Source organism: Tachyglossus aculeatus, chromosome 10 (assembly GCF_015852505.1).
Source record: "Tachyglossus aculeatus isolate mTacAcu1 chromosome 10, mTacAcu1.pri, whole genome shotgun sequence".
NCBI classification, from domain to species: Eukaryota; Metazoa; Chordata; class Mammalia; order Monotremata; family Tachyglossidae; genus Tachyglossus; species Tachyglossus aculeatus.
The window spans coordinates 58,998,005-59,137,369 of NC_052075.1; the positions used below are offsets into that span (position 1 = coordinate 58,998,005).

The following is a 139,365-nucleotide window of genomic DNA, read 5'->3' on the forward strand; positions in this document are numbered from 1 at the left end:
TTTACTTGTACGTATCTATTCTATTTATTTTATTTTGTTAGTATGTTTGGTTTTGTTCTCCGTCTCCCCCTTTTAGACTGTGAGCCCACTGTTGGGTAGGGACTGTCTCTATATGTTGCCAACTTGTACTTCCCAAGCGCTTAGTACAGTGCTCTGCACACAGTAAGCGCTCAATAAATACGATTGATTGATTGATTGAGCACTTACTGTGTGCAGAGTACTGTACTAAGCGCTTGGGAAGTACAAGTGGGCAACATACAGAGACGGTCCCTACCCAACAGTGGACTCACAGACTAGAAGGGTTGTCCCACGGGAGGCTCTCAGTTTTAATCCCCATTTTACAGATGAGGGAACTGAGGCCCAGTGAAGTGACTTGCCCAAAGTCACACAGCTGACAATTGGCAGAGCCCTTCTTCTTCTCCTCCTCCTCCTCTGCCCGCTCCCTTTTTGGGGGCCGGCGCCGGCCGAACTGGTTTTTCCAGGGTCCCGAGCGAGGCAGATGCGGATTCCCACCGCTGGGCAAGGACTGGGCCGGGCTTCCCCCTGCCCGGCCCCGAGAAGCAGCGTGGCTCAATGGAAAGAGCCCGGGCTTTGGAGTCAAAGGTCACAGGTTCAAATCCCAGCTCTGCCAATTGTTAGCTGTGTGACTTTGGGCAAGTCACTTCCCTGGGCCTCAGTTACCTCATCTGGAAAATGGGGATTAAGACCGTGAGCCCCCCTGTGGGACAACTTGATCACCTTGTAACCTACCCAGCGCTTAGAACAGTGCTTTGCACATAGCAAGCACTTAATAAATGCCATTCTTATTATTATTATTCATTCAATCATATTGATTGAGCGCTTACTGTGTGCAGAGCACTGGACTAAGCGCTTGGGAACTACAAATCAACAACAGAAAGAGACGGTCCCTACCCAACAACGGGCTCACGGACTAGAAACGGGCTCTCCCCGTCCCTCCTCAACCCTGTTTGCTCTCAGCTCTGCTGTGTGACCTTGGGCAAGTCACTTCCCCTCCCTGGGCCTCAGGGACCTCAACTGTAAAGTGGGGATTGAAACTGGGAGCCCCGTGTGGGACAGGGGCCGTGTCCAACTCGATTTGCTTGTATCCACCCCGGGGCTTAGTACGGTGCCCTGCACATAGGAAGCGCTTAACAAGTACCATCAACAACACCTTGGAGCCGGCTCATGCCTCGTGACATTTTGGCCAGACCCGCTAGGACAAAGGCCGACTGAGCCCTGGGCGGCCGGGATTTGAAGTACATGCTTGTGGTGGACAGAGCAAGGAGAGGCGGTGGTCCAGAAAGGGGAGCTGAGGGAGCGGATAGGAATTCACTTATGAGACAGGAACGATGTCTGACCTGGTAAACTTGTATCTGCCCCACCGCTTAGGACGCTGCTTGACACATAGTAAGCTTTTAACAAGTACCATAAAAACAAAAATTCCACCGTTCCTGAGCCTGTGCTGTAGGCTGCACCCCCTCTCCTCCCCACTCCCGGCAGAGACCCCCATGTTCTAACCCCCCCAAACTCAGCCGTGGTTTTGTGTCTCGTTTGTGTGCAGCTCGGCTCACATCAACACCAGGTCCCTGGCCTTCCAATGTATTACTATTGTTGTTATTCTTATTTTGGTATTTAAGTGCTTACTATGTTCCAGGCGCTGTACTAAGTGCTGGAGTAGATACAAGATATTCGGGTCGGACACAGTCCCTGTCTCACATAGGGCTTTCAGTCTCCATTTCACAGGTAACTGAGGCCCAGAGAAGTGAAGTGACTTGTCCAGGGTCACACAGCAGACATGTGGCAGAAATGGGATTAGAACCCAGGTCCTTCTGAGCCCCAGGACCGTGCTCTGTCCACTAGCTTTAATTCCCAGCACCCCCTCTGCCCCTGCCCTTCTCTCTCTGGTCCCCCTCGTCCCCAACCTCACCTCTGCCCGTGTCCCTTCAGTGTCCCCAATTGCTGCCCTTCACCCTCCCAAACCCCTGGTCTTTCATTCATTCAGTCATATTTACTGAGTACTTACTGTGTGTGGAGTACTGTACTAAGCACTTGGGAGAGTACAATACAACAATAAACAGACATATTCCCTGCCCAGAACAAGCTTAAAGTCTAGAGGGGGAGAGAGACATTAATAGAAACAAATTACAGATGCAATAATAATAATAAAATATATTGGTATTTGTTAAGCGCTTACTATGTGCCAAGCACTGTTCTAAGCGCTGGAGTAGACACAATCAATCACTCATATTTATTGAACGCTTGGTACAGTGCTCTGCACTGTACTAAGCGCTTGGGAAGTACAAATTGGCAACATATAGAGACAGTCCCTACCCAACGTTGGGCTCACAGTCTAAAAGGGGGAGACAGAGAACAAAACCAAACATACTAACAAAATAAAATAAATAGATATGTACAAGTAAAATAAATAAATACAAGGTGATCAGGTTGTCCCACTTGGGGCTTCACAGTCTTAATCTCCATTTTACAGATGAGGTAACAGGCACAGAGAAGTTAAGTGACTTGCCCACAGTCACAAAGCTGACAAGTGGCAGAGCCGGGATTAGAACCCACGTCCTCTGACTCCCAAATCCGTGCTCTTTCTACTAAACCACGCTGCTTCTCAGATATGGACATGAGTGCTGTGGGACTGCGAGGGTGGATGATAAAGGGGCAGGTCAGGGAGATGCAGAAGGGAGTGAGGGAAGAGGAAAGGAGAGATTAGTCAGGAAAGGCTTTGAATGTCTGTCGGATATAAAGAGAGAGGGCATTCCAGGCCAGAGGCAGGCCGTGGGCGAGAGAGCGGCGATGAGATAGACAAGATCGAGGTACAGTGAGAAGGTAGGAGTTGGAGGCGTGAAATGTGCCAGCTGAGATGTAGTAGAGAGGTGAGGTAGGAGGGAGCAAGGGAATTGAGTGCTTTAAAGCCAATGATGAGGAGCTTTTGTTTGATGCGGAGGTGGGTGGGCAACCACTGGAGTTTCTTGAGGAGTGGGGAAACATGGCCCCAGTGTTTCTGCAGAAAAATGATCCGGGCAGCAGAGTGAATTATGGACTAGAGTGGGGAGAGACAGGAGGCTGGGAGATCACCAAGGGGAGAGATACAGTAATCAAGGTGGGATAGGATAAATGATTGTCTCCTCCCCGCTCCTTATAGGGTGGGCAAGTAACGTGTCAACCAACTGTTGTATTGCAGTTGTGGTGTTTGTTAAACATTCCTATGTGCCAAGCACTGGGGTAGGTACAAGGTAATCAGGTCCCACATAATAATGATAGTAATGGCATTTATTAAGCGCTTACTATGTGCAGAGCACTGTTCTAAGCACTGGGGAGGTTACAAGGTGATCAGGTTGTCCCATGTGGGACTCACGGTCTTGATCCCCATTCTACAGATGAGGTAACTCAGGCACAGAGAAGTTAAGTGACTTACCCAAAGTCACACAGCTGACAGACTGTGAGCCCACTGTTGGGTAGGGACTGTCTCTATATGTTGCCAATTTGTACTTCCCAAGCGCTTAGTACAGTGCTCTGCACATAGTAAGCGCTCAATAAATACGATTGATGATGATGATGATGACAATTGGCAGAGCAGGGATTTGAACCCATGACCTCTGACTCCAAAGCCCGGGCTCTTTCCACTGAGCCACGCTGCTTCTCACGTGGGGCTCATCGTCTAAGTAGGAGGGAGAACTGGTACTCTCCCAAGAATTTATTAGTAATAATAACAACACTTCCTATGTTCGAGGCACTGAACTAAGTGCTGGGGGCTGGGTACAAACAAATTGGGTTGGAAACAGTCCCTGTCCCAAATAATAATAATAATAATCAATGGCATTAAGTGCAAAGCACTGTTCCAAGCGCTGGGGAGGTTACAAGGTGATCAGGTTGTCCCACGGGAGGCTCACAGTTTTAATCCCCATTTTACAGATGAGGGAACTGAGGCGCAAAGAAGTGAAGTGACTGGCCCCAAATCACAGCTGACAAGGGGTGGAGCTGGGATTTGAACCCACGACCGGGTTCTAAACACTACGGCATGCTGCATAGTACGGTTCCCTGCACAGAACAAGCGCTCAATAAATACCACTGATTGAAGATTGATGGAGGCCCTGCCTTTTTTCTCCCTAACTTCCTGGATCCAGCCTCTAGCCCCTAATATCCCTGCCCCCTTCCACGTGTAAGATTCCCTCCCCGTGGTGTTTTGGGACCCCCGTCTCGCCGTGGGGTGGTGGGGTGTGGCGCCCGCCCCCGAGGAAGTTAAAGTGGAGGGAGCCTGGGGAGGGGGGCGGTTGCAAGCGCCGTTGTTTTTTCCTCTCTTCTTTGTTCACCGTGTGGTTTCTCTTTCTCTCTGTTCTCGGATGTGGTTGACAAGCGAGAAGGCACCTGGGCTCGGTTCCTACGTCGAGCTGATGGCGCGGGAGGAGGAGGAGATGAGGCAAACAGAATGAAATTTTAGACCGTGAGCCCACTGTTGGGTAGGGACTGTCTCTATATGTTGCCACCTTGTACTTCCCAAGCGCTTAGTACAGTGCTCTGCGCACAGTAAGCGCTGAATAAATACGATTGATGATGATGAAAATCTGACGTTATACCCTTTAGGCTGCAGGGACACCCCCCCCCCCCCCCCCCGGGGGGCTTGGGGAGGGATAGGATAGGAGCAGAATCAGCCAGTCGTATCTATTGAGTGCTTGGGAGTCTTAATGTAGTACAACCGTCTTGATAGACACATTCCCTGGCCACAGTGACCTGACAGACTGGAGGGGATTACAGAAGTTTTGGCCTAGTGGGAAGAGTATAGTCCCGGGAGTCAGAGGACCTGGATCCTAATCTGCCACTTCCATGCTGTGTGACCTCAGGCAAACCATTTAACTTCCCTGGGTCTCAGGGAAGTTCCTTCATCAGCAAAATGGGGAATCAAAACTGTTCTCCCTCCTACTTAGAGCCTTAAGTGGGACCTGTTTATTTTGTATCTACCCCAGCACTTAGTACAGTGACATCACAGTCTTCAGTACATCATCATCATCATTATCATCAATCGTATTGATTGAGCGCTTACTGTGTGCAGAGCACTGTACTAAGCGCTTGGGAAGTACAAAATGGCAACATATAGAGACAGTCCCTACCCAACAGTGGGCTCAGTCTAAAAGGGGGAGACAGAGAACAAAACCAAACATACTAACAAAATAAAATAAATAGAACAGATATGTACAAGTAAAATTAATAAATAAATAAATAGAGTAATAAATATGTACAAACATATATACAGGTGCTGTGGGGAAGGGAAGGAGGTAAGATGGGAGACCCTTCCCTGCCACAGGGAGATTTCAATCAATCAATCATATTTACTGAGTGTTTACGGTGTGCAGAGCATTGTATTAAATGCTTGGGAAAGTACAACAGAGCAATCACCTTGCCCCCTTCCACTTCACTTTGCTACTCTCCTACAACCCTGCCCACACGCTTTGCTCCTCTAATACTAACCTTCTCACTGTTTCTCTATCTAGTCTGTCTTGTTGCCGACCTCTCAACCACGTCCTGCCTCTGGCCTGGGACGCCTTCCCTCCTCATATCTGACGACTCCCCCCTGCTTCAAGCTTATTGAAGGCACATCTCCTCCAAGAGGCCTTCCGTGACTGAGCCCTCTTTTCCCCTTCTCCCTCTCCCTTCTGTATCACCCTGATTTGGTACCTTTATTCATCCCCCGCTTCCCAGCGCCATAGCACTTATGTCCATATCTGTAATTTATTTGTTTATAGTAATGTCTGTCTCACCCTTTAGACTATAAACTCATGGTGAGCAGGGAACGTGTCTGTTTATTATTGTATTGTACTTTCCCAAGCACTTAGTACAGTGCTCCCCACCCAGTAAGCACTCAATAAATAGGACTGAATGAATGAATGAACAGAGTTGGTAGATATGGTCCCTGTCCACAACAAGCTTACAGTCTAGACGGCTGCACTCTTAATAATAATAATATTGGGGAAGCAGCATGGCGTGGTGTAGTGGCTAAAACACGGGCCTGGGAGTAAGAAGTTCATGGGTTCCAATCCCTGCTCTGCCACTGTCTGCTGTGTGACCTTAGGCAAATCACTTCATTTCTCTGTACCTCAGTCACCTCATCTGTAAATGGGGAATAAGACTGTGAGCCCAATTTGGAACAGGGACTGTGTCCAACCTGATTTGCTTGTATCCACCCCGGTGCTTAGTACAGAGCCTGGCACATAGTAAGTGCCAACAGATAATAACTTACTATATGCCAGGACCTTTTCTAAGCGCCGAGGTAGAGACAAGTTAATCAGTTTGGACACAGTCCCTGTCCCACGTGGGGCTGACGGTCTTAATCCCCATTTTACGGATGAGGTAACCGAAGCCTTGTCTTCCCTCCCAAACCTTGTCCTCTCCCTGACTTTCCCATCTCTGTTGACGGCACTACCATCCTTCCCGTCTCACAAGCCCGCAACCTTGGTGTCATCCTCGACTCCGCTCTCTCATTTACCCCTCACATCCAAGCCGTCACCAAAACCTGCCGGTCTCAGCTCCGCAACATTGCCAAGATCCGCCCTTTCCTCTCCATCCAAACTGCTACCCTGCTCATTCAAGCTCTCATCCTATCCCGTCTGGACTACTGCACTAGCCTTCTCTCTGATCTCCCATCCTCGTGTCTCTCTCCACTTCAATCCATACTTCATGCTGCTGCCCAGATTATCTTTGTCCAGAAACGCTCTGGACATATTACTCCCCTCCTCAAAAACCTCCAATGGCTACCGATCAATCTGCGCATCAGGCAGAAACTCCTCACCCTGGGCTTCAAGGCTCTCCATCACCTCGCCCCCTCCTACCTCACCTCCCTTCTCTCCTTCTACTGCCCAGCCTGCACCCTCCGCTCCTCCACCACTAATCTCCTCACTGTACCTCGCTCTCGCCTGTCCCGTCATCGACCCCCGGCCCACGTCATCCCCCGGGCCTGGAATGCCCTCCCTCTGCCCATCCGCCAAGCTAGCTCTCTTCCTCCCTTCAAGGCCCTGCTGAGAGCTCACCTCCTCCAGGAGGCCTTCCCAGACTGAGCCCCTTCCTTCCTCTCCCCCTCGCCCCCCTCTCCATCCCCCCATCTTACCTCCTTCCCTTCCCCACAGCACCTGTATATATGTATATATGGTTGTACATATTTATTACTCTATTTATTTATTTATTTATTTATTTTACTTGTACATTTCTATCCTACTTAGTTTATTTTGTTGGTATGTTTGGTTCTGTTCTCTGTCTCCCCCTTTTAGACTGTGAGCCCACTGTTGGGTAGGGACTGTCTCTATGTGATGCCAATTTGTACTTCCCAAGCGCTTAGTACAGTGCTCTGCACATAGTAAGCGCTCAATAAATACGATTGATTGATTGATTGATTGAAGCCCAGAGAAGTGAAGTGACTTGCCCGAGGTCACACAGCGGACAAGTGGCAGAGCTCCTGAGTCCCAGGCCCCGTGTTCTATCCACTGAACCACACTGCTTCTTCTGACTGTATTGTGCTTAGTACAGTGCTTGGCCCTTAACTAGTGTGAGCCCACTGTTGGGTAGGGACCGTCTCTCTATGTTGCCAACTTGTACTTCCCAAGCGCTTAGTACAGTGCTCTGCACACAGTAAGTGCTCAATAAATACAACTGATTGATTGATTTAGCAAATACTACAATTATGGGTTGGACTCGACAGCATAAGACAAGACATTATTAGGGGTCCTGGCTGTAGAGAGACCCAACCCCCCCCAGAGAGACTCAGGCTCAGAGACCTCCTCCCTGTCCGGTCCCCCAAAGAGGGGCTGAGCTGCAGATGTGAGAAACCCGGTGGGTTTAGGGAGGAAGGGATGACAGGGGGGTGGGGTGGGGGAATGTCACCCCAGGGCTATGGCCAGTGTGGCAACCTTGTGGGTTACTGACTAGGGTCTGGGGGCAGGTCAAGCACGGGACGCTTCAGGCCCTCTAAAGAGAAGCAGCGTGGCTTAGTGGAAAGAGCACAGGCTTGGGAGTCAGAGGACGTGGGTTCTAATCCCAGCTCTGCCCACTTGTCAGCTGGGTGGCCTTGGGCAACCCACTTCACTTCTCTGTGCCTCAGTTATCTCATCTGTAAAATGGGGGTGAAGACTGTGAGCCCCACCTAGGACAACCTGATTACCTTGTACCTACCCCAGCGCTTAGAACAGTGCTTGGCAGATTAGTAAGCGCTTAACAAATACCATCATTGTTATTATTAAAGGCTAAAAAAATCGGGCCTGACTATGCCTGAGGGGATGGGAGGCAGGAAAAGGAAGTCATCCCCGCCCCCACCCCCCCACCCAGACACACACACGCTTGCCCACACTCCCGGCAAACAATTGCGGAGACACAATGCTCTGAACTCATCCAGATTCCGGTGAAGATAGCCACCCTCGCCAGCCTCTTTTGTTACTAGGTGCTTAAAGGGGGGTGAGGGGGTGGGGCGGGGGGAGAGGGTTGGCAGCCCCCTGCCCCGAAAGCCCGCCCTGGGGCCCAAGCTGGGGAGATCCGGGGGTCCCCTGGACGTCCCCCTGCCATGCTGCCCCAGTTTGGGGGGAGAGGGGTGCCCAAACCGTCCCGCCCCCTGGCACCCTCCTCCCCCGCGGTTCGGGTAGCTGAAAGGAGGGAGATTCCGGGCGGGCCGGGGGGCCCAACGGTTAGAGGCGGGGCGGGGGCGGGGGCGGGGGCGGGGGCCCCCCGGGGCCCTCCCGGCTTGTCAGTCCACAAGCCACTGCCAACTTGCCCAGGGCCCCGTTGCCGGGGGCCTCGCTTGGCCATTTCTCACCCGACCGGTCCTGCCCGCCTCCCCGGGGGGCCTCTCGAGGTCAGCAGGCCTGGGGGCGTCGGGGGGGAGGGGGCTCGGGAGATGGGGAGTGGGGGGGGAGGGGAAGGGGGGCATTGGGTTTAAGGATTGGGGGCCCAGAAGGGGGATGGCCATGCGGGTCACTAGGAGGCTGAAGGCCCCGGGATGGGGTCTCTAGGGGACCAGAAGGGATTGGTGGGTGTCCCCGGGGGAGATTCCGGGGGTCCCGGAGTGGGGGGCAGTCCCTGGATCTGAGGTTCAGAGCATCCGTGTCGCCCCCACCCCCTAACCCTTGAGAAGCAGCGTGGCTTAGGGGCAAGAGCCCGGGTTTGGGAGGCAGAAGTCATGGGTTCTAATCCCGGCTCCGCCACTTGTCGCCTGGAGGATGATTTGTTAAGCGCTTACTATATGCAAGCGCTGGGGATACAAGGGGATCAGCTGGATGACCTTGGGCAACCCACTTCACTTCTCTGAGCCTCAGTTACCTCATCTGTAAAAGGGGGTTTAAGAGCTCACCTCCTCCAGGAGGCCTTCCCAGACTGAGCTCCTTCCTTCCTCTCCCCCTCGTCCCCCTCTCCATCCCCCCATCTTACCTCTTTCCCTTCCCCACAGCACCTGTATATATGTATATATGTTTGTACATATTTATTACTCTATTTATTTTACTTGTACATATCTATTCTATTTATTTTATTTTGTTAGTATGTTTGGTTTTGTTCTCTGTCTCCCCCTTTTAGACTGTGAGCCCACTGTTGGGTAGGGACTGTCTCTATATGTTGCCAACTTGCACTTCCCAAGCGCTTAGTAGAGTGCTCTGCACACAGTAAGCGCTCAATAAATACGATTGATAGAAGGGTTGTCCCACGGGAGGCTCACAGTTTTATATGTTGCCAATTTGTACTTCCCAAGCGCTTAGTACAGTGCTCTGCACATAGCGCTCAATAAATACGATTGATGATGATGATGATGACGTGAGAGCCGTACGGACAACCTGATTACATTGGATCCACCTCAGCGCTTAGAACAGTGCTTGGCACATAGTAAGCGCTAACAAATGCCATCATTATGATTATTCTTCTCATGAATGATCCAGAACAGTGCTTGGCATATAGAGCTGAACAAACACCATAACTATTATTATTATTCTCATGAAGGATCCAGAACAGTGCTTGGCACATAGCGCTGAACAAATGTCATTATTATTATTATTATTATTATTATTATTCTCATAAATGACGCAGGTCGGAGGAGGGGCAGGAGGGAAGGCATGGTAGATGGGACCCGGTTTGGGGGGCTTTAGAGGCTGTTGGGGGCTTGGGGCAGGGCACAATGAAGATAAAGCTTGGTTTAGTGGCAAGATCCCGGGCTTGGGTGTTAGAGGCCATGGGTTCTAATCCCGGCTCTGCCACTTGTCTGCTGTGTGACCTTGGGTAAGCCACTTTTCTGTGCCTCAGTTCCTTCAGCTGTAAAGTGGGGATTGAGACGGTGAACCCCATGTGGGACAACCTGATGACCTTGCATCTACCCCAGCGCTTAGAATAGTGCACATAGTAAGCACTTAACAAACAACATAATAATAATAATAATTATTATTATTCTCATGAAGGATCCAGAACAGTCCTTGGCATGTAGTAAGCACTTAACAAATACCATTATTATTATTACTGATTATTCTAATGAATGATGCAGGTCGAAGGAGGGGTAGGTTGGAGGTCATGGTGGATGGCACCCCGGTTTTGGGGGGCTTTGGGGGGCTGGGGCGGGGCACGATGAGGATAACAACAGTTGCTTGGCACATAGTAAGCGTATAGTAATACCATCATTATTATAACGCCTAGCTTAGTGGCAAGAGCACGGGCTTGGGAGCCAGAGGCCGTGGGTTCTAATCCCAGCTCCGCCACTTGTCTGCTGTGTGACTTTGGGCAAGTCACTTCACTCCTCTGGGCCTCAGTTCCCTCATCTATAAAATGGGAATTGAGACCGTGAGCCCCACGAGGGACAACCTGATTACCTTGTATCTACCCTAGCGCATAGAACAGTGCTAGGCACATAGTAGGTGCTTAACAAATACCATCATCATCATTATTATTACTATAAAATGCTGGCTGGAGAGGGGAGGGAAAGAGCGCTTAGTACAGTGCGCTGCACTCAGGAAGCTCTAAATACATATGAATGAATGAATGCAGAGAAGGAGGGTCTGCAGCCGAGCCATTGATTCAATCGTATGTATTGAGTGCTTGGGGCCACGGCATGGAGAAGCAGCGTGGCCCACTGGAAAGAGCACGGGTTTTGGAGTCAGAGGTCATGGGTTCAAATCCCGGCTCTGCCCATTGTCAGCTGTGTGACTTTGGGCAAGTCACCTAACTTCTCTGGGCCTCCGTTCCCTCATCTGTAAAATGGGGATGAGGACTGTGAGCCCCACGTGGGACAACCTGATCACCTTATATCTTCTCCAGCGCTTAGAACGGTGCTTCGCACGTAGTAAGAGCTTAACAAATGCCATCATTATTATAATTATTATCCCCAGGGACAGGAGCTAAGGGGCAGGGGGCAGCGGGCAGGGCGCCAGACCGAAGCCTGGGCATGGGCAGGGGCGAGGCCGGCCAGGGGATGGAGGGAGGGTCTCTTCTCCCGGCCACCCCCTGACCCTGGTCCTGGGACGGGGGGGCGGGGGTGACATGCCTAGGCTAACAGGGGCTGTCCCCACCCGCCCCCGGGCCTAAGGCCAAAGTCCCCGTTTGCGACGTCCTCATCCACACCCCCCAATCCGCTCTATATTGACCCCCGCCTTTTAACAGCCAGATTCGGAGGGCAAAGCTCATGAGCAAGAACATCTGCCCTGCAAAATAATAGTAGTAATAATGATGATGGTATTTGTTAAGCTCTTACTACGTGCCAAGCACTATTCTAAGCGCCGGGGTAGTTACAAGGTCAAAGGGTGGTTCCACGTGGGGCTCACAGTCTCAATCCCCATTTTCCAGATGAGGTCACTGAGGCCCAGAGAAGGGAAGTGGCTTGCCCAAGGTCACACAGCAGTCAAGTGGCGGAGTTGGGAGTAGAACCCAAGCCGCTGGCTCCCAAGTCTGTGCCGTTTCCATTAAGCCATCCCTTCAGAGGTCATGGGTTCGAATTCCGACTCCACCACGTGTCTGCTGTGTGACCTTGGGCAAGTCACTTAACTTCGCTGAGCCTCAGTGACCTCATCTGTAAAATGGGGATTAAGACTGTGAGCCCCACGTGGGACAACTTGATCACCTTGTATCCCCCCGCAGTGCTTAGGACAGTGCTCTGCACACAGTAAGCGCTTAACAAATGCGATTATTATTATTATTATTATTAAAGGGTCCGGTCCCCTTTCCACCGCCTCCAACACACTCCCCATCTCCTGTGGCTGAGGTGAGTTGTCAGGCCTCAACCCAAATACCTGTCCATGTGGGGTGAGGCTCTTGGCAGGTAGAATGCAGACCCCCCCCCCCCCCCCCCCCGGCCCCCCACGTCAGCTTCTGCTATTGGGGGGGGGGGGGGGGGCGGGAGGGGCCGTGGGCGGGAGCCTCTTCCCCAAACCTGGCCCCGCAGGGATGGGAGGGGGTGGGAGAAGGTGAGTCATCAATCAATCAATTGTATTTATTGAGCGCTTACTATGTGCAGAGCACTGTCATGAGTCATGAAGTTCCGCTGCTGCCAGCCCCACCTTAGTTGTGCCCCAACCCCAGCTCAGACTGCTGGGGCCTGGGGGAGTAAGACTTGTACTTCCCAAGCGCTTAGTACAGTGCTGTGCACACAGTAAGCGCTCAATAAATACGATTGATTGATTGTGAGATTGATTGATGGGGGCTCCTCCTCCACCCTCAGATGGTTCCTGGCTGGGAAAACCAAGGCTCTGGCAGGACAGTGAGCCCACTGTTGGGTAGGGACTGTCTCTATATGTTGTCAACTTGTACTTCCCAAGCGCTTAGTACAGTGCTGTGCACACAGTAAGCGCTCAATAAATACAATTGATTGATTGATTAATTGACAGAGCCTATAGGGAGGCCTCAGGGATCCCAGCCGTCCTGGCCCTCTGGTCCTACCTCTGCTGTTAACCTACGAATCAAGCAAAAACTCCTCACCCTGGGCTTCAAGGCTGTCCATCCATCACCTCGCCCCCTCCTATCTCACCTCCCTTCTCTCCTTCTCCAGCCCAGTCCGCACCCTCCGCTCCTCTGCCGCCGCTAACCTCACTGTACCTCGTTCTCGCCTGTCCCACCGTCGGCCCCCGACCCACATCCTTCCCCTGGCCTGGAATGCCCTCCCTCCACGCATCCACCAAGCTAGCTCTCTTCTTCCCTTCAAAGCCCAACTGAGAGCTCACCTCCTCCAGGAGGCCTTCCCACACTGAGCCCCCTTTTTTCTCTCCTCCCCATCCCCCCCATCCTACCTCCTTCCCCTCCCGACAGCACTTGTGTATATTTGTACAGATCTATTACTCTATTTATTTTACTTGTACATATTTACTATTCTATTTATTTTGTTAATGTTGTGCATATAGCTTTAATTCTATTTGTTCTGACGATTTTGACACCTGTCTACATGTTTTGTTTTGTTGTCTGTCTCCGGCTTCTAGACTGTGAGCCCATTGTTGGGTAGGGACCGTCTCTATATGTTGCTGACTTGTACTTCCCAAGCGCTTAGTACAGTGCTCTGCACACAGAAAGCGCTCAATAAATATGAATGAATGAATAATAATAACAGCATTTATTAAGCGCTTACTATGTGCAAAGCACTGTTCTAAGCACTGGGGAGGTTACAAAGTGATCAGGTTGTCCCACGTGGGGCTCACAATCTTAATCCCCATTTTACAGGTGAGGTACTATTTATTTTATTTTGTTAATATGTTTTGTTTTGTTCTCTGTCTCCCCCTTCTAGACTGTGAGCCCGCTGTTGGGTAGTGACCGTCTCTGTATGTTGCCAACTTGGACTTCCCAAGTGCTTAGTACAGTGCTCTGCACACAGTAAGCGCTCAATAAATACAATTGAATGAAAAGGTAACTGAGGCCCAGAGAAGTTAAGTGACTTGCCCAAGGTCACACAGCTGACAATTGGCAAAGTCAGGATTTGAACCCATGACCTCCGATTCCAAAGCCCGTGCTCTTTCCACCGAGCCACGCTGCTTCCCATAATAATAATAATAACTGGCATTTGTTAAGCGCTTACTATGTGCAAAGCACTGTTCTAAGCGCTGGGGAGGATACAGGCTGATGAGGTTGTCCCACGTGGGGCTCACAGTCTTCATCCCCATTTTACAGGTGAGGTAACTGAGGCCCAGAGAAGTTAAGTGACTTGCCCAAGATCACACAGCAGACATGTGGCGGAGGTGGGATTCGAACCCATGACCTCTGACTCCAGAGCCCATGCTCTTTTCCACCGAGCCACGCTGCTTCCCTTCCCCTCAGCCCTTCCAGGGCCCAGGACCCAGGCACTGGAGCTCTCGGTTCCCACTCCCAAACTCCAGCTTCCTGCTTGTTCCTGCCCCACCCCGCCTCCTCCCTTCCACCCTGGTGCTGAATCCTCATTTTTAAATGCCAGAGTCCCAAGGCCACTCCCTCTCTGGGGCCAGGACAGGGGGACCTGCCCCTGGCTTGGGGGCTGCCGGGAGTGGGGCGGGGGGCACAGCCTGGAGTATCTGGGGAAATGGGGAGCTGGTCCACCCATCCTCTCCCCTTGCCCCATCCCTGCTGGCACCTGTTGGGACGTCAGCACCCTGGCTTCCTCCTCGGCTTGGCTCTGCCGGGCACCACAGTGTGATGACTACGGCGGCGTCCAGTACCCCATTAGCCTCTTTGCCTCGCCCTTCATTAAGACAGGCTGCAGCCAGCTGCCAGACAGGAACAGGAGTGCTGCAGTGCCTCTGGGGAGTGGGGGGGACTCCTCTCTTCTCCCAGAATCACCCCCTCCCATCCCCCTCACGCTGGAAGGGGCTTCTGTACTCACACAGCCATTTCTGAGGAGGGGGAAGACTGAATCCCGGGCTGGGAGATCTGGAGCCGGGGGAACTGGGGGCATGGAAGGACCCGGGGAGCTGAGGGCCTGGAGGGAGCTGGAGGAGTTGTGCATGGCATAGTGGCTAGAGCACAGGCCTGAGAGTCAGAAGGTCATGGGTTCTAATCCAGCTCTACCACCTGTCTGCTGCGGGACCGTGGGCAAGTCACTTTACTGCTCTGGGCCTCGGTTACCTCATCTTTAAAATGGGGGTTGAGCCTATGAGCCCCATGAAGGACAGGGATTGTGTCCAACCCAATTTGCTTCTCCACCCCGGAGCTTAATTCAGTGCCCGGCACGTAGTAAGTGCTTAACAAATACCACAGTTATTTTTATCGTGGGCATGGAGGGGCTGGGGACATCAGGAACTGTAGGTATGGAGGGGCTAGGGGAGCCAGGGCCACCGGGAGATGCGGGCTTGGTGGGGACTGGGGGAACCAGGAAAATTTAGAGCTGGGGGAGAAGTGGGGGCATGCTGGGGTAGCTGGGGACTAGGGGGACCTTTAGCCTGGAGTGGGGGGGGAGCCAGGAACACAGCAGGTTTGGGCTGGGCACTTGGGGATACCTGGAATTGGATGGAGTTGGGAAAATGGGGGGCGGGGGGGCCGGCGGAAATACAAGGCCCAAGAAAGGAGGTGCAGGGAGGCCTGGGGCTGGCACGGAAGGGGCCTAGGACAGGAGAGGAGGCAGCTGTCCGCTGCAAGGAAGAACATTCTTACACCACTCCTAGTCTCAGAGGCCACACAGACCCGAGGAGGAAGTGTGGGGCCGGAGCTGGAGTCCTGCCCCGGCCTGGTCCAGCCTCCTCTTCCTCCTCCTCCTCTCCAAAATAACCCCGGATCGGGTCAGAGGGAGAGGGGCTGCTGCCTGCCCCCCCCCGGCTCTCTGCTCTGGCAGAAACTGAGGCAGGGGGTGGTGCGGGAAGGGCTCCCGAATGTGCCCCTTTTCCAGAGCCGTGGGATTGAAAGGATCTGGCACAAAGTGGCCCCTTTCCCCCTCCGCAGGCTTGCAGAAAACGTGAGGCCGGGTTCTGACGTGCAGGGCAGAACAGGGGTGGGGGTGGGGGCCTGGAGGCGGGGGTGCTCCTCCTCCTTCTCCTCCTCCTTCTCCTTCTCCTCCTCCTCCTCCTCCTTCTCCTCCTCCTCCCTCCTCCTTCTCTTCCTTCTCCTCCTCCTCTACGGCCGCCGCCGCAGAGCACCGCAGCCACCGGGCTGCGCTTGGGCAGGACTGGCAAGACCCCAGGGACCCAGTGAAAGGCAGGCAGAGACCCCCACCCCCAGCAGGTGCACAGAGACTACTGAGGCAGACCCTGAGAGGGCCAGGGCAGAGACCCCCAACCAGGGCAGAGAGATACAAGGCGGGGTGTGTGGGAGGAGAGATAACGCCCCCCTGCCACCACCCAGCTGCTGTCACTCACCCACGCTGTCCCACTCGGCCCCCTCACCTTCCTCCTGTCACCCCCCCCAGCCCAGGATGTCGGAGACCAAGGACTGGGCCACCCTTAGTCCAGAGGAGTTTGCTCACCTCCAGAAATACCTCGACTGTGAGTACCGAAGCCCCCGCTCCCCGCCATCCCCCTCCCGCGCCCCAGACCTCTCTCCGGCTCCCTTAGCCTTGGGTTGCCCCAGCCCCAAACAGGGCCATGAACCAGGGGCCCTAGGGACCTGCAGGTTATGTTACGTGTGTGTGTGTGTGTGTGTATTGGAGGGAGGGGAGGGGGACCATATGAGCTGTCAGCTCCTGTCCAAACCTTTCCTCACATTCCCCGTGTGGGCGTGGGCATGGGTGTTTAGACATTTGTACAGGGCTGTGGGTATCAGTTGATGTGAGTGTGTGTGTTCGCGTGCCTGTACATGTGTGCAAGGCTGTGGGTGCAGGTTGAGATACGTGTGAGTGTGTGGGTGTGCTTAGCTCTGAATGGGTGAGTGCTTACTGCATGCAGAGCACTGTACTCAGCTCTTGGAAAGAAACGGTATGATGGAGTTTTAGACGCAGTCCCTGCCCTGGAGGAGCTTACAGCCTAGTGGGGAAGACAGACATCCTGAGGGGTTTGTGGGTGGGTGTGTGCATGGCTTTATGTGCATGTGCATGGTGAGGGGCATCTGTGACTCTGTGTGTGTTTGTGTGTGTAGGTGCATGTGCATATGGTTGTGCATGTGTGTATATGGCTCTGTGTGTGTGTGTGTGTGTGTGTGTGTGTGTGTGTGTGTGTGTGTGCTGCTCAATCCTTCCCTGCTGGACCCCTGGGGAGTGGGAGGTGGGTCTGGTGAGGCCCCTCCCTCAGCTCCCCGCACCGGTTTTCCCCTTTAGACTCCTCCAAGAAAGTCCAGGATGTGTTGGCGCTGTTCTCCGGAGACGGGGCCCTGGTCCAGCATCTACAGGGAGATGTGAGCTACCCGGACCCCCGCACCCTGACCCTGTCAGCCTGGGACCCCCCCAACCTCCCCCCCACCGCCAGCCCTATGACCAATCACCCTAGGACTCCCCCCAGCCCTGTGACCTCTCACCCTCGGAGTCCCACTCCCCTCCCCACCCAGGTCCCAGCAATGGGAAGGAGGAAGGAAAGAGAAGGCTTTATTTTCTACCGTATTTTTTCTTTATTTTGTTTTTAAGTCTCTCTTGATGGCCACTCTTTCTTGCTCCTAGGCTATAGTTTACGAGGGCTCCCCCATTCTACAGGAATTGAGGGCCCCCCAGTCTATAGGTCCTGGGGTTTCTATGGGGTACAAGTTTTTCCCCTTTGCTCCTAATCAATCAGTGATATTTATTGAGCACTTAGTGTGTGCAGAGCACTGTGCTGAGCACTTGGGAGAAGATAGTAGAGTTAGTAGACATAATCCCTGCCTTTGAAGAGTTTACAGTCTAGTGGGGGAGATAGACATTAAAATAAAATAGAGATGCAGGGGACAGCAGAGTATTAAGATATATACTTTAGGGATGTGGGGAGAATGTCAAAGTACGTAAGGGCTACAGACACAAAATACAGAGGTAATGCAGAAGGGAGCGAGAATGCCAGGGGAGATGAGAAATAAGGTAGTCAGGGAAGGCTTCCTGAAGGAGATGTGGTTTTAATAAGGCTTTGAAGATGGCAGAGGGGTGGTCTGTTGGATCTGAAGAGGGAGGGACTTTAAGGCTGGAGTAGGGGGTGAGCAAGAGGTCAGTGGGGGAGAAACAGATTCTCTCTCTTGCCCCCCGGTCTCTCCCCTTGCTCCCCTCGGTCTGTAGGGCCCGAAGTACTCTCTCCCTTGCTCCCCCAGTCTGTAGGGTATGAGGGTTTCTTCTTGCTCCCACAGTCTGTAGGATATGAGGGTCCCTCCCCTGCTCCCACCAGTCTGTAAGGGTACGAGGGTCTCTCCCTCTTGCTCCCTCAGTCTATAGGGTACGAGGGCTTCCGGCTCTTCCTGGAGGCCTACCTGGAGGCAACGGATGTGCCTGAGGAGTTGTGCCAGCGTTTGTTCAAGTCCTTCCAGACCCTGGAGCCTGGAAAGGCAGGCCAAGAACCAGGTACCAGCCTGGCCGGGGGCGGTGGGCGGTGGGCAGGGGGCTGGGGAGAAAGGGGAGGCTGGAACCAGAGCAGGTGGGACTGGAACAAGAAGGGGTGGAACAGGATGGCAAGGGTGTAGGGTCAGAGGGCAAGGCCTAGTGTGGCAGGTTCAGGACAGAGAAGGTAGGACTCAATAACCTCCCTCTTACCCCCCTGCCAGTCAGGGGCCCCTCCACACCGTTTCATTGTCCCCCTTGTTTCAATCAATGAATTAATCGATCATGTTTATTGAGTCCTTACTGTGTGCTCTGCTTATTAAGTGCTTAATAATGATGGTATTTGTTAAGTGCTTACTATGTGCCAAGCACTGTTCTAAGCGCTGGAGTAGATACAAGGTCATCAGGCTGTGCCACGTGGGGCTCACAGTCTTAATCCCCATTTTACAGATGAGGTAACTGAGGCACAGAGAAGTCAAGTGACTTGTCCAAAGTCTCACAGCTGATAAGTGGCAGAGCCGGGATTAGAACCCACGATCTCTGACTCCCGAGCCCGGGCTCTTTCCACCAAGCCGCGCTGGGAGTGCAGTATAACAGAGCTGGTAGACACATTCCCTGCCCACGAGTTTACAGTCTAGAGGGGGAAGCAGATATTAGTAGAAATAAATGAATTTTGGGTATGTACCTAAGTGCTGTGGAGCTGAGGAAAGGATGAGTAAAAGGTGCAAATCCAAGAGCAAAGGTGACACCGAAGGGAGTAGGAGACGTTTCAGTGCCCCCCCGATCCGATCCCCCCAATTTAATACCCCCCCATTCCACTGCCCCCCAGAGCCATCTCTAGTTTGCCTCAATGATGTGTCCTGCTACTTCTCTTTGCTGGAGGGGGGGCGGCCAGAGGACAAGCTGGAGTGTGAGTGTGGGGGACCACGAGGGAGGGTCCTTTTGCGGGGGGGGGAGGACAGTGGGACCACTGGGGAGGGTCTCTGTGTGGGGAAGAGGAAGCGGGGCCATGGGGGAGGGTTCCTGATGAGAGGGGGTAGGGGTCCTGGCCTCGGGGGTAGTGGGGCTGAGGGCGAAAGGGGAGCTCAAACCTCACAGCCTGCTCCCCCACCCCGCAGTCACCTTCAAGCTGTATGACACAGACAGAAACGGGCTTCTGGATGGTTCTGTAAGTTGGGGATGGGGAAGCAGAGGTGGGGTTGCAGGGGGCACCCAGGGAGGGGCCGGGCAGGGTTAACCCAGGTTCTGCTTCTCCCCAGGAGGTGGACCGGATCATCACGCAGATGATGCGTGTGGCAGAGTATCTGGAGTGGGACGTGACTGAGCTGAGGCCGGTGAGGTGCCCCCCGGCAGCCCTGCCCAGGGCTGACCTCCCCACCCCCAACACCGCAACGCCTTCCAGCTCCCCGACCCTCTCCCTGAGCCCCTAGAGCTTGCCCCCCCAGAGTTCTGCCCCCCCAGCATCCTCCAGATCCCTGACCTTCTCCCCAGATCCCCCCGAGCTCAGATCCCCCAGATCTCTGACCCCCGCCAGCACCCTCCAGCTCCCTGACTCTCTCCTCAGATCCCCCCAGCTCCTTGACTGAATTCTTGACTAAATCGTATGAATAAATACGATTGAATGAATGACCCTCCTCCCTGAGTTCTGACCCCCCTCAAGATGCTGATCCCCCTGAAGTTCTGACCCCCCAAAATGCTGACCCCTCTGACTGCTGGACCTCCAAGGATAATGACCCCCCCAGAGCTCTGACCCCCTCAGTGCACTGCCTCCACCCTGGCCTTTTTTTTTTTTTTTTTGGTATTTGTTAATTGCTTACTATGTGCCAGGCACTGTGCACTAAATGCAGTTGATTGATTGTACTAAGTGCTGGGGAAGGTAGGAGGTAATCAGATTGGATAAAATCCAAGTAAATAATGATGGCATTTATTAAGCACTTACTATTTGCAAAGCACTGTTGTAAGCGCTGGGGAGGTCACAAGGTGATCAGGTTGTCCCACGGGGAGCTCACAGTCTTAATCCCCGTTTTACAGATGAGGTAATGGAGGCACAGAGAAGTGAAGTGACTTGCCCAAGGTCACACAGCAGAGAAGTGGTGGAGCCCGGGATTAGAATCCAGGTTCTTCTGGGTCCCAGGACTGTGCTGTATTCATTAGGACATGCTGCTTCCTGACTCCCCCTTCCTTCAGGGCACTGCTCCCTGCCCCAAGGGTGTTGACCCTTGTATTGTGTTAACCCCCCTCCCACACAGGGCACCAGCCCTCCCCCAGGGCTCTGAGACTGTAAGCCCACTCTTTTAGACTGTGAGCCCACTGTTGGGTACGGACTATCTCTATATGTTGCCAATTTGTACTTCCCAAGCGCTTAGTACAGTGCTCTGCACATAGTAAGTGCTCAATAAATACGATTGATGATGATGATGATGATCCCTGAGGATGTTGACCCTCACCCACCCCGGCCCCTCAGGGCACTCCCCTCCCCAGAACTCTGATCCACCCAGGATGTTGACTCTTCCAGCCTGCTGTCTCCCCCGCTACACACACCCAAGGCACTAGCCCTCTACTGTAGGCTCATTATGGGCAGGGAATGTCACCGTTTTTGATTGTGCTGTACTTTCCCAAGCACTTAGTATAGTGTTCTGTACACCGTAAGCACTCAATAAATGCCACTGAATACTCCCCCAGGGCTCTGGCCTGCCCCTCGGGCACCGCCCCCGCCCCCAGGCACTGATGCCCTCCTCCTCCGTGTGCCCCAGATCCTGCAGGAGATGATGAAGGAGATTGATTATGATGGCAGTGGCACCGTCTCACTGTCCGAGTGGCTGCGCGGGGGCGTCACCACGGTGCCTCTGCTGGTCCTGCTGGGGCTGGAGGTGGTGAGTAGTGGGGAACAGAGGTGGTGAGTAGCGGGGAACGTTTCAGTCATCCTGGGAGGCCCTGGGTCTGCTCCTTCCCCGCCTGAGTGTTGGTCCTCTTCATCCTCCTGTCCCTGCTCCCCAGCCTCTTCCCCCCAGAGACTCCGGCCTCTGCCCCCTGACCTCTGCCCTCTGACCCCCAGCTGTCTGGCCTCTGTCTTCTGCCCCACTGACTCTCTGCCCCCCCTGCTCCTGGGCCTCTGCCCCTCTGACCCCGTCCGCCATTTCTGGGTCCCCCTAAAAGGGAGGGATGGGGGGCATCCAGCGCCCGGCCCTGAGTGCCCGCTGTGCCCCAGAACATGAAGGACGACGGGGAGCACATGTGGCGGCTGAAACACTTCAACCGTCCAGCGTACTGCAACGTGTGTGAGACCATGCTGCTCGGCCTGCGGAAGCAGGGACTGCGCTGTGTCTGTAAGTGACCGCTCGGTGGCGCTCTAATCAATCAATCAATCAATCAATCAGTCGTATTTATTGAGCACTTACTGTGTGCAGAGCACTGTACTAAGCGCTTGGGAAGTACAAGTTGGCAACTCTACCTGGGCGCCACCACAGGGCAGCGCTGGGGTCAATCAATCAATCAATCAATCAATCATATTTATTGAGCGCTTACTGTGTGCAGAGCACTGTACTAAGCGCTTGGGAAGTACAAGTTGCCAACACATAGAGACGGTCCCTAGTCTAGAAGGGGGAGACAGAGAACAAAACCAAACACACTAAACAAAATAAAATAAATAGAATAGATATGTACAAGTAAAATAAATAGAGTAATAAATATGTACACACGTATATACAGGTGCTGTGGGGAAGGGAAGGTCGTCACCCCAGAGCGGAGTTTTGTCTGCGTCTGACGGCGACCACAGGGCGGCGCTGTGCCCCTGTCAGAATCAATCAATCAATCAATCAATCAATCGTATTTATTGAGCGCTTACTGTGTGCAGAGCGCTGTGACCACAGGGCGGCGCTGTGTCTGTTTCTGGGACTGCCCCGGAGCGATGCTTTGTCTGCGAGGGACACGGGGAGGGGCTGTGTCCGTGTCTGTGAGTGACCACTGGGTGGCGCTGTATCCGTTTCTGGGCGCGACCCCAGGGCGCTGCTGTGTCAGTGAGGGGCACGGGGAGGGGCTGTGTCCGTGCCTGTGGGTGACCACTGGGCGGCGCTGTGTCCGTTTCTGGGCGCGACCCCAGAGTGACCAGAGTGTGAGTGACCTGACTTCTAGACTGTGAGCCCACTGTTGGGTAGGGACCGTCCCTATATGTTGCCAACTTGTACTTCCCAAGCGCTTAGTACAGTGCGCTGCACACAGTAAGCGCTCAATAAATACGATTGAATGAATGACCACTGGGCGGCGCTGTGTCCGTTTCTGGGCGCGACCCCAGAGCGCTGCTGTGTCTGGGAGGGGCACGAGAAGCGGCTGTGTCCGTGTCTGTGCGTGACCACTGGGCGGCGCTGTGTCCGCTTCAGGGCGTGACTCCAGAGCGCTGCTATATCTGTGAGGGACACGGGAAAGAGCTGTGTCCGTGTCTGTGAGAAACCACTGGGCGGCGCTGTGTTCGTTTCTGGGCGCGACCCCGAGCGCTGCTGTCTTTGAGGGGCACGGGGAGGGGCTGTGCCTGTCTGTGAGTGGCCACTGGGCGGCGCTGTGTCCGTTTCTGGGCGCGACCCCAGAGTGACCGGAGTGTAAGTGACCAGACTTCTAGACTGTGAGCCCACTGTTGGGTAGGGACCGTCCCTATATGTTGCCAACTTGTACTTCCCAAGCGCTTAGTACAGTGCTCTGCACACAGTAAGCGCTCAATAAATACGATTGAATTAATTAATTAATTAATTAATGACCTCTGGGAGGCGCTGTGTCCGTTTCTGGGCGCGACCCCGAGCGCTGCTGTCTGTGAGGGGCACGGGGAGCGGCTGTGTCTGTCTGTAAGTGACCACTGGGCGGCGCTGTGTTCGTTTCTGGGCGCGACCCTAGAGCGCTGCTATGTCTGTGAGGGACACGGGGAGGGGTTGTGTCCGTGTCTGTGAGTGACCACTGGGCGGCGCTGTGTCTGTTTCTGGGCGCGACCCAGAGCGCTGCTATGTCAGTGAGGGGCGGGGGAAGCGGCTGTGTCCGTGTCTGTGAGTGACCACTGGGCGGCGCTGTGTCCGCTTCAGGGCGTGACTCCAGAGCGCTGCTATGTCTGGGAGAGGCACGGGGAGGGGCTGTGTCCGTGTCTGTGAGTGACCACTGGGCGGCGCTGTGTTCGTTTCTGGGCGCGACCCCGAGCGCCGCTATGTCTGGGAGGGGCAGGGGAAAGGGCTGTGTCTGTGAGTGACCACTGGGCGGCGCTGTGTCCGATTCTGGGCGCGACCCCAGAGCGCTGCTATGTCAGGGAGGGGCGCGGGAAGCAGCTGTGTCCATGTCTGTGAGTGACCACTGGGCGGCGCAGTGTCCGTTTCTGGGCGTGACTCCAGAGCGCTGCTATGTCTGGGAGGAACACGGGAAAGGGCTGTGTCCATGTCTGTGAGTGACCACTGGGCGGCGCTGTGTCCGTTTCTGGGCGCGACCCCGAGCGCTGCTGTCTGTGAGGGGCACGGGGAGCGGCTGTGTCTGTCTGTAAGTGACCACTGGGCGGCGCTGTGTTCGTTTCTGGGCGCGACCCTAGAGCGCTGCTATGTCTGGGAGGGGCACGGGGAGCGCCTGTGTCCGTGTCTGTGAGTGACCACTGGGCGGCGCTGTGTCTGTTTCTGGGCGCGACCCAGAGCAATGCTATGTCTGGGAGGGACACGGGGAGGGGCTGTGTCTGTCTATGAGTGGCCACTGGGCGGCGCTGTGTCCGTTTCTGGGCGTGACTCCAGAGCGCTGCTATGTCAGTGAGGGACGCGGGAAGCGGCTGTGTCCGTGTCTGTGAGTGACCACTGGGCGGCGCACTGGGCGTGACCCCGGAGCGCTGCTATGTCAGTGAGGGGCGCGGGAAGCTGCTGTGTCCGTGTCTGTGAGTGACCACTAGGCGGCGCTGTGTCCGTTTCTGGGCGCGACCGCGGAGCGCTGCTATGTCTGGGAGGGGCACGGGGAGCGGCTGTGTCCGTGTCCGTGAGTGACCACTGGGCGGCGCTGTGTCCGTTTCTCGGCGCGACCCCAGAGCGCTGCTATGTCAGGGAGGGGCGCGGGAAGCGTCTGTGTCCGTGTCTGTGAGTGACCACTGGGCGGCGCTGTATCCGTTTCTCGGCGCGACCCCAGAGCGCTGCTATGTCAGGGAGGGGCGCGGGAAGCGTCTGTGTCCGTGTCTGTGAGTGACCACTGGGCGGCGCTGTATCCGTTTCTCGGCGCGACCCCAGAGCGCTGCTATGTCTGTGAGGGGCACGAGTAAGCGGCTGTGTCCGTGTCTGTGAGTGACCACTGGGCGGCGCTGTGTCCGCTTCAGGGCGTGACTCCAGAGCGCTGCTATGTCTGGGAGGGACACGGGAGAGGGCTGTGTCCGTGTCTGTGAGTGGCCACTGGGTGGCGCTGTGTTCTTTTCTGGGCGCGACCCCAGAGTGCTGTTCGTGGTCTGTGAGGGGCACTGGAAGCGGCTGTGTCTGTCTGTGAGTGGCCACTGGGCGGCGCTGTGTCAGTTTCTGGGCGTGACTCCAGAGCGCTGCTATGTCTGTGAGGGGCACGAGTGAGCGGCTGTGTCCGTGTCTGTGAGTGGCCACTGGGCGGCGCTGTGTCCGCTTCAGGGCGTGACTCCAGAGCGCTGCTATGTCTGGGAGGGACACGGGAAAGGGCTGTGTCCGTGTCTGTGAGTGGCCACTGGGCGGCGCTGCGTTCGTTTCTGGGCGCGACCCAGAGCGCTGCTGTCTTTGAGGGGCACGGGGAGGGGCTGTGCCTGTCTGTGAGTGGCCACTGGGCGGCGCTGTGTCCGTTTCTGGGCGCGACCCCAGAGCGCTGCTATGTCAGTGAGGGGCAAGGGAAGCGGCTGTGTCCGTGTCTGTGAGTGACCACTGGGCGGCGCAGTGTCCGTTTCTGGGCGTGACTCCAGAGCGCTGCTATGTCTGGGAGGGGCAGGGGAAAGGGCTGTGTCTGAGAGTGACCACTGGGCGGCGCTGTGTCCGATTCTGGGAGTTCATTCATTCATTCATTCAATCGTATTTATTGAATGCTTACTGTGTGCAGAGCACTGTAATAGGCCCTTGGAAAGTACAGTTTGGCAACATCATTCATCGTCATCAATCGTATTTATGGAGCGCTCACTATGTGCAGAGCACTGTACTAAGCGCTTGGCAAGTACAAATTGGCAACATATAGAGACAGTCCCTACCCAACAGTGGGCTCACAGTCTAAAAGGGGGAGACAGAGAACAAAACCAAAAATACTAACAAAATAAAATAAATAGAATAGATATGTACAAGTGCACAGAGGCAGTCCCTACCCAACAACGGGCTCACAGTCTAGAAGGGGGAGACAGGCAACAAAACAAAACTAGACAGGTGTCAATACCATCAAAATAGATAAATAGAATTATAGATATATACACGTCATTAATAAAATAAATAGAGAAATAAATATGTACAAATAAACACAAGTGCCGTGGGGAGGGGAAGGGAGCAGGGCAGAGGGAGGGAGTGGGGGCGGTGGGGAGGGGAGGAGGAGCAGAGGAAAAAGAGGGGGCTCAGTCTGGGAAGGCCTCCTGGAGGAGGTGAGCTCTCAGTAGGGCTTTGAAGGGAGGAAGTGGGCTAGTTTGGCGGGTTCATTCATTCATTCAATCGTATTTATTGAGCACTTACTGTGTGCAGAGCACTGTACTAAGCGCTTGGGAAGTACAAGTCGACACCCAACAACAGGCTCACAGTCTAGAAGGGGGAGACAGACAACAAGACAACACATATAGACAGGTGTCAAAATCGTCAGAACAAATGGAATAAAAGCTATATGCACCTCATTAACAAAATAAATAGAATAGTAAATATGTACAAGTAAATTGACTAGAGTAATAAATCTGTACAAATATATATACAAGTGCTGTTGGGAGGGGAAGGAGGTAGGACGGGGGGATGGGGAGGAGGAGAGGAAAAAGGGGGCTCAGTGTGGGAAGGCCTCCTGGGGGAGGTGAGCTCTCAGTAGGGCTTTGAAAGGAGGAAGATGCGTGGAGGGAGGGCATTCCGGGTCAGGGGAAGAATGTGGGCCGGGGGAACGACGGCGGGACAGGCGAGAACGAGGCACGGTGAGGAGATTAGCGGCAGAGGAGCGGAGGATGCGGGCTGGGCTGGAGAAGGAGAGAAGGGAGGTGAGGTAGGAAGGGGCGAGGGGATGGACAGCCTTGAAGCCCAGGGTGAGGAGGCGGATGTAGCCTTCTCTCTGATCTCCCATCCTCGTGCCTCTCTCCACTTCAATCCATACTTCATGCTGCTGCCCGGATTATCTTTGTCCAGAAACGCTCGGGGCATATTACTCCCCTCCTCAAAACTCTCCAGTGGCTACCAATCAATCTGCGCATCAGGCAGAAACTCCTCACCCTGGGCTTCAAGGCTGTCCATCCCCTCGCCCCCTCCTACCTCACCTCCCTTCTCTCCTTCTCCAGCCCAGCCCGCACCCTCCGCTCCTCTGCCGCCGCTAACCTCCTCACCGTAGCTCGTTCTCGCCTGTCCCGCCATCGACCCCCGGCCCACGTCATCCCCCGGGGCTGGAATGCCCTCCCTCTGCCCATCCGCCAAGCTAGCTCTCTTCCTCCCTTCAAGGCCCTACTGAGAGCTCACCTCCTCCAGGAGGCCTTCCCAGACTGAGCCCCTTCCTTCCTCTCCCCCTCGCCCCCCTCTCCATCCCCCCATCTTACCTCCTTCCCTTCCCCACAGCACCTGTATATATGTATATATGTTTGTACATATTTGTTACTCTATTTATTTATTTTACTTGTACCTATCTATTCTATTTATTTTATTTTGTTAGTATGTTTGGTTTTGTTCTCTGTCTCCCCCTTCTAGACTGTGAGCCCGCTGTTGGGTAGGGACTGTCTCTATGTGTTGCCAACTTGTACTTCCAAAGCGCTTAGTGCAGTGCTCTGCACACAGTAAGCGCTCACTAAATACGATTGATTGATTGATTGATCCTCATTTTACAGGTGAGGTAACTGAAGCACAGAGAAGTTAAGTGACTTGCCCAAAGTCACACAGCTGACAATTGTCAGAGCCGGGATTTGAACCGATGATCTCTGACTCCAAAGCCCAGGCTCTTTCCACTGAGCTCACAGTCTTAATCCCCATTTTACAGATGAGGTAACTGAGGCTCAGAGAAGTTAAGTGACTTGCGCAAGGTCACTCAGCAAACATGTGGCAGAGCCGGGATTCGAACCCATGACCTCTGACTCCAAAGCCAGTGCTACTTCTGTAGCTCACCTCCTCCAGGAGGCCTTCCTAGACTGAGCCCCCCTTTCCTCTGCCCCTCTTCCCTTCCCCCTCCCAATTCCCTCCCTCTGCTCTACCCCCCTCCCTGCCCCACAGCACTTGTGTATATATGTATATATGTTTGTGCATATTTATTACTCTATTTATTTATTTTACTTGTACATATCTATTCTATTTATTTTATTTTGTTAGTATGTTTGGTTTTGTTCTCTGTCTCCCCCTTCTAGACTGTGAGCCCACTGTTGAGTAGGGACTGTCTCTATATGTTGCCAACTTGTACTTTCCAAGCGCTTAGTACAGTGCTCTGCACACAGTAAGCGCTCAATAAATACGATTGATTGATTGATATGTACATATTTATTATTCTATTCATTTCATTAATGACATGTATATATCTATAGTTCTGTTTATCTATTTTGATGCTATTGATGCCTGTCCATTTGTTTTGTTTCGTTGTCTGTCTCCCCCCCTTCTAGACTGTGAGTCCGTTGGGTAGGGATTGTCTCTGTTGCCGAATTGTACTTCCCAAGCGCTTAGTACATGCTCTGCACACATAAGAGAAGCTGCGTGGCTCAGTGGAAAGAGCACGGGCTTTGGAGTCAGAGGTCATGGGTTCGAATCCCAACTCCGCCACATGTCTGCTGTGTGATCTCGGGCAAGTCACTTAACTTCTCTGGGCCTCAGTGACCTCATCTGTAAAGTGGGGATTAAGACTGTGAGCCCCACGTGGGACAACCTGATCACCCTGTATCCTCCCCAGCGCTTAGAACAGTGCTTTGCACGTAGTAAGCGCTTAACAAATGCCAATTATCATTATTATAAGCGCTCAATAAATACGATTGAATGAATGAATAGAAAGTCGGGAGGGGGAGATGTGAGGAGTTTAGGGGGGACACCGACCCTCCTTCCCCCCCTTTTGCTCACTGAGCTACCCTCCTCCTCCTCCACAGTCTGCAAGTTCACTGTCCACGAGCGATGTGCGCGGAAGGCATCTCCCTGCGGCGTCAGTACCTACGCCAAGAGCAAGCGGGACACGGGCGTGAGTGACTTCCGAGCCCTTCCTCACCCAAGTCCCCGCCCCACCCCGAATTCCTCCGACCCCAGTTTCCCGGCCCCAAGCCGGAGCGGGACCCCGAGGGACGCCCCGCTCTCCTCTCCAACCGCGCAGGCCCAGGCCCACGTGTGGGTGAGGGGCAGCTGTGAGCCCGGCCGCTGCGACCGCTGCCAGAAGAAGATCAAGAATTTCCAGAGTCTCACAGGGCTGCACTGTGTGTGGTGCCACCTCAAGGTCAGAGATTGGGGGTGGGGGGGCTGCCCCATCCCCTCTCTCGAGACCCCCTGTAATCACGCCGCCTCCTTCCCTGTTCCCCACCTCCTTGGGTCCTTTCTTGCCACCCCCATCCCGGGAGAGTGGACAAGCCCAAAAGCCACTTTAGAACTGTCTGTGGAATGATCCATATTTCCAGGGTGGGTGGGAAATTGTTTGAGCTCCACCTCCCCGCCTTCGTGACTTTCATTCATGCATTCATTCATTCAATCCCCCTTCCTTCCTCTCCCCCTCGTCCCCCTCTCCATCCCCCCCTCTTACCTCCTTCCCTTCCCCACAGCACCTGCATATATGTATATATGTTTGTACATATTTATTACTCTATTTATTTTACTTGTACATATCTCTTCTATTTATTTTATTTTGTTAGTGTGTTTGGTTTTGTGCTCCGTCTCCCCCTTTTAGACTGTGAGCCCACTGTTGGGGAGGGGCTGTCTCTATATGTTGCCAATTTGTACTTCCCAAGCGCTTAGTACAGTGCTCTGCACACAGTAAGCGCTCAATAAATACAATTGATGATGATTGATGATTCAATCATATTTTGTACGTATCTATTCTATTTATTTTATTTTGTTAGTATGTTTGGTTTTGTGCTCCGTCTCCCCCTTTTAGACTGTGAGCCCACTGTTGGGTAGGGACTGTCTCTATATGTTGCCAATTTGTACTTCCCAAGCGCTTAGTACAGTGCTCTGCACATAGTAAGCGCTCAATAAATACGATTGATGATGATTGATGATTCAATCATATTTTGTACGTATCTATTCTACTTATTTTATTTTGTTAGTATGTTTGGTTTTGTGCTCCGTCTCCCCCTTTTAGACTGTGAGCCCACTGTTGGGTAGGGACTGTCTCTATATGTTGCCAATTTGTACTTCCCAAGCGCTTAGTACAGTGCTCTGCACATAGTAAGCGCTCAATAAATGCGATTGATGATGATTGATGATTCAATCATATTTTGTACGTATCTATTCTATTTATTTTATTTTGTTAGTATGTTTGGTTTTGTGCTCCGTCTCCCCCTTTTAGACCGTGAGCCCACTGTTGGGTAGGGGCTGTCTCTAGATGTTGCCAACTTGGACTTCCCAAGCGCTTAGTCCAGTGCTCTGCGCACGGTAAGCGCTCAATAAATACGATCGATTGATTGATTGAGCGCTTACTGTGTGCAGAGCACTGTGCTAATAACTTGGAAAGGACAATTCGGCAACATCATCAATCGTATTTACTGAGCGCTTACCGTGTGCAGAGCACTGGACTAAGCGCTTGGGAAGTAGAAATTGGCAACGTATAGAGACAGTCCCTACCCAACGGTGGGCTCCCAGTCTAAAAAGTCAATCCCTGCCCTACAACGGGCTCGCAGTCTAGAAGGGGGGGAAATAGACAACAAAACAAACAGGCATCAGTATAAATAAATAGACATCACACTGGCGCTCACCAATCCCTGGACACATACCGCCCTTGCCGCTCCGCCCCCGGGGAGCATGGGCATCAGTTTTTGGGTCGGGGTAACCTCCCCTTCCCTACCCCCTCAGCATGACACCCCCTTCCCCCCCCCCCCCAGATCCACGATACCTGCCTGTCGGCTGTGGACCCCATGTGCGACTGCGGGCTCCTGCGGGACCACGTGCTGCCTCCCTCGGCCATCTACCCCGTCATCCTGGTCAGCGGGGCACAAGGGCAGGGGGCAGGGACAGCACGGCCAGCCACCCCGGGAAAGCTCCCCCTCAGCGACCCCAGGGATCGCCCTGCCAGTGGGTGGGAGGGCACGGGGGGCTGGTGCCTCTTGGCGGGGGCCACCCCTTCCTTCCCTCTGAAGGTCTGGGCTCCCCGTCCCGCAGGAGCGGCAGAACAGCCAGAAGAACGGCGCGCCCAGCGAGGACCCGGCCCAGGCCTCCACCACGCCCGACGGGCAAGTCCTGCGGGTAGGACGGTCCCTGGGGCCCGGACTCCCGACTCACCTCCCCTCTCAGCCTGCCCGCCACTTCCTCCCTGGCTCTCTTTGCCCCATTCCTCCGGCCCCTCACCCCTCCGTCTCTCCCCTCACAGATCGTCCCTGTCCCCAACACCCACCCGCTGCTTGTCTTCGTCAACCCCAAGAGTGGCGGGAAGCAGGGGGAAAGGTGAGAAAGCGCACCCGGATAATCATAATAATAATGATAATAATGATGGTATTTGTTAAGTAAGCGCTTTTTATGTGCCCAGTACTGTACTAAGTGCTGGATAACATGGGGAGGGAGAGTGGACCTCCAGGAGGCCTTCCCAGACTGAGCCCCTTCCTTCCTCTCCCCTTCGTCCCCCTCTCCATCCCCCCCATCTTACCTCCTCCCCTTCCCCACAGCACCTGTATATATGTATGTATGTTTGTACGTATTTATTACTCTATTTATGTATTTATTTTACTTGTACGTATCTATTCTATTTATTTTATTTTGTTAGTGTGTTTGGTTTTGTCTCCCCCTTTCAGACTGTGAGCCCAATGTTGGGTAGGGACTGTCTCTATATGTTGCCAATTTGTACTTCCCAAGCGCTTAGTACAGTGCTCTGCACGTAGTAAGCGCTCAATAAATCCGACTGATGATGATGATGATGATGGACCCCAGAGCTTTGTTTCTGTTAATGTCTGTCTCCCCCTCTAGACTGGAAGCTCACTGTGGGCAGGGAATGTGTCTGTTTATTGTTCTATTGAGCTCTCCCAAGCATGGAATACAGTGCTCTGCACGCAGTAAGTGCTCAGTAAATACGATTGACTGACTGAGCCCTGACCACTGACCGTCATCCTGAGCCCCTGCCCTCCCCGCAGGGTCCTTCGGAAGTTCCAGTACCTTCTGAACCCGCGGCAGGTCTACAATCTCCTGAAAGGAGGGCCCGGACCAGGGTGAGTTTTCGGAGGCGAAGGGCCGAGCCGGGGCAGGAATCCCAGACTCACCGGATCCCTCCCTCTGCCTCCATACCCTCGGCCCATCTACCCAGGATCTCCTGGGAGAGAGACACCCATCCCACTCCCTCCCCCTCCTTGCTCCCGGCTCTCCCCATCCATCCTCCATCCCCCGGTGTCTCAGTCCCCTCCCGGCCCAGCTTCTGCTCTGCCCTCCGTCTGACCTGCATCCTTCTTACTGCAGGGGAGGAGAGGAGCCGAGAAGCCTAGGTCGCGGGGGTGGGGGGCTGGGAGGGGGACTGGCGCCGCGGGCGGGCAGCCTCAGTGTCCTTTCCCCTCACCTGCTCCAGGAGGCCTTCCCAGACTGAGCCCCTTCTTTCCTCTCCCCCTCGTCCCCCTCTCCATCCCCCCGTCTTACCTCCTTCCCTTCCCCACAGCACCTGTATATATGTATATATGGTTGTACATATTTATTACTCTATTTATTTATTTATTTATTTATTTATTTTACTTGTACATTTCTATCCTACTTATTTTATTTTGTTGGTATGTTTGGTTCTGTTCTCTGTCTCCCCCTTTTAGACTGTGAGCCCACTGTTGGGTAGGGACTGTCTCTATGTGATGCCAATTTGTACTTCCCAAGCGCTTAGTACAGTGCTCTGCACATAGTAAGCGCTCAATAAATACGATCGATTGATTGATTGATTGATTTCCCGTCCGTCTCCCCCGTCTCAGGCTGAACTTCTTCCGGGACGTCCCCGACTTCCGCGTGCTGGTGTGCGGGGGCGACGGCACCGTGGGGTGGATCCTGGATGCCATCGGTGGGTGCCAGTGCCAGGAGGACCGGGGTGGGGAGGTGGCTGGGGAGGGGTAACCCCCCTGCCTGACCTTTCCTTCCTCCTTCCACCCCCACTCCCAGACAAGGCCAACCTGCCTGTCCGGCCACCGGTGGCCGTGCTGCCCCTGGGCACCGGCAACGACCTGGCCCGCTGCCTGCGCTGGGGAGGTGGTAAGTGAGAGGGCGAGGCCGGGGGCAGTGAGCTGGGCCCGGACTTGGCCGGGCCTGGACCGGAGGAGGGACCGTTGTTCCCGTTAAGGGTCTCTCCGGACCTCGGGTGGCCATGCGCCCTGCTGTGCCCGGCCCCCGAGATTAGCCCAAGGCGACTCTATCTGGGGGCATGCCCCCTTCCCATCGGCCGCCGGGCTGGGCGGGCCGGCCCTGGCGCCTCGCCCCCCACGTGGACCTCCATCCTCCCCCGTGGGGGGGGCCCGGGCTCCCCCAGGTTACGACGGCGCCAGCCTGTGGAAGGTGCTGCGGGACGTGGAGGGCAGCGCGGCGGTGCGCATGGACCGCTGGCAGGTGGAGGTGACGCCGCTCAGCCCGGACGAGCACGGGGACCCCGTGCCCTACGACATCATCAACAACTACTTCTCCGTCGGCGTAGTACGTGGCGGCCGGGGGGGTGGGGGGCCGGCGCGGGACCGGGACTTCCATCTCTGACCCCCCTCCCGCCCCCAGGATGCCTCCATCGCGCACAGATTCCACAACATGCGGGAGAAATACCCAGAGAAGTTCAACAGCAGGTGTGTGGTGGGCGCGGGGGGAGGGATTCCTGCGGGCACAGGGGCGGGAGCAGCGTCCAGCCCCCACCCCCTTCCTCTTTTCCCTTCCCACTCTTCCTCTATCCCTCCTTTCTTCCCTGTAAACCCGTTGGGGGCAGGGAACGTGTCTACCGACTCTGTTACATTGTACTAATAATAGTAATAATCGGGGAATTTATTAAGCGCCTACTGTGTACCTCTCTGTGCCATATAAAACTCTATGGATCCACTACCGGAATGATTGCAGGTGGAGGTGGGGCGTTCTTGGAAAGGTGTGTCCACGGCGTCGCTATGGGTCGGAGACGATTCGACAGCATAAGACGAGACAAGACTGTGTGCCAGGCACTGTACTAAGCGCTGGGACGCATACAAGCACATTGGGTTGGACACAGTCCCCATCCCATGTCAGGCTCCATCCCCATTTTATGGACGAGGTAACTGAGGCCCAGAGAAGTGAAGTGACTTGCCCAAGTAGCAGACTAGTGGTAGAGGCAGGATTAGAACCCATGACCTTCCGACTCCTTAGGCCTATGCTCTACATATCTATTCTATCTATTTATTTTATTTTGTTAGTATGTTTGGTTTTGTTCTCTGTTTCCCCCTTTTAGACTGTGAGCCCACTGTTGGGTAGGGACTGTCTCTATATGTTGCCAATTTGTACTTCCCAAGCGCTTAGTACAGTGCTCTGCACATAGTAAGCGCTCAATAAATACGATTGATGATGATGATGATAATTGCTGTGCATGCAACAATCAATGAATACTATTGATTGATTCCTGCTCTCCCCCTCCATACATCAATCAGTAGGATATCTTGATATTATTTACTGCTATTTATCATTTATTTATTAATTATACACCAGGACCCGTAGAGAAGCAGCCTGGTGTGGTGGCTAGAGCCTGGGCCTGGGAATCAGAAGGACCTGGGTTCTAATCCCTCCTCCACCCCTTCTCTGCTGTGTGACCTTGGGCTTCACTTCGCTTCACTTTTCTGGGCCTCAGTGATCTCATCTGTAAAATGGGGATGAAGACTGTGAGCCCCGTGTGGGACAGGGACTACGCCCCATCCAATTTGCTTGTATCCACGCCGGTGCTTAGTACAGTGCTCGGCACATGGTAAGCGCTTAAATCCCACAATTATTATTGTGAATACTCCTTTTAACACAGGAAAGTTGGTAGACACGTTCCCCACCTGTTCCAAACTCAGAGTCTGGAGGGCCTCCCACCTCTCTGTCCCCTTTTCCATCCCCAATGTCCCCTTCCGACAGCTTGAGCCGGGGCCGGAGGGGAGCCCTCGACACCATCCCCTGAGGGCCGAGGGCCGGAGGGGAGCCCTCGACACCGTCCCCTGAGGGCCGGGGGGCCGGAGGGGAGCCCTCGACACCGTCCCCTGAGGGCCGGGGGCCGGAGGGGAGCCCTCGTCACCCTCCCATGAGGGCCGGGGGCCGGAGGGGATCCCTTGTCACCGTCCCCTGAGGGCCGGGCTCGGGATAGGCCTGACCCAGCCAGTCTATATAATTCAGGGGCCGGGCTGGGGCGGAGCAGGATGAAGAACAAACTCTGGTATTTGGAGTTCGCCACCTCAGAGACCATCTTTGCCACCTGCAAGAAGCTGAAGGAATACTTGACCATTGAGGTGAAGTCCAGTCTGCCCCCCGTCCCCCAACCTTGCTCGCCCCAGGTCCCTCTGGCCCCTCACCGGCCCCATCTCTCCCTCCGCCCCCAAACTGGTCCTCTGAAAGCTATGGCCACCCCCGGCTGACCCCACCCTCCCCACCGCCCTCCCAGATCTGTGGCTCCCCCCTGGATCTGAGCAGCATGTCCCTGGAAGGCATCGCAGTGCTCAACATTCCCAGCATGCACGGTGGCTCCAATCTGTGGGGCGAGACCAAGAGGCCCCTCGGGGACCCCCGGACCCCGGCCCCGGGCCCCCCGCCCCCCGAAGCCATCACCGACCCCGAGGTGCTGAAGGCCTGCATCCAAGGTGAGGCGGTGAGAGGTCTGGGCAGGGGTTCTTGGTTGCGGGGGAGGGGGGCCGGGAAACCGTGCATGTGCGTGGGTGAGTGTGCCCTGTCCCCCCCCAGACCTGAGTGACAAGCGCCTGGAGGTGGTGGGGCTGGAAGGCGTCATCGAGATGGGGCAGATCTACACCGGGCTCAAGAGTGCCGGCCGGCGGCTCGCCAAGTGCTCCCAGATTACTCTCCGGTGAGGGCAGGGTGGGCCGGGGGGTTGGTGAGGGGGCGCGAGGCCGGCGAGGAGCTACACGAGAAGGGAGCCCAGAGTGGGGCGGGAGCATGAGGGCCAGAGGAAAGCGAGAGGCCGCAGATGGGCAAGGGGGTCCTGAGGGACATGGGGTGGGCATGGGGCACACCAGGCATGAGAGAGGGGAGGATCTCGTGTGACTCAGTTTCTCTGACTCTCTCCGGCTTCCCCTGCCCTCCCTCCCCCTGCCTTCCCTCTCCTCACTCCCCTCGCTCCCCCTCTCACAGGACCACCAAAGCCCTCCCCATGCAGATCGATGGTGAACCTTGGATACAGCCCCCCTGCACTGTGAGTCTGACCTCTGTCCCTCAATCCCACAATCCCTTTCTTTCCCTTTCCCTTTTAGACTGTGAGCCCACTGTTGGGTAGGGACCGTCTCTATATGTTGCCAACTTGTACTTCCCAAGCGCTTAGTACAGTGCTCTGCACACAGTAAGCGCTCAATAAATATGATTGACTGATTGATTTTCCCAAACCCCAGCTGCGGTGGCCCTGCGGCTCCTCCCCCTGTAGTTCCACCCCCTCTTCCCGGCGCGCCCTCCCTGTCTGTCCGTCCGTGAGAAACTGGGCCTCCCCCTGGGACCTGCCTTGTCTTCCAGATCCGCATCACCCACAAGAACCAGGCTTCGATGCTGATGGCCCCGGCTCCCCGTTCCTCCAGCTTCTTTGGCCTCAAGAAGGGGGGGCCCCCCGAGAGCTGAGGGCTCCCCCCCACACCCGGGGGCACAGGTCCACTCAGCCTGGGCCTCCAATCCCTCCCCACGATTGCCCTCCCCAGCCCGGGCCCCCCCAACTCCGCTCGCTTCCCCCGGTCCTTAGCCCAGTATTTATTGCCCTTGAAAGTGCCTCATCTGAATAAACTGATTTGGTTTTTCCGGGGGTCTCTGGGGTGACTCTTGTGGGGTCTGGCACTTCGTCCATAGGCACTGGATCCCATTCTGCCCCTCTCTGCCATCACCCCAGGCCCCTCTGTGCGCAGCCCCCAGCCCCAGCCCACCGGGGCGCAGCCCCCCGGGAGCCAAGAAGACAGAGACACCTGAGTACCGGATTTCTTCTGTACTACCGGGGTGGGAAGAGGTCAGGCCCCGCTCCTCCCCTCCCCCTGCCCTCCTCATGCCACCCATCCCAATCCACCCTGTCCCGTCGTCCCCCGCCACGCCGCGCGGTGCCTGCTCGTCGGCCGGCTCAGACTGGCTGGGCGCTGAGGAGGGGGCTGCTCTCGCCGCTGGTGCCCGCGGGCTGCAGGGCTCGGGGCAGGAAGAGCCACAGGGCGCTGTGCTCGGGCAGCCGGGCTCGCGGGGGTCCCAGGCCTGGCTTCACCCGTCTGCCGGGGGGTGGGATGGGATGTAGTGGGCGCCGGCTGCCCCGGACCTCCGCACGTGGGAGGGGCTCGGACCCACAGACCTCTCCCCTCCCTGAGCCCCAGGGGCCGGCCCTCCCCCTGCCCACGTCTCAGCCTTCTCTTCTCCAGGCAGGATGCCCCACCCGCTGCCCCCCACCTCCTGCCCCCCATTCCAGGGGTCTCCCTTCCTCCCAGGCCGGGGACTAGCGCCAAGAGACGGGCAAGGGGCTCTCACCTGTACACGGCGGCCCCGAGGACGAGAGCCAGCACAGCCACCATGGCGCCCAGCAACACTGGGGCCCAGCCAGGGCCCGGCGCTCCGCCTGTAAGCACAGAGGGGCCGCTGGGGCATCCTCCCTTCTCCCCACCTCACCCGCCGTGCCCTCCTGGGAGAGGCACCCACGCGGGCACCTACCGCGGTCACCTACCCGGCAGCAGGAGCCGGGTGCTGGCCACCGCCAGGCTGTGGGCATCCGCCAGGGACACGTTGAGGCAGTAGAGCCCAGCGCCCGCCAGCGCCTGGTGCAGCACCAGCTGGCAGTCCGGGCTGGGCAGGGCGGGCTGGCAGAGCTGCCGCGACGGGGGCTGGCACCCCGGCGATGAGACCTCCAGGCAGATCTCCTCGGGCAGCCTGGGGAGATGGAGGTGGCAGGAGAGGCCCAGTGTGGGTGGGGTGGGAGAGCAAGGCAAGGCAGAGCCACAAGTGTCAGTAATAATAATAATTATTTTGGTACTTGTTTAATAATAATGGAATTTATTAAGCGCTTACTATGTGCAAAGCACTGTTCTAAGCGCTGGGGAGGTTACGAGATGATGAGGTTGTCCCACGGGGGGGCTCACAGTCTTAATCCCCATTTTACAGATGAACTGAGGCCCAGAGAAGTGAAGTGACTTGCCCGAAGTCAAACAGCTGTCAAGGGGAGGAGCCCGGGATTTGAACCCCTGAACTCTGACTCCAAAGCCCAGGCTCTTTCCACTGAGCCACGCTGCTTGAGCGCTTACTATGTGCCAAGCACTGGGGTAGATACAAGGTAATCAGGTTGGACACAGTCCCCGTCCCACACGGGGCTCACAGTCTTATTTCCCATTTTACAGATGAGGGCATTGAGGCCCAGAGAAATGAGGTGACTTGCCAAAGGTCCCACAGGAGATATGTGGAGGAGTCTAGATTAGAATCCGGGTCCTTCGGACTTTCAGGCCGATGCTCTATGTACTAAGCCATGCTGCCTGCCTGTGCCCTCTTTGCCCCTCACCCTACTCACCCCCCTTGGCAGGACACGGTCAGGTCCACTGTGTCCCCGTCGCCAGCAGGCACGGCCTGGAGGATCTCTGCGCTCTCGATGCCCTCTGAAGGGGAAAGGCCAAGAATAATAATAATAATGATGGCATTTGCTAAGCGCTTACTATGTGCGAAACACTGTTCTAAGCGCTGGGGAGGTTACCAGGTGATCAGGCTGTCCCCCGGGGGGCAGACAGTCTTAATCCCCGTTTTCCAGCTGAGGTAACTGAGGCCCAGAGAAGCGAAGTGACTTGCCCAAAGTCACACAGCTGACCACGGGCGGAGCCGGGATTTGAACCCACGACCTCTTGACTCCAAAGCCCGGGGTCTTCCCACTGGGCCACGCTGCTTCTCCAGAAGGGCCCAGAATTCAGACCCGCCCCTCCAACCGGCTCAGCCGCCTTCCCACCCGCTCTGTCCCTCCGCTCCAGGGTGGGCACAGGCCCTCCCCGGGCCCGGGCCCCCCTCCCACCTCCCGCCAGGACTCACGGATAATGTCCAGCGAGAGGGCGAAGGAGCCGTAGAGGTACAGGACACAGTCTGGGAGGGCCCGGCGTCGCACCCGGGCCAGGGCTGCGGGGAGGGCACTCGGAGTGGCTCCTAGTGGGATGGGAGGCACGAGAGGATGGGGGGCAGGCACTGGCTGGAAAGCCGGGAACGGGGTCTGGACCAGAGCCAGGGGAAGGCCAGGGGACTTTTTGGCCAAACGAACATGCGGCTGAGGTTATATTCATTCATTCATTCATTCAATCGTATTTATCGAGCGCTTACTGTGTGCAGAGCAATGTACTAAGCGCTTGGGAAGTACAAGTTGGCAATATATGAGACGGTCCCTACCCAACAATAATAATGACGATGGCATTTGTTAAGCGTTTACTATGTGCAGAGCACTGTTCCAAGCGCTGGGGGGACCCAAGGTGATCAAGTTGTCCCACGTGGGGCTCACAGTCTTAATTCCCATTTTACAGAAGAGGGAACTGAGGCTCAGAGAAGTTAAGTGACTTGCCCAAGGTCACACAGCAGACAGGTGGCGGAGCCGGGATTCGAACCCATGACCTCTGACTCCAAAGCCCGTGCTCTTTCCGAAGAGCCACGCTGCTTCTCTTACCCGACAAGCGGGCTCACAGTCTATATCATCATCATCATCAATCGTATTTATTGAGCACTTACTGTGTGCAGAGCACTGTACTAAGCGCTTGGGAATTACAAATTGGCAACATATAGAGACGGTCCCTACCCAACAGTGGGCTCACAGTCTCCAACTGTGGAGCTGCCCGTGCCTACCCTAGACCCGCAGCACCCCGGAGCTAGAGGGGCTGGCGGCTGGGGACCGGGACCAACTCCGCATACCTGCTGCTTCGGAGACGTTGGCACCCTCGGGTCCCGGGGTGGCAGGGAGCGGGACCGTGGGCACTGCGGGGGCCTCGAGGACAAGGCTGGGCACTGTGGTCAGTGTAAGATGTGTTAGTATGTTTGGTTTTGTTCTCTGTCTCCCCCTTTTAGACAGTGAACCCACCGTTGGGTAGGGACTGTCACTATATGTTGCCAACTTGGACTTCCCAAGCGCTTAGTACAGTGCTCTGCACGCAGTAAAGCGCTCAATAAATACGATTGATTGATTGATTGGTCCCCATGGAGGTGGCCACCATCTGAGGCAGAGCAGATCCTCTGGGTCCTAGCCCGGGAGGGGCAGCGGGGAGAAGACAGAATAGGGAGGTGGAAATAATAATAATAATAATAATGTTAGTGGTAGTGGCACTTATGATGCTCCAGGTACTGAAATAATAATAATAATAATGGCATTTATTAAGTGCTTACTATATGCAAAGCACTGTTCGAAGCGCTGGGGAGTTTACGAGGTGATCAGGTTGTCCCACCAGGGCTCACGGTCTTAATCCCCGTTTTCCAGATGAGCTAACTGAGGCGCAGAGAAGTGAATCAATCAATCAATTAATCGTATTTATTGAGCACTTACTGTGCGCAGAGCACTGTACTAAGCGCTTGGGAAGTACAAGTTGGCAACATATAGAGACAGTCCCAACCCAACAGTGGGCTCACAGTCTAAAAATGTGACTTGCCCAAAGTCACACAGACTTTGCTCTGTGATTTGCTCTGGGCCTCAGTTCATCTGTAAACGGGGGGCTCACAGTCTTCATCCCCATTTTACAGATGAGATAACTGAGGCACAGAGAAGTTAAGTGACTCGCCCAAAGTCACACAGCTGACAATTGGCGGAGCCGGGATTTGAACCCATGACCTCTGACTCCAAAGCCCGGGCTCTGTCCACTGAGCCACGCTGCTTCTCCAGTGGGGCTTAGTACAGCATGCCGTACTAAGCGCTGGGGTAGATAAAAAGTAATTGGGTTGGATAGATCCTTGTCCCTCTTGGGGCTCACTGTCTTAATCCCTATTTGACGTAGGAGTGAAGTGACTGGCCCAAGGTCACACAGCAGACAAGTGGCGGAGCCGGCATTAGAATGCAGGTCCTTCTGATTCCCAGGCCCGTACTCTATCCACTAAGCCGTGCTGCTTCTGGACGTTAGGGAGGTTCATTCATTCATTCAATCATATTTATTGAGCGCTTACTGTGTGCAGAGCACTGTGCTAAGCGCTTGGGAAGTACAAGTTGGCAACATATAGAGACGGTCCCTACCCAACAGCGGGCTCACAGCCTAGAAGGGGGAGACAGACAACAAAGCAAAACATATTAACAAAATAAAGTAAATAGAATAGGTACAAATAAATAGAGTAATAAATACGTACAAACATATATAGATATATACAGGTGCTGTGGGGAGGGGAAGGAGGTAAGGCGGGGGGGTGAGGGAGGAGGGGGCTCAGTGTGGGAAGGCCTCCTGGAGGAGGTGAGCTCTCAGTAGGGCCTTGAAGGGAGGAAGAGAGCTAGCTTGGTGGATGTGCAGAGGGAGGGCATTCCAGAAGCAGCGTGGCTCAGTGGAAGGAGCACGGGCTTTGGAGTCAGAGGTCATGCGTTCAAATCCCGGCTCCGCCAATTGTCAGCTGTGTGACTTTGGGTGAGTCACTTCACTTCTCTGTGCCTCAGTTATCTCATCTGTAAAATGGGGATGAAGACTGTGAGCCCCCCGTGGGACAACCTGATCACCTTGTAACCTCCCCAGTGCTTAGAACAGTGCTTTGCGTGTAGTAAGCGCTTAATAAATGCCATTATTATTATTATTATTCCAGGCCAGGGGGATGACGTGGGCCGGAGGTCGGCGGCGGTCCCGGCCCCGCTCCAGCCTCTGAACCCTGCTTACCTGGGGTCTCCCCCGTGGGGCTGGCTGGGCTGGTGACCGGGGCCGGCATGGCGGTAGGCTCCCCGGCAGTGGTGGCCACCGGGTCTGCGGTCAGTGCCCCTCCAGTGCTGGTAGCCACGGGCTCTGCAGTTGGTGCCCCTCCAGATGAGCTGGCTGCAGGCTCCGAAGTCAGCGTCCCTCCGGCCGTGGTACCCGCGGGCTCCCCGGTTGGCCCGCCTCTGGCTGTCGTGCCCGCGGGCTCTGCGGTTGTCACGCTCCCCACCTCAGTGCCCGTGGGCTCTGCCGTTGGTACACCCCCAGCCGTGGTGCCCGCGGGCTCCCCGGTTGGCCCGCCTCTGGCTGTCGTGCCCGCGGGCTCCGCGGTTGTCACGCTCCCCACCTCAGTGCCCGTGGGCTCCGCCGTTGGTACCCCCCCAGCCGTGGTGCCCACGGGCACCGCGGTGGCCACGCTCCCGGCCGTGCTGCCCACGGGCTCTGCCGTGGTGCCTGGGCGTTTGGTGCCAGGGTGGGCGGTGGTACCGCAGTCCTGCAGCGGGACGGCGGCCTGCAGCACCACCTGGGCGGTGACGGAGCCCGGTGCCAGGTACGTGTGGGTGACCGCGGGGACGCGGGAGATCAGGGTGCCGCTGCCGTCCCCGAAGTCCCAGGTGTAGGCCAGGTCGGCCCCGGTCAGGTAGCCACTGGGGTCATGGAGCCGGAGGGCAAAGGTCAGAGGTCGGTTGCGCAGGAAGGGCCCGCTGCTCCCGGTCACGTCCCGCAGCTGGGACACGGTCACTGAGAAGGGCACCTGGTCTGGGGAAAAGGGTGGCCAAGAGCATGGGATGGGGGGGTTGATCTTTGCCCCAGGCCCCCCCAAAACTAGCCACAACCCTGGCTGAAGAAGTAGGGGACACCAGGCCAAGATGCAACCCTGGTTTGATTTCTCCAGGGCTTAATTGATTCAATCAATCAATCAATCATCATCAACCGTATTTATTGAGCGTTTACTGTGTGCAGAGCACTGTACTAAGCGCTTGGGAAGTACAAGTTGGCAACATAGAGAGACAGTCCCTACCCAACAGTGGGCTCACAGTCTAAAAGACTGTCAATCAATCAGTCGTGTTTATTGAGTGTGCGGGGCCCTCATCGTCATCATCATCAATCGTATTTATTGAGCGCTTACTATGTGCAGAGCACTGTACTAAGTGCTTGGGAAGTACAAATTGGCAACATATAGAGACAGCCCCTACGCAACAGTGGGCTCACAGTCTAAAAGGGGGAGACAGAGAACAAAACCAAACGTACTAACAAAATAAAATAAATAGAATAGATATGTACAAATAAAATAAATAAAAAAAAGAGTAAAAAAAATGTACAAACATATATACATATATACAAGCCCTGTACTAAGCCCTGTACCAAGCCCTGTACTAAGCGCTTGGGAGAGTCCAATACAAAAGAGTTGATAGGCACATTCCTTGTCCACAAGGAGCTCACACTCTATTTTGACACCTGTCTCCATGTTTTGTTTGGTTGTCCGTCTCCCCCTTCTAGCCTGTGAGCCCGTTGTTGGGTAGGGACCCCCTATCTGTTGCCGACTTGTGCTTTCCAAGCGCTTAGTACAGTGCTCTGCACGCAGTAAGCGCTCAATAAATTGAATGAATGAATGAATGACTGCCGTGAAAAGAAAACAATTAATGATGGCTACGGACATAAGGGCTATGGAGACTGTGAGCCCGTTGTTGGGTAGGGACCGTCTTTCTATGTTGCCAACTTGTACTTCCCAAGCGCTTAGTACAGTGCTCTGCACACAGTAAGTGCTCAGTAAATACGATTGAATGAATGAATGAATGAATGAATGAATGAATGAATGAACTGAGGGGGTGGGGGGGAGAATAAAGGGCACAAACTCAAGTGCAAGGGGGACCCAGAAGGGAGTGGGGGATTTGGTGATTGACTGATTGATTGATTGATTGATTACTGCTTAACAAATACCATTATTATTATTATTACTGCTTGTCATCCAGCATGCCCCCTCCTTTTCTGGACCCCTATCCCCCCCCCCCCCCCCCGCTCCCAAAATGGTACATTCCTGGACCTGCCCTCCATCCCCTGAGGAGAAGCCCCACCCCTGAGGTGAAGCCCCGCCCCATGTAATAATAATAATAATAATAATAATAACTAATGATGACATTTGTTAAGTGCTTACTATGTGCCAAGCACTGGGGAGGTTACAAGGTGATCAGGTTGTCCCACGGGGGGCTCACAGTCTTCATCCCCATTTTACAGATGAGGGAACTGAGGCACAGAGAAGTTAAGTGACTTGAATGAAGTCACACAGCTGACAAGTGGTGGGGCTGGGATTTGAACCCTTGACCTCTGACTCCAAAGCCCATGCTCTTTCCACTGAGCCACGCTGCTTCCCAGCATGACTCAGTGGAAAGAGCCCGGGCTTTGGGGTCAGAGGTCGTGGGTTTGAATCCCGGCTCCGCCACATGTCTGTTGTGTGACCTTGGGCAAGTCACTTAACTTCTCTGAGCCTCAGTTACCTCATCTGTAAAATGGGGATTAAGACTGTGAGCCCTGCGTGGGACAACCTTGTATCCCCTCCCAGCGCTTAGAACAGCGCTTTGCACATAAAGAGAAGCAGCGTAGCTCAGTGGAAAGAGCGCGGGCTTTGGAATCAGAGGTCATGGGTTCGTATCCCAGCTCCGCCACATGTCTGCTGTGTGACCTTGGGCAAGTCACTCAACTTCTCGGAGCCTCAGTTACCTCATCTGTAAAACGGGAATGATGACTGTGAGCCCCACGCAGGACAACCTGATCACCTTGTATCCCCCCAGCGCTTAGAACAGTGCTTTGCACATAGTGAGTGCTTAACAAACGCCATTATTATAATAATTATTATTATTATTTTAATAATAATAATAACAAATGCCATCCTTATTATTAGGGCGAAGCCCCGCCCCATGTGGCTAAGCACCGCCCCCTTTTAGACTGTGAGCCCACTGTTGGGTAGGGACTGTCTCTATATGTTGCCAACTTGGACTTCCCAAGCGCTTAGTACAGTGCTCTGCACACAGTAAGCGCTCAATAAATACAATTGATGATGATATGAAGCCCCCCCTTAATGCCAAGTCCCGCCCCTGAATCGAAGCCCCGCCCCCTAAGGCTAAGCCTTCATTCATTCAATTGTATTTTTTGAGCGCTTACTGTGTGCAGAGCACTGTACTAAGCGCTTGGGAAGTACAAGTTGGCAACATATAGAGACGGTCCCTACCCAACAGCGGCCCTCCTGAGAGCTCACCTCCTCCAGGAGGCCTTCCCAGACTGAGCCCCCTCCTTCCTCTCCCCCTCCACCCCTTCTCCATCCCCCCGCCTTACCTCCTTCCCCTCCCCACAGCACCTGTATATATGCATATATGTTTGCATGTATTTATTACTCTATTGATTTTATTTGTCCATATTTATTCTATTTTAATTTGTTAATATGCTTTCTTTTGTTGTCTGTCTCCCCCTTCTAGACTGTGAGCCCGCTGTTGGGTAGGGAGCGTCTCTAGATGTTGCCAACTTGGACTTCCCAAGCGCTTAGTACAGGGCTCTGCCCACAGTAAGCGCTCAGTAAATACGATTGATTGATTGATTGATTGATTGATTGATTGATTGAGTAATGCTAGGCCTCGTCCCCTGAGGGTAAGCCCCCTGGCCCTCACCGGTCAGGAGGAAGGTCGATCGTTGTCGTCCGAGGGGCACGTAGGCCCGGGCCCCGCGCCGGTGGTAGACGGTGACATCCATGGAGTGGGGGCCCGGGGTCGCCCCCGCCGTGGCGATGCTCAGCCCGGACGTCGAGCCCCCCACCACCTGCCAGTACCGGCCTGCACCCAATGACCGACCGACGGACAGAGAGACAGAGAGAGAGAGAGAGAGAGAGGCCGGTCACCGGGGCAGGGTGCCAGGGATCCCGTGGGTCCCAGGGGTCCCGGCGGAGGGTCTCACCCACCCCAGGTCTTCCAGACGTAGACGAAGGCGCCGCGGGTCTGGGCTCCGGCGGAGAAGGGGCTTCCGTCGGGGAAGACGCAGGCCGAGGGGTCCCGGGCAGGCGGGGGGTACACGGTCTGGCCGGCCCACACCCGGCTCCCTGACGGGGCCACGGACGGATGGACGCTCAGGCCCGAAGCCCGACGCCCATGGCCCACTTTCCACCCCACCCTTCCCATTCCCCTTTTCTCCCCCTCCTCCCCACATCCTCCCAGTCCCCCTCTCTTTTCTCCCTTCATCCCCCGCTCTTCTTCACCCCACTCCTCCCATTCCCCCTCTCTTTCCTTCCCCTTCTTACCATCTCCTCCTCCACCCCACTCCCCCATTCCTTTTCTCCCTGTCCTCCCCACTCAGCCCTTCCCATTCCCCCCTCCTTCCTCACCCTCCTCCCCATCTCCTCCTCCTCACCCCATCCTCCCATTCCTCCCTCTCTTCTCCTTTCATCCCCATCTCCTCCTCACCCCACTCCTCCCATTCCCTCCCTTTCCTTCCCTTCGTTCCCATCTCCTCCTCCCTCCACCTCACTCGTCCCATTCCTTTCTCCCCCTCATCCTACTCCTCTCCCTTTCCTCTTTCCCCCTCCTCCCCACGCCCTCTCTTTCCTCCCCACCCTGCCCCTCCCATTCCCCCTCCCTCATTCCTCCCCCTCACCCCCATTTTCTCTTCCCCACCCTGCCTCTCCCTCTGTCCCTTCCACCACCTCACCCTCCCCACTCCTCCAATCCCCCATCCACACCTGCCCCTCCACCATCACCTCCACACCACCCCTTACCAACTGTCCCAAAACCAGGGCCTAATTCTGGTTAAGAGCCCCTGCCTCGGCCCCCTCTTCCCCCCACCCCTACTTGACCCCAATCAGGAAGGTGAGGGGTGAGGAGGTGGGAGCAGAGTCTGAAGGAATAAAGCCTTCTCCTGAACCAATTAACGTGGGTCCATTAGAGCATAAGGAGTTGGCGTGGTTTAGCGGATAGAGCCCGGGCCTCGAAGTGAGGTTCTGATCCCGGCTCCACCACATATCTGCTGTGGGATCTTGGGCAAGTCACTTCACTTCTCTGTGCCTCAGTTACCTCATCTATTAAACGGGGATAAGAGTGTGAGCCCCATGTGAGACAGGGGCTGTCCAATCTGATTAACCTGTATTTACCCCAGCGCTTAAAACAGCGCTTGGCACATAGTAAGCGCTTAACAAGTACCATAATTATTATTATTAGCGGGCAGGAACTTGCATCCTTTGCTTCCACTGTACTCTCCCAAGTATTCAACCTGGCGTTCTGCACACAGTAGCTACCCAGTACTGTACTTTTCACACAATCCGTGCCCAGTTCAACCGTCCGCAAACAATGGGTTCCCAGTACAGAACTCTGCACACAAAGGAGGGGCCCAGTACAGTGCTCTTCATTCTGTTAAAACCACTGATTGCGGACGCCAAGGATGACCCAGTGGAAGGAGCCTGGATCAGAGAGTGAAAGGATCTTGGTTCTAATCTCAGCTCTACCACCTGCCTGCTGTGGGTCCTTGAACAAGTCATTTCACTTCTCTGGACCTCAGTTTCTTCATCTATAATATGGGACTTTCAGTATCTGTTCTTCTCCCTAAGAAGACCGTGATCCCCCTGGGGAGCAGGAGCTGCATCCGACCTAACTTATAAAATAATAATGGCATTTATTAAGCACTTACTATGTGCAAAGCACTGTTCTAAGCGCTGGGGAGGTTACAAGGTGATCAGGTTGTCCCAAGGGGCTCACAGTCTTAATCCCCATTTTGCAGATGAGGTAACCGAGGCTCGGAGAAGTTAAGTGATTTGCCCACAGTGACACAGCTGACAAGTGGCGGTGCCGGGATTTGAACCCCTGACCTCCGACTCCAAAGCCTGCGCTCTTTCCATTGAGCCACTCTGCTTCTCTGCTTATATCTGCCCCAGTGCTTAGAACAGCGCTTGACACAGAGAAAGTGCTTAACAAATACCGGTTATTGTTAATTTTAATGAAAGAGGGATTCAATTCCTGTCCTCCCTCCTACTTAAACTGTGAGTCTCGTGTGGGACGGCATTGAGTACAGTGCTTTGGCACAGAGTGACCTTTTAACGAATACCACAATTATGGTGGTTATTATTATTATGGTTATTACTGCCCGATACAGGGAGGGTGCATTGCCTAGCTACGGGGTCAGGGGAGAAGGGCCCAGGCTCAGGCAGAGGAGCCTGGCGGGAGTCTCCAAGAAGGTGGGACACATCTGGCCCGGGGTGGGGACTCACCGTTGACGGTGGCATTGTGGGCCCAGATCACCTGCCCGTCGGGCAGGGCCTCCTGGCCCTGGGGGAACCGCAGAGTGATGGAGAAAGAGGTTCGAGCACCCCGTAGGGTAGGGCCATCGTTGCTGACCTCCAGGGTCACCCGGCCACCTGGGGACAGGGCGGGGACCGCTCAGCCGGGGTCCCCGGCCCCTGTCCGGCCCCCCGCTCCCGCCCCGCTACCCACCTTGCCAGCGGTCGGCTCCCCAGTCTCCGTCTTCTGCCCACTTTGGGTACAGTTGCCGATTCCAGACACCGAGGTCCTTCTCGCCCCCTGGCCCAGCCCAGCTTCTGGTGCCTGTAGGAGCCCACCGCCGGAATCTCAAGAACGACCAGCCCGGCCCCCAGCCTCGTTCCGGGGGCTGGGAGCTGACGGGGACAGGCAGAGTCTGAAATGGGGACCAGGGGCAGGGGCTTCTTGGAGATGAGAGAGGATGCAGGATCCAGAGGAGGGGAAGGATTGGGAGGGAAGGGCAGATGCGGAAGGATTGAGGCACTGGGTTGGGAACGGGGGTTGGTCCAGCGATGGTGAATTGAGCTGGGGATCGGTGGGATGGGGGTGGTCGGGGAGGTGGGTGGAGGGAGTGTAGGAAACCGTGGGAGGTTGGGGGACAGGGCACTGAGTGGGACTTGAGGGAGTGAGAGAAGCCCTGGGAGTCTTTTCCTTAAGGCCTCCCTTCTGGAAGGGTGGGGGGCGCTTGGAGGCAGGGGAGGGCCAGGATGACCCTGCCCTATCTCCCTCTTCTCCTTCTCTCCTCCAGCCCTAGGCAGCACTCCCAACCAATCCCAACCCCACCCCCACCCCCACCCCCGGTCACGCGGTCCCAATCCCAGTCCGAGCCTGTTCATGTGATGCTCAGCTGAGACCCCGGAGCAAGGCATGTGCCTCCATGGGGTCGCCTTAGCCTCCCCAGTCCCACCACCCTCCCCCACCGCCTTGGGGACTCTTTCCTCCCCGGGGCCGAGGGTCAGCCCCCGCCACCCTGCCGCCGAGGTCTCAGCGGGGATGGGCCATCCAGCTCCCTGCTGACCCCTGCTTTGAGGCAAACCAGAGCCCAGAATGGACAAGGGCCTCTTACCCTCCGGGTGAGGACTGAGATTGGGGCCACAACTTGGTCCCTTCGGGTGAAATGGCGATGGAGAGTACCCCACAACCTAGCCCTTGGGTGAGCCTGGAGATGGAAGTTTTCAGCCCGGGGCTACGGGACCCCAGGAGAGCTCCCCTCCCCTGCCAGCAGGCACTCACCATCCACGGCCACCACGGTCAACAGAGCGCAAGCCACTGTGGCCCCCCACCCTGTCCAGCCCAACGCCATCCTGACCGTCCACCCGTCCTCCGGCTTGAGACACAGGCAGCCGGGCCCCAGCCCTCGCTCCTATAAGGGGTCCAATTAGGCTAGCCCCTCCCCTCCGACCGCCTGGGCTGATGGTGACTTCAGATCCAGCCACGGGTGGAGGTGGGAGGACAGGGGAGGGGGATGACCCTGCCCTCCGGTCTGCTGGCCTGGTCGGCGGTGGTCACAAGGCGCGTGATCACAAGGCGCTTCCTCTCTCCCATCAGCGATCGGGGGTGGCCACGGCCCCCAAGTCGGACCTTGGGAACACCACGGAGCCCCAGGGGCCTGGCCTACATCCAGGCTTAGACGTCTACACGGACAGTGGGGTGGAGCTTGAGAGCCTGAGAGACGGAGACACAAAGCAGAGACTCAGGATTATCGTCAGTGATGGGGATATTGATTAAACGCTTCTTAATTGCCGAGCGCTGAGTTAAGCCTTGGGGTAGACACAAGACCATCAGGTCAGACCCAGTCCCTGTCCCATACTTGGCTCACAGTCTTAAAAAGGAAGAAAAACAGAAATTACGCCATCTTGGCCATCTCCGTTATACAAACGAGGAAACTGAGGCCCAGAGGAGTTAAGTCAATCCACTTTTCCTCATCTCCCACTCCTTTCCGCGTTGCCCTGACTTGCTTTCGCCTCCTCCCAGCCCCACAATACTTAGGTACATATCTGTAATTGTATCGATGTCTCCCCACTCTAGATTGTAAGCTTGTTGTGGGCAGGGAATGTCACTGTTATTGTTGTGTTTTTCCAAACAGAACAGTGCTCTGCACACGGTAAGTGCTCAGTAAATGCGATTGAATGAATGAAATCAATCAATGGCATTTACTGAATGCTTACTGTGTGCAGAGCACTGTCCTAAGCACTTGGGAGAGTACAATATAACAGCGTTGGTAAACATGTTCCCTGCCCCAAAAGAGGCTACAGTCTAGAGGCCTCCTTTCGCTTCCCGAGCTCTGACTTCCACAGGGGTAAGATGGGCTCAATTTTGGGGGGAGAATCAATCAATCAATCAATTGTATTTATTGAGCGCTTACTGTGTGCACAGCACTGTACTAAGCGCTTGGGAAGTACAAGTTGGCAACATATAGAGACAGTCCCTACCCAACAGTGGGCTTTGGGAGAGGGGGTCAAGGCATAGACTGGCAATTCCCTGCTCTGTCACTCACTATGCAGCTTTTCCAACCCCACCCTCCCACCCTCATACCCAAATACCGATGTACTAATCCCCAAAGCTGCGTGGAATGTAAATAATAATAATAATTATGATATTTGTTAAGTGCTTTCTATGTACCAGGCACTGTACTAAGCGCTGGGGTGGATACAAGCAAATCGGGTTGGACACAGTCCCTGTCCCCTGTTCCAATCCCCATTTTACAGATGAGGTAACTGAGGCACAGAGAAGTGAAATGACTTGTCGAAGGTCACACAGCTGACAAGCGGTGGAGCTGGGATTAGAACCCATGACCTTCTGTACTCCCAGGCCCGTGCTCTATCCACCACACCATGCTGCTTCTCTACCTCGGGTTTGTCGTAGCGCTTTTATTACCAAAGCGCTCCCACATTAATTAGCTCATTCCAAGCCCTCACAACACCCCTGTGAGGTAGGGGAAACAAGGCAGGTGATATTACCCCCATTTTCCCGATGGAGAAACCGAGGTAACTGAGGCACAGAGAAGCTAAGTGACTTGCCCAAAGTCACACAGCTGACAAAGTGGCAGAGCCGGGATTAGAACCCACGGCCTCTGACTCCCAAGCCTGGGCTCTTTCCACTAAGCCACGCTGCTTCTCAATGACTTGCCCAAGGTTGCGCAGCGGGCAAGGGATGGAGGCAGGACTAGAACCCAGGACTCCTGACTTGAAGACTAGCGCTTTTTCCATCAGGCCACAATACCTCCTCACAGGATTTACTGGGCATCTCTTATAATAATAATAATAATAAAAATAAAAAAATAATAATAATGGCATTTATTAAGCGCTTACTATGTGCAAAGTACTGTTCTAAGCACTGGGGAGGTTACAGGGTGATTAGGTTGTCCCACGTGGGGCTCACAGTCTTAATCCCCATTTTACAGGTGAGGTAACTGAGGCACAGAGAAGTTAAGTGACTTGCCCAAAGTCACACAGCTAATTGGCGGAGCTGGGGTTTGAACCCATGACCTCTGACTCCAAAGCCCGGGCTCTGCTGTGCTGAGCATCTTCTGTGTGCAGAATATGATGTCGGATGTTTGCACGCAGAGCACTCTCTTGGGATCTTTGGCACATACACCAGAAGTAAAAGTCACAACCCTGCAAAGCAGTGTGGCCTAGTGGATAGAGCATAGGACCGGGAGACAGAAGGCCTGTGTTCTAGTCCCAGCGCCACTTGTACATATTTACTATTCTATTTATTTTGTTAATGATGTTTTTAGGTTGTGAGCCCACTGTTGGGTAGGGACTGTCTCTATATGTTGCCAATTTGTACTTCCCAAGCGCTTAGTACAGTGCTCTGCACACAGTAAGCGCTCAATAAATACGATTGATGATGATGTGCATCGAGCTTTAATTCTATTTGTTCTGACGACTTGACACCTGTCCACGTGTTTTGTTTTATTGTCTGTCTCCCCCTTCTAGACTGTGAGCCCGCTGTTGGGTAGGGACTGTCTCTATCTGTTGCCGACTTGTACTTCCCAACCGCTCTGCACACAGTAAGCGCTTAATAAATACGACTGAATGAATGAATGAATGCTGAGTGGTCTTGGGCAAGTCACTTATTTCCTCTGTGCCTCAGTTCCCTCATCGGCAAAATGAGGATTAAGACTGTGAACCCCAGGTGGGACGTGATTACCTTGTATCTACCCCGGCATTTAATAAAGTGTTTGCCACATAATAATAATAATAATGGTGTTTAAATACTTCCTCTGCGCCAGGCACTGTAAGTGCTCTAGACTGTATGCTCGTTGTGGGCAGGGAATTCATTCATTCAGTTGTATTTATTGAGCGCTTACTGTGTGCAGAGCACTGTACTAAGCGCTTGGGAAGTCCAAGTTGGCAACATATAGAGACGGTCCCTACCCAACAGTGGGCTCACAGTCTAGAAGAGGGGGGACAGAGAACAAAACCAAACATATTAACAAAATAAAAGAAATAGAATATGTACAAGTAAAATAAATAAATAAATAGAGTAATAAATACGTAAAAAAAATCTATACATATATACAGGTGCTGTGGGGAAGGGAAGGAGGTAAGGGAATGCGTCTGCTTAGTGTTGTCTGTACTCTTCGAATCGCTTAGCACAGTATTCTTAGCACAGCATTCTTCCAAGCACTTAGCACAGTGCTCTGCACACAGTAAGCACTCAATACAGCGCTTAGAACAGTGCCTTGCACATAGTAAGCACTTAATAAATGCCATCATTAATAAATACGATTGATTGAATGAATGAACCAACTAAGCACTGGGGTAGATACAAAGTAATCAGGTCCCTCATGGTGCTCACTGTCAAAGCAAGAGGGAGAACCGAGTTTTAAATCCCTATTTTGCAGGTGAAGGAACTGAAACCCAGAAAAGTTAAGTGACTTGCCTAAGGTCACACAGCAGGTAGTAAGCACTCACTCAGCACGGTAAGAGCTTAATACATACCATTAAAAAAAAAAAAAGGATTTGACGAGGCACGATGAGAAAGGCCGAAAGGGTGTCCTTCCATGGTTCATTCATTCATTCAATCAATCAATCAATCGTATTTATTGAGCGCTTACTGTGTGCAGAGCACTGTACTAAGCGCTTGGGAAGTACAAGTTGGCAACATATAGAGACAGTCCCTACCCAACAGTGGGCTCACAGTCTAAAAGGGGGAGACAGAGAACAAAACCAAACATACTAACAAAATAAAATAAATAGAATAGATGTGTACAGGTAAAATAAATAAATAAATAAATAGAGTAATAAATATGTACAAACATATATACAGGTATACATATATACAGGAAGTACATTCAATTGTACTTATTGAGTGCTTACCATGTGCACAGTACTGTACTAACGTTAGGGAGAGTACAATACAACAACAAACAGACAAGTTCCTGCCCAAAGCGTGCTCACAGCCTGGGGTGGAGACAGACATTAATATACACAAATAAATAGATCAATTACAGACCTATGCAGATATATCTCAGATACGTACATATATTTATATTTGCAGCTATATCTCAGCCTCCTGGGGATCAAGACCCCTGCGTGGAGGCAGGGAGAAGCAGCGTGGCATAGGGGCTTGGGAGTCAGAGGTCTTGGGTTCTAATCCCGACTCTGCCACTTGTCTGCTGGGTGACATTGGGAAAGCCACTTCACTTTTCTGGGCCTCAGTTATCTCATCTGTAGAATGGGGATTAAGACTGTGAGCCCCGCGTGGGACAACCTGATTTTGACCTTGCATCTCCGCCAGCGCTCAGCACAGTGCTTGTCGCGCAGTAAGCGCTGAGAAGCAGTGTGGCTCAGTGGAAAGAGCACAGGCTTTGGAGTCAGAGGTCATGGGTTCAAATCCTGGCTCTGCCAATTTCCAGCTGTGTGACTTTGGGCAAGTCACTTCACTTCTCTGTGCCTCAGTGACCTCATCTGTAAAATGGGGATGAGGACTGTGAGCCCCCCCCATGGGACAACCTGATCACCTTGTAACCACCCCAGTGCTTAGAACAGTGCTTTGCACATAGTAAATGCTTAATAAAGTCCATCATTATTATCATTATTATTATTAAGCAGCGTGGCTCAGTAGAAGGAGCCCGGGCTTTGGAGTCAGAGGTCAGGGGTTCAAATCCCAGTTCCGCCAACTGTCAGCTGTGTGACTTTGGGCAAGTCACTTAACTTCTCTCGGCCTCAGTTCCCTCATCTGTAAAATGGGGATTAAAACTGTGAGCCCCCTGTGGGACAACCTGATCACCTTGTAACCTCCCCAGCGCTTAGAACAGTGCTTTGCACATAGTAAGCGCTTTATGTTTTGTTTTGTTCTCTGTCTCCCCCTTCTAGACTGTGAGCCCACTGTTGGGTAGGGACCGTGTCTATATGTTGCCAACTTGTACTTCCCAAGCGCTTAGTACAGTGCTCTGCACACAGTAAGCGCTCAATAAATACGATTGACTGATTGATTGATTGTTGGGTAGGGACCATCTCTATATGTTGCCAACTTGTACTTCCCAAGCGCTTAGTACAGTGCTCTGCACACAGTAAGTGCTCAATAAATACGATTGAATGAATGAATGAATCATCATCAAGGAGCCCGGGCTTGGGAGTCAGAGGTCGTGGGTTCTAATCCCGGGTCTGCCACATGTCTGCTGGGTGACCTTGGCAAGTCATTTCCTTCCCTTCCCCACAGCACCTGTATATATGTATATATGTTTGTACATATTTATTACTCTATTTATTTATTTTACTTGTACCTATCTATTCTATTTATTTTATTTTGTTAGTATGTTTGGTTTTGTTCTCCGTCTCCCCGCTTTTAGACTGTGAGCCCACTGTTGGGTAGGGATTGTCTCTAGATGTTGCCAACTTGGACTTCCCAAGTGCTTAGTACAGTGCTCTGCATACAGTAAGTGCTCAATAAATACGATTGATTGATTGATTGATTCTCTGGGCCTCAGTTCCCTCATCTGTAAAAGGGGCATGAAGACTGTGAGCCCCACGTGGGCCAACCTGATCACCTTGTATCCCCCCAGCGCTTAGAACAGTGCTTGGCACGTAGGAAGTGCTTAACAAGTGCCATCATTGTTGTTGTTGAAGAAATACCATCATCATCATCACCCGGACCGAGGCCCGGAGAAGGCCAAGGTCAGGGGTCGTCGCCTCGACCCCTTGGCCTCCCCGTTCTCCCTAGTGGGAGGCGAGGAGGGGCCGGGGTCACGGAGGGGTCACGGAAGGGTCACGGAAGGGTCACGGAGGGGTCACGGGCCTCCCGCGCGGAGGCTGTGCCGGCGCGCGGACGGAAGGGGGCGGGAGAGAACGTGGAGGCCCCGCCCCCGGCCGGGCGCGCGGACCAATGGGGGGAGCCGGGGGCGGGGTTTCGGTAGGCGGGGCCCCGCTGGGAGGGAGGGGGGAGTGGAGGCCCCGCCCCCGGGCGCGGGGGCCAATGGGAGGAGCCGGGGGCGGGGCTGTCGGGGAGCGGGAGAGAAGGCGGAGGCTCCGCCCCCGGCCGGGCGCGCGGACCAATGGGAGGCCCCGGAGGCGGGGGGCCCCACTGGGAGGGAGGAGGAAAGTGGAGACCCCGCCCCCACGGGCGAGCGGACCAATGGGCTGTGGGGGGGCGGGGCCCCTCTGGGAGGTGGCGGGAGAGAAGGCGGAGGCCCCGCCCACGGCCGGGCTCGCGGACCAATGGGAGGAGCCGGGGGCGGGGCCCCTCTGGGAGGGAGCGGGAGAGAAGGCGGAGGCCCCGCCCCCGTCCGGGCGCGTGGACCAATGGGAGGCCCCGGGGGCGGGGCTTCCGGGGAGCGGGAGAGGAGGCGGAGGCCCCGCCCCTGGCCGGGCACGCGGACCAATGGGAGGCCCCGGGGCCGAGGGGGGGGCCCACTGGGAGGGAGGAGGAAAGTGGAGGCCCCGCCCCCCAGGGCGAGCGGACCAATGGGCTGTCGGGGGCGGGGCCCCTCTGGGAGGGAGCGGGAGAGAAGGCGGAGGCCCCGCCCCCGTCCGGGCGCGCGGACCAATGGGAGGATCTGGGGGCGGGGCCGTTGGGGGGCGGGGCCCGGCTGGGAGGGAGCGGGAGAGATTGCGAAGGTCCCGCCCCCGTTCGGGCGCTTGGACCAATGGGAGGAGCCGGGGGCGGGGCCGTCGGGGGGGCGGGAGAGAAGGCGGAGGCCCCGCCCCCGTCCGGGCGCGCGGACCAATGGGAGGCCCCGGGGGCGGGTCCGTCGGAAGGCGGGAAGCGGGGGGCGGGGCCTGGCGCTGGGGGGAGGGGCGGGCGAGCGGGCCGGCCGGCGGGAGGCGGGCAGGCGGGCAGGCGGGAGGCGGGAGGCGGCGGCGGGAACATTGTTGCAAGTTGGAGAAACTGACAAGGGGCCCCGGGACCGGCCGCCTCCGGTCCGGGCCGGTCCGGGCCGGGCCAGCCCCTCCCCCCCCTCCCCCCCCCTCCCCCCACCGCCCGCCCGGCCCCATGGAGAACTTCCAGAAGGTGGAGAAGATCGGGGAGGGCACGTACGGGGTGGTCTACAAGGCCAAGAACAAGCTGACGGGGGAGGTGGTGGCGCTGAAGAAGATCCGGCTGGACACGTGAGTCCGGCCGGGACCGACGGTTGGGGCGGGGGCGGTGGGGGGGGGGGGCTTGGGGGGCCTCGGGGGGGTCCTTGTCCTTACCCCTCCAACCCCTCGCAGCGAGACGGAGGGGGTCCCCAGCACGGCCATCCGAGAGATCTCCCTGCTCAAGGAGCTCAGTCACCCCAACATCGTCAAGTAAGCCGGGAGGGAGAGGGAGGGAGGGAGGGAGAGGGAGGGGCGGGCGGGCGGCGAGGCCCTCCCCCCATCAATCAATCAATCAATCAATCGCATTGATTGAGCGCCTACTGTGTGCAGAGCGCCGTGCTAAGCGCTTGGGAAGTTGGCAACACAGAGAGGCGGCCCCTACCCAACAGCGGGATCACAGTCTAGAAGGGGGGGACGGAGAGCAAGCAAAACATATTAACAAAATAGAATAGATATGTACAAATAAATAAATAGAGGAATAAATCCGTACAAACATGTGTACATATATACAGGTGCTGTGGGGAGGGGCGGGCGGGCGGCGAGGGCCCCCCCATCAATCAATCAATCAATCAATCGCATTGATTGAGCGCCTACTGTGTGCAGAGCGCCGTGCTAAGCGCTTGGGAAGTTGGCAACATAGACGGTCCACACCCAACAGCGGGCTTACAGCGTAGAAAGGGGAGACGGAGAACAGAACCAAACATATTAACCAAATAAAATAAATAGAATAGATACGTACAAGTAAAATAAATCAATAAATAGAGTAGTAAATCCGTACAAACATGTATACATATATACAGGTGCTGTGGGGAAGGGAAGGAGGTAAGGCGGGGGGGTATGGAGAGGGGGACGAGGGGGAGAGGAAGGAGGGGGCTCAGTGTGGGAAGGCCTCCTGGAGGAGGTGAGCTCTCTGTAGGGCCTTGAAGGGAGGAAGAGAGCGAGCTTGGCGGATGGGCAGAGGGAGGGCATCCCAGGCCAGGGGGAGGACGTGGGCCGGGGGTCGACGGCGCCCAGCAGCGCTGTACTGAGCGCTTGGGAGCGCCGAGGAGCTTCCTCTTTTCATTCGTTCATTCATCGATTGACCACAACCAGCGTGGCTCAGTGGAAAGAGCCCGGGCTTTGGAGTCAGAGGTCGTGGGGTCAAACCCCGGCTCTGCCAACTGTCAGCTCTGTGACTTTGGACAAGTCACTTCTCTGGGCCTCAGTTACCTCATCTGGAAAACGGAGACTAATAATAATAATGATGGCATTTATTAAGCGCTTACTATGTGCAAAGCGCTGTTCTAAGCGCCGGGGAGTTTACAAGGTGATCAGGTTGTCCCACGGGGGGCTCACAGTCTTAATCCCCATTTTACAGATGAGGGAACTGAGGCCCAGAGAAGTGAAGTGACTGGCCCAAAGTCACACAGCTGACAATTGGCGGAGCCGGGATTTGAACCCATGAACTCTGACTCCAAAGCCCGGGCTCTTTCCACTGAGCCACGCTGCTTCTCCAGCGACTAAGACTGTAAGCCCCCCGTGGGACAACCTAATCACGTTTAGAACAGTGCTTTGCACATAGTAAGCGCTTAATAAATGTCATCATTATTATTATGCAATCGTACCTATTGAGCGCTTACTGTGTGCAGAGCACTGTACTAAGCGCTTGGGAAGTACAAGTTGGCAACATAGAGAGACGGTCCCTACCCAACAGTGGGCTCACAGTCTAGTGGGCTCTTTTCTCTCCGGAGGGCTCTGCCTCCCTCCCCGTCTGCGAATTCTCTTGTTTGTAATCATCCGAGAGATGATTACTCTATTTTACTTGTACATATTTACTATTCTGTTTTATTTTGTTAATATATTTTATTTTGTCGCCTGTCTCCCCCTTCCAGACTGTGAGCCCGTTGTTGAGTAGGGACCGTCTCTATATGTTGCCGACTTGTACTTCCCAAGCGTTTAATAATAATAATAATAATAATAATGATGGCATTTGTTAAGCACTTACTATGTGCAAAGCACTGTTCTAAGCGCTGGGGGGGATACAGTGTGATCAAGTTGTCCCACGTGGGGCTCACAGTCTTAATCCCCATTTTTACAGATGAGGTAACAGGCTCAGAGAAGTTAAGTGACTTGCCCAAGGTCACACAGCAGACTTGTGGTGGAGCCGGGATTCGAACCCATGACCTCTGACTCCAAAGCCCGGGCTCTTTCCACTGAGCCACGCTACAGTGCTCTGCACACAGTAGCGCTCAGTAAATACGATTGAATGAATGAGTGAATGGGGGGGGGCCTTCTAGCCTCCGTCTACTACACTACATCACCTAATGCTAGAGAAGCAGCGTGGCTCAGTGGAAAGAGCCCGGGCTGGGGAGTCAAAGGTTGTGGGTTCTAATCCCGGCTCCCCCGCTTGTCGGCTGTGGGATCTTGGGTAAGTCACTTCACTTCTCTGGGCCTCAGTTCCCTCATCTGGAAAATGGGGATGAAGACTGAGCCCCACGTGGGACTGCCTGATGACCTTGTATCTACCCCAGCACTTAACAGTGCTTGGCACATAGTAAGCGCTTCACAAATACCATTATTATTATTATTATTATTATTATTATTATTATTATTATTATTATTATTACACCCACTCTCTTGGAGGACTCATTCACTCCCACAGCTTCAACTTCCCCCTCTGTGCAGATGATTCCCACATTCCCGTCTCCAGCCCTGATGTCTCTCCCTCTCCCCAGCCTCACATCTCCTCCTGCCTTCGGGATATCTCTCCTTGGCTGTCCTCCCGTCACCTCAAACTCAGCGTGTCTAAAACAGAGCTCCTTCTCTTCCCACCCAAACCCCGTCCTTCCCCGGACTTTCCCGTCACTGTAGACAGCACCACCATCCTCCCGTCTCACAAGCCTGTGATCTTGGCATTATCCGTGACGCCTCTCCGTCATCCACCCCGCGTATTCAGTCCGTCACCAAACCCTGTCGGTCCCAGCTTCACGGCACTGCTAAAATCCGCCCTTCGCGTAGTGGTTAGAACTCAAGCCTGGGAGGCGTGAGGTCCTGAGTTCTAATCGCGGCTTCACCGCTTGTCTGCTGCGTGGCCTTGGGCAGGCCGCTTCACTTCTCTGTGCCTCATTTACCTCCCCTGTAAAATGGGGATGAATCGATCAATCAATGGTATTTATTGAGCGCTTACTGTGTGCAGAGCACTGGACTAAGCGCTTGGGAAGTACAAGTTGGCAACATATAGAGACAGTCCCTACCCGACAGTGGGCTCACAGTCTAAAAGGGGGAGACAGAGAACAAAACCAAACATACTAACAAAATAAAATAAATAGAATAGATATGTACAGGTAAGATAAATAAATAAGTAGAGCAATAAGTATGTGCAAACATATATACAGACTGTGAGCCTTATGCGGGGCAGGGAGCGTGTCCAACCCGATTTGCTTGGATCCACTCCGGCGCTTAGTACAGTGCCTGGCACATAATAAGCGCTTAACCAGGGCTGTTATTACTGTTGTTAGCCAAACTGCTACCACGTTAATACAGTCACTCATCTTGCCCCGCCCGGATGACTGCATCAGCCTCCTTGCTGACCTCCCAGCCTCCTGTCTCACTCCAGTCCATACTTCACTCGGCTGCCCGGATCATTTTTCTACAAAAACGTTCAGGGCACTCCTCAGAAAACTCCAGTGGTTGCCCATCCACCTCTTCATCAGACAAACACTTCCCACCATTGGCTTTAAAGCCCTCCATCACCTTGCCCACTCCTACCTCACCTTGCTCCTCTCCTTCTGCAACCCAGGCCGCACATTTCACTCCTCTAGTGCTAACCTTATTGATGGCCCACCTCCTCCAAGAGGCCTTCCCAGACTAAGCCCCACTTCTCCTTATCTTCCACTCCCTTCTGCATCACTCTGACTTGCTCCCTTTGCTCTCCCCCCGCCCCCACCACAGCACTCATGTCCATATCCGTCATTTTATTTATTTGTACTGATGTCTGTCTCCCCCCCAGGACTGTAAGCTAGTTGTTGGCAGGGAATGACAGTGTTTACCGCTGTATCTTACTTTCCCAAGTGCTTAGTAGTGCTCTGCACACAGGAAGCGCTCAATAAATACGACTGTATGAATAGAGGGGGCGGGCGCAGGTGGTAGTCCACGATGCCCCCACCCCGAATCTGTCCCTCCCACACACCTGTGCTGACCCCCAGGTTGCTGGACGTCATCCACACGGAAAACAAGCTCTACCTGGTTTTCGAGTTCTTACACCAGGACCTGAAGAAGTTCATGGACGCGTCCACGCTGACCGGCATCCCCCTGCCTCTCATCAAGGTAGACCCCCAAATGCCCTCCAGTACAGAACTCTGTACCTAGTAAGCGCCTAATAAATAACAACCTAATAAGAGAAGCAGCGTTGTTCAGTGGAAAGAATATTACCATTTTTCCCCTTTGGGAACTATGCCATTTTCTCAGTGGAAAGAGCCCGGGCTTTGGATTCAGTGGTCATGGGGTCAAATCCTGGCTCCGCCAATTGTCGGCTGCGTGACTTTGGGGAAGTCACTTCTCTGCGCCTCAGTTCCCTCATCTGTAAAATGGGAATGAAGACTGTGAGCCCCTGGTGGGACAATCTGATCACCTTGTAACCTCCCCAGCGCTTCGAACAGTGCTTTGCACATAGTAAGCGCTTAATAAATGCCATTAAAAAAAAAATAGCGATTGATTGATTGGAGCCTCTCCCCTTGAATCAGTCAATCAATAAAAAGGAAAGCAGCATGGTGTAGCAGAAGGGCCTGGGAATCAGAGGACCTGGGTTCTAATCCCGGCTCAGCCGCATGTCCGCTGCGTGACCTCGGGCAAGTCACTTAATTTCTCTGGGCCTCATCATCAATCGTATTTATAGAGCGCTTACTATGCGCAGAGCACTGTACTAAGCGCTTGGGAAGTACAAATTGGCAACATATAGAGACAGTCCCTACCCAACAGTGGGCTCACAGTCTAAAAGGCTCACAGTCTAAAAGACTGGGCCTCAGTTACCTCATCAGTGAAATGGGGATGAAGACTGTGAGCCCCACGTGGGACACGCACCGTGTCCAATCTGATTAGCTTGTATCGGCTCCTGCGCCTAGTACAGTCCCTGGCACATAGTCAATACTTAACAAATATCGTTGAAAAGAAATCGATCGGTTTTTTTGGAGCACTTCGTGTAAGAGTCGCTTACCCCAGGGCCTTCTGTAAACAAACATCTTGGAAGGGGTGGAGGGACGGGGCTGGCAGTTGGGATCGTCGAAGCGCCTTGGGCCCCTCCACCCCCCCCCCCCCACCTCCCGGGGCTGGATGAGGCTGTGCCCCCCTCGCCCCCAACCCCACGGCCTCCCCCTCCTGTCTCCCCGCCCAGAGCTACCTGTTCCAGCTCCTGCAGGGCCTGGCCTTCTGCCATTCCCACCGCGTCCTGCACCGAGACCTGAAGCCCCAGAACCTGCTCATCAACGCCGAGGGAGCCATCAAGTTGGCCGACTTCGGGCTGGCCCGGGCTTTCGGGGTGCCCGTGCGCACCTACACCCACGAGGTAGGAGGCCGCCCCACATCCTGCCTCTGACCTGGAACGCCCTCCCTCTTCATATCTGACGGACAGTGACTCTCCCCCCCCACCCCCCCACTTCAAATCCTTATTGAAGGCCCATTTCCTCCAAGAGGCCTTCCCTGACTGAGCCCTCCTTTCCTCTTCCCCCATTCCCATCCGCGTCGTCCTGACTTGCCCCCTTTATTCAACCCCTTGCTTCCAGCCCCACTGCACTTGTGTCCATATCTGCAAATTATTTACCTGTTACTGTCTCCCCCTCGAGACTGTAAGCTCACCACAGGCAGGGAATGTGTCTGTTATATGGTATCAAACTCTCTCAAATGCTTAGTACAGGGCTCTGCATACAGTAAGTACTCAATAAATACGATTGATCACTAGAATAGCGGGATCCACAGTCGTCCCCCTCCTCCCACCTTGGCTCCTTCAGTCAGTGGTATTTGTTGAGCGCTTCCTGGGTGCAGAGCACTGTACTAAGCGCTTAGACACGTTCCCTGCCGACAAGGAGCTTATCAGACTAGAAAGGGGAGACAGATACTAAAGTAAATTACGGATTTGGGCTGGGGGGTGAGGGCGGGGTGAATATCAAGGGGTTAAAGGGTACAGATCCACGTGCAAAGGCGACGCGGAAGGGAGAGGGAGTAGGGGAGACGAGGGCCTTAGTCGGGGAAGGCCTCTTGGAGGAGACGTGACTTTTAGGAAGGTTGTAAAGGGAGAGTTGGCGATCCGTTGGGTGTGAAGGGGGAGAGAGATCCGGGCCAGAGGGAGGTTGTGGGCAAGGGGTCGGCGGCGAGTTAGACGAGCTCGAGGTACGTACAGTTCACAGGCTGGCGTTAGAGGAGCGAAGTGTGTGGGCTGGGATGGTAGCAGGAGATCGCTTGAGGTAAGGAGAGGGGGGAGCTGATCGACAACATTCAAATCGCCATTGAGGAGTTCCTAACTTTGGAGGTTTTCCAAGAGGGGAGACGTGGACAGAAAGTTTTTGGAGAAGAATGATCCAAGTGAAGTTTGGACTGGAGTGGGGCAAGGCAGGAGGCAGGGAGGTCAGCGAGGAGGCTGATGCAGTAGTCTAGGTAATCAATCAATCAATCAATCAATTGTATTTACTGAGCGCTTACTGTGTGCAGAGCACTGTACTAAGTGCTTGGGAAGTACAAGTCGGCAACATATAGAGACAGTCCCTACCCAACAGTGGGTATTGTTTGGGCACCCTCTGTGTGCAAAACACCGTGCTTAGCATTTGGGAGAGCATTCATTCACTCATTCAGTCGTATTTATTACACAGTTACCGTGTGCAGAGGCACCGTACTAAGCGCTTGGAAAGTACAATACAGCAATAGAGACAATCCGTGCCTTCAACAGGCTCACAGCCTCGGGGGGAGACCAAAACAAGTAAACAGGCATCAATATAAATTAATAGAATTATAGATACATATATACATAAGCGCGGGGGGAGAGAGAGCAAAGGGAGCAAGTCGTAGGGATGAGGAAGGGAGGGGGAGCTGAGGAAAAGCGGGGCTTAGTCTGGGAAGGCCTCTTGGAGGAGGTGCGCCTTCAGTAGGGCTTTGAAGAGGAGAAGAGGGATTTTCTGGGGGATTTGAGGAGGGGAGGGTGTTCCAGTCCAGAGGCAGGACGGAGGCCCGGGGTCGGCGGTGAGACGGGCTAGATGGAGGCCCAGTAGTGAGAAGGTTAACACCGGAGGAGCAGAGGGTGTGGGCCAGGATGTACAGCTGAAGCCAGAGATACCCACACCCTGTCCTCAAGGAGCTTACCCTCCAATGGGAGAAACAGTCCCAAACATATTGATAGAAATCAGTCGGTTAATGGTGTGTTTATTGAGCGCGTACTGTGTGCAGAGCACTGAGGAGCAGCGTGGCCTAGTGGAAAGAGCACCCGCCTGGGAGTCGGCGGAGCCAGGTTTTAATCCCGGCTCTGCCACGTAACTGCTGGATGACCGTGGGCAGGGAAGCAGCGTGTTCGAGCGGATAGAGCACGGACCTGGGAATCAGAAGGCCGTGGGTTCTAATTCTGAACCCGCCACTTGTCTTCTGTGTGGCCTCGGGCAAGTCACTTCACTTCTCTGGGCCTCAGAGACCTCATCTGTCAAATGGGGATTGAGACTGTGAGCCCCACGTGGGGCAGGGACCGTGCCCAGTCCGATTTGCCTGTATCCACCCCGGCACTTAGTATAGTACCTGGCACATACTAACTGCGTAATTAATACCGTTATTACTGTTTCACTTCTCTGGGCCTCAGTTCCCTCATCTGCAAAATGGGGATCCAGTACCCGCTCTACCCCGGTGCTTAGTACTGTGCTTGGCGCATAGTAAGCACCTACCAATCAATCATATTTATTGAGCACTTACTGTGTGCAGAGCACTGTACTAAGCGCTTGGGAAGTACAAGTCGGCAACACATAGAGACAGTCCCTATGCCACATACCACAGTTATCATTACTAAACGGTTGGGAGAGGGAATGAAGAGACGGAGATGCGGAGTGTTTACATCCTGGATTACGGATTCGCCACACGTTAAACCCCGGCTAGACAGAAGGTCCGGAGGTCCGATTCAGTCCTGGTCATCATCATCGTCATCATCAATCGTATTTATTGAGCGCTTACTGTGTGCAGAGCACTGGACTAAGCGCTTGGGAAGTCCAAGTTGGCAACATATAGAGACAGTCCCTACCCAACAGTGGGCTCACAGTCTAAAAGGGGGAGACAGAGAACAAAACCAAACATACTGACAAAATAAAATAAATAGAATAGATATGTACAAGTAAAATAAATAAATAATAGAGTAACAAATATGTACAAATATGGTCATCATCATCGTCATCAATCGTATTGAGCGCTTACTGTGTGCAGAGCACTGTACTAAGCGCTTGGGAAGTACAAGTTGGTAACATATAGAGACAGTCCCTACCCAGCAGTGGGCTCACAGTCTAAAAGGGGGAGACAGAGAACAAAACCAAACATACTAACAAAATAAAATAAATAGAATAGTTTTGTACAAGTAAAATAAATAAATAAATAGAGTAATAAATATGTACAAACATATATACATATATACAGGTGCTGTGGGGAAGGGAAGGAGGTGAGATGGGGGGGGATGGAGAGGGGGACGAGGGGGAGAGGAAGGAAGGGGTCCTGTTCAGACGTCACGGTGGAGGTGATCCTCATTTTACAGAGGAGGAAACTGAGGCCCGAAGAGGTTAAGTGGCTTAGCCGAGGGCCACACAGCCAAGCTGTCGGGTGTCAATCAGTCGTGTATGTGCACAGTAAGCGCTCAATAAATACAACTGAATGAATTTGTTGAGCGCTTACAGTGTGCAGAGCACTGTTTTAAGCGCTCGGGAGAGTCCGACACAGTATAACGGGCACATTCCCTGCCCACACAGGAGGTTACATCTCCTGTGCTCTCTCCACTGGGCCACCCAGAATAAGTGGCTAAAGAGCAGGGTGTTTTCATTGACCTGGGCCGGTGGTGGGTATCTGGGGCTGAGGTGCAGAGGAGGAGGAGGAGGAGGAGGCGGCTTCCTGGAGGAAGGGGAGAGGAGCTCTCTCTTCTGGGGCCACTTGAGGGCAAGGACGTGGCCGGCAGAGACAGACTGCCGTACCTCGTTCTCGCCTGTCCCGCCATCGACCCCCGGCCCACGTCCTCCCCCGGGCCTGGAATGCCCTCCCTCTGCCCATCCGCCAAGCTAGCTCTCTTCCTCTCTTCAAGGCCCTACTGAGAGCTCACCTCCTCCAGGAGGCCTTCCCAGACTGAGCCCCTTCCTTCCTGTCCCCCTCGTCCCCCTCTCCATCCCCCCATCTTACCTCCTTCCCTTCCCCACAGCACCTGGATATATGTATATATGTTTGTACATATTTATTACTCTATTTATTCTACTTGTACATATCTATTCTATTTATTTTATTTTGTTAGTATGTTTGGTTTTGTTCTCTGTCTCCCCCTTCTAGACTGTGAGCCCACTGTTGGGTAGGGACTGTCTCTATATGTTGCCAATTTGTACTTCCCAAGCGCTTAGTACAGTGCTCCGCACATAGTAAGCGCTCAATAAATACAATTGATGATGATGACTGACCCAGCCAAGGTAGGAGGAGCCAGAGAACCTTGCCCCATAGGCAGACACACCCACACACAGACACACGTACACAACACACACCCACACCCCCCACCTTCCCTTCCACTCAGGGAAGCATAGTGGCAGGAGCACAGGCCTGAGGGTCAGAGGACCTGGGTTCCAATCCCAGCTCCACCATTTGCTGTGTAACCTTGGGCAAGTAACTTGACTTGGCTGCGCCTCAGTTTCCTCATCTGCAAAATGGCATGTCCCAGGCACTTAGTACAGTGTTCTGCCCTCAGTAAGCGCTTAATAAATTCCATCGACTGGGGGAGAGTCACAGAAAGGGAGGGGAGAGGCAGAGGTGTTGGATGTTCTGTGCTGAATCACAGAACATGAGGGGGAGTCAGGTGTGGTGGGTGGGCTGGATTGGGTGGTCTGTGCTGAGTGGTCAGTGGGGAGAGCCCGGGCTTTGGAGTCAGAGGTCATGGGTTCAAATCCCGGCTCCGCCAACTGTCAGCTGTGTGACTTTGGGCAAGTCACTTCACTTCTCTGGGCCTGTTACCTCATCTGTGAAATGGGGATCATCATCATCAATCGTATTTATTGAGCGCTTACTGTGTGCAGAGCACTGTACTAAGTGCTTGGGAAGTCCAGGATGGCAACATGTAGAGACAGTCCCTACCCAACAGTGGGCTCACAGTCTAAAAGGGGGAGACAGAGAACAAAAGCAAACATACCAACAAAATAAAATAAATAGATATGGACAAAAAATATGGAACGCTTCACGAATTTGCGTGTCATCCTTGCGCAGGGGCCATGCTAATCTTCTCTGTATCATTCCAATTTTAGTATATGTGCTGCCAAAAATTGTACTCCCTCTACTTAGACCGCGAGGCCCAGGTGGACAGGAGTTGTGTCCAACCTCTCTAGACTGTCAACTCATTGTGGGCAGGGAATGTGTCTATCGTTATATTGTACTCTCCCAAGCACTTAGTACAGTGCTCTGCGCACAGTAAGCGCTCAATAAATACTATTGAAAGAATGAATGACTATCTCGTATCTACCCCAGAGCTTAGTGTGGTGCTTGGAACATAGGAAGGGCTTAACAAATATTATAATTATTATTATACTCACATTCCCAAGCGCTTAGTACAGTGCTCTGCACACAGTAAGCGCTCAATAAATACGATTGATGATGATTGATGATACACTAACGTGTCTGTCTTCCCCATCAGGTGGAAGCTCCTTGTGGGTAGGGAGTGTGATTCATGCTTTTGTTGTTCTTTCCCAAACACTTAGCCCAGTCCAAGTCATCCAGTCAATCAGTCAGTGGTGTTTTTGAGCACTTACTGGTGAGCCGTGCACTGTACTAAGCGCTTGGAGGAGTATAACAGAAGAGGTAGACGTGTCCCTTGCCCCCAGTGAGCTTTCAGTTTAGATCTTTTAGACTGTGATTCCACTGTTGGGTAGGGACTGTCTCTATATGTTGCCAATTTGTACTTCCCAAGCGCTTAGTACAGTGCTCTGCACATAGTAAGCGCTCAGTAAATACGATTGATGATGATGTACAGTCCACAGTCGAGCGGGTGCTCACTAAGTACCATCTCTTTTCCTCTTTGACACACTCTGTCACTCACACCCCCTGCCCTACCTGACAGCCGCTCTGACACTGGGGGCTGCCCCGCCAAGACTGGAAAGATGGGCCTGGCAGAAGCAGCATGGCCCGGATTCAGAAGGACCCGAATTCTAATTCCGGCTCCACCGCTCGTCTGCCGTGTGACCTTGAGCAAGTCGCTTGACTCCTCTGGGCCTCGGTTCCCTCACCTATAAAATGGGGGTGGAGACCGTGGGCCCCACGCAGGACATGGACCGTGTCCAACCCGATTACCTCGTGTCTACACCGGCGATTGGTACGGCGCCTGGCACGTAGTAAAAGTAGCGTAAAAAATAGAAAAAAGGCGGGGTGGCTGGGTTGCCGATGGGTCCGGCCCCCCCGCAGGTGGTGACGCTGTGGTACCGGGCCCCGGAGATCCTCCTGGGCTGTAAATACTACTCCACCGCCGTGGACATCTGGAGCCTGGGCTGTATCTTCGCGGAGATGGTAGGCCCCTTCGCTGGCCGGGGCGGAGATGGCTGCTCGATGCCTGCGTCCCGTGAGCTGCTTGGGAAACTCCCCCACCGGCCCCCGCATCCTGTGGCAGCCCCGGGGGCCTGGGCAGGGGCCCAAACAGGGGTCTCATTGTCACCGTCTCAAGGGGCGGGACTCCCCCCGTCCCCCCTTCTCCCACGCCGGGTGGTCGGGCTGCCTGCGTCATGGGGCCCAGGGAGGCCCCATTGACCTTTCACCACGGGATCACTGGGAGCCGCGGAGGTGGGAGGGAGAGGGGGCCCCCCCTCAGCCCGCCGTCCCTCCGTCCGTCTGTCCCCAGGTGACCCGACGAGCCCTGTTCCCCGGGGACTCGGAGATCGACCAGCTGTTCCGGATATTCCGGACGCTGGGCACCCCGGACGAGGCGGTCTGGCCCGGCGTCACCTCCATGCCCGACTACAAGCCCAGCTTCCCCAAGTGGGCGCGCCAGGACCTGGGCAAGGTGGTGCCCCCCCTGGACCAGCCCGGCCGGGACCTCCTGGGGGTGAGCACCGGCACGCGGGCCCCGGGACGGGCGGGCGGGCGAAGGTGGGAGGAGCCCCTCACCCAAAGGCCCTGGCCAGAGGGTGAGCGGAGGGACCTGGGTTCTCCTCCGGGCTCTGCCACTTGGCTGCTGTGGGACCTTGGGCGGGTCACCTCACTTCTCTGGGCCTCAGTTACGTCAAATGGGGATTAAGACTGTGAGCGCCTTGGAGGACAGGGACTGGGTCCAACCTGATTAATTTGAATCTACCCCAGTGGTCCGAACAGCGCTTGGTACATAGTGAGCACTTAACAAGTACCACTGTTGTTGTTCTTGTTACTATAATTTCCCTCCCGCTCTATCCCTCAGCAAATGCTCCACTACGACCCCAACAAGCGGATCTCGGCCAAGGCCGCCCTGACGCACTCCTTCTTCCAGGATGTCTCCAAGCCCGTCCCCCACCTGCGTCTCTGAGCCTCCCCCCCGCCGGGGACGGGCCCCCCGCCTCTCCGTGCCCCCTTCCCTCCCTGTCCCCGCGGCCCCGGCCCCCCGGGCTGCTGGTGCCTTTTCCGGCCGGCCTCTCTGCCCCCCAGCCCCAGTTCGGGGAGGGCCGGGCCGCAGTCGGTTTCCCCTGGCCGGACCGTCCATCTTGCCTTGCCTTATCAGCCCCGGCCCCCTTGGTGTCTCAGGGCCGGGTCGTGCCCCCCGACCCCCACCCCTGGCCTGGCCGGCCCCCATTCACACCGTTGCGGGGCGGGGTCGGGGGTCAGGGAAGTCCAAATCTCAGTGCACTTAGAGCCCCCCCTCTTCCCACCCCCACCCCCTGACGGGTCAGGCCTTCCAGAGGCTGCCTGACCCCTTTTAAGTTTTCAAGTGTTTTAAAAAGAACAGAGCCCCCTCCCTTCCCCAGCCCCCGTCCCCCCCGGGGGGTGTTGGGCGAGGGGCTGGGGGCCCACTGGACGGCCCCCCGGCCTTGAATTCAAGGAGCACAACCAGAGGCGGGAAGGAGGGGCCGGAATCCTTGCCCGGAACCACCCACTCCCAAATCACCCCAACCTTGGGAGGCAGGGCAGGGATTCCATCCCGCCTGAGAACGGGCTCCTTTCTGTACCCCCCGCCGCCGCCCAGCAGCCCCCGGGACCCCAACGGGAGTCCCGGGAGGCCAGGAAACTGACAGGGATTGGGCAGGAGGACCGCCGACGGTGGCCCTGAAACCGTCCAGAGCGTAGCAGGGGCAGAGCTGAGGCCAAAGGGGTTTTTCTTGGAAGTCTGGGGAGGGAAAAGAGGTTTTTTTCTCTGAGCAGAAGGATTAGCAATACTATTTATATTTCAGGTTGGATGCGCACCTTGGGGTTTTGTAAGGGAAAATGTTTAAGAAAGAATATGTGTGTCTTCCTGTGCCCCCACCCCACCCCTGTTCCGTGCGTGTTGTAATTCAGTTTGTAATTTCATTAAAGAAGAGTTCCTAGTTTTACAGCCCGGGCAGGCTTCTTCTTCGGGAGATGGTGGTGGGAGGGAGGGCAAAGAGGATGTGGGTTCTGATGACCTTGGGCAAGTCACTTCACTTCCTCTGTGCCTCAGTTACACATCTGTAAAATGGAGATAAAGACTGTGAGCCCCATGGGGGACAGGGACGGCGTCCAACCTGATCACCTTGTATCTACCCCAACGTTTAGAACAGTGCTTGGCACATAGTATTTAATAAATACTATTTAAAAAAGAAACAAAACAGCAGGCAGGATCAGGGCCCTCGGGGCATTTACAATCTGTAATAATAACTGGTACTTGTTAAGCGCTTATTAGGTATTTGTTAAATAGTATTTGTTAAATACTATGTGTCAAATACAGTTCTAAGCACTGGGGTAGGTACAAGTTAATTAGATTGATTGATTAAAATAAATAGAATAGCTATGTACAAGTAAAATAAATAAAGTAATAAATCTGTACATGCATTCATTCAATTGTATTTATTGAGCGCTTACTGTGTGCAGAGCACTGTACTAAGCGCTTGGGAAGTACAAATTGGCAACATCTAGAGACGGTCCCTACCCAACAGTGGGCTCACAGTCTAGAAGGGGGAGACAGAGAACCAAACAAAACATATTAACAAAATAGAATAGATATGTACAAGTAAAATAAATAGAGTAATAAATACGTGCATTCATTCATTCAATCGTATTTATTGAATGCTTACTGTGTGCAGAGCACTGTACTAAGCGCTTGGGAAGTCCAAGTTGGCACCATCTAGAGACGGTCCCTACCCAACAGCGGGCTCACAGTCTAGAAGGGGGAGACAGAGAACAAAACAAAGCATATTAACAAAATAGAATAAATAGAATGGATATGTACAAGTAAAATACATAAATAGAGTAATAAATCCATACAAACATATATACAGGTGCTGTGGGGAAGGGAAGGAGGTAAGGCGGGGGGGGGGATGGAGAGGGGAACGAGGGGGAGAGGAAGGAGGGGGCTCAGTCTGGGAAGGCCTCCTGGAGGCGGGCAAGGGCCCTTTCATTCATTCATTCTAGACTGCGAGCCCACTGTTGGGTAGGGACCGTCTCTATATGTTGCCAACTTGTACTTCCCAAGCGCTTAGTCCAGTGCTCTGCACACAGCGCTCAATAAATACGATTGATTGACTGATAGGGACCGTCTCTATATGTTGCCAACTTGTACTTCCCAAGCGCCTAGTACAGTGCTCTGCACACAGTAATTGCTTAATAAATACGATTGATTCATTCATTCATTCATTCATTCATTCAATCGTCTTTATTGGGCGCTTACTGTGCGCACAGCACTGTACTGTGCGCTTGGGAAGTGCAAGATGGCAACATATAGAGCGTGGCTCAGTGGAAAGAGCCCGGGCTTTGGAGTCAGAGGTCATGGGTTCGAATCCTGGCTCCGCCACAGGTCTGCTGTGTGACCTTGGGCAAGTCACTTAATTTCTCTGAGCCTCAGTTATCTGTAAAATGGGGATTAAGACTGTGCGCCCCACGTGGGACAACTTGATCACCTTGTATCCCCCCCCCCAGCGCTTAGAACAGTGCTCTGCACATAATAATAATAATAATAATGATGGCATTTGTTAAGCGCTTACTATGTGCAAAGCACTGTTCTAAGCACTGGGGAGGATACAAGGTGATAAAGTTGTCCCACATGGGGCTCACAGTCTTAATCCCCATTTGACAGGTGAGGTAACTGAGGCACAGAGAAGTCAAGTGACTTGCCCAAAGTCACACAGCTGACAAGTGGTGGAGGCGGGATTTGAACCCATGACCTCTGACTCCAAAGCCCATGCTCTTTCCACTGAGCCACGCTGCTTCTCGGAGCGCTTAACAAATGCCATTATCATTATTATTATTATTATTATAGAGACGGTCCCTACCCAACAAGGGGCTGACAGTCTAGAGGGACTGTCTCTCTATGTTGCCAACTTGGACTTCCCAAGCGCCTGGTCCAGTGCTCGGCACACAGTGAGCGCTCAATAAATACGATTGATTGATTGTCTCCCCCTTCTAGACTGTGAGCCCACTGTTGGGTAGGGACTGTCTCTCTATGTGGCCAACTTGGACTTCCCAAGCGCCTGGTCCATCATCATCATCATCAATCATATTTATTGAGCGCTTACTATGTGCAGAGCACTGTACTAAGCGCTTGGGAAGTCCAAGTTGGCAACATCTAGAGACAGTCCCTCCCCAACAGTGGGCTCACAGTCTAAAAGGGGGAGACAAGAGAACAAAACCAAACAGACTAACAAAATAAAATAGAATAGATATGTACAAGTGGTCCAGTGCTCTGCACCCAGTAAGTGCTCAATCAATACGATTGATTGATGGATTGATTGATAGGGCCCGGTGACCTTCGCCCTCGGAAGTGAATGGCGGGCCTCCTAGGCGGAAGTACTTCCGGTTGGGGCCTGCATCTCCCCCAGGACGTGCAGGGCCCAGGCAGGGTTTTGGGTTTTTTTTTTTGGTGTGTGTGTGTGTGTGTCTCACTCTCACACACACACACACACATATACATTTCCCCCAACACACACACACACACACACACACACACACACACACACACACAGGGTCAGGGGTGAGCAGAAGGGCGTGCCCCTCTCCCCTGTCACTCACACGCCACCTCGCCTCCTGATTGGCCCGCCCTCCGCCTCGCCCCGCCCCCTCCGCTCACCTGATTAGTTGTTTATGAGTCAAGAGGAAAGAGGGGCGGTGAGCCCGCCTATAGGCCGAACCCCCGGATCTCGCTCCCTATTGGCCGCGCCGCGCGTCCCCCGCCCCGGGCACCCGGCCGGCCATTGGCCCGCGGCCCCGCCCGTCGAAGGGCGCCCGGCGGCCCGATTGGCGGCGGCGCCGGCGGGTCCCGCCCCCGGCCGGGGATTGGCTGGCGGGCGGGCGGGGGCCGCGCCCATTGGTCCGGGGGTCCCCGCCCAGGGAGAAGAGAAGGAGACGGGCAGAAGGAGGGGCTGAGCGCCTGGGGGAGCCGCAGCTGTTTGTCCGGGGGAGACGGGACGGTAGGTACCGCCACGCTACCCTGGGAGCCCACTGTTGGGCAGGGACCGTCTCCATATGTTGCCAATTTGTACTTCCCAAGCGCTCAGTACAGTGCTCTGCACATAGTAAGCGCTCAATAAATACGATTGATGATGATGTTGGGTAGGGACCGTCTCTAGATGTTGCCAACTTGGACTTCCCAAGCGCTCAGCCCGGTGCTCTGCACACAGTAAGCGCTCAATCAATCAGTCAATCAATCAGTCGTATTTATTGAGCGCTTACTGTGGGCAGAGCACTGGGCTAAGCGCTTGGGAAGTCCAAGTGGGCAACATCTAGAGACAGGCCCTGCCCAACAGCGGGCTCACAGTCTAAAAGGGGGAGACGGAGAACAAAACCAAACATACTAACAAAATTGATTGATTGCGCAGGGCCTGACTGCGGGCGGGGGTCAGGGGTCAAACCAATGTGTTTTTACGTGTCAATCAATCGTATTTATTGAGCGCTTACTGTGGGCAGAGCACTGGGCTAAGCGCTTGGGAAGTACAAGTGGGCAACATCTAGAGACAGGCCCTGCCCAACATTGGGCTCACAGTCTAAAAGGGGGAGACGGAGAACAAAACCGAACATACTAACAAAATTGATTGATTGGGCAGGGCCTGACTGCAGGCGGGGGTCCCAATGTGTTTGTACGTATCAATCAATCAATCAATCGTATTTATTGAGCGCTTACTGTGTGCAGAGCACTGGACTAAGCGCTTCGGAAGTCCAAGTTGGCAACATCTAGAAACAGTCCCTACCCAACAGCGGGCTCACAGTCTAGAAGGGGGAGACAGACAACAAAACCAAACATACTAACAAAATTGATTGATTGGGCAGGGCCTGACTGCAGGCGGGGGTCCCAATGTGTTTGTACGTATCAATCAATCAATCAATCGTATTTATTGAGCGCTTACTGTGTGCAGAGCACTGGACTAAGCGCTTCGGAAGTCCAAGTTGGCAACATCTAGAAACAGTCCCTACCCAACAGCGGGCTCACAGTCTAGAAGGGGGAGACAGACAACAAAACCAAACATACTAACAAAATTGATTGATTGGGCAGGGCCTGACTGCGGGTGGGGGTCCCAATGTGTTTGTACGTATCAATCAATCAATCGTATTTATTGAGCGCTTACTCTGTGCAGAGCACTGGACTAAGCGCTTCGGAAGTCCAAGTTGGCAACATCTAGAAACAGTCCCTACCCAACAGCGGGCTCACAGTCTAGAAGGGGGAGACAGACAACAAAACCAAACATACTAACAAAATTGATTGATTGGGCAGGGCCTGACTGCGGGCGGGGGTCCCAATGTGTTTGTACGTATCAATCAATCAATCAATCGTATTTATTGAGCGCTCACTGTGTGCAGAGCACTGGACTAAGCGCTTGGGAAGTCCAAGTGGGCAACATCTAGAGACAGGCCCTGCCCAACAGTGGGCTCACAGTCTAAAAGGGGGAGACGGAGAACAAAACCAAACATACTAACAAAATTGATTGATTGGGCAGGGCCTGACTGCGGGTGGGGGTCCCAATGTGTTTGTACGTATCAATCAATCAATCGTATTTATTGAGCGCTTACTGTGTGCAGAGCACTGGACTAAGCGCTAATCTTATTTGTACATTTTGTTAGTATGTTTGGTTTTGTTCTCTGTCTCCCCCTTCTAGACTGTGAGCCCACTGTTGGGTAGGGACTGTCTCTATGTGTTGCCGACTTGTACTTCCCAAGCGCTTAGTACAGTGCTCTGCACACAGTAAGCGCTCAATAAATACGATTAATTGATTGATTGTACATATTTATTCTGTTTAGTTAATACGTTGTATTTTGTTCTCTGTCTCCCCCTTCTAGACTGTGAGCCCACTGTTGGGTAGGGACTGTCTCTAGATGTTGCCAACTTGGACTTCCCAAGCGCTTAGTACAGTGCTCTGCACACAGTAACCACTCAATAAATACGATTGATTGATTGATTGATTGAGCAGGGCGTGACTGCGGGTGGGGGTCAGGGGTCAAACCAATGTGTTTGTACGTATCAATGAATCAATCAATCAATCGTATTTATTGAGCACTTACTGTGTGCAGAGCACCATACTAAGCGCTTATCTTATTTGTACATATTTACTCTATTTAGTTAATACGTTTTGCCTTTTTGTCTGTCTCCCACTTCTAGACTGTGAGCCCACTGTTGGGTAGGGGCCCGTCCCTAGATGTTGCCAACTTGGACTTCCCAAGCGCTTAGTCCAGTGCTCTGCACACAGTAAGCGCTCAATAAATGAGCCCACTGTTGGGTAGGGACCGTTTCTATATGTTGCCAACTTGGACTTCCCAAGCGCTTAGTACAGTGCTCTGTGCACAGTAAGTGCTCAATAAATACGACTGATTGAGCAGGGCCCGACTGCGGGCTGGGGGTCAGGGGTCAAACAAATGTGTTTGTACGTATTTATTGATTTATCTTATTTGTACATATTTATTCTATTTAGTTAATATGTTTTGTCTTGTTGCCTGTCTCCCCCTTCTAGACTGTGAGCCCGCTGTTGGGTAGGGACTGTCTCTAGATGTTGCCAACTTGGGACTTCCCAAGCGCTTAGTACAGGGCTCTGCACACAGTAAGCGCTCAATAAATGAGCCCACTGTTGGGTAGGGACCGTCTCTACATGTTGCCAACTTGGACTTCCCAAGCGCTTAGTACATGGCTCTGCACACAGTAAGCGCTCAAATACAATTGATTGAATGAATGAATAAATACGATTGAATAAATGAATGTGAGCCCACTGTTGGGTCGGTACCGCCAACTTGTACTTCCCAAGCGCTTAGTCCAGTGCTCTGCGCACAGTAAGCGCTCAATAAATACGATTGAATGAATGAATGAATGCGAGCTCACTGTTGGGTAGGGACCGTCAACTTGTACTTCCCAAACGCTTAGTCCAGTGCTCTGCACACAGTAAGCGCTCAATAAATACGATTGAATGAATGAATGCGAGCCCATTGTTGGGGCGGGACCTTCAACTTGTACTTCCCAAGCGCTTAGTACAGTGCCGTGCACACAGTAGGCGCTCAATAAATACGATCGAATGAATGAATAAAGGGGTCACGCCGAGGGGGCCATTTCCCCGCCACACACACCCCCATAGACCCCACAACCCTCAGCCTCAATCTGGCAATCTGTGGTCTTTAGGGAGCGATGATTAGGTGCGGGGCACTGTTCTAAGCGCTCGGGGGAGTCCAAAGCAAGAGACAGGGCGTGGGGTCGGTAGCTGGCTCGACCCCCAGCCTGCCCCTCCTCCTGCTGCTGCTCCTTGGGGCGAAGGTGGGGGCCGGTCCTTAATTCATTAATAATGGCATTTATTAAGTGCTTACTATGTGCAAAGCACTGTTCTAAGCGCCCGGGAGGTTACAAGGTGATCAGGTTGTCCCCCAGGGGGTTCACAGTCTTCATCCCCATTTTTACAGATGAGGTCACTGAGGCCCAGAGAGGTTAAATAATAATAATACTAATGGCATTTATTAAGCACTTACTATGTGCAAAGCACTGTTCTAAGCGCCGGGGAGGTTACAAGGTGGTCAGGTTGTCCCACGGGGGGCTCACAGTCTTCATCCCCATTTTACAGATGAGGTCACTGAGGCCCAGAGAGGTTAAATAATAATAATAATAATGGCATTTATTAAGCACTTACAATGTGCAAAGTACTGTTCTAAGTGCTGGGGTGGTTACAGGGTGGTAAGGTTGTCCCACGGGGGGCTCACAGTCTTAATCCCCATTTTACAGATGAGGTCACTGAGGCACAGAGAGGTTAAATAATAATAATAAGAATGGCATTTATTAAGCACTTACTGTGTGCAAAGCACTTTTCTAAGTGCTGGGGAGGTTACAAGGTGGTCAGGTTGTCCCACGGGGGGCTCACAGTCTTCATCCCCATTTTACAGATGAGGAAACTGAGGCACAGAGAGGTTAAACGACTTGCCCAAAGTCACACAGCTGACAGTTGGCATATCCGGGATTCGAACCCGTGACCTCTGACTCCAAAGCCCAGGCTCTTTCCACTGAGCCACGCTGCTCCTTGCGTCCCGGGGAGGTGGGCTGCGGGTGGGGAGGGGGCCCCAGCTGGGGGGTTTCCTCGGCGGGACGGGGCCCAGGTGCGGCCGCAGGTGCACCTGCCCGCCCGGCGGGGCCCGGGAATCCCGGGTGACGTCACTGGAGGGGGCTCCCTGAGCCAGAAATTCCCCCTGCACATGCTCCGGCATCGCCCAACCCATCAATCAGGGCCATCGATTGAGCGCTTACTGTGTGCGGAGCGCTGTACTGAGTGGTGGGAGGGCGGGGCTGAGGCGGCCCCCGCCGGGTTGGAGGCCAGAGAGGGTCTGTCTCCCCTCCGTGCCCGCCTCCAATAATAATAATAATAATGATAGCATTTATTAAGCGCTTACTATGTGCAAAGCACTGTTCTAAGCGCTGGGGAGGTTACAAGGTGATCAGCTTGTCCTACGTGGGGCTCGTGGTCTTAATCCCCATTTTACAGATGAGGTAACTGAGGCCCAGAGAAGTGAAGCGACTTGCCCAGAGTCACACAGCTGACAAGTGGTGGAGCCGGGATTTGAACCCATGACCTCTGACTCCAAAGCCCGGGCTCTTTCCACTGAGCCACGCTGCCTCTGCCCCCTCCCCCTCGCTGTTTTAGCTGCAGCTGCCCCTTCCCTCCCCGCGCCCTCCTTTTTTATGGCATTTATTAAGCGCCTACTATGTGCAAAGCACTGTTCTAAGCGCTGGGGAGGTTACAAGGAGAAGCAGCGTGGCTCAGTGGAAAGAGCACGGGCTTTGGCGTCGGAGATCACGGGTTCTAATCCCGGCTCCGCCAATTGTCAGCTGTGTGACTTTGGGCAAATCACTTCACTTCTCTGGGCCTCAGTGACCTCATCTGTGAAATGGGGATGAAGACTGTGAGCCCTCCCCCGAGGGACAACCTGATCACCTTGTAACCTCCCCAGCGCTTAGAACAGTGCTTTGCCCATAGTAAGCGCTTAATAGATGCCATTATTATTATTATTAAGGTGATCAGGTTGTCCCACGGGGCCTCACAGTCTCCATCCCCATTTTACAGGTGAGGTAACTGAGGCCCAGAGAAATGAAATGACTTGCCCAAAGTCACCCAGCTAACAATTGGCAGAGCTGGGATTCGAACCCATGACCCCTGACTCCAAAGCCCGGGCTCTTTCCACTGAGCCACGCTGCTTCTCCACCTTGCGGCCCGGCACGTGGCCGGGCCCATCTGCCCCCAGCCCGAGCTGCCCCTCGGGCTGAGGAAATTTCTTCTAATAATAATAATAATAATGATGGCATTTGTTAAGCGCTTACTATGTGCAAAGCACTGTTCTAAGCGCTGGGGGGGGATACAGTGTGATCAAGTTGTCCCACGTGGGGCTCTCAGTCTTAATCCCCATTTTTACAGATGAGGTAACTGAGGCTCAGAGAAGTTAAGTGACTTGCCCAAGGTCACACAGCAGACTTGTGGTGGAGCCGGGATTCGAACCCCTGACCTCTGACTCCAAAGCCCGTGCTCTTTCCATTGAGCCACGCTGCTTCTCAACTAGACTGTGAGCCCACTGTTGGGTAGGGACTGGCTCTATATGTTGCCAGCTCGTACTTCCCAAGCGCTTAGTACAGTGCTCTGCACACAGTAAGCGCTCAATAAATACAATTGATTGATTGATTGCCCCTGGGGAAGCAGGAGAATCGCCCAGAAGGCAGCCTACCCCCTGTAGCCAAGTGGTCCCCCAGGAGCCCCCCGCCGTGCCCTGCTCTCTGCCTGGGCAGGCCTTGGGCATGGACCCACTGGGCACACCCTACTCCAGCCCCTGCCCTCTGGAGACTGCTGCTTGAAGCGCTTAGTACAGTGCTCTGCACACAGTAAGCGCTCAATAAATACGATTGATTGATTGCTGCTGCCTGGCCCTGAGCGGAGCCCCCGAGGCCGCTCCTCCCCGGTGCCTCCTGGCTGGCACTGATGCCCTACCAATCAAGCAGTCAATGCATTTAATCAATCAATCAATCAATCGTATTTATTGAGCGCTTACTGTGTGCAAAGCACTGTACTAAGCGCTTGGGAAGTCCAAGTTGGCAACATGTAGAGACAGTCCCTACCCAACAGTGGGCTCACAGTCTAGAAGAAATTAGTGAGCAATCAATCAATCAATCGTATTTATTGAGCGCTTACTGTGTGCAGAGCACTGTACTAAGCGCTTGGGAAGTACAAGTTGGCAATATAGAGAGACAGTCCCTACCCAACAGTGGGCTCACAGTCTAAAACGGGGAGACAGAGAACAAAACCAAACATACTAACAAAATAAAATAAATAGAATAGATATGTACAAGTAAAATAAATAAATAGAGTAATCAATCAATCATATTTATTGAGCACTTACTGTGTGCAGAGCACTGTACTAAGCACTTGGGAAGTACAAGTTGGCAACAGATAGAGACAGTCCCTACCCAACAGTGGGCTCACAGCCTAAATGGGGGAGACAGAGAACAAAACCAAGCATACTAACAAAATAAAATAAATAGAATAGATATGTACAAGTAAAATAAATAAATAGAGTAATCAATCAATCATATTTATTGAGCACTTACTGTGTGCAGAGCACTGTACTAAGCACTTGGGAAGTCCAAGTTGGCAACATATAGAGACAGTCCCTACCCAACAGTGGGCTCACAGTCTAAAAGGGGGAGACGGAGAACAAAACCAAACACACTAACAAAATAAAATGAATAGATATGTACAAGTAAAATAAATAAATAGAGTAATAAATATGTACAAACATATATACATCATCATCATCAATCGTATTTATTGAGCGCTTACTGTGTGCAGAGCACTGTACTAAGCGCTTGGGAAGTCCAAGTTGGCAACATCTAGAGACAGTCCCTATCCAACAGTGGGCTCACAGTCTAAAAGGGGGAGACGGAGAACAAAACCAAACATACTAACAAAATAAAATAAATAGAATAGATATGTACAAGTAAAATAAATAGAGTAATAAATCAATCGTATTTATTGAGCGCTTACTGTGTGCAGAGCACTGGACTAAGTGCTTGGGAAGTACAAGTTGGCAACATATAGAGACAGTCCAAAACCAAACATACTAACAAAATAAAATAAATAAAATAGATATGTACAAGTAAAATAAATAAATAGAGTAATAAATATGTACAAACATATATACATATATACAGGGCATCTGGAGCAGGGTCGAGCCGGGCTGGGAGACCAGTGGATCCCGGCTCAGCTGGGGAGGGCGGGACCTTTTAGACTGTGAGCCCACTGTTGGGTAGGGACTGTCTCTATATGTTGCCAATTTGTACTTCCCAAGCGCTTAGTACAGTGCTCTGCACATAGTAAGCGCTCAATAAATACGATTGATGATGATGATGACCAGGCCTGGGCAGCCGAGCGGCTCATTGGGGTATCCCGGGCTACCGGACTGGAAGTTGGAGACCTGGGAAGCCCAAGAAAGATTAAACAGAATCAATCGGTGGCATTTATTGAGCACCTTCCGCGTGGCGAGCACCATACTAAGCGCTTGGGAGAGTACAATCCAACAGAGTTGGCCGGAATGTCCCCTGCCCACAGTGAGCTCACACTTTAGATCCGTAAGTGCTCTTCGCAGGGTCACTGGGGAGAGTCAGGAGTGTTGGGTGGTCCGTGCTGGCCCCCAGCAGGGAACGTGCCTACTGATGCTGTTATAAATGGCATGTCCCAGGCACTTAGTACAGTGTTCTGCCCTCAGTAAGTGCTTAATAAATTCCATCGACTGGGGGAGAGTCACAGAAATCAATCAGTCAATCAATCAATCAATCGTATTTATTGAGCGCTTACTGTGTGCAGAGCCCTGTACTAAGCGCTTGGGAAGTACAAGTTGGCAACATATAGAGACAGTCCCTACCCAACAGTGGGCTCACAGTCTAAAAGGGGGGAGACAAAGAACAAAACCAAACATACTAACAAAATAAAATAGAGTAATAAATATGTACAAACCTATATACATATATACAGGTGCGGTGGGGAAGGGAAGGAGGTAAGATGGGGGGGATGGAGAGGGGGGCGAGGGGGAGAGGAGGGAAGGGGCTCAGTCTGGGAAGGCCTCCTGGAGGAGGTGGGCTCTCAGTAGGGCCTTGAAGGGAGGAAGGTCATGGGTTCAAATCCCAGCTCTGCCAATTGTCAGCTGTGTGACTTTGGGCAAGTCACTTAACGTCTCTGGGCCTCAGTTACCTCATCTGGTAAGAAGCAAAATCTCCTTACCACTGGCTTTAAAAACATTCAATCACCTTGCCCCCTCTTACCTAAGCTTGTTGATCTCCTATTATGGCCCAGCCAGGACACAGTAAGCCCTCAAAATACCACTGATTAACAGAAAAGCTATGGGGCAATGGCTCTCCATTACCATTTTGGCAGGAGTTGCCATACAGCCAAAATCATAAAGAACGGCTCCACCACTTGTTGGCTGTATGACCTTGGGCAAGTCACTTAACTTCTCTGTGCCTCAGTTACTTCATCTGTAAAATGGGAATTAAGACTGTGAGCCCCATGTGGGACAAGAACTGATTAGCTTGTATTCACCCCAGTGGCATGGCACATAGTAAGTGCTTAACAAATCCCATTTTTAAAAAAAAGCCTCCTGTGGGAATTCTGGGGGCATCAAACTACTCTTCACCACTGGCAATGTCATAACCAGATTCTTTCTGAATTCATCATCGTCATCAATCGTATTTATTGAGCGCTTACCGTGTGCAGAGCACTGGACTAAGCGCTTGGGAAGTACAAATTGGCAACATAGAGAGACAGTCCCTACCCAACAGTGGGCTCACAGTCTAAAAGGGGGAGACAAAACCAAACATACTAACAAAATAAAATAAATAGAATAGATATGTACAAGTAAAATAAATAAATAAATAGAGAGTAATAAATATGTACAAACATATATACAGGTGCTGTGGGGGAGGGGAGAGGCAGAGGTGTTGGATGTTCTGTGTTGAGTCACAGAACATGAGGGGAGTCAGGTGTGGTGGGTGGGCTGGATTGGGTGGTCTGTGCTGAGTGGTCAGTGGGGAGAGCCCGGGCTTTGGAGTCAGAGGTCATGGGTTCAAATCCCTGCTCCGCCAACTGTCAGCTGTGTGACTTTGGGCAAGTCACTTCACTTCTCTGGGCCTGTTACCTCATCTGTAAAATGGGGATGTAGACCGTGAGCCCCACCTGATCACCTTGTAACCTCCCCAGCGCTTAGAACAGTGCTTTGCGCATAGTAAGCGCTTAATAAATGCCATCATTAGCATTATTATTAAGAGTCGGGGTGTTAGGTGATCTGTGGTCGGTCCGTGGGGGAGAGTCAGGGGTGTTGGGTGGTCCATCCTTATCCATGAGGGTTAGTACAGTGCTCTGCACACAGTGAGCGCTCAATAAATACGATTGATGATGGGTTCCAGGAGGGCAGCCAGCCCGTGGCTCCTAATATCCCCACCAGAGAGAGAGTCCAGAAGGGCTGGACCGATGGATCCGACCGGAGAGGTCACAGCCCGGTTCTCTGCCGAGTGCCCACAGCACCATCAAGTTGTGGTTATCATCATCATCATCAATCGTATTTATTGAGCGCTTACTGTGTGCAGGGCACTGTACTAAGCGCTTGGGAAGTACAAATTGGCAACATATAGAGACAGTCCCTACCCAACAGTGGGCTCGCAATCTAAAAGGGGGAGACAGAGAACAAAACTAAACATACTAACAAAATAAAATAAATAGAATAGATACGTACAAGTAAAATAGAGTAATAAATATGTACAAACATATACAGGTGCTGTGGGGAAGGGAAGGAGGTAAGATGGGGGGATGGAGAGAGGGACGAGGGGGAGAAGAAGGAAGGGGCTCAGTGTGGGAAGGCCTCCTGGAGGAGGTGAGCTCTCAGTAGGGCCTTGAAGGGAGGAAGAGAGCTAGCTTGGCGGATGGGCAGAGGGATTGGGGGCATTCCAGGCCAGGGGGAGGACGTGGGCCGGAGGTCGACGGCGGGACAGGCGAGAATGAGGCCTAAGGGTGAGGAGATTAGCGGCAGAGGAGCGGAGGGTGCAGGCTGGGCTGGAGAAGGAGAGAAGGGAGGTGAGGTAGGAGGGGGCGAGGGGATGGACAGCCTTGAAGCCCAGGGTGAGGAGTTTCTGCCTGATGTGCAGATTGATTGGTAGCCACTGGAGAGTTTTGAGGAGGGGAGTAATATGCCCAGAGCGTTTCTGGACAAAGATAATCCGGGCAGCAGCATGAAGTGTGGTTGACGGGGAGAGGTCGGAAGCTTCTCCCCAGGCCCCTGGGCCTCGGATGAGAGGGGCCGTGGTGGGACCCCGGGGTCAGGACCCTCCCCCTGAGGGTCACTCACACACCTAGAGAAGCAGCGTGGCTCAGTGGAAAGAGCACGGGCTTTGGAGTCAGAGGTCGGGGGTTCAAATCCCGACTCCGCCGCATGTCTGCTGTGTGATCTTGGGCAAGTCAACTTCTCTGAGCCTCAGTTCCCTCATCTGTAAAATGGGGGTGAAGACTGTGAGCCCCACGTGGGGGCCTGATCACCCTGTATCCTCCCCAGCGCGGCTCAGTGGAAAGAGCACGGGCTTTGGAGTCAGAGGTCGGGGGTTCGAATCCCGACTCCGCCACGTGTCTGCTGTGTGATCTTGGGCAAGTCAACTTCTCTGAGCCTCAGTTCCCTCATCTGTAAAATGGGGGTGAAGACCGTGAGCCCCACGTGGGACAGCCTGATCACCCTGTATCCTCCCCAGCGCGGCTCAGTGGAAAGAGCACGGGCTTTGGAGTCAGAGGTCAGGGGTTCGAATCCCGACTCCGCCGCATGTCTGCTGTGTGACCTTGGGCAAGTCAACTTCTCTGAGCCTCAGTTCCCTCATCTGTAAAATGGGGGTGAAGACTGTGAGCCCCACGTGGGACAGCCTGATCACCCTGTATCCTCCCCAGCGCTTAGAACATAGTAAGCGCTTAACAAATGCCGATTATTATTATTATTATTATTATTACTCTCCCCACCCCTCTGGGGTCCCCGCTGGCCCTTCCCCCTCAGCCAGGACTTTGGCGAGCCCTGGCCCTGGGGCCCGCCGGGACCCGGGAGGAGGGGGTGGGTCTGGAAGCCCAGTGGGCCAGTGGCTGTCAGCCGGGGGCTCCTGGCCATCCTCCCAAGGTCTGAGCCAGAGGTTCGCAGATGACCTCAGGTGACCTTAGCGCTTAGTACAGTGCTCTGCACACAGTAAGCGCTCAATAAATACGATTAATGACGACCTGCTTCCCGCCTCGAAGCCAGGAAGTTGGACGGTGGCCTGGCTCTCCCCCAGCCCCACTTCCTGCGCCCGATCTCCCCCAGATCCAGCCGTGCCTCCTGCCTCCAGGCCAAGGCTGTTGTGGGTTAGGAGAATAATAATAATAATGGCATTTATTAAGCGCTTACTATGTGCAGAGCACTGTTCTAAGCACTGGGGAGTTTACAAGGTGATCAGGTTATCCCACGGTGGGGGGCGGGGGGGCTCACAATCTTCATCCCCATTTTACAGGTGAGGTAACTGAGGCACAGAGAAGTGAAGTAACTTGCCCAAAGTCACACAGCGGACAATTGGCAGAGCTGGGATTTGAACCCCTGACTCCAAAGCCCGGGCTCTTTCCACTGAGCCACGCTCCTTCTCAAAGAGCACGGGCTTGGGAGTCGGAGGTCGTGGGTTCCCCCCATCTTACCTGCTTCCCTTCCCCACAGCACCTGTATATATGTATATATGGTTGTACATATTTATTACTCTATTTATTTATTTATTTTACTTGTACATTTCTATCCTATTTATTTTATTTTGTTGGTATGTTTGGTTCTGTTCTCTGTCTCCCCCTTTTAGACTGTGAGCCCACCGTTGGGTAGGGACTGTTTCTATGTGTTGCCAATTTGTACTTCCCAAGCGCTTAGTACAGTGCTCTGCACATAGTAAGCGCTCAATAAATACGATTGATTGATTGATTGATTGATTGATTCCACTCCCGACTCCACCACTCAGCCGGGTGACTTTGGGCAAGTCACCTCTCTGTGCCTCTGTTCCCTCACCTGTAAAATGGGGATTAAGACTGTGAGCCCCACATGGGACAACCTGATCAATCAGTCAATCAATCAATCAATCGTATTTATTGAGCGCTTACTGTGTGCAGAGCATTGTACTAAGCGCTTGGGAAGTACAAGTTGGCAACATATAGAGACAGTCCGTACCCAACAGTGGGCTCACAGTCTAAAATCACTTTGATCACTTTGTATCCCCCCCCGGCGGTGCTTAGAACAGTGCTTTGCATATAGTAAGCGCTTAACAAATACCATCATCGTCATTATTATTATTAGCCGATCAATCAGTGGAATTTATTGAGCGCTTACTACGTGCAGAACGCTGTGCTCAGCACCTGGGAGAGTCCAGTAGAATAGAGTTGGTAGATACATTCCCTAGCCACAACAAGCTCCTTCTTGTTACCTCCTTACCTCCTTCCCTTCCCCACAGCACCTGTATATATGTATATATGTTTGTACATATTTATTACTCTATTTATTTTACCTGTACATATCTATTCTATTTATTTTATTTTGTTAGTATGTTTGGTTTTGTTCTCTGTCTCCCCCTTTTAGACTGTGAGCCCACTGTTGGGTAGGGACTGTCTCTATATGTTGCCAATTTGGACTTCCCAAGCGCTTAGTCCGGTGCTCTGCACATAGTAAGCGCTCAATAAATACGATTGATGATGATGATGATTCCCTAGCCACAACAAGCTAAGAAACAGCACAGCCTAGGGGGTAGAGCCTGGGCCCGAGAATCAGAAGGACCTGGGTTCTACTCCTGGCTCTACCACTTCTCTGCTGTGGGACCTTGGGTGAGTCACTTCACTTCTCTGTGCCTCACTTCCCTCATCGGCAAAGTGGGGATTAAGAGTGTGAGCCCCATTTGGACTGTGTGCAACTGATTATCTTCATCATCATCAATCGTATTTATTGAGCGCTTACTATGTGCAGAGCACTGTACTAAGCGCTTGGGAAATACAAATTGGCAACCCATAGAGACAGTCCCTACCCAACAGTGGGCTCACAGTCGAAAAGGGGGAGACAGAGAACAAAACCAAACATACCAACAAAACAAAATAAATAGAATAGATATGCACCCCAGCACTTAGAGCGCTGCCTGGCATTTGAAAAAAACAAATAAAAAAACGGGAGCCGACGGAGGGAGGGTCAAGCGCTTAGTCCAGTGCTCTGCACACAGTAAGCGCTCAATAAATACGATTGATGATGAGGGTCTGGCAAGGCCCTTGGGTGGGACGGGTTGTGATTCCCGCCCCCCACCCCGACTGTGCCCCCAGGATCGCTGAGGAGCCAGGAGCTCTGAGCTCTGGCACTGGCCACCGGCTGCGTGGAGCCCCTGCCCGCCCCCGCCCACAGCGTCCCCGCTCACCGCCCCCGCCCAGCCATGACGAGCAGAGGCCCGGCCCGGCCCAACGGGCAGCCCCAGGCCAGCAAGATCTGCCAGTTCAAGCTGGTGTTGCTGGGCGAGTCGGCCGTGGGCAAGTCCAGCGTCGTCCTGCGCTTCGTCAAGGGCCAGTTCCACGAGTACCAGGAGAGCACCATTGGGGGTGAGTGCCCGCCCACCCGCCCGCCCGCGGGGGCTGTGCCACCAGGGACCGAGGGATGGGGCTGGGGGGGGCGGCAGGGCCACGCCATCACGGCCTGAACCGTCGCGGGGGTGAGGAACTGGGGTGGGAGGAGGGTGGGTCATCAATCAATCTCCTCACCGTACCTCGTTCTCTCCTCACCATACCTCATTCTCTCCTCACCGTACCTCGTTCTCTCCTCACCGTACCTCGTTCTCGTCTATCCCCCCATCGACCCCCGGCCCACGTCCTCCCCCGGGCCTGGAATGCCCCCAATCCCTCTGCCCATCCGCCAAGCTAGCTCTCTTCCTCCCTTCAAGGCCCTACTGAGAGCTCACCTCCTCCAGGAGGCCTTCCCAGACTGAGCCCCTTCCTTCCTCTCCCCCTCGTCCCCCTCTCCATCCCCCCGCCATCTTACCTCCTTCCCTTCCCCACAGCACCTGTATATATGTGTATATGTTTGTACATATTTATTACTCTATTTATTTATTTATTTATTTTATTTGTGCATATCTATTCTATTTATTTTATTTTGTTAGTATGTTTTTGTTCTCTGTCTCCCCCTTTTAGACTGTGAGCCCACTGTTGGGTAGGGACTGTCTCTATATGTTGCCAATTTGTACTTCCCAAGCGCTTAGTACAGTGCTCTGCACATGGTAAGCGCTCAATAAATACGATTGAAGATGATGATTTTCCCAGCGTGTCCATGACTACCGGCCCCCAGGTCTTTCCCCGCGGGGTGTGGTTGGCATCTGGTGAGACCGATAGGGCCCGATAGCTGGGTGGAGGACAGCGGCCTTATGGTGCTCTCTCTTCCCGCCAATAATAATAATAATAATAATAATAATAATAATGGCATTTATTAAGCACTTACTATGTGCAAAGCACTGTTCCAAGCGCTGGGGTGGTGACAAGGTGATCAGGTTGTCCCCCAGGGGGCTCACAGTTTTAATCCCCATTTTCCAGATGAGGGAACTGAGGCCCAGATAATAATAATGATGGCATTTATTAAGCGCTTACTATGTGCAAAGCACTGTTCTAAGCTCTGGGGAGGCTACAATCAATCAATCAATCAATTGTATTTATTGAGCGCTTACTGTGTGCAGAGCACTGTACTAAGCGCTTGGGAACTACAAGTTGGCAACATATAGAGACAGTCCCTACCCAACAGTGGGCCCACAGTCTAAAAGGGGGAGACAGAGAACAAAACCAAACATACTAGCAAAATAAAATAAATAGAATATATATGTACAAGTAAAATAAATAAATAAGTAAATAGAATAATAAATATGTACCAACATATATACATATATCCAGGTGCTGTGGGGAAGGGAAGGAGGTAAGATGGGGGGATGGAGAGGGGGACGAGGGGGAGAGGAAGGAAGGGGCTCAGTCTTAGAAGTGATTTACACATAGTAAGTGCTTAATACAAGGTGATCAGGTTGTCCCACGGGAGGCTCACAATCTCAATCCCCATTTTACAGATGAGGGAACTGAGGCACAGAGAAGTGAAGTGACTTGCCCAAAGTCACACAGCTGACAGTTGGCGGAGCCGGGATTTGAACCCATGGCCTCCGACTCCAAAGCCCGGGCTCTTGCCACTGAGCTACGCTGCTTCTTTAGCCTAGGTTAGCTTTCACATCCTTGATCTCTTGTTCCTACCTTGCCACCCTCTTGCTCTCCGCCCTTGGAACAGTGTCTCCTCTCCCCTGCCCGCCTCCCCTTCTGAGAGTGTGTGTGTGTGTGTGTGTGTTGTTGTTGTTTTGTTTGTGGTACTTGTTAAGCACTTACTCTGTGCTAGGCGCTATTCTGAGTACTAACTGACAAGTGGCGGAACCGGGAGAAGCAGCGGGGCTCAGTGGAAAGAATGGGAATCAGCGGTCATGGGTTCAAATCCCAGCTCCGCTGCCTGTCAGCTGTGTGATGTTGGGCAAGTCACTTAACTTCTCTGGGCCTCAGTTCCCTCATCTGTAAAATGGGGATTAAGGCCGTGAGCCCCACATGGGACAACCTGATCACTTTGTATCCCCCCCAGCGCTTAGAACAGTGCTTTGCACATAGTAAGCGCTTAACAAATATTAAAGTTCCCCTTCCTTCCTCTCCCCCTCGTCCCCCTCTCCATCCCCCCATCTTACCTCCTTCCCTTCCCCACAGCACCTGTATATATGTAAATATGTTTGTACATATTTATTACTCTATTTATTTTACTTGTACATATCTATTCTATTTATTTTATTTTGTTAGTATGTTTGGTTTTGTTCTCTGTCTCCCCCTTTTAGACTGTGAGCCCACTGTTGGGTAGGGACTGTCTCTATATGTTGCCAATTTGTACTTCCCAAGCGCTTAGTACAGTGCTCTGCACACAGTAAGCGCTCCATAAATACGATTGATGATGATGATGAGTACTAACTAGATAAAAGTTAATCAGGTTGGACACAGTCCCTGTCCCACATAGGGCTCAGTCTTAAACCCCATTTTACAGGTGAGGGAACCGAGGCACAGGGAAATTAAGGGACTTGCCCAGGGTCCCTCAGCAGACAGGTGGCGGAGCCGGGATTAGAATCCAGGTCCTTCCAACTCCCAAGCCCCTGCTCTATCTACTACTACTAATAATAATAATAATGATGATGGCATTTATTAAGTGCTTACTATGTGCAAAGTACTGTTCTAAGTGCTGGGGAGGTTACAAGGTGATCAGGTTGCCCCAGGGTGCTCACAGTCCTAATCCCCATTTTATAGATGAGGTAACTGAGGCACAGAGAATAATAATAATGGCATTTATTAAGTGCTTACTACGTGCCAAGCACTGTTCTAAGCGCTGGGGAGGTTACAAGGTGATTGGGTTGCCCCACAGGGGCCTCACAGTCTTAATCCCCATTTTATAGATGAGGTAACTGAGGCACAAAGAATAATAATAATAATAATAATAATAATAATAATAATAATAATAATAATGGCATTTATTAAGCGCTTACTATGTGCCAAGCACTGTTCTAAGCGCTTGGGAGGTTACAAGGTGATCGGGTTGCCCCACAGGGGGCTCACAGTCTTAATCCCCATTTTCCAGATGAGGTAACAGAGGCCCAGAGAAGTGAAGTGACTTGCCCAGAGTCACACAGCTGACAGTTGGCCAAGCCGGGATTTGAACCCATGACCTCTGACTCCAAAGCCCACGCTCTTTTCCACTGAGCCACGCTTCTTCTCCAAGACCGATTAGGTCATGCTGCATGCGTGTGTGTTTGTGTGTGCGTGCACGTGGGCTTCTGTCCTCATTCCCACTAGACTGGAGGCTTCTGGAGGGCAGCAGTCACGTATTCTCCCTCTATTAATTCCCTTCTTAATCTACTTTGTTTTCACCCCAGTGGACCGAAACCTCCATGTGGGCAGGGATTGCCCCTGCCAACTCTGTTGCGTTGTTCTTTCCTCAGCGCTTGGCACAGTGCTCTGCATACAGTACTTCATCATCATCATCATCAATCGTATTTATTGAGCGCTTACTGCGTGCAGAGCACTGGACTAAGCGCTTGGGAAGTACAAATTGGCAACATAGAGAGACAGTCCCTACCCAACAGTGGGCTCACAGTCTAAAAGGGGGAGACAGAGAACAAAACCAAACATACTAACAAAATAAAATAAATAGAATAGATATGTACAAGTAAGATAAATAGAGTAATAAATATGTACAAACATATATACATATCTACAGGTGCTGTGAGGAAGGGAAGGAGGTAAGATGGGGGGGATGGAGAGGGGGACGAGGGGGAGAGGAAGGAAGGGGCTCAGTCTGGTATTTGTTAAGCTCTTTTCTCTGTGCTGCTTCTAGAGAAGCAGCGTGGCTCAGTGGAAAGAGCCCGGGCTTTGGAGTCAGAGGTCATGGGTTCAAATCCCGGCTCCGCCAATTGTCAGCTATGTGACTTTGGGCAAGTTACTTAACTTCTCTGGGCCTCAGTTACCTCATCTGTAAAATGGGGATTAAGACTGTGAGCCCCCCGTGGGACAACCTGATCACTTTGTAACCTCCCCAGCGCTTAGAACAGTGCTTTGCACATAGTAAGCGCTTAATAAATGCCATCATCATCATCATGTGCCAAGCACTGAGGTTGTTACAGTTTAATCCAGTGTGACATATTCCTTGTCCCACATGAGGCTTACACTCATATCTCCATTTATGTGTGTGTGTGTGTGTGTGTGTATCTAATTCTATTTATTTGTGTTGATGCCTGTCTACTAGTTTTTATGTCTGCCTCCCCATTTCTAGACTGTGAACCCATTGTGGGCAGGGATGGTCTCTCTCTGTTGCCGAATTGCGCTTTCCAAGCACTTAGTACAGTGCTGTGCACACTGAAAGCACTCAAATACTATTGCATGAATGACTACAGAAGCATGGAGATGCAGCGTGGCCTAGTGGGAAGAGCACGGGCTTCGGAGTCAGAGGACCTGGGTTCTAATCCTGGCTCCACCGCTTGTCTGGTGGGGGACACGTGAGGCTCCCAGTCTAAGTAGGAGGGAGAACAGATATTGAATCCTCATTCTGCAGGTGAGTGAACTGAGGCACAGAGGAAGTCAAGTGCCTTGCCCAGGCAAGTGGTGGAGCCATAATTAGAACCCGTGTCCTCTGACTCCCAACCCTGTGTTCTTTTCACTAGGCCACACTGCTTGAGTACATGCACAGCACTTGTGTATATCTGTACATATTTATTACTCTGTTTTGTCAATGATGTGTATGTAGCTCTAATTCTATTAATTTTGATGGTTAATTGGTGCCTGCCTACTAGTTTTGTTTTGTTGTCTGTCTCCTCCCTCTAGTCTGTGAGCCCATTTTGGGGTAGGGGTTGTCTAAATTGCCGATTTGTGCTTCCCAAGCGCTTAGTACAGTGCTCTGCATACAGTAAGCGCCCAGTAAATACGATTGAATGAATGAGTGAATGCTAGAGTACATGGATTGCTATTTACATACGTCTTTAAGGTGGTTTATATCCATATATCATCATCAGTCATATTTATTGAGCGCTTACTATGTGCAGAGCACTGTACTAAGCGCTTGGGAAGTACAAATTGGCAACATATAGAGGCAGTCCCTACCCAACAGTGGGCTCACAGTCTAAAAGTCTATTTAAACTGTATGGCTGGGGGGGTGTTGAGGCCTGGTGGAGTGATCCTTTATAGGACCTTTATCTTCTCCGTGCCTCAATTTCTGCGTCTGTAAAATGGGGAAAAGATAGACGGTGAGCCCTACCCCAGCACTTAGAACAGTTCTTGGCACATAGTAAGCGCTCAACAAATGCCGTTATTGTTGTTGTTATTATTATTCAGTTGTTATACAGTAAGGGCTCATTAAGCACCATTGATTATCAGATTGTCAGGATTGGGAGAAATGGGATCATCATCATCATCAATCGTATTTATTGAGCGCTTACTATGTGCAGAGCACTGTACTAAGCGCTTGGGAAGTACAAGTTGGCAACATATAGAGACAGTCCCTACCCAACAGTGGGCCCACAGTCTAAAAGGGGGAGACAGAGATGGGAGCGGGTGGGCACCCCACCCCCGGCCCTCACTCACTTCCCCTGCCCGTGCCTCTCCCGCAGCGGCGTTCCTCACCCAGTCGGTCTGCCTGGACGACACCACGGTCAAGTTTGAGATCTGGGACACGGCGGGGCAGGAGCGCTACCACAGCCTGGCGCCCATGTACTACCGCGGGGCCCAGGCCGCCATCGTCGTCTACGACATCACCAACCAGGTGGGGACCGGGGGGAGGAGGGGAGGACCAGCGGGGAGAAGAGGGGCAACGAGAGAGGGTCGCCTGCTCTCCCCACTCCCCCCTTCTCATTCATTCATTCAGTCGTATTTATTGAGCGCTTACTGTCTCCTCACCCTGCTCCTCCTCTCCCCGGGCGTCGTGTCAGGAAACTTTCGCCCGGGCGAAGACATGGGTGAAGGAGCTGCAGCGTCAGGCCAGCCCCAGCATCGTCATCGCGTTGGCCGGGAACAAGGCCGACCTGGCCAGCAAGCGCATGGTGGAGTACGAGGTGAGCGCCGGACCGGACCCCGGGGACGGGGCGGGGGGCGGGGGTGGAGGTTGGGGGCGGGCCGGACGAGGTAGGTGAGTGGGTGGGGGCCGGGGACGAAGTAAACCGGGGACCCGACTCGGGGAGGGTGGGATGGGGTGGAGGACGAGCTAGGTTAGTGGGTGAGGGTGGAGCGGGGTGGAGGATGAGGTAAGCGTCCGGGGCGGGTCCTCAAGGGGTAGAGGGGCTCACAGCCTCACGGCGGGAGGTGGCACTGAGCGGACGTCCTTTTCCCAGGAGGCCCAGGCGTACGCCGATGACAATAGTTTATTGTTCATGGAGACCTCGGCCAAGACGGCCATGAACATCAACGACCTCTTCCTGGCCATCGGTGAGGGGCCGCCGGGGCCCAGGGTTCCTCCACCCAACTTGGGCGGGGGGTGCAGGGAGGGAGGGGGCTCATCCCACCCACTGCCGGCCCCGGGCGCGGTCCGCTATGCCCCCCTTGTGGGAGGGGGAGCCCAGGGGGCGAGGGGAGGCCTCCTCTCAATCGATGGTATTTATTGAGTGGTCACGGTGGGCCGAGCACTGTACTGAGCGCTTGGGGACGTACGGTATAACAGGAGGCTTACAGCCTAGTGCCAAGCACCACAGATCTCAGGGGGGAGGGCGGGGGTGTCCTCCTGACCACCCGCCTTCCTCCCCCCAGCTAAGAAGCTTCCGAAGAGCGAGCCCCCGGCCCTGGGAGCCGGGCCGGGCCGGAGCCGGGGCGTGGACCTGCACGAACAACCGCAGCAGAGCAAGAGCCAGTGCTGTAGCAACTGAGGGCCGGGCCGCGGGAGGACCCACAGGGGGGGCGGCCGGCGAGCCGGGGGGGGGCGGCCACAGTGCTGAGACCTGGCCCCCTCCCCTGTCTCCCCCACTCCCCCGCCCCACCACAGCCCCCCCCACCCCCGAGAACAGCACAGAACCGGGCCCCCCCGTCCCGCCCCCCCCGGCGGCGGCCCCCTCCATGCACTTTGTAATGCTTCAGCAACCGCTGCCGGCAGGGCCCGGTCTCCCCCCACCCCGTTTTCCCCCTCCCACGCCGGCCCCTGGCGACTGTCTAGAACGAACTGTTCACTTTGTATTACAGGGCAGGACGCCGCCCTCCCTCCCTCCCTCCCTCGGCCCACCCCTCTGCTTCCAGGAACGCCCCGGCCCCTCTCCCCACCTGCCCCTCGCTCCGCTCAGTTTCCCCAGAGCCCCGTCAGGGCCCGCTGGGGCCGGCGGGGAAAGGGGGGCCGTACACCCCTGCCTCCTTGTTCCGTCCCGGGGCTTCCCTGCTCTGGAAGAAGCTGCAGTATCTTCAGGTGCCCTGTTTGGGGGGCGGGCGGAGGCCAGAGGGTGAGGGCGGGCGGGGGCTGCCCTGCGCCGGTGCCCTGACGGCCCTGGAACCGCGTGCGGCCTTCTGCCCGCAGCCCTCCCTGCCACTTTGGTTCGTCCCGCCGGTCCGGGAGGGAGGGAGGGAGGGGTCGGGTGGGGGGCTCCCCAAACCGGGCCTCTGGTCATCCCTCGGCCTCCCTCCCTCCCCCCCCGCCCCAGCGGGTTTGCACTTTAGTCGACGGTTGGTTCGGTCGGGACCCTTCGTTCTGTGGGGTGTTTGATTTTTTTTTTTTTTTTTTTTCCTTTTTAATTAAACAGAATCTGAGGTGTGCGTGAGGATTGTGTGATTGCGGGAGCGGTGCTGGGGTGGGAGCCGTGGTCGCGTCCTAGTTACCTCCCCCTCCCCACTTCCCTGATAGCAGCTGTGCCTCTACTTCCCCTATCCCCTTCACCCTTGGACCAACAGGAGCAGTGATGGCTTTGGGCATCCTCCTGTCTGGGTCTTGTTTTCATCCAAACCACCCCACTAAGTGTGTGGGAGAGTTTGGGCGAGCGAGGAAACTCAGTCCCTGCCCTCAAGCGGCTTACAATCCAACGGGAGAGACAAACAATCATTCAATCATATTTATCGAGCGCTTACTTTGTGCAGAGCACTGTACTAAGCACTTGGGATCAATCAATCGTATTGAGCGCTTACTGTGTGCAGGGCACTGTACTAAGCACTTGGGAAGTACAAGTTGGCAACATATAGAGACGGTCCCTACCCAACAGTGGGCTCAGTCTAGAAGGGGGAGACAGAGAACAAAACAAATCATATTAACAAAATAGAAGAGATATGTACAAGTAAAATAGAGTGATAATGTACAATTCAGCAACAAAAAAGGCACTAAACTTACAGGCAGTGGGAAGCAATAGAGTGTAAAGATAGGGGTGGAAGTGCTCTAGGATTTTCTTTTTTATGGCATTTGTTAAATGCTTACTATGTGCCTGGCGCTGTACTAAGTGCGGGGGGTAGAGACAGACTAATCAGGCTAGACACAGTCCGTGTCCCACAGTATTAATCCCCATTTTGCAGATGAGGGTCCTGAGGGACAGAGAAGAATAATAATAAGGGTGGTATCTATTATTTTATTGTCGTATTGAGCGCTTACTGTGTGCAGAGCACTGTACTAAGCGCTTGGGAAATACAAGTTGGCATCATATAGAGACGGTCCCTACCCAACAATGGGCTCACAGTCTAGAAGGGGAGACAGACAACAAAACAAAACATGTGAACAGGTGTCATCAGAATAAATAGAAGTAAAGCTAGATGCACATCATTAACAAAATAAATAGAATAGTAAATATGTACAAGTAAAATAGAGAGAAAAGCACTTACTATGTGCTAGGCACTGTACTGAGCACCAGGGTGGATACAAGCAAATTGGGTTGGGCACAGTTCCTGTCCCGCATTGGGGCACACAGTCTTAATCACGAGAAGCAGCGTGGCTCAGTGGAAAGAGCCCGGGCTTTGGAGTCAGGGGTCATGGGTTCGAATTCCGGCTCCGCCACTTGTCAGCTGTGTGACTTTGGGCAAGTCACTTCACTTCTCTGGGCCTCAGTTCCCTCATCTGTCAAATGAGGATGAAGACTGTGAGCCCCACGTGGGACAACCTCATTACTTTGTATCCCCCCCAGCGCTTAGAACAGTGCTTTGCACATAGTAAGCGCTTAATAAATGCCATAAAAAAAAAAATCACCATTTCACAGGTGAGCGAACCGAGCACAGAGACGTGAAGGGACTCACCCGAGGTCACACAGCAGACAAGTGGTTGGTCTGGGTTCAAAACCCAGGTCCTCCTGACTCAGGCCCATGCTCTATCCAGTAGGCCACACTGCTGCTCAGGATTGGATTCATTCATTCATTCAATCAATCAATCGTATTTATTGAGCGCTTACTGTGTGCAGGTGGTTTGCGGCTTCTCAAGTCCATAGGCGATGGCAGCAATACCAGGGTGGGGAGGGGAGATTTCAGAAGGACCTTGAAGCTGGGGCGAACTGTTTTCTGGCAGACGGAAAGGAGGTGGGAGTGTCAGGTTAGAGAGAGGGGCTGCACCGTGGATCGGTGCCTGGAGAGATGAGAATGAACTAGTTTGTTTTTTGGCTTTTTTAAAAAATGGTATTTGTCAAACGCTGACTCTGTGCCAGGCCCTGGACTGAGAACCAGCATAGTTTCGAGCTAATCAGGTTGGACACGGTCCATGTCCCACGGAGGGCTCGCAGTCTTAATCCCCATTTTATAGATGAGATACCTGAGACACGGAGAAGTTAAGCATTAGGTGACTTGCCCAAGGTCAGCAGATAAGTGGCAGAGCTGGGATTAGAACCCAGGTCCTTTGGTTTCCAGGCCCGTTCTCTTTCCAGTAGGCCACGATGCCTCTCAAGGTTGGCTGGAGAGAAATGAGAAGCAGCGTGGCTCAGTGGAAAGAGCCCGGGCTTTGGAGTCAGAGGTCATGGGTTCAAATCCCGGCTCCACCAATTGTCAACTGTGTGACTTTGGGCAAGTCACTTAACTTCTCTGGGCCTCAGTTTCCTCATCTGTAAAATGGGGATTAGGACTGTGAGCCCCTCCGTGGGACAACCTGATCACCTTGTAATCTCCCCAGCGCTTAGAACAGTGCTTTGCACATAGTAAGCGCTTAATAAATGCCATCATTATTATTGTTATGGACTGGGATGTACTAAGAAAGGAACGGGGGTGAGCAGTGGGGAAGAGCTGCCAGAGTGTCTTCCAAGCCCGTTGACGGGAACTTCAAAAATTTCTGCCGGTTGCTGGAGGAAAATCAATCAATCAATCGTATTTATTGAGCGCTTACTGTGTGCAGAGCACTGTACTAAGCGCTTGGGAAGTCCAAGTTGGCAACATATACAGTCCCTACCCAACAGTGGGCTCACAGTCTAAAAGGGGGAGACAGAACAAAACCAAACATACTAATAAAATAAATAGAATAGATATGTACAAGTAAAATAAATAGAGTAATAAATATGTACAAACATATATACAGGTGCTGTGGGGAAGGGAAGGAGGTAAGATGGATGGAAAATCAATCAATCAATCAATCGTATTTATTGAGTGCTTACTGTGTGCAGAGCCCTGTACTAAGCGCTTGGGAAGTCCAAGTTGGCGACATATAGAGACAGTCCCTACCCAACAGTGGGCTCACAGTCTAAAAGGGGGAGACAGAGAACAAAACCAAACATACTGATAAAATAAATAGAATAGATAAGTACAAGTAAAATAAATAGAGTAATAAATATGTACAAACATATATGCAGGTGCTGTGGGGAAGGGAAGGAGGTAAGATGGATGGAAAATGGATAACTAGCAGAGGTTTTGGAGGAGTGGGGAGATGGGAGCAGGAAGTTTTAGAAGTTTTAGAAAAATAAAGAGTTAGGGAGGCCTCTGAGGCAGCCTTGAGTTAGGAGTCCACTTGAGTTAGGGTAGGCTCCTAGAGTTAGGGTATTACAAGTGCTTGGGTGAGTGAGGTTAAAGGAGTGGATTGTGGTTAGAGCCCACAGCTTGCTAAGAGGTAACTCCAGGCCCGCCTGCATCATCATCATCATCAATCGTATTTATTGAGCGCTTACTATGTGCAGAGCACTGTACTAAGCGCTTGGGAAGTACAGATTGGCAACACATAGAGACAGTCCCTACCCAACAGTGGGCTCACAGTCTAAAAGGGGGAGACAGAGAACAAAACCAAACATACTAACAGAATAAAATAAATAGAATAGATATGTACAAGTAAAATAAATAGAGTAATAAATCCGTACAAACATATACACATATATACAGGTGCTGTGGGGAAGGGAAGCAGGGGGGGATGGAGGGAAAAGGAGGAGGGGGGGAAGGAAGGAGGGGGCTTATTAGACTGTAAGCCCGGTGTGGGCAGAGATTGTCTCTCTTTATTGCTGAATTGTACTTTCCAAGCACCCAGTACAGAGCCCTGCCCGCAGCAAGGGCCCCTGGGCAGACCACACAGGGGAAGCAGCATGGCGTAGTGGATAGAGCATGGGGCTTGGGGGTCGGAAAGTTAATAATAATAATAATAATGGCATTTATTAAGCACTTACTATGTGCAAAGCACTGTACTAAGCGTTGGGAGGATACACGGTGATCAAGTTGTCCCACTTGGGGCTCAGCCTTAATCCCCATTTTACAGATGAGGTAACTGAGGCACAGAGAAGTTAAGGGACTTGCCCCAAGTCACCCAGCTGACAACTGGCAGAGTGGGGATTTGAACCCGTGACCTCTGACTCAAAGCCCGTGCTCTTTCCACTGAGCCACGCTGCTTCTCATGAGTTACAGGGTCTAGTCCCGGCTCCGCCGCTTGTCTGCTGTGTGACCATGGGCAAATCCCTTCGCTTCTCTGTACCTTAATTACCTCATCTGTAAAATGAGGATAGAGACTGTGAGCCCCATATGGGACAGGGACTGTGTCCAATCCGGTTTGGTTTGGAGAAGCAGCGTGGCTCAGTGGAAAGAGCACGGGCTTGGGAGTCAGAGGTCATGGGTTCGAATCCCAGCTCCGCCACTTATCGGCTGTGTGACTTTGGGCAAGGCACTTCACTTCTCTGTGCCTCAGTGACCTCATCTGTAAAATGGGGATTAAGATTGTGAGCCCCCCGTGGGACAATCTGATCACCTTGTATCCCCCCCAGCACTTAGAACAGTGCTTTACACATAGTAAGCGCTTAATAAATGCCATTATTATTATTATTATTATTATTATTATTATTATTATTATTATATCCCCCCCCAGGGCCGAGCACAGTACCTGGCACATAATAAGCACTCAACAAATACCCTAATTATTATAATTTGCATCCGACCCCGCAACCCACCATCCACTCCTCTGTCTGCCCCTGGTTTCCCTCCTTCCAGCTGTCCATTTCCCCGTTTCCCTCTGCTCACCTGGAATCTCTGCTTTCATCATCATCAATCGTATTTATTGAGCGCTTACTGTGTGCAGAGCACTGTACTAAGCGCTTGGGAAGTACAAGTTGGAAACATATAGGGACAGTCCCTACCCAACAGTGGGCTCACAGTCTAAAAGCTTTGCCTCTGGCACCGTAGACTGAGTATGTACCTGGTTTTGGACCCCTCTTGGTGGTACCCCCAGCTCAGTGTTGGGGGAGCAGTGGTGTTCCCCCACCAAGTAGGCAGCAGGCAGTATTAGAGGAGGAGTAAAATCAGTCAGTTGTATTTGAACACTTTCTGGATGCAGACCACCAAAGTAAGCACTCGGGAGGGTACAATACAACAAGAGGCGATAGACCCGTTCCCTGCTAGAAGAATTTATTAAGTCCTTTCTGTGGGCAGAGCACTGTACTAAGTGCTTGGGAGAGTATGACATAGCGTGGCTCAGTGGAAAGAGCCTGGGCTTTGGAGTCAGAGGTCATGGGTTCAAATCCCCGCTCCGCCACTTGTCAGCTGTGTGACTCTGGGCAAGTCACAACTTCTCTGTGCCTCAGTTACCTCATCTGTAAAATGGGGATTAAAACTGTGAGCCCCCCGTGGGACAACCTGATCACCTTGTAACCTCCCCAGCGCTTAGAACAGTGCTTTGCACTTAGTAAGCGCTTAACAAATACCATTATTATTATTATTATTATATAGCAAATGGTAGACTTGTTCCCTGCTGAAAGCATTTTTTAAGTCCTATCTGTGGGCAGAGCACTGTATTAAACCTTAGGGAATTGACAGGTGGGAATTTAGATGGGATCCCTGTCCTCGGGTGGGGTGGGGGGAAGAAGGGTGCTGTTCAAAATTTAATTATAAGAAGGAACAGGAGGAGCCCAGAAAGAGAATCCCTCTACACCCTCAGCCTTCCCCGGCCAGCTGCTTTCACAATCAATGGTGTTTATTGAGTGTTTTCTAAGTGCCAGGCACTCTACTAAGCCCTGGGGTGGATACGCGCAAGTTGGTCTCGGTCCCATCTGGGACTCACAATCTCCGTCCCCCTTTTACACATGAGATAACTGAGGCCCGAAGAAGTGAAGTGATTTGCCTAAGCTCACACAGCAGACAGGTGGCAGGGCCGGAATTAGAACCCGTGACCTTCCGACGCCGAGGCCTGCGCTCTAGCCACTACGCCATGCAGCTTCTAGGTGCAGAACACTCTACTAAAACCTCGGGAGAGCATGATACAACGGAATTGGCAGACACAGTCCGTGCCCACGACACGTTTATCGGCGAGAGGCCCACATCTGGCCCTCTCCCCATTTTCCCTCGTGCCCTGCAAGGCTAACAGGAGAATGATGCGGCTGCCCCTCTTCCTTTCCCCGCTGCTTCCCAGCTCCTGGGGTTTTACCCCCGGTTTGGCTGGGAATCTTGTGAAGCAGTCAGACCTGGGGGGGCAGAAAGAGGCACAAATATGGGGAGGCAGTGTAGTCTTGTGGATAGAGTCAGTCAATCATTTATTGAGCATTTTCTCTGTGCAGAGCACTGTAATCTTTGGGAGAGTAGTCAGTCATATTGAGTGCTATGAGCAGAGCACTGTATTACGTGCTTGGGAGAGTACAATATAAAAGACACAGTCCCTGCCCACATCATCATCATCATCAATCGTATTTATTGAGCGCTTACTATGTGCAGAGCACTGTACTAAGCGCTTGGGAAGTACAAATTGGCAACACATAGAGACAGTCCCTACCCAACAGTGGGCTCACAGTCTAAAAGGGGGAGACAGAGAACAAAACCAAACATACTAACAAAATAAAATAAATGGAATAGATGTGTACAAGTAAAATAAATAAATAAATAGAGTAATGAATATGTACAAACATATATATATATATATATATATATATATATATATATATATATACAGGTGCTGTGGGGAAGGGAAGGAGGTAAGATGGGGGGGATGGAGAGGAGGACGAGGGGGAGAGGAAGGAAGGGGCTCAGTCTGGGAACTTGTGAACTTACAGTCTAGAGGGGGGAGATAGTAATATAAATATGGAAATAAGTGCTATGGGGCTGGGTGGGAGGTGAATAAGGGGAGCAAGTCAGGGAGATGCAGAAGTGAGTGGAAGAAAAGGGGGCTTAATCAGGGAAGGCCTCTTGGAGGAGATGCGCCTGCAATAAGGCTTTGAAGCAGGGGAGAGTCATTGTCGGATTTCATTCATTCATTCGTATTTATTGAGCGCTTACTATGTGCAAAGCACTGTTCTAAGCGCTGGGGGGGATACAAGGGGATCAGGTTGTCCCACGTGGGGCTCACAGTCTTCATCCCCATTTTCCAGATGAGGTAACTGAGGCCCAGAGAAGTGAAGTGACTTGCCCAAAGTCATACGGCTGACAATTGGCAGAGCCGGGATTCGAACCCATGACCTCTGACTCCAAAGCCCGGGCTCTTCCCACTGAGCCACGCCGCTTCTCCTTTGAGGAAGGAAGGCATTCCAGGCCAGAGGCAGGACGTGGGCGAGAAGTTGGCGGCGAGAGGCGAGAGAGATGAAAGAAGCAGCGTGGCTTAATGAAAAGAGCACGGGCTTTGGAGTCAGAGGTCATGGGTTCTAATCCCTACTCTTCCACCTGTGTGACTTTGGGCAAGTCACTTCACTTCTCTGGGCCTCAGTTACCTCATCTGTAAAATGGGGATTAAGACTGTTAGCTCCATCTGGGACAACCTGATTACGTTGTATCCCCCTCAGTGTTTAGAACAGTGCTTGGCATATAGTAAGCACATAATACCATTACTACTATTATTTTGAGATTGAGGTAACAGTGAGAAGGTTAGTCTTGGAGGAACAAAGTGTTTGGACAAAGGCCCGGGACTCAGAAAGGCCTGGCTTCTAATCCCCACTCCGCCACCTGTGTGTTGTGTAGACCCTGGGCGAGACACTTCACTTCTCTGCGCCTCAGTTCCCCCATCCGGAAAACGGGGACTGAGTCTGCGAACCCCATGTGGGACAAGGGCCATGTCCAAACTGGCTAGCATGTACTCACCCCAGCGATGGCCAAGGGGCCTGGCCTGTAGTGAGCGGTTTATTCATTCATTCATTCAATCATATTTATTGAGCGCTTACTATGTGCAGAGCACTGTACTAAGAGCTTGGGAAGTACAAGTTGGCAACATATAGAGACGGTACCCAAGAACAGGCTCACAGTCTAGAAGGGGGGGACAGACACCAAAACAAAACATGTGGACAGGTGTCGTCAGAACAAATAGAGTTAAAGCTAAAGGCACATCATTAACAAAATAAAACTGTGAATATGTACAAGTAAAATAGAGTAATAAATCTGTACAAACATATATACAGGTGCTGTGGGGAGGGGAAGGAGGTAGGGCGGAGGTGGGATGGGGAGGAGGAGAGAATAATGAATTCATTCATCCCATCGTCTTTATTGAGCGCTTCCGGTGTGCAGAGCAATCAATCAGTCGTATTTATTGAGCACTTACTGTGTGCAGAGCACTGTACTAAGCGCTTGGGAAGTACAAGTTGGCAACATATAGAGACAGTCCCTACCCAACAGTGGGCTCACAGTCTAGAAGAGAGAGACAGAGAACAAAACCAAACATATTAACAAAATAAAATAAATAGAATAGATATGTACAAGTAAAATAGAGTAATAAATATGTACAAACATATATACATATATAGAGGTGCTGTGGGGAAGGGAAGGAGGTAAGACGGTGGGGATGGAGAGCCCACTGTTGGGTAGGGACTGTCTCTATATGTTGCCAACTTGTACTTCCCAAGCGCTTAGTACAGTGCTCTGCACACAGTAAGCGCTCAATAAATACGATTGATTGACTGATGGAGAGGGGGATGAGGGGGAGAGGAAGGATGGGGCTCAGTGTGGGAAGGCCTCCTGGAAGAGGTGAGCTCTCAATAGGGCCTTGAAGGGAGGAAGAGAGCTAGCTTGGTGGATGTGGGGAGGGAGGGCTAAGTGCTTGGGAAGTACAAGTACAGGAGAAGCAGCGTGGCTCAGTGGAAAGAGCCCGGGCTTTGGAGTCAGAGGTCATGGGTTCAAATCCCCGCTCTGCCAACTGTCAGCTGTGTGATTTTGGGCAAGTCACTTAACTTCTCTGTGCCTCAGTTACCTCATCTGGAAAATGGGGATGAAGACTGTGAGCCCCCCGTGGGACAACCTGATCACCTTGGAACCTCCCCAGCGCATAGAACAGTGCTTTGCACATAGTAAGCGCTTAACAAATACCATCATTATTATTATTATTACAAGTCGGGGACATATAGACTGTGAGCCCACTGTTGGGTAGGGACCGTCTCTATATGTTGCCAACTTGTACTTCCCAAGCGCTTAGTCCAGTGCTCTGCACACAGTAAGCGCTCACTAAATACGATTGATTGCTATAGAGTCGGTCCCTCCCCAACAACGGGCTCCCAGTCTACCATTAAAAAGAGGAAAAAGAAGATAGCAGGCCTCATCCACCAGCTCCGAGGCCTAGTCGGGGGGTGCCCCGAGGGGGGCTGGGGCCTAAGGCCCGCCTCAGGGGGAGGGAAGGGAGGGGAGGCCCTGAGGGGGAGAAAAGGGGGGTAGCCCATAATAATAATAATAATGACATTTATTAAGCGCTTACTATGTGCAAAGCACTGTTCTAAGCGCTGGGGAGTTTACAAGGTGATCAGGTTGTCCCACGCAGGGCTCACAGTCTTAATCCCCATTTTACAGATGAGGTAACTGAGGCCCAGAGAAGTTAAGTGACTTGCCCAAAGTCACACAGCCAAGTGGCAGAGCCGGGATTTGAACCCATGACCTCTGACTCCAAAGCTTGGGCTCTTTCCACTGAGCCACGCTGCTTCCCATAGCCCATCCGCCAAGCTAGCTCTCTTCCTCCCTTCAAGGCCCTACTGAGAGCTCACCTCCTCCAGGAGGCCATCCCAGACTGAGCCCCTTCCTTCCTCTCCCCCTCGTCCCCCTCTCCATCCCCCTCATCTTACCTCCTTCCCTTCCCCACAGCACCTGTATATATGTATATATGTTTGTACATCTTTATTACTCTATTTATTTTACTTGTACATTTATTTATTTTACTTGTACATATCTATTCTATTTATTTTAATTTGTTAGCATGTTTGGTTTTGTTCTCCGTCTCCCCCTTCTAGACTGTGAGCCCACTGTTGGGTAGGGACCGTCTCTCGATGTTGCCAACTTGGACTTCCCGAGCGCTTGGTCCAGTGCTCTGCACACAGTAAGTGCTCAATAAATACGATTGAATGAATGAATTAATTAATTAAAAAGAGGAAAAAGAAGACAGCAGGCCTCATCCACCAGCTCCGAGGCCTAGTGGGGGGGCCCCGAGGGGAGTTGGGGTCTAAGGCCCGCCTCAGGGGGAGGGGAGGGAGGGGAGACCCTGAGGGGGAGAAAAGGGGGGTAGCCCATCCGCCAAGCGGATGGCACTTAGTGAGCACTTAACAAATACCACAGTTATTATTCTTACCCATCTGTTCTCTTCTGTTATACTTTAGCTCGTGCTCTTTGCTCCTTCCAAGCAAACCTAACTGCACTTAACTGTTGTTAACTGTCCTCTCCCAAGAGCTGAGTACGGTGCTCTGCACACAGTAGGCACTCAATAAATACCATTGTTTGTTTGATTCTTCACCAGAAGAATCTAGAATCACTAGCTAGAGCCAAGCTAGCTCTCTTCCTCCCTTCAAGGCCCTACTGAGAGCTCACCTCCTCCAGGAGGCCATCCCAGACTGAGCCCCTTCCTTCCTCTCCCCCTTGTCCCCCTCTCCATCCCCCTCATCTTACCTCCTTCCCTTCCCCACAGCACCTGTATATATTTATATATGTTTGTACATATTTGTTACTCTATTTATTTATTTTCCTTGTACGTGTCTATTGTATTTATTTTATTTTGTCAGTATGTTTGGTTTTGTTCTCTGTCTCCCCCTTTAAGACTGTGAGCCCACTGTTGGGTAGGGACTGTCTCTCGATGTTGCCAACTTGGACTTCCCAAGCGCTTAGTCCAGTGCTCTGCACACAGTAAGAGCTCAGTAAATACGATTGATGATTGATTGATTGATTGTGTCTCCCCACACCAGTCCAAACGTCAACTCTGCTGCCCGGCTCATTTCTCTACAGAAGCATTCAGCCCAGGTTTCCCCACTCCTCAAGGCCCACGGGTGGCTGCCCCTCCATCTCTGCATCAAATAGAAACTTCCGCTAATAATAATAATAATAATGATGGTGGTATTTGTTAAGCGCTTACTATGTGCCAAGCACCGTTCTAAGCACTGGGGAGGTTACAAGGTGATCGGGTTGTCCCACGGGGGGCTCACAGTCTTAATCCCCGTTTTACGGGCGAGGTAACTGAGGCCCAGAGAAGTGAAGTGACTTGCGCAAAGTCACCCAGCTGACAGTTGGCGGAGCCGGGATTTGAACCCATGACCTCTGACTCCAAAGCCCGGGCTCGTTCCACTGAGCTACGCTGCTTCTCATGCCGCCCTTCTCATTATACCTCCATCTCGTCTGTCCCGGAACCCCCTCCCTCAGAAAATTCCTCTCCCCGCCTTCGAAGCCTGATTGAAGGCCCACCTCCTCCAAGAGGCCTTCCCAGGCTAAGCCCTCCTTCCTGGCCTGTGAGCCCACTGTTGGGTAGGGACCGACTCTATGTGTTGCCGACTTGTACTTCTCAAGCGCTTAGTACAGCGCTCGGCACCCAGTAAGCGCTCAATAAATACGACTGAATGAATGAATCCCCAGTCTGCCACTTACCCGCTTTGTGACCTGTGCTTTCAATAAATGCGATGGACGACATTATCATTGACAGTCCAGCCCAGCCCTCTCCCCATCCTCAAACCCCTACGAAAATCTCATCTCCTCCAGGAGGCCTTCCCAGACCGAGCCCCTTCCTTCCTCTCCCCCTCGTCCCCCTCTCCATCCCCCCATCTTACCTCCTTCCCTTCCCCACAGCACTTGTATATATGTATATATGGTTGTACATATTTATTACTCTATTTATTTGTTTATTTTACTTGTACATTTCTATCCTATTTATTTTATTTTGTTGGTATGTTTGGTTTTGTTCTCTGTCTCCCCCTTTTAGACTGTGAGCCCACTGTTGGGTAGGGACCGTCTCTATGTGTTGCCAACTTGTACTTCCCAAGCGCTTAGTACAGTGCTCTGCACATAGTAAGCGCTCAATAAATACGATTGATTGATTGATTGATTGATCGATTGGGCCCGCCCTCCTCCCTCCTCCCTCCATCCCTCCTCCCCCCTCCATCCCCCTCATCTTACCTCCTTCCCTTCCCCACAGCACCTGTATATATGTATATATGGCTGTACATATTTATTACTCTATTTATTTATTTATTTTACTTGTACATTTCTATCCTATTTATTTTATTTTGTTGGTATGTTTGGTTCTGTTCTCTGTCTCCCCCCTTTTAGACTGTGAGCCCGCTGTTGGGTAGGGACCGTCTCTATGTGTTGCCAATTTGTACTTCCCAAGCGCTTAGTACGGTGCTCTGCACATAGTAAGCGCTCAATAAATACGATTGATTGATTGATTGATTGATTTTGTTCTCTGTTTCCCCCTTTTAGACTGTGAGCCCACTGTTGGGTAGGGACCGTCTCTATGTGTTGCCAACTTGTACTTCCCAAGCGCTTAGTACAGTGCTCTGCACGTAGTAAGCGCTCAATAAATACGATTGATTGATTGATTGATTGATCGATTGGGACCGCTCTCCTCCCTCCTCCTTCCTCCCTCCTCCTTCCTCCCTCCATCCCTCCTCCCTCAGGATGGCCCGCCCTGTTCCCGCCCTCCCAAGGCCGGTCAGCATGGCGCCTCACTTCCGGCCATTAAACCCACCCTCCCCTCCAGCCCTGGGGTGGGGTCCGTCCATCTGTCCGGCCAGCAGGCCCAGACCCCTGCCCCTTGACCTCTGACCTCTGCCCCCTTTTCAGGCACCCTCCTGTGCCACCTTTGGGCCCCTTCCCCCGTCACCCACCGCCTTCGTCCAAGATGCTGCCGCTGTTGCTGCGCACCCCTGCCCTGCGGCGAGCCCACAGGTAATAATAATAATAATAATAATGGCATTTATTAAGCGCTTACTATGTGCGCAACACTGCTGTAAGCGCCGGGGAGGTTACAAGGTTGTCCCACGGGGGGCTCACAGTCTTCATAACGATATCATAACCGACTGTGAGCCCACTGTTGGGTAGGGACTGTCTCTATTTGTTGCCAATTTGTACTTCCCAAGCGCCTAGTACAGTGCTCTGCACATAGTAAGCGCTCAATAAATACGATTGATGATGATGAGGATGACTGTGAGCCCACTGTTGGGTAGGGACCGTCTCTATATGTTGCCAACTTGTACTTCCCAGGCGCTTAGTCCAGTGCTCTGCACACAGTAAGCGCTCAATAAAGACGATCGATTGATTCATCCCCATTTTACAGATGAGGGAACTGAGGCCCAGAGAAGTGAAGTGACTCGCCCAAAGTCACGCAGCTGACAGTTGGCAGAGCCGGGGTTTGAACCCCTGACCGCTGACTCCAAAACCGCCCCCACCCGCCTGCCTCCCGGGCTGCCCAATCAATCAATCAATCAATCGTATTTATTGAGCGTTTACTGTGTGCAGAGCACTGTACCACTACTACTACTACTAATGATGGTATTTGTTAAGCGCTTACTATGTGCAAAGCACTGTTCTAAGTGCTGAGGAGGTTACAAGGTGACCAGGTTGTCCCACGGGGGGCTCACAGTCCTAATCCCCATTTTACAGATGAGAGAACTGAGGCACAGAGAAGTGAAGTGACTTCCCCAAAGTCACACAGCTGACCAGTGGCGGAGCCGGGATTTGGACCCATGACCTCTGACTCCAAAGCCCGGGCCCTTTCCACTGAGCCACACTGCTTCTCTGAAGGCCCTGGAAGCCGCGGGCTGGAAGGGCCGAGTCGGGGGTCGTGGGGCGCTTACCGTCGGTGCCCACTGTACAGTGCTCAGCACACAGTAAGCGCTCAATAAATACAATTGATTGATTGATTCTAGACTGTGAGCCCACTGTTGGGTAGGGACTGTCTCTATATGTTGCCAACTTGGACTTCCCAAGCGCTTAGTACAGTGCTCTGCACACAGTAAGCGCTCAATAAATACGATTGAATGAATGAGTGAATTACTATGTGCAAAGCACTGTTCTAAGCACTGGGGGGATACAGGGAGATCAGGTTGTCCCACGGGGGGGCTCACAAGTCTTAATCCCCATTTTACAGATGAGAGAACTGAGGCACAGAGAAGTGAAGTGACTTGCCCAAAGCCACACAGCTGACCAGTGGCGGGGCCGGGATTTGAACCCATGGCCTCTGACTCCAAAGCCCGGGCTCTTTCCACTGAGCCACACTGTTTCTCTGAATTACTATGTGCAAAGCACTGTTCTAAGTGCTGGGGGGATACAAGGAGATCAGGTTGCCCCACGGGGGGCTCACAGTCTTCATCCCCATTTTACAGATGAGGGAACTGAGGCACAGAGAAGTGAAGTGACTTGCCCAAAGCCACACAGCTGACCAGTGGCGGGGCCGGGATTTGAACCCATGACCTCTGAGTCCAAAGCCCGGGCTCTTTCTGCTGAGCCACGCTGCCTCACCTCCTCCAGGAGGCCTTCCCAGACTGAGCCCCTTCTTTCCTCTCCCCCTCGTCCCCCTCTCCATCCCCCCGTCTTACCTCCTTCCCTTCCCCACAGCACCTGTATATATGTATATATGGTTGTACATATTTATTACTCTATTTATTTATTTATTTATTTATTTTACTTGTACATTTCTATCCTACTTATTTTATTTTGTTGGTATGTTTGGTTCTGTTCTCTGTCTCCCCCTTTTAGACTGTGAGCCCACTGTTGGGTAGGGACTGTCTCTATGTGATGCCAATTTGTACTTCCCAAGCGCTTAGTACAGTGCTCTGCACATAGTAAGCGCTCAATAAATACGATTGATTGATTGATTGATTCAGTAAGCGCTTGGGAAGTACAAGTTGGGAACATATAGAGAGAGTCCCTACCCAACAGTGGGCTCACAGTCTAGAAGTCTCTTGGCCTAAGAGAAGCCAAGTCACAAGGGCTTGGGTTGGGGACACAGACCGGCCAGGCATTGGGCTCCTCCGTTCTAGACTGTGAGCCCGTTGTTGGGTAGGGACCGTCTCTATATGTTGCCCACTTGTAATAATAATAATAATAATAATAATAATAATAATAATAATAATAATAATGGCATTTATTAAGCGCTTGCTCCATGCAAAGCACTGTTCTAAGTGCTGGGGAGGTTACCAGGTGATCAGGTTGTCCCACCGGGGGCTCACAGTCTTCATCCCCATTTTACAGATGAGGTCACTGAGGCTCAGAGAAGCTAAGTGACTTGCCCAAAGTCACACAGCTGACAGTTGGCGGAGCCGGGGTTTGAACCCATGACCTTGTACTTCCCAAGCACTTAGTACACTGCCCTGTACACAGCGAGCGCTCAATAAATACGATTGAGCCCACTGTGAGCCCACTCTTGGGTAGGGACTGTCTCTATATCAATCAATTAATCAATCATATTTATTGAGCGCTTACTATGTGCAGAGCACTGTACTCAGCACTTGGGAAGTACAAATTAGCAACATATAGAGACAGTCCCTACCCAACATTGGGCTCACAGTCTAAAAGGGGGAGACAGAGAACAAAACCAAACATACTAACAAAATCAAATAAATAGAATAGATATGTACAAGTAAAATAAATAGAGTAATAAATATGTACAAACATATATACACATATACAGGTGCTGTGGGGAAGGGAAGGAGGTAAGATGGGGGGGATGGAGAGGGGGACGAGGGGGAGAGGAAGGAAGGGGCTCGGTCTGGGAAGGCCTCCTGGAGGAGGTGAGCTCTCAGTAGGGCCAAAGTCACACAGCTGACAGTTGGCGGAGCCGGGATTTGAACCCATGACCTTGTACTTCCCGAGCGCTTAGTACCGTGCCCTGCACACAGCAAGCGCTCCATAAATACGATTGAATGAACGAGTGAATGTAGTCACCACCGGGTGGGAGCGGAGAGATAATAATAATGATGGTATTTGTTAAGCGCTTACTATGTGCCAAGCACTGTTCTAAGAGAGATGGCCCAGGATAATAATAATAATGATAATGATAGCATGTATTAAGCACTTACTATGTGCAAGGCACCGTTCTAAGCGCTGGGGAGGTTACAAGGTGATCAGGTTGTCCCACATGGGGCTCACGGTCTTAATCCCCATTTTCCAGATGAGGTAACTGAGGCACAGAGAAGTTTAGTTATGAGAAGCAGCGTGGCTCAGTGGAAAGAGCCCGGGCTTTGGAGTCAGAGTTCATGGGTTCAAATCCCGGCTCCGCCAATTGTCAGCTGTGTGACTTTGGGCCAGTCACTTCACTTTTCTGGGCCTCAGTGACCTCATCTGTGAAATGGGGATTAACACCGTGAGCCCCACGGGGGACAACCTGATCACCTTGTAAATTCCCCAGCGCTTAGAACAGTGCTCTGCACATAGTAAGCGCTTAATAAATGCCATTATTATTATTAAGTGACTTGCCCAAAGTCACACAGCTGTAGACAGGGGACAAAACAAAACATGTAGACATACCCTCCTTTCCACCCCTGGTCCCCCGCTTAAAGACTGTTAGAGAAACCCCATTTCTCCCCGTTTCTCCTCAACTCTGTTGAGAAGCGGGGCGACGTACTGGAAAAAGCACACGCCTGGGAGACGGAGGACCTGGGTTCTAATTCCGGCTCCACCGTCTGCCCGCCGTGTGACCTGGGGCAAGTTGTTTAACTTCTCTGGGCCTCAAGCTACCTCGTCCGTAAAATGTGGATTCAAGCCTAGCTCCTCCAGTTTGGACCGCGAGCCCCCGCGTAGGAGAGGGGCTTTGTTCGGTCCGATGAATTCGAACCTACCCCAGTGCTTAGAACAGGGCCTACCACCAAGGGAGCACTTAACAAGTACGATAACAATTATAATTAATTGAGAAGCAGCGTGGCTTAGTGGGAAAGAGCCCGGGCTTTGGAGTCAGAGGTCATGGGTTCAAATTCCGGCTCCGCCACTTGTCAGCTGTGTGACTTTGGGCAAGTCACTTCACTCCTCTGGGCCTCAGTTCCCTCATCTGTAAAATGGGGATGAAGACTGTGAGCCCCACGTGGGACAACCTCATGACCTTGTAGCCCCCCAGCGCTTAGAACAGTGCTTTGCACATAGTAAGCGCTTAACAAATACCATCATCATCATCATCCTAATAATAATAATAATAATAATTAAACCCCATCCCAGTTCCCCTAGTGAACCTAGGTTCCTCCTTCCCAAACACGAATACTTTTAGACTGTGAGCCCACTGCTGGGTAGGGACTGTCTCTATATGTTACCAACTTGTACTTCCCAAGCGCTTAGTCCGGTGCTCCGCACACAGTAAGCGCTCGATAAATACGATTGATGATGATGATGAGGACTTTATATCTTCTCTTGCGGCTTTCCTTCCCGATTCTCGTCCTCTTCCCCTGTTTGATACTGGTCGTTCACCTTCCTCTTTCTTTTCCCCAGGCTGATCCCCCTGGCGCTCTGCCCTCGTGCCAGCGCATCCAGCGACTCCAGCCCGAAGCCTCTCCCGGGTGACGGGGGGTCTTCCCGGGCTTGGGGGGCGGCCGGAGCCCTGCTCGGCCTGGGCGCCGTACTGGCCTATGGAGACCATCGCCGCCGGGTAACCGGGGGAGAGGGGCGGGTGGGCTGAGGGGAGGGAACCCCCCAACTACCTTCCAGTGAGAGGCGGGTGGGCGAGATGGGCAGCAGGGCACTAGGTCAGGGGCCCAGGGAGAGAGGAGTGAGGTGTGCCCTCAGTATTTTTTTCCTTTAATGGTATTTGTTAAATGCTTACTGGGTGCCGGGCACTGTACTAAGCACCGGAGTAGATACAAGCTAATCGGGTTCTCCCCCTTCTAGATTGTTGGGTAGGGACTGTCTCTATATGTTGCCAACTTGTACTTCCCAAGCGCTTAGTCCAGTGCTCTGCACACAGTAAGCGCTCAATAAATACGACCGATTGATTGACAGAGTCGGTGTCCCACGTGGGGCTCACGGTCTGCACCCCCATTTTCCAGATGAGGTAGCTGGGGCACAGAGGAAGTGAAGCGACTTGACCAAGGTCACACAACAGACAAGCGGTCCTTCGGATTCCCAGTCCCGTCCTCTTTCCGTTAGGCCACGGTGCTTGCCTGGCCCTCAGGGAGGGTGTGTGCCGGAGGGGCCCCCAGAATCCTGGTTCTTAGCCTTCCCGGGAGCGGGGGACCGGAGCTGGGGGGCTTTGAGGAGTCCCCCTTCCCGCCCCATTAACGTGTCATCTCTCCCTCTCCCATCTCTCGGTCTCCACGGCCTCCCGGGTGCCCCCCGGACCCCCCCCAGGCCGCGGAGACGCCCCCCCAGCTGTTCACGCGGGAGGAGGTGGGCCGGCACCGCACCCCGGAGACGCGGGTGTGGGTGACGCTGGGCTCCGAGGTCTTTGACGTCACCGACTTCGTGGCCCTGCACCCCGGGGGTCCGGCTAAGCTGCTGCTGGCAGCCGGGGGTCCCCTGGAGCCCTTCTGGGCCCTGTACGCCGCCCACGACCAGCCCCACGTGCGCGAGCTGCTGGCCGAGTACAAGATCGGGGAGCTGAGCCCGGACGACCCCGCGCCCGCCCCCTCGGCCGCCGACGACCCCTACGCGGGGGACCCGGCCCGCCACCCGGCCCTGAGGGTCAACAGCAGCCGCCCGTTCAACGCGGAGCCTCCCCCGGAGCTGCTGGGCGAGAACCACCTGACGCCCAACGCCCTGTTCTTCACTCGCAACCACCTGCCCGTGCCCGCCCTGGACCCGGGGACCTACCGGCTGCGGGTGGAGGGCCCGGGCGACCGGGTGCTGACGCTGACCCTGGACGACCTCCGCCGCTTCCCCAAGCACGAGGTCGCGGTCACCCTGCAGTGCGCGGGCAACCGGCGCGGGGAGATGACCCGGGTGCGACCGGTCAAGGGGCTGGACTGGGGGGCGGGGGCCATCAGCACCGCCCGCTGGGGGGGGCGCCCGGCTGCGGGACGTCCTGGCCACGGCCGGCCACCCGCCCCGGGGCCCCGAGGCCCACGTCTGCTTCGAGGGGCTGGACCGGGACCCGACGGGCACCTTCTACGGGGCCTCCATCCCCTACGCCCGGGCCATGGACCCCGACGCGGACGTGCTGCTGGCGTACGAGATGAACGGGGAGCCGCTGCCGCCGGACCACGGTTACCCGGTGCGGGTCGTGGTGCCCGGCGTGGTGGGCGCCAGGCACGTCAAGTGGGTGGGCCGGGTCAGCGTGGAGCCGGAGGAGAGCCCCAGCCACTGGCAGCGCCGGGATTACAAGGGCTTCTCTCCGGCCGTCGACTGGGACACGGTGGACTTCGACTCGGCTCCGGCCATCCAGGAGCTGCCGGTCCAGTCGGCCGTCACGGAGCCCCGCGACGGGGACACCGTGGGGCCCGGGGAGGTGACGGTGCGGGGCTACGCCTGGAGCGGGGGCGGGCGGGCCGTGGTCCGGGTGGACGTGTCGCTGGACGGCGGGCGCAGCTGGCACGTGGCGGAGCTGGGGGAGGAGGGCCGGGCCCCGCCGCGCCGGGCCTGGGCCTGGCGCCTGTGGAGCCTGACCGTCCCCGTGCCCGCCGGCCACAGTCGGCTCTGCATCGTGTGCAAGGCCGTGGACGACGGCTACAACGTGCAGCCCGACACGGTGGCCCCCATCTGGAACCTGCGAGGCGTCCTCAGCCACGCCTGGCATCGCGTGCACGTGACCGTGGCGTCCTGAGCCGCGTCTGGCATCGCGTCCGCGCGGCCGTGGCGCCCTGAGCCACGCCTGGCATCACGTCCACGCGACCTTGGCGTCCTCAGCCACGCCTGGCATCGCGTCCACGCGACCTTGGCGTCCTCAGCCGCGCCTGGCATCGCATCCACGCGACCTTGGCGTCCTCAGCCACGCCTGGCATCGCGTCCACGCCACCGTGGCACCCCCGGCCCCCGCCAACCACGGTTTCTACTTTTCTACTTGCATCAATTAAAGATCAACATTTGTTCAGTGGGCCGGCTTCTTGGTGTTGGGGGGGCGGGACACCTGAGGACAGGGCCCTTGACCCCATGACGCGGTTAATTTTGGTATTTGTTGAGCGCTTACTAATTGAAGCACTTCCAAGTGCTGAGCACCGTTCTAAGCGCTAGATTCAAGGTTACGTGTTTGGACACAGTCTAAGGAGGAGGGAGAGAAGGTATTTAATAATACTAATGAGGGTATCTGTTAAGCACTTACTATGTGCTAAGCGCTGGGGTAGATAATAAGGTGATTAGGTTGTCCCACATGGGTTTCACAGTCTTATATGTTGCCAATTTGTCCTTCCCAAGCGCTTAGTACAGTGCTCTGCACATAGTAAGCGCTCAATAAATATGATTGATTGATTGATTGATTAATCCCCATTTTACAGATGGGTCGCTGAGGCCCAGAGAAGTTACATGTTGCCAACTTGTACTTCCCAAGCGCTTAGTCCAGTGCTCTGCACACAGTAAGCGCTCAGTAAATATGATCGAATGATGAAGTTAAGTAACTGGCCCAAAGTCACAGAGCAAGCAAAGGCCAGAGCTGGTATTAATAAGAATAATGATAGCATTTATTAAGCGCTTACTATGTGCAAAGCACTGTTCTAAGCGCTGGGGAGAATACAGGGTTGTCCCATGTGGGGCTCACACTCTTAATCCCCATTTTACAGATGAGGGAACTGAGGCCCAGAGAAGTGAAGTGACTTGCCCGGAGTCACACAGCTGACAAGTGGCGGAGCCGGGATTTGAACCCGTGACCTCTGACTCCAAAGCCCGGGCTCTTTCCACCGAGGCACGCTGCTTCTCCCAGGTATTAGAACCTGGGTCCCCTAACCCCAAGGCCCACTGCCCTATCTTGGACCTACTGACCCCTCAATAAATACTGCCCTGTCTTGGACGTACTGACCCCTCAATAAATACCTTTGGATTGGTCTCCCCCACTAGGCTGTAAGCACTCTAAGGGCAGGGACCCTATCGTTGACGCCGTTGTAATGATTGTGGTATTTGTTAAACACTCAGCGTGTGCCAGGCACTGTACTAAACGCTGGGGCGGAGACAAGCAAATCTGGTTGGACACAGCTGTGCTCTCCCAAGCGTTTAGCACAGTGCTCTGTGCCCAGTAGGTGCACAGTCAATACTGGTGATGTTGAAGATGGCTGGGAGCAGGGGAAGGGCTAATGTTTGGAGTCTGAATCACCAACGCTAACCGATGCCATATAATATAATATAATATAATATAATAAATATAATATAATATAATAAATACAATATAATATAATAAATATAATATAATAAATTAAATATAATATAATATAATTAATATAATATAATTAGTATAATATAATTAATATAATAAATATGATATAATATAATATAATAAGAGGCGCAGTGTGGCTTAGTGAAAAGAGCCCGGGCTTGGGAGCCAGAGGTTGTGGGTTCTAATCCCGACTCCGCTACTTGTCAGCTAGGTGACTTTGGACAAGTCACTTAACTTCCCTGTGCCTCAGTTACCTCGTCTGTAAAATGGGGATGAAGACTGTGAAGCCCCACGTGGGACAACCTGAATACCTTGTATCTACCCAGTGCTTGGCACTTAAGCGCTTAACAAGTACCATTATTATTATGAAGCACAGCAAAACCCCCACTTCCCCCCCATCGTCCCCAGTCTTTCATGATCCTCAGGGAGAGAATTCACTGAGCGCTTGGGAGAGGTATGGTAAAGTTAGTGGAAGGATCCCTGTTCACAAGGAGTTTGCAATTCGTGGTATTGTTTGAGCACTAACTACGCGCAGAGGACTGTACTAAGCACTTGGAGTACGATACAAGGCAGAAGAGAATCAAATAAACAGAAAGGACAGGTGAGGAGAGGAGCTTGAGGGTATGGCACCCTCACTGTACAAAATGTGAGTCCCTTTCTAGACTGTGAGCCCGTTGTGGGCAGGAGTTGGCCCTATTTGTTGCTGCATTGTAATAATAATAATGATGATGATGATGATGGTATTTGTTAAGCGCTTACTCTGTGCCAAACACTGCTGTAAGCAGTGGGGTAGATACGAGGTCATCGGGTAGTCCCACGTGGGGCTCCCAGTCTTCATCCCCATTTTACAGATGAGGTGACTGAGGCCCAGGGAAGTTAAGTGACTCGTCCGAAGTCACACAGCTGACAAGTAGCGGAGTCGGGATTAATAATAATAATAATAATAATGGCATTTATTAAGCACTTACTATGTGCAGAACCCACGACCTCTGGCTCCCTAGCCCGGGCTCTTTTCACTAAGCCACGCTGCTCCTCTTATTATAGGGCATCGATTAAAGAGCACGGGCTTTGGAGTCAGAGGTCATGGGTTCAAATCCCGGCTCCGCCAATTGTCAGCTGTGTGACTTTGGGCAAGTCACTTCTCTGTGTCTCAGTTACCTCATCTGCAAAATGGGGATTAAGGCTGCGAGGCCCACTGTGGGACAACCTGATCACCTTGTAACCTCCCCAGTGCTTAGAACAGTGCTTTGCACATAGTAAGCGCTTAATAAATGCCATTATTATTATTGTTATTAATCCCCATTTTACAGATGAGGGAACGGAGGCCCAGTGAAGTGACTCGCCCAAAGTCACACAGCTCGTTGTTGGGTATGGACTGTCTATGTTGCTGAACTGTCCTTTCCAAGCGCTCAGTCCAGTGCTCTGCACACAGCGCTCAATAAATACGATTGAATGAATGAATTCAGTCATATTTATTGAGCGCTTACTGTGTGCAGAGCATTGGACTAAGCGCTTGGGAAGTCCAAGTTGGCAACATCTAGAGACGGTCCCTACCCGACAGCGGGCTCACAGTCTAGAAGGGGGAGACAGACAACAAAATAATACATATTAACAAAATAAAATAAATATGTACAATTAAAATAGAGTAATAAATCTGTACAAACATAAATACATATATACAGGTGCTGTGGGGAGGGGAAGGAGGTAAGGCGGTGGGGGGGATGGGATTGAATGAATAAGTGGCGGAGGCGGGATGAGAACCCACGGCCTCCACTTCCCCAATCGCTCAGTCCAGTGCTCTGCACGCAGTAAGGGCTCAGTAAATATTTCCATTCATTCATTCAATCGTATTTATTCATTCATTCATTCAATCGTATTTATTGAGCGCTTACTGCGTGCAGAGCACTGGACTAAGCGCTTGGGAAGTCCAAGTTGGCAACATCTAGAGACAGTCCCTACCCAACAGCGGGCTCACAGTCTAGAAGGGGGGGACAGACAACAAAACAAAACATATTAACAAAACAAAATAAATAGAATAAATCTGTACAAACATATATACATATATACAGGTGCTGTGGGGAGGGGAAGGAGGTAAGGCGGGGCGGATTCATTCATTCAGTCATATCTGTGACCATCTCTATATGTTGCCAACTTGGACTCCCCAAGCGCTTAGTCCAGTGCTCTGCGCACAGTAAGCGCTCAATAAATACGATTTAATGAATGAATGAATGAATTTATTGAGCGCTTACTGTGTGCAGAGCACTGGACTAAGCGCTTGGGAAGTCCAAGTTGGCAACATACAGAGACGGTCCCTACCCAACAGCGGGCTCACAGTCTAGAAGTGGTGGGGACAGACAAGAAAACAAAACATATTAACAAAGTAAAATAAATAGAATATGTACAAGTAAAATAGAGTAATAAATCTGTACAAACATATAAAAGAGCCCGGGCTTTGGAGTCACAAGTCATGGGTTCAAATCCCGGCTCCGCCACTTGTCAGCTGGGTGACTTTGGGCAAGTCACTTCATTCATTCATTCATTCATTCATTCATTCATTCATTCATTCATTCGTATTTATTGAGCGCTTACTGTGTGCAGAGCACTGTACAAAGCGCTTGGGAAGTCCAAGTCGGCAGCATACCCAACCACGGGCTCACAGTCACTTCTCTGTGCCTCAGTTCCCTCACCTGTAAAATGGGGATGAAGACTGTGAGCCCACCACCGTGGGACAACCTGATCACCTTGTAACCTCCCCAGCGCTTAGAATAGTGCTTGACACATAGTAAGCGCTTAATAAATGCCATCATCATCATATATACATAAGCAGCGTGGCTCAGTGGAAAGAGCCCGGGCTTTGGAATCAGAGGTCATGGGTTCGAATCCTGGCTCCACCACTTGTCACCTGTGTGACTTTGGGCAAGTCACTTAATAATAATAATAATAATAATGTTGGTATTTGTTAAGCACTTACTATGTGCCAAGCACTGTTCTAAGCACTGCGGTAGATACAAGGTAATCAGGTTGTCCCACATGGGGCTCACAGTCTTCATCCCCATTTTCCAGATGAGGGAACTGAGGCCCAGAGAAGTGAAGTGGCTTGCCCCAAGTCACCCAGCTGACAAGGGGCAGAGCCGGAATTTGAACCCCTGACCTCTGACTCCAAAGCCCGGGCTCTTGCCACTGAGCCACGCTGCTTCCCCTCCGTGCCTCAGTTCCCTCATCTGTAAAGTGTGAATGAAGACTGTGAGCCCCCTGTGGGACAACCTGATCACCTTGTAACCTCCCCAGCGCTTAGAACAGGGCTTTGCACATAGTAAGCGCTTAACAAATGCCGTCATTATTATTGAAATGCACTCCCACGATCCTCTGAGGTATGTGGGAGACGTGTTGGCTTGGTTGCATCAATCCACCGCTTCTGAAAAGGAACACCTCGAAGCTTTGCTAAAACTTGTAACTGCACAAGGTGTCGAAGAAAATATTCAAGAGGTAATTGGACATATCACCGAAGGAGTCTGTAGGCCTCTAGAGAGTGTAAGGTCCGTGTGGATATTGTGCCTTCCCAAGAACTTAGTACAGTTGTCAGCGTACCTCACCGTACCTCGTTCTCGCCTGTCCCGCCATCGACCCCCGGCCCACGTCCTCCCCCGGGCCTGGAATGCCCCCAATCCCTCTGCCCATCCGCCAAGCTCGCCCTCTTCCTCCCTTCAAGGCCCTACTGAGAGCTCACCTCCTCCAGGAGGCCTTCCCTCACTGAGTCCCTTCCTTCCTCTCCCCCTCGCCCCCCTCTCCATCCCCCCATCTTACCTCCTTCCCTTCCCCACAGCCCCTGTATATACGTACATATGCTTGTACATATTTATTACTCTATTTATTTTATTTTACTTGTACCTATCTATTCTATTTATTCTATTTTGTTAGTATGTTTGGTTTTGTTCTCTGTCTCCCCCTTTTAGACTGGGAGCCCACTGTTGGGTAGGGACTGTCTCTCGATGTTGCCAACTTGGACTTCCCAAGCGCTTGGTACAGTGCTCTGCACACAGTAAGCGCTCAATAAATACGATTGATGATGATGATGATGATGACTGTCTCTATATGTTGCCAACTTGTACTTCCCAAGCGCTTAGTCCAGTGCTCCGCACACAGTAAGCGCTCAATAAATACGATTGATGATGATGATGACTGTCTCTATATGTTGCCAACTTGTACTCCCCAAGCGCTTAGTACAGTGCTCCGCACACAGTAAGCGCTCAATAAATACGATTGATGATGATGATGACTGTCTCTATATGTTGCCAACTTGTACTCCCCAAGCGCTTAGTACAGTGCTCCGCACACAGTAAGCGCTCAATAAATACGATTGATGATGATGATGACTGTCTCTATATGTTGCCAACTTGTACTCCCCAAGCGCTTAGTACAGTGCTCCGCACACAGTAAGCGCTCAATAAATACGATTGATGATGATGATGACTGTCTCTATATGTTGCCAACTTGTACTCCCCAAGCGCTTAGTCCAGTGCTCTGCACATAGTAAGTGCTCAATAAATACGATTGATGATGATGATGACTGTCTCTATATGTTGCCAACTTGTACTCCCCAAGCGCTTAGTCCAGTGCTCTGCACATAGTAAGCACTCAATAAATACGATTGATGATGATGATGACTGTCTCTATATGTTGCCAACTTGGACTTCCCAAGCGCTTAGTCCAGTGCTCTGCACATAGTAAGCGCTCAATAAATACGATTGATGATGATGATGATGACTGTCTCTATATGTTGCCAACTTGGACTTCCCAAGCGCTTAGCACAGTGCTCTGCACACAGTAAGCGCTCAATAAATACGATCGATGATGATGATTGTCTCTATATGTTGCCAACTTGTACTTCCCAAGCGCTTAGTACAGTGCTCTGCACACAGTAAGCGCTCAATAAATACGATTGATGATATTATTATTATTATTCTATACAGGTGCTGTGGGGAGGGGAAGGAGGGAAGTGGGTGGGGGGGTGGGATGAGAACCCACGGCGCTCAGTCCAGTGCTCGGCACGTAGTAAGCGCTCGGTAAATACGGCGGAATGAATGAGTCGTGACGCACATTTTTTTATTATTATTATTATTATTATTTTGTTTCGTTTGAATCGTCCCGGCCTCTCGGATCGACGAGCTCGGGGCTCGGCTGCTCTCCCCTCCCCGGCGCCTCCGCTGGGGGCGCTCGCTCGCCCTTTCCCGGCGCCTCCGCTGGGGGCGCTCGTTCGCTCGCTCGGCTCGGCCGCTCGCCCCTCCCGGGCGCCTCCGCTGGGGGCGCTCGCTCGCTCGGCTCGCTCGCTCGCTCGGCGCTCGACCGCCCCGCCTGTCGCCTGGCAGTGGGGACCGGAAGTTGTTCGTGGGGGGAGGGGGCGGGGGGGGGGCCACGGCTCGGGCTCGGGGGGGGGGGCCGGGGGGGGTCGGTCCCTCCTCAGGTGAAGCCGCCGCCGATGGAGATGGAGCCGTTGCCGCCAGCCCCGGCCCGGTTGCCGCCGCCGCCGCCGCCTCAGTGACCCCGCCCCCCCCCCCCCCCACCGCGGCGACCCGGTCGGGCCGGGGGGGGCCCCCCCAAGGCCCCGCCCCCCCCCTCCGCTCGCGCGCGCGGAGCCGCCTCAGGTGAGGGAGGGGCGGGGCCTGCGCGCGCGCGCGACAGGGAGAGAGAGGGGGGAGGGGCGGGGCCTGAGGGGGCGGGGCCTGAGGGGGCGGGGAGGGGGAGGGGCGGGCGCGCGCGCGCGCGGGCGGGCATGGCGGGGGGGGGGAGGGGGGCCGCCTCAGCCTCGGGGAGGGGGGGAGGGGCGGGGAGGGGGGGAGCCTGGGCAGGGCCCGGGCCGGCGGGGAAACTGAGGAAGGGAGCCTGGTCCCCCAAGGAGGGGGGCCGCGGGGAGACCGAAGGCGGGGAAACTGAGGAAGAGAGAGTTGGCTGGACTGGAGGGAGCTTGGACCCTGAAGGAGGGGTCTGCTGGGAGATGGAAGACGGGGAAACTGAGGAAGAGAGTGTTGGCTGGACTGGCAGGAGCTTGGATCCTGAAGGAGGGGGGCTGCTGGGAGCTTGAAGATGGGGAAACTGAGGAAGAGAGTGTTGGCAGGATCGGCGGGAGCTTGGATCCTGAAGCAGGGGGACTGCTGGGAGACCGAAGATGGGGAAGCTGAGGAAGAGAGCGTTGGCTGGACTGGCGGGATCCTGGAGCCTGAAGATGGGGAAACTGAGGAAGAGAGAGTTGGCAGGACCGGCGGGAGCTTGGTCTCTGAAGGAGGGGGGCTGCTGGGAGACCGAAGATGGGGAAACTGAGGAAGAGAGAGTTGGCTGGACCGGCGGGAGCTTGGACCCTGAAGGAGGGGGGCTGCTGGGAGCCCGAAGATGGGGAAACTGGAAGAGAGCGTTGGCTGGACCGGTGGGAGCTTGGACCCTCAAAGAGGGGGGCTGCTGGGAGACCGAAGACGGGGAAACTGAGGAAGAGAGCGTTGGCTGGACTGGCGGGATCCTGGAGCCTGAAGATGGGGAAACTGAGGAAGAGAGAGTTGGCAGGACCGGTGGGAGCTTGGACCCTCAAAGAGGGGGGCTGCTGGGAGACCAAAGATGGGGAAACCGAGGAAGAGAGCGTTGGCTGGACAGGTGGGAGCTTGGACCCTGAAGGAGGGGGGCTGTTGGGAGCCCGAAGATGGGGAAACTGAGGAAGAGAGCGGTGGCAGGACCAGCAGGAGCTTGGACCCTGAAGGAGGGGGGCTGCTGGGAGCCTGAAGACGGGGAAACTGAGGAAGAGAGTGTTGGCAGGACCAGCGGGAGCTTGGTTCCTGAAGGAGGGGGGCTGCTGGGAGCCTGAAGATGGGGAAACTGAGGAAGAGAGTGTTGGCAGGACAGGCGGGAGTTTGGACCCTGAAGGAGGGGGGCTGCTGGGAGCCTGAAGATGGGGAAACTGAGGAAGAGAGCAGTGGCAGGACTGGAGGGAGCTTGGACCCTCGAGGAGGGGGGCTGCTGGGAGCCTGAAGACGGGGAAACTGAGGAAGAGAGTGTTGGCAGGGCCGGCGGAAGCTTGGTTCCTGAAGGAGGGGGGCTGCTGGGAGCCCGAAGATGGGGAAGCTGAGAAAGAGAGTGTTGGCTGGACTGGCGGGATCCTGGAGCCTGAAGATGGGGAAACTGAGGAAGAGAGTGTTGGCAGGGCCGGCGGGAGCTTGGTTCCTGAAGGAGGGGGGCTGCTGGGAGCCCGAAGATGGGGAAGCTAAGAAAGAGAGTGTTGGCTGGACTGGAGGGATCCTGGAGCCTGAAGATGGGGAAACTGAGGAAGAGAGAGTTGGCAGGACCGGTGGGAGCTTGGACCCTCAAAGAGGGGGGCTGCTGGGAGACCAAAGATGGGGAAACTGAGAAAGAGAGTGTTGGCAGGACCGGCGGGAGCTTGGTCCCTGAAGGAGGGGGGCTGCTGGGAGCCCGAAGATGGGGAAACTGAGGAAGAGAGAGTTGGCTGGACCGGCGGGAGCTTGGACCCTGAAGGAGGGGGGCTGCTGGGAGCCCGAAGATGGGGAAACTGGAAGAGAGCGTTGGCTGGACCGGTGGGAGCTTGGACCCTCAAAGAGGGGGGCTGCTGGGAGACCGAAGATGGGGAAACTGAGGAAGAGAGTGTTGGCAGGACCGGCGGGAGCTTGGTCCCTGAAGGGGGGGGGCACTGCTGGGAGCCTGAAGGTGGGGAAACTGAGGAAGAGAGCATTGGCTGGACTGGCAGGAGCTTGGACCCTGAAGGAGGGGGGCTGCTGGGAGACCGAAGATGGGGAAACTGAGGAAGAGATGGTTGGCAGGGCTGGCGGGAGCTTGGACCCTCAAAGAGAGGGGCTGCTGGGAGCCTGAAGATGGGGAAACTGAGGAAGAGAGAGTTGGCAGGACTGGCGGGAGCTTGGTTCCTGAAGGAGGGGGGCTGCTGGGAGCCCGAAGATGGGGAAGCTGAGGAAGAGAGCGTTGGCTGGACTGGCGGGATCCTGGAGCCTGAAGATGGGGAAACTGAGGAAGAGAGAGTTGGCAGGACCGGTGGGAGCTTGGACCCTCAAAGAGGGGGGCTGCTGGGAGACCGAAGATGGGGAAACTGAGGAAGAGAGTGTTGGCAGGACCGGCGGGAGCTTGGTCCCTGAAGGAGGGGGGCTGCTGGGAGCCTGAAGATGGGGAAACTGAGGACGAGAGAGTTGGCAGGACAGGCGGGAGCTTGGACCCTGAAGGAGGGGGGTGGCTGGGAGCCCGAAGATGGGGAAACTGAGGAAGAGAGCATTGGCAGGACCGGCGGGAGTTTGGTCCCTGAAGGAAGGGGGCTGCTGGGAGCCTGAGGACGGGGAAACTGAGGAAGAGAGTATTGGCAGGACTGGCGGGAGCCTGGACCCTGAAGGAGGGGGGCTGCTGGGAGACCATTGTTAGGTAGGGACCGTTTCTCTGTGCTTCCAACTTGTACTTCCCAAGTGCTTAGTCCAGTGCTCTGCACACAGTAAGCGCTCAGTAAATTCATTCATTCAGTCGTATTTATTTTGCACTTACTGTGTGCAGAGCAGTGGACTAAGCGCTTGGAAAGTACAATTTGGCAACAGGTGGAGACAGTCCTGATTGAATGAATGAATGAATACTTCCCAAGTGCTTAGTCCAGTGCTCTGCACACAGTAAGCGCTCAGTAAATTCATTCATTCACTCGTATTTATTGAGCGCTTACTCTGTGCACAGCACTGGACTAAGCGCTTCAAAAGTACAGTTTGGCAACAGAGATAGTCCCGATTGAATGAATGAATGAATAAATGAATACTTCCCAAGCGCTTAGTCCAGTGCTCTGCACACAGTAAGCACTCAGTAAATTCATTCATTCAGTCGTATTTATTGAGCGCTTACTCTGTGCAGAGCACTGGACTAAGCGCTTGGAAAGTACAATTTGGCAACGGATGGTGACAGTCCTGATTGATTGAATGAATGAATGAATGAATGAATGAATACTTCCCAATCGCCAAGTCCAGTGCTCTGCACACAGTAAGCGCTTAGTAAATATGATTGAATGAATGAGGGCCAGAGCCCAGGGTCCCCCGAGGAAGGGAGAGTCCGGGAGCCTTCTTTCCCGTCAGTTCCCCGCTGCCCAAGAAACTCCCGGTGAGAGCTCGGTCTCCTGGGGTGGATCGTCCCTCTCGCTTTCGATTTTGTTCCAGGGATTGGCGCCCCGGCTGGGGCAGGCGCTTGTCGGTGGGTGGGCTTGGGGGAATAGCCGTCTGCCGGGGGTCAGGGTTAGGGACGTCCTCTCCCGTGTGGGATCGGTGTCCCCAGGGGGTTCCCGCCAAGGCTCTGTCTTGGGGTCACTCTGGCCGCCTCGCCGTGGGAAGGCCGAACGGGTGGCGTGGCACCAGACCGGGTGGCCTCGCCCCCGTCTCCCGCAGCCGCTGCTGCCAGGGCCGCCCCACGTGCGGGGCATTCGCTTTGGGCAGTCCTCGCCCTCCCCACCTCTGAATCCTTCCTCGGGCCCTCGGGTCTCCTACTTGCCTGGGCCCTAGCCGGGAAGGGCCAAGCCCTCGGGGCTTGGCCCCGGTTTCCCAGGTTGGTCCTGGGCCCCATCCGCTCGGTCTCCGGGGCCCGCAGGGAGCAGGCACGGGAGCTTCACCGCACCTTTGCGGCCTCGTTTGAGGGGTGGGCTGCCGTCGTCGGGGCGGCTCGAGGTTTCAGCCCCCGATCCCTGGCTGCCCGGACCCATCATCCCGAGGGCAGGGCTGGGGCTCCGGCTCAAAATTCCCGCTTTGGTCTCTGTAGCTGGTGCCGGAGGATTCCCACCCCTCACCCCGGGAAACTCAGCGGCCGCTGGGTGGAAACTGGGCAGGCCCGGGGCTGGTAGTTCCCTGGGTTAGCCGCCGAAGTTTGGCCCATGCAACTCCCAGGGCAGAAACTACCGACGTCCCTAGAAAGTTCCAGAGCCGGTCGGAAACCTGGGGGGAGAGAGGCTGAGAGTCCTAAGCGAATCGGCTCTTTGGGCACCTGAGCTCCTCTCAGTTGTATTTATTGAGCACTTACTTTGTGTAGAGCACTGTACTGAGCTCTATCAGGAGGGCCATAGCCGCAGCTCCTGAAGTGGGCGTATTTTGTCCCCAAAGCAGCAGGAGCAGAGGAGCCGTCGGAGGCCGAGGGGGTTTCCCACGGCTTCCTCAGCTCAGGTGCACGAAGCAGAAGAGGGCCCTGTGGGCGCAGCTCGGGTGTCGGAGCCGGGGCAGAGCCGAGGTTCGGTTCACCCCTCTTGGCGACAGGCCACTCATTTCCAAAGGGGCTCGACTACGTCAGGGGCGGGCTGCCGTCTGCCCCATCCCCCGGCCGCGGGCTCTCGGGCTCAAGGGTGAGGGTGGCGGAGGGCGCTGACAGAGTCAGGCCGTAGGGGATGAGAGCGAGGGAGGGCACTGTCCGCAAGACAGTCTTCCGGCAAGACCGTGGTCAGAAGCCATGCGGGTCAGTGATGGTCATCAGGCCCTCCCGGGGGTCAAACTAAAGGAGACCCAGCACAGGAGAAGCTGACCAGGGCAAGGGCCCACCCCACTTTGGCCAGCTAGGGAAATCTTGGAGCCGCGAGAAGGTGGAGAGGTCAGGAAACAGGCTCTGTTGGGCTCTCGTGGAGCAACTGATGCCCACCCCCACCCTCTCTCGGTCCAGCCAGCTCTCTGACTCCCTGCGATGCTGGTTCCCAGGCCCCTCACCCCAGCCGAGACCAACTGCCCTAACCCAAATCCTAACTAGTTAAAGTTGACTGACTGACTGACCGACAGACTGACTGACCGACCGACTGATAGGAGCCCAGGTGCCCGAGGTGCTGATCCGCCTCTCTTCCCCCGGGATTTCCGACCGGACCTGACGCTTCCTAGAGACATCAGTGGTTTCTGCTCTGGGAGCTCCCGGGGCCGACCCTCAGCGGCTGTCCCTGAGGCCAGTGTGCTTACCCACCCTCCTGGGGGTGGGTAATCCTGCCCAATGCCTGACCTGTGCCCGCTGAGTTTCCCGGGGTGAGGGGTGGGAATCCTCCGGTACCAGCTACAGAGAAGCCAAAGTGGGGATTTTGAGCTAATTCGTGTGGGGTCTGCCCAGAGCCTGAAACTCGACCCAGTTCCCGTGCAGGGAGGAGGTGGCCACCGGGCTCTGCTGTCCCGGCATCCCCTGGGCTGGAGCCAGGAAGTCCCCTGAAGCTCCGGGTGTTTGTGCCCCGGGGGCAGCCCCCTCACCCACTTGGCAACTCACCCCCTGGAACCAGGAGCAGAAAACCCATGGCATGCGGGTCACCTGGTGTGCCTAGAAGTGGCAGCGCCCACCTAGGCCCTGACCCCTGACCCTCACCCAACCCCCGCGGCCCCTCGGTCAGAGCGACCGGTCCGCAGTAGGAGAGGGAGGGCTGAGGTCCAAGCCTGAGAGGAACAGCGGGTCTGAGCGGGTCCAGTTAGCCTGTGTGGGGTGTGGGTGTCCCGTGCCCAGAGCATCAGCGGAGCCTCCCAGCCTCCCGTCAGCAGTGACAAGGGACCCTCCCCGGCTTCCCTGGATTGAGGGAAAACTTGGTGTGACTCTGACGGCCCTTCCCGGCTGGATCTGAGGTGCCTCCCAGGGAACCGGCCGATGCCCCGGCCCTGCCCGCAAGCAGGTGGGCAGGGGCGTTGGGGGGCCTTGGACTCAAGCTCGCTGTCTCTTTCGCCCCTGGGGAAAGATGAGTCACCCCAGGAAGCACAGTCTGTGTGAGGGAGCCGGCGGGGCTCTCCCAGAGGGCAGGGGCCCCGGGAGATAGCATCTCGACCCTAAAGGTCGCTCGGAGCCTCCGAGTCTCGGCGTCTAGACCCCACTTCCTTGGCGGGGCCCTGGGGGCGGTACTGTCAGGCTCCCCCACCCGCTCACCTCTGACCGGCGGAGTCGGGGTCCTCGTTCTGTGACTGGGGGTGGAGACTCAGCCTGAGGCCCAGTCACTGGGACGGACGGCCACTGGTAACAGTACTTTCATGCCCCGGGCCGCTGGACTGACCAGTTCCAGGACCTCCACAGCGTTTGCGGCCTCTCCCTCTCCGCCCCGACACTAGCTCGGTGGGCCCAGGCCCGCAGGGGCTGGAGGGAAGGCAGATTTAGGGACTTCACTCGCGCTCCCCTCCGGCCTGAGTCTCGGGAGACTGGAGGGCTGTGGATTATTGCCGCCGCCAGCCTTAGTTCAACCTCGGGGTAAGTAACCCTGAACTCTAACCCTTGACCCAGCGCCGGCGAGGCATCCAGGCCGATCAGTCAGTCAGGGAGAAGCTGGCAGGAAGTGGGCAGCAAAACGTGCCACAGCTCCCGCCCGGCACTGCTCCCCCTCGCCCCTCCCCGCAGATGGAAAATCTCCCCCCCAACCTTCCCGATCTGGGCCCGGCATTTCCCACGCTCGTCGAGAGCCCCACTCCGGGGGCCAGCGGGACGCCTGCGGCCTCAGCGCAACCTATCCTCCTCACCTCCGTCGCCGCAGTGCAGCCTCGTTGGGGCTCCCACTCGCCCCCGACCCGTGCCCGTCCCGGCTCCAGGCCGGCCTGGGGAGGAAGACGCTGTGGGAGGGATGGAGCTTCCTTCCCCCTCCCACATCTCCCGCGGTCACCCAGTGGGCCGGAGTGAAGAGGAGCAGGCGGGGAGCAGGGCGCCGGGAGAGGCCCCGTACTCCCAGCAGCCTGGCTCTCGAGCGGAACCCGGGTCCCTCCCCCTTGAGGGTCTCTAGATGATATCAGGCCAAGGCCGCTGTCACCCATGCCCACTCCTGCGGAGCAGGTGGACTGGGCTGGGGGCAGTGTGCCCACGCGTGAGTGTGTACGTGTGTGGGTGTGGGTGTCACATTCCCAGAGCATTAGCGGAGTCTCCCAGCCTCCAGCCAGCGGTGTTTAGGGGACCCTCCCCAACTTCCCTGGATTGAGGGGAAAGCTCGGGGCCACTTTGGCTCACTTGGACCCTGAACTCCTTGTGGGACAGGGACTGAGTCTGACCTGATTGTCTTGTATCTACCCCAATGTTTAATGTAATGCTTGGGGCACAGTAAGCACTTAAATATCATTACTGTTATTGTTAGCGATGGCCCCCAGAGGCAGCTCAGCGGGAAGCGGAGGGCCCACCCACTGCCTGGGCTCGACAAGGTCCTTATTCCTCTTCAGATAATGCCCTGTGACCAATTATCACTTTTAATCGTCCTGGGCTCCTGCCCACTTGGGACCATCGCTGCCAGTTCCTGTCTGTCTTTCCCCAAGTAGCCCAGTCCGGGCTCTGCTTCCTTCTTTACCTGCGGTGACAGGGGTAGCAGATGCGGGAGGGAGGGTCACTTACAGGTGTGAGGTGATTATCAGGCCCTGCTGCCCACTCCCTCCGGGATCTGTGGACTCTCTCTACTCTCCCTCTCCTACCCTCAGCCTTTCTGCATCTCCCTTTCCCTCTTCCCCGTCCCTCTCACCCCTCATGGCTGGAGAGGGTAAATGGGTAACGGGGTTGGTGGGGTTCTGCCAGCTTTGGGGTGCCCAGGGCAGCTGCCCTCCCCTGTTGGGTTCCCGGAGACCGAGGCGGGCCGGAGGCCCCGTGCACCAGCCGGCTCGTGGCCCTCCTGCTCTCCCCTCCTAGCCAGACCCCTGTGGAGGCTGCTGGCCTCCCTGCGCCCATCTCACAGTGGGTCTCTGGTGGAGGCAGGAGGGCAGCAGCCCCAGGGCTGCCTGTGTAGGCCCTGGGGGCACAGGGGGCACAGGAGCTCCAGCGCCGAGGCCGGGGGCAGTGGGGTGGGGGGGTGGGCCAGGACGGCAGCCAGGTGGGAACCGAGGCAGGGGACAGAAAGGGATGACCTCCAGAGCGGGACTCCCAGTCTGAAGGCGTTGCCCCTCCCCGGCCCAACCTCTGACACCGGTCTCTGTTTCTCTCTCTCTCTCTTCCCGCTCCGGCAGCCGAACCTCTCAAAGATGGACATAGAAGATTGCAACGGCCGCTCATACATCTCTGGTACGTGTTCCTGTTCGCCGTCCTCTGAGGGTGCGGCCCACTGACCCGGCCGGGCCAGAGCCTGGAGCTCGGGGGAGGGAGGGAGAGGTAGGCCTCCGGGCCGCTGCCTCCATTCAGGACCTGCCCGGAGCCCGTTCCCTCCTACGGGTCCCACAGAGCTGAGGTTTGGCCTGAGAGCCCACCAGCGTGAGGGTTGAGGTGTCTTCGTTCATTCAGTCGTATTTATTGAGCGCTTACTGTGTGCAAAGGACCGTACAGGGGCCCTGGGGCCCCCAGGGGTCTGCGGGAGGTCTCAGGAAATTGAACACCAGGCTGGCCTGGGAAGGAAGGGGTTAAAGAGCAATTGGGGGTTCAGAGATTCTCGGAAGAGGCATTTTTCTCTTCCTTCCCCCCGTCCCCGGCTGTTCCTCCAGCTCTTCCTCCTCTCTCCCGCACCCCCACCCCCCCCCCAACCACCTCGCTTCCACCCCACTTCCAAAATAATACCAACGTCTGATTTCACAGATGGCTTTTATTCCCAAAGAGCGCTCACATTTACCTAGGTCATTTTTGTCCAGGCAGCACCCCTGTGAGATGGAGGCGGTCACTAGTCTCCCCATTTTGCAAATGAAGTAACTGAGGCCCAGAGAAGTTAAGCAGTTTACCCAAAGCCATCCAGCCAGCCAGCGGCAGAGCTGGGATTAGAAGCCGGGTGGTCGGTCTGCCGGCCCCGGGCTCTTTCCACTGGGCCGCGGCCAGGCTGCCTGCCTCGCTGGGTGGATGTCCGTGGGAGCGGGATCCCCGGGCCGCCGGGGCACGGCGTGGAGCGGGTCAGCTCGCCCGGGGCCGGAGGGGAGAGGCGGGGGCCGGCGGTCACTACGGTGGTCAGCCCGGAGAGAGGCCGGGTCCTGTGGAGTGGAAACGCGAGTGCGTGTGGGTGCCGGGGGGAGAAGGAGTGTTGGGTGTGTGCCGAGGGTGGGTTGGGTGGCGGTGAGGTCGGTCGCCTGTGATGCGTCCCGTCACCCCCACCGGGCCGCCCCTGGATGAGGGAAAGCCCAAAACGACCCCACCCTAAACCCGTCTCCGGCTGGGCACCCTGCCTTTGCCACCGCATCCCTTTGGGTGACTCGGCCCATGTCCCCCCCCCCCCCCCCCCCCCAGCCGGTCCCTCCGAACCCCCTTCCCTTCCCCCTCGTCTGGACCTCTTGACCCCCATCCGATCCCTCCTACCCCTTTCCCACATCCCCCCTGCCCCTGGCCCAGCCGGGCAGTGGGCAGATGCCTGTCGCTCGGGCCGCAGACCCCAATCCCCAAGCTCCTGCTCCCACCAGCGGTGGCGAAATGCCGGTCCCTTCCCTCCCTTCCTGGAACCCCGGCTTCCTGGAAGGTGAGCGGCAGGCAGGCGCACCGCCAGCGCCCAGCCCCGCACGCCCCACATGCTCGCAACGTTGCCTAGGCGGCGGCGAGAGCACCGGCGGGCTGGGGGTGGGGGGGGTGGGGGGGCACACCCTGCTCGGGGAGGAGAATGCACATTGGGGAGGGGGCCGGCAGGCAGGTAGAGGGGACACCCGGTTGCTTAGCCAAAGCAGGGCCTCGGGCAATGGGAGTCCCGAGACCCCCTCCCCCGCCCAGCCTGGGCTCCGGGACACCAGGGGATGGGGGGAGTTCTAGGGGTGGTCCGGGTGGCGGCCGTCCCCCGCTACCTCCTGGAGCACAGGGGCTGGGGGCGGGGAGTACCGGGGGCTGCTAGAGAGCTTGAGCTTGAGCTTTGGCTTGGGACGGCTCAGTGTCCGGTCCCGCCGCCCTCCGTCCGACGTGGGGTCCGAGGCGGGGGTCCGAGCGGGGCCAGGAGGGGGAAGTCCGTTCGCCCCACCTCAGCCCTGAATCTCCTGGTGTCCCCAAGTCCCCGCCACCCCCAACAACCGGTGCCCTTCTCCAACCCTCAGCGCCTCTCTTCCCACCATTGCCCTGGACGACCTCTCTCCCCACGTCCTTTGCCTCCAGATCAAGTGCCTTCTATCCCCTCCTCTCCCCTCCACCCTGTGGCCTCCTGGTCCAAAGTGTCTTCTCTCTGCCCCCCAACCTAAAGTTCCCGAATGTCTTCAGTCTCCTCAACTCCCCCCCACCACCCATAACTCTATGGCCTCATGGTCCAGAGTCTCTTTTCTCCCCCTCCAAGGCCTCGATTGTCTTCTATCCCCTGGCCCAGAGGGTCCCTCCCTGGCCCGGAGCGGCCCCGCTGTGTCCCCGGCCCCAGCCACCGGGTCCGAGGATCCGGCCAACTGCCGCTCAGCCCGCTGGAGACTGGCTATTGGCAGCACTGGGCTAGGCCTTGGCTCTGCCAGGTCAGGTTTACTTAGGAGCCCAAGACCATCAGCTGGCCTGGGGATAGGTCGGGCCAGGTTGGGGCCGGTCACTTGGTCTCATCCTGGGAGAGCCAAGGCCAGGACCCACCACACCCTTCCCACCCATCTCCTCCGTGACTCGGACCCAGCCCGAATCACTACGAATCCCGCTAGCCCCAGCATGTCTGGAAGAGGATCAGAGGTGGCTGGAACTTTGGCCTGGGAGACCCCCGCCCTTTTTGCTCTGGAAAGGGATGGTGGCTGAGAGGGGTGAACCCCGGAAACGCTGAGCAACTGGCCAAAGGCAAAGGCTGTCCCCTCCTCCCTTGCAGGCCTGGTCCTCCCCTTCCTCCCTTCTGTCAAGAGTTGGGGGTTCTCGGCCGGGTGCGGGTTTGGCCAGTGCGTGGGGTGTGGGGTCTGGGGGTCCATGTGTGTTTATGGGAGTGAGTGAACCCCAAGGGCCAGTCCACGCCCTGTCCAGTGTTGGGGTTCAGGGGACCAGCAAGTCCCTCCAAGGTGGCCAGAGAGAGCAGGGTGTGAGAAGCATGGGGGTCCAGGTCGCCGGCACCTGACCCTCCCCATTCCCAACCCCCGCCCAGGGTGGGGGGTCCCCGTGAGAGCCTCGGCCCCCATTTCCTGTGGCAGTCAGGCAGTGACGCAGCTTTCCCCTCTCCCGCGCAACCATAAAGAGGGCGGTGGCTCTCCGGGACCCAGCACCCCGGGGCCGGGTGGAGCGTCCAGCATCCTCTTCCCCCAGGCCCTCTGGCCTCTGCATCCTCCCCCCGCATCCCCCCCCACCCCTCGCTCACCGTCCCTGCTCCGTCTCCCCAAGGTAGCGGGGACTCGTCTCTGGAGAAGGAGTTCTGCGGGGGCATCACGGTGGGGCCTGCAGTGAGCACCCCAAACAGCCAGCACTCTTCCCCTAGCCGTTCGCTCAGTGGTGAGTACCCCCAGAACTCCCCTCGGGCCCCTTCCCCTCTCACCGGGACCCCGGCATCCAGCGCTCTCCCCACCCTGACCCCCCGCAGCCGCATCCCTCCACCTAGACCCCATCCCTCACGCCTTCTAGCCCCAGGCCCCAGGCAGAACAGGGCCCCGTGTTGGGTGCCGGTTTGGCAATGGGAGACCTTTGGGATGGTGACAGGGTTAAGAGCCAGAGGGGAGGGCTGCCCCAACTCCCCACCAACCTCGATGTCTCTCCTGACCCAATGATGAAGGGGGAGGGCATGGCCCCGGGCACCACCCGCTGGGAGGCAGGGAGCAGCGGGACTCCGTGGTGGTCACACAGAGGACAGGAGGCCGTGGCCCGGGACCCCCCCAGGCGCCTAGTACGGTGCCGGCTGGGCAGCCGTAGTAGACGCCATCGTTGGGTTGGCTGGGGCAGGAAATCGGGGCCGGAAGGCTGGGGCCCGCCGTCTGTCCGGGGAAGGTGGGGGTGATTTGAGAATACGGGGAGGGCTTGCCCCGTGGTCCCCTGGAGAAGACCCCTTCCGTCGTCACTGGATACCCAAGGCTGCTCTTGGCCTGTTCCCCTGAGGCTCCTTTTCCGGGGGAGCTAAAGAGGGGGGACAGAATGGAGGGAGATGGGGTTAGTCCGGAGCCTTGAAACCAACCCCCGCACCACCCCTGGTGTTCTGCCCCTTCAACGAATTACCGCTTAGAAAGGGGTCGTGGGCTGTAACGTGCCCATTGGACTTTATGCGGCCTGCAGCCCCTCCAGAATACTCAGAGCCCCCAGTGTCTCCGGGGCGGGACGTTCCCCGGAGGTTAATGAGGGGAACCCCGGACTAGCGTTTACCCCTCCCTGCCCTACCCCAGCTCTCCCACCCCAGAGGCCTTGTTCCTCAAACTTCCCCCCACTGCCAACACGCACTCCCCCGGGCTTCCCATGTGGAGCCCGAGCTTCATCCCCATCCCGATCTCGGGAGTGAGCGGGAAGGGCTTGGGGCTCGGTGGGGAGGGAGAGGAGAGAGGAGCTTGGGGATGGGAAAGGCGGGAGGGTCTCGGGCCCACGAGGTGTGGAAGGGTCGCAGAGCAGGGAGGACTGGGTGGGGCGGGAGGGTCTCAGGGCAGAAAGGGGTGGGTAGAGCGGGGCTGGAGGGTCTCAGGGCAGGGAGGGGTGGGCGGGGCGGGAGGGTCCTTCCCCCCCCCCCGCCCCCAGTTGCGGTGGCCACCCCAGCTCTGAGCCACCCCCCTTCTCCCCGCCCCAGCCAACTCGATCAAGGTGGAGATGTACAGCGATGAGGAGTCCAGCCAGCTGCTGGGTCCCGAGGAGCCGCTGCTGGACAAGGAGGGCAGCGTGATCGTGGACGACTCGCTGTCCGAGCCGCTGGGCTACTGTGACGGGAGCGGGCCCGAGCCCCACTCCCCGGGCGGCATCCGCCTGCCCAACGGCAAGCTCAAGTGCGACGTGTGCGGCATGGTCTGCATCGGCCCCAACGTGCTCATGGTGCACAAGCGCAGCCACACCGGTGAGGGGGCCGGGGGCCGGGGGCCGGGGGGCCGGGGGCCGGGGGCCGGGCCCGGAGGTGACCCCCCGGTGCCTCCCGCAGGCGAGCGGCCCTTCCACTGTAACCAGTGCGGAGCCTCCTTCACCCAGAAGGGGAACCTGCTGCGGCACATCAAACTGCACTCCGGGGAGAAGCCCTTCAAGTGCCCCTTCTGTAACTACGCCTGCCGGCGCCGCGACGCCCTCACTGGACACCTGCGCACGCACAGCGGTCAGTCCCCTGCGCCCCTCAGACCCACGCCCCGTCACTGGGTCCAGAACCGCCAGCCCCCCGCCCCGGGCCCTGCACATCCGTGGCCGCCAGCCCCCTGCCCCATCGCTGGGTCCACGGCGGTCAGCCCCCCGCCCCAGACCCTGCACACCCACAGCGGTCAGCCCTCTGCCTCAAGTCCTGCGCAGCCACAGTGGTCAGCCCCCTGTTTCCGGCACTGTGCTCCCACAGGGGACAACCCCCTGCCCCAGTCACTACGCGCCCTCCTTGGTACCGGGGTGGAGGGGGAAGGGTGAGGTGTGCCTGGGTGGGTGGGCCGTCTCTGTCCCCGCTGGCCTGATGGCCCTCCTCCAGACTTTCAGCCATCCAATCAGTCAATTAATCAATGGTTTTTATTGAGCGGTTACTATGCGTACAACACTGTACTAAGCGCTTGGAGGGGTACAATAGAGCGGCGAAGACTGTTTTTTCAGTGCAGAACCAGATGCCCCTTCCTGCTGCCCCCTGCAGTGCCCACCCCTCCCTGCTGCCCTCTGCGGTACCCACCCCGCCCTGCTGGCTCCTGATCCTTTTTGGTGCCCTCCTGCTGGATCCTGCTTGCCTGCCGACCTGGTCTACCAGACTCTCCCTAGCCATGGGCATGTCTTTTCCCTGGGGGGGTGGGGTGGCAAAGTCCCAGGTTTCTCCCTGAGACTAAAACCCCAGCTGAGGGAAAGAGGGAGGGGGCGTAGTCCTGCTCCTGGTCCAGGGGTCTCTCACCCTGCTTCCCCACCACCGCACGTTCGCATCCCGGCTCAGATTCTTGCTTTGCCTGCTGCCAGCCCGAACCCCAAGTCCCTGTCTCTGGGGACCCCCAGGCTCCCCCACCTCAATGCACCCCTCGAGCTAGGCTCGTCCAGTTCACCTCCAAGGGCACCAGACGGGTCCAGCAGCCCCCATGGCACTCGGCCAAGCTGTTTGGCCTCAGTGCCTATGCCTGGTCAGGGGTGGGGGGGTGGGAGTGGAGGCCGAGGGCAGGGACGGGCCCAGGGGGGCAGGATGGGGCAGAGCCAGAGGCCGAGGCTGTCGAGGCTCTCGGTTCTCACCAGCCCCGGGCCCTGCTCTCGGGCCCCGCTCTCGGGCCCCGCTGGCTTTCTCTGTTCCGCCACGGGAAAGCAGACAGTGCTGAGCCAGTGAGAAATCCCCGGCCTCGCCCCCGCCCCGCTCAAACACAGCCTACCCAGGAGAAGGTTAAACCACAATGTGGGGTGGGGCACGGGTCCCCCGGATGGTCCCCGCCAGGTGCCCTAGGAGCCCACCCCAGGGGCACGATGCTTGCCAGGTCCTCAATTTCAGGGGTCCGGGGGGAATAGCCTGCCTGGTTTCACACCACCAGGCTTGGTCACTCCTCTCCATACTCCTGGGCCCCACAGCCCCGCTCCCTCCCCAGCCTCAGGGTGACACCCTCCCCCCTTTATTCATTCATTCAGTTGAGCACTCATTTATTGAGCACTTAGTGGGTGCAGAACACAGTATTAAGTGCTTGGGAAGTACAAACCGGCAACCTATAGAGACGGTCCCTACCCAACAACGGGCTCACAGCCTAGAAGCTCGCTATCACAACGGGCTCACACAACACATACTTGCATTATCCTTTCCCGAGTGTTTAGTACAGTGCTCTGCACCCAATAAGCCCTCAGTAAATACCATTGACGATGACACCCCCAAAAAATGTAAATTGCACTCCCATCTCACTGAAGAAGCCCCCCACTAAGATCTGCAATCCTTTAGCTCCCAACTCAAAAATGTCCAACTTGACTTTAGAAAAGCTCCACCTTCTCCTCAACAGAATCGTTCTTATTGTGACTGAGATTCCTTCTTTCAGGAATAATACTAACCGAGGTATTTGTGAAGTGCTTACTATGTGCAGTGCTAAGCGCTGGGGTGGATACAAGTTAATCGGGCCCCTCCATCCGTCCCCAGTGTCCTCCCCGACGGTCGGCAAACCCTACAAATGCAACTACTGCGGGCGCAGCTACAAGCAGCAGAGCACGCTGGAGGAGCACAAGGAACGGTGCCACAACTACCTGCAGAGCCTCGGCATGGACGGTCAGCCGCTGGGCGGCCAGCCAGGTGGGCGGGGGGCCAGGACGGGGACGGGGGACCCTCCAGGCACCCCCCACACCCGTTCCCTGGGGGGCCCCAGGAGATGATGCATCGACCCCAGAGGTCTGGGTCCCCGGGCCCCCGTTGCTGACCCCGCCCTGCCCTTTCCTCCCTGCAGGCGAGGAGATGCGGGAGCTGGAGATGGGGTCCGACTCCGGGCTGCACCCGTCGTCCGAGCGGCCGGTGTTCATCGACCGGCTGACCAACAGCCTGGCCAAGCGCAAACGCTCCACACCGCAGAAGTTCGTAGGTAAGGACCCAGCCCCGCCCCTGCCCCCTGGGGAAGATGGCTTCGCCCTTGCCACCAGGGGGCGACAGACCCACCCCCTGCCACCAGGGGGGAGACAGACCCACCACTGGGAGGAGAGAGACCCACCCCCGCCACTAGGGGGCGACAGACCCGCCCCCTGCCACCAGGGGGAGACAGACCCACCACCAGTAGGAGACAGACCCACCACTGGTAGGAGAGAGACCCGCCCCCGCCACCAGGGGGAGACGGACCTGCCCCACCCCTGCCACTAGGGGGCTACAGACCCACCCCCGGCCACCAGGGGGAGACAGACCCACCACCAGTAGGAGAGAGCCGCCCCCGCCACCAGGGGGAGACAGACCCACCACCGGTAGGAGAAAGACCTGCCACCAGGGGGAGACGGACCTGCCCCGCCCCTGCCACTAGGGGGCGACAGACCCACCCCCTGCCACCAGGGGGAGACAGACCCACCACCGGTAGGAGAGAGACCCGCCCCTGCCACCCCGGGGAAGACAGACCTACCCCGCCCCCTGCCACCAGGGGGAGACAGACCCACCACCAGTAGGAGAGAGACCCACCTCCGCCACCAGGGGGAGACGGACCTACCCCACCCCCATCACTAGGGGGCGACAGACCCGCCCCCGCCACCAGGGGGAGACGGACCTACCCCACCCCCATCACTAGGGGGCGACAGACCCGCCCCCGCCACCAGGGGGAGACAGACCCACCACCGGTAGGAGAAAGACCTGCCCCCAGCCACCAGGGGGAGACGGACCTGCCACCAGGGGGAGACAGACCCACCACCGGTAGGAGACCCGCCCCCGCCACCAGGGGGAGACAGACCCACCACCAGTAGGAGAGAAGCCCGCCCCCAGCCACCAGGGGGAGACGGACCTGCCCCACCCCCGCCACTAGGGGGCGACAGACCCACCACCGCTAGGAGAGAGACTCGCCCCCCGGTGAAGAAGGCTTTGCCTTCGCCACCAGGGGGCGACAGACCCGCCCCCTGCCACCAGGGGGAGACAGACCCGTCCCTGGCCACCAGGGGGCGACAGACCCACCACCGGTAGGAAAGAGACCCGCCCCCCCCCGGGGAAGACGGCTTCGCTCTCACCACTAGGGGGCGACAGACCCATCCCCGGCCACGGGGTGGGGGGGGGAGACATGCCCCACCCCCGCCACCAGGGGGAGACAGACCCACCCGAAGCAGTGTGGCTTCGTGGAAATAATAATAATAATTTTGGTATTTGTTAAGCACTTACTATGTGCCAAGCACTGTGCCAAGCACTGGGGAGGATTCAGGTTAATCGGGTTGTCCCAAGAGGGATTAGAACCCACGATCTCTGGCTCTCAAGCCTGCACTGTTTCCACTGAGCCACGCTGCTTCTCAGAGCCTGGGTTTAATAATAATAATAATAATAGTAACGGCATTTATTAAGTGCTTACTATGTGCAAATCACTGTTCTAAGCGCCTAGGAGGTTACAAGGTGACCAGGTTGAGCCACGCTGCTTCTCAGAGCCCGGCTTTCATAACAATAATAATGGCATTTATTAAGCGCTTACTATGTGCAAAGCACTGTTCTAAGCGCTGAGGAGGTTACAAGGTGATCAGGTTGTCCCACGGGGGGCCCACAGTCTTCATCCCCATTTTACAGATGAGGGAACTGAGGCACAGAGAAATGAAGTGACTTGCCCAAAGTCACGCAGCTGACAAGTGGCGGAGCCGGGGTTTGAACCCATGACCCCTGACTCCAAAGCCCGTGCTCTTTCCATTGAGCCACACTGTTTGGGAGTTAGAGGTCTGGGTTCTAAAACCGCTTCTGCCACTTGACAGCTGTGTGACTTTGGGCAAGTCATTTAACTCCTCCGGGCCTCAGTTCCCTCCTCTGTAAAATGGGGATGAAGCCTGTGAGCCTCAAGTGGGACACCCCGATGACCTTGTATGTGCTACAGCGCTTAGAACAGTGCTTGGCACGTAGTATTATTGTCCCGCTGCCGTCTTCCGGCTCGGGCCCGCGGTGTGGGGGCATGGACGACAGAGAAGCAGCGTGGCTCAGTGGAAAGAGCCCGGGCTTTGGAGTCAGGGGTCATGGGTTCAAATCCTGGCTCCGCCAATTGTCAATCAATCGTATTTATTGAGAGCTTACTGTGTGCAGAGCACTGTACTAAGCGCTTGGGAAGTACAAGTTGGCAACATATAGAGACAGTCCCTACCCAACAGTGGGCTCACAGTCTAAAAGTCAGCTGTGTGACTCTCAGTTCCCTCATCTGTAAAAGGGGGATAATAATAATAATAATGATGATGGTATTTGGTAAGCGTTTACTATGTGCAAAGCACTGTTCTAAGCGCTGGGGAGGTTACAAGGTGATCAGG

The 139,365-nt window shown here is 54.4% G+C and overlaps 6 protein-coding genes and 1 non-coding gene across 13 annotated transcripts in view; 5 read left to right on the forward strand and 2 right to left on the reverse strand.

Moving 5' to 3' along the window:
* The first annotated feature begins 8,368 nt into the window (after positions 1-8,368).
* Positions 8,369-36,522, forward strand: DGKA (diacylglycerol kinase alpha). Of its 6 annotated transcripts, none has more exons than XM_038752285.1 (24): positions 8,369-8,431; positions 16,304-16,379; positions 17,147-17,223; positions 18,208-18,340; positions 19,146-19,226; positions 19,435-19,484; positions 19,576-19,650; positions 21,070-21,189; positions 21,525-21,642; positions 28,536-28,624; positions 28,754-28,873; positions 30,471-30,569; positions 30,748-30,831; positions 30,956-31,029; positions 31,710-31,784; positions 32,520-32,605; positions 32,704-32,793; positions 33,068-33,228; positions 33,304-33,368; positions 34,931-35,021; positions 35,174-35,369; positions 35,470-35,590; positions 35,875-35,935; positions 36,247-36,522. In XM_038752285.1, exons 2-24 carry the CDS (start codon positions 16,310-16,312, stop codon positions 36,346-36,348), a joined length of 2,238 nt encoding a protein of 745 aa, XP_038608213.1. In that variant the 5' UTR covers positions 8,369-8,431; positions 16,304-16,309; the 3' UTR covers positions 36,349-36,522. The 6 variants fall into 6 exon arrangements, with proteins under 6 accessions (XP_038608213.1, XP_038608212.1, XP_038608216.1 ...); XM_038752284.1 differs by lacking the exon at positions 8,369-8,431 and adding an exon at positions 8,735-8,839; XM_038752288.1 differs by lacking the exon at positions 8,369-8,431 and adding an exon at positions 12,199-12,214.
* A 237-nt stretch (positions 36,523-36,759) lies between these two features.
* PMEL (premelanosome protein) lies at positions 36,760-49,508 on the reverse strand. Its single transcript, XM_038752968.1, has 11 exons — positions 49,097-49,508; positions 48,038-48,148; positions 47,815-47,961; positions 45,523-45,660; positions 45,236-45,397; positions 41,544-42,335; positions 38,758-38,868; positions 38,252-38,336; positions 37,418-37,620; positions 37,225-37,312; positions 36,760-36,971 (listed from the first exon to the last, which is right to left on the reverse strand). The coding sequence occupies exons 1-11, from the start codon at positions 49,164-49,166 to the stop codon at positions 36,833-36,835; spliced, it is 2,046 nt and encodes a 681-aa protein (XP_038608896.1). The 5' UTR covers positions 49,167-49,508; the 3' UTR covers positions 36,760-36,832.
* A 6,791-nt stretch (positions 49,509-56,299) lies between these two features.
* Positions 56,300-70,105, forward strand: CDK2 (cyclin dependent kinase 2). The gene is made up of 7 exons (XM_038752523.1): positions 56,300-56,421; positions 56,524-56,601; positions 60,576-60,696; positions 61,760-61,930; positions 68,014-68,115; positions 68,444-68,647; positions 68,996-70,105. The coding sequence occupies exons 1-7, from the start codon at positions 56,306-56,308 to the stop codon at positions 69,098-69,100; spliced, it is 897 nt and encodes a 298-aa protein (XP_038608451.1). The 5' UTR covers positions 56,300-56,305; the 3' UTR covers positions 69,101-70,105.
* On the reverse strand, positions 66,781-66,887 carry LOC119933834. The gene has a single exon (XR_005452703.1). It is a non-coding gene; the product is annotated as a U6 spliceosomal RNA (small nuclear RNA).
* Positions 70,106-73,087: 2,982 nt separating the features above from the next.
* On the forward strand, positions 73,088-93,754 carry RAB5B (RAB5B, member RAS oncogene family). The gene is made up of 6 exons (XM_038752888.1): positions 73,088-73,148; positions 86,562-86,831; positions 92,438-92,589; positions 92,756-92,878; positions 93,155-93,248; positions 93,567-93,754. Exons 2-6 carry the CDS (start codon positions 86,669-86,671, stop codon positions 93,680-93,682), a joined length of 648 nt encoding a protein of 215 aa, XP_038608816.1. The 5' UTR covers positions 73,088-73,148; positions 86,562-86,668; the 3' UTR covers positions 93,683-93,754.
* A 13,276-nt stretch (positions 93,755-107,030) lies between these two features.
* Positions 107,031-114,098, forward strand: SUOX (sulfite oxidase). The gene is given in 4 exon segments (XM_038752520.1): positions 107,031-107,249; positions 111,777-111,933; positions 112,632-113,279; positions 113,281-114,098. Coding segments are annotated over 4 exon segments (1,614 nt in total). The 5' UTR covers positions 107,031-107,202; the 3' UTR covers positions 114,043-114,098.
* Positions 114,099-127,703: 13,605 nt separating this feature from the next.
* The window catches only part of IKZF4 (IKAROS family zinc finger 4), a 13,384-nt gene continuing 1,722 nt past the window's right edge, over positions 127,704-139,365 (forward strand). The window contains exons 1-7 of one of the 2 annotated variants that reach the window (XM_038752473.1): positions 127,704-127,776; positions 129,498-129,552; positions 132,709-132,816; positions 134,087-134,347; positions 134,429-134,596; positions 136,559-136,708; positions 136,860-136,991. In XM_038752473.1, the coding sequence (XP_038608401.1) occupies positions 129,513-129,552; positions 132,709-132,816; positions 134,087-134,347; positions 134,429-134,596; positions 136,559-136,708; positions 136,860-136,991 (859 nt within the window). In that variant the 5' untranslated portion in view covers positions 127,704-127,776; positions 129,498-129,512. The remainder of the gene's footprint in view (positions 127,777-129,497; positions 129,553-132,708; positions 132,817-134,086; positions 134,348-134,428; positions 134,597-136,558; positions 136,709-136,859; positions 136,992-139,365) is intronic. The other variant, XM_038752474.1, reaches the window with a different exon arrangement.

What these genes read in the sequence shown, in the direction of transcription:
- RAB5B (XM_038752888.1), top strand. Translation starts at nt 86,669, where the DNA reads ATGACGAGCAGAGGCCCGGCCCGGCCCAACGGGCAGCCCCAGGCCAGC. An exon ending in TCTACGACATCACCAACCAG is followed by an intron (nt 92,590 to 92,755) that starts GTGGGGACCGGG and finishes GCGTCGTGTCAG; the next exon opens with GAAACTTTCGCCCGGGCGAA. An exon ending in AGCGCATGGTGGAGTACGAG is followed by an intron (nt 92,879 to 93,154) that starts GTGAGCGCCGGA and finishes TCCTTTTCCCAG; the next exon opens with GAGGCCCAGGCGTACGCCGA.
- PMEL (XM_038752968.1), bottom strand. Translation starts at nt 49,166, where the DNA reads ATGGCGTTGGGCTGGACAGGGTGGGGGGCCACAGTGGCTTGCGCTCTG. An exon ending in GACCGTGGTGGCCGTGGATG is followed by an intron (nt 48,149 to 49,096) that starts GTGAGTGCCTGC and finishes GGGCTCCTACAG; the next exon opens with GCACCAGAAGCTGGGCTGGG. An exon ending in CCTCTCGCTGGACATTATCC is followed by an intron (nt 38,337 to 38,757) that starts GTGAGTCCTGGC and finishes TTTCCCCTTCAG; the next exon opens with AGGGCATCGAGAGCGCAGAG.
- DGKA (XM_038752285.1), top strand. Translation starts at nt 16,310, where the DNA reads ATGTCGGAGACCAAGGACTGGGCCACCCTTAGTCCAGAGGAGTTTGCT. An exon ending in ACGTGACTGAGCTGAGGCCG is followed by an intron (nt 19,651 to 21,069) that starts GTGAGGTGCCCC and finishes CGTGTGCCCCAG; the next exon opens with ATCCTGCAGGAGATGATGAA. An exon ending in GCAGGGACTGCGCTGTGTCT is followed by an intron (nt 21,643 to 28,535) that starts GTAAGTGACCGC and finishes CCTCCTCCACAG; the next exon opens with TCTGCAAGTTCACTGTCCAC.
- CDK2 (XM_038752523.1), top strand. Translation starts at nt 56,306, where the DNA reads ATGGAGAACTTCCAGAAGGTGGAGAAGATCGGGGAGGGCACGTACGGG. An exon ending in AAGAAGATCCGGCTGGACAC is followed by an intron (nt 56,422 to 56,523) that starts GTGAGTCCGGCC and finishes AACCCCTCGCAG; the next exon opens with CGAGACGGAGGGGGTCCCCA. An exon ending in CCGGCCGGGACCTCCTGGGG is followed by an intron (nt 68,648 to 68,995) that starts GTGAGCACCGGC and finishes TCTATCCCTCAG; the next exon opens with CAAATGCTCCACTACGACCC.